At 39.4% G+C, this 121,896-nt stretch overlaps 1 protein-coding gene, 1 non-coding gene and 2 pseudogenes across 2 annotated transcripts; 1 reads left to right on the top strand and 3 right to left on the bottom strand.

The window, feature by feature from the left end:
• Positions 1 to 6,497: 6,497 nt before the first annotated feature.
• On the bottom strand, positions 6,498 to 48,881 carry LOC126456160 (aldehyde dehydrogenase 1A1-like). The gene is made up of 11 exons (XM_050091917.1): positions 48,732 to 48,881; positions 45,722 to 45,823; positions 35,069 to 35,234; positions 32,602 to 32,792; positions 32,408 to 32,521; positions 27,024 to 27,126; positions 24,037 to 24,221; positions 14,754 to 14,918; positions 8,689 to 8,846; positions 6,673 to 6,747; positions 6,498 to 6,583 (listed from the first exon to the last, which is right to left on the bottom strand). Exons 1-11 carry the CDS (start codon positions 48,879 to 48,881, stop codon positions 6,514 to 6,516), a joined length of 1,479 nt encoding a protein of 492 aa, XP_049947874.1. The 3' UTR covers positions 6,498 to 6,513.
• Positions 14,069 to 14,186, bottom strand: LOC126424794 (5S ribosomal RNA; annotated as a pseudogene).
• Positions 29,554 to 29,628, top strand: Trnas-cga (transfer RNA serine (anticodon CGA)). The gene has a single exon. It is a non-coding gene; the product is annotated as a tRNA-Ser (tRNA).
• A 13,373-nt stretch (positions 48,882 to 62,254) lies between the features above and the next one.
• LOC126425750 (5S ribosomal RNA) lies at positions 62,255 to 62,372 on the bottom strand (annotated as a pseudogene).
• Positions 62,373 to 121,896: the final 59,524 nt, after the last annotated feature.

Genomic DNA, 121,896 nt, shown 5'->3' with positions numbered 1-121,896 from the left:
AACTCTCAGGGTCTGAGATGACGTGGGCCCTGTGGACAAAGATACAAAGTGCCCCTCCATGTTGAACCAGATGCTGACAACTATCAGCCTGCAGATGCAAGTCAATGTGGGTAGGCTTCCTGTAAATGGCATATCCCAATGTATCGTCCACCATCCTCCCAGCCAACTTGATCAAGGAAGGGAAGGCAGACATCCTTTTACACCTCCATCATGAAACAAATTTTCATGAGGATTGAATTCAGGTGTTCTAAAAAGTTCATTAAATACTCACTGCCATGACACCAAACAGCAAAAGTATCATCTACATAACTGGAAAAAAAAACCATGCAGGTTTCAAAGCAGCTGACTCCAAGGCATGTTCCTTGAAATCTTCTATAAACAAATTGGCAATAATAGGTGACAATGGGTTTCCCAACTCAACTCCATCTATCTGCCTATAGTTCTGATCATTGAATGAAAAGGAGGTGGAAGTCAACACATGTCGAAATAGGTTCATTAATTCAGCACCAAACATAACCTCAATCTAGCAGAACGAACTAGACAGAAGAAAATGAGTGAAGTGAGAGACTACATAAAATCACTAGAATATCAGTCATTTAAACATACTCCCTCTAATTGACATAAGAAATCCACCAGTTCTTAGGGCGCTGATGACCTCGATGTTGAGTGCCCATAAGCCCCAACACACCACCACATCCACCAGTTCTTATGTGCTGCTCACACTGACTTACTATATGGCTCAACAGAGTAGCACGCTGTTTTGCTACATGATATGTCAAAGCACCAGTGTTACTCACAATCAGACAAAGAGGAACCTCTTCCCTGTGGACCTCATGGAGGCCTAATAACCTAGTGTAAACAGCACAATAACAATTAAGTTGGCTGTTAGTCTGTCTCTCAACACTTTTTGGTGGTCAGCACTGATCCTGTGATACACTAAATCAGACAGTAAACATGGCATCTGTTGAACATAATCTTGCTTGTCCAAAACAATGGTAATTGCCCTGGTCTGCAGGTAAAATAACAGTATCTGATTGACTCTAAACAGAGGGACAGAGTTTATGCTACATCACCCATTGATCATTAATTTCACTGTCAGTAACTTCTGTTCTTGGTTAGCTTTGGTATGTGGTGGTGTTAGTGTTTATACTATGTGCGTCATTTATCTTCTTAGATTTTCTCAGAAAACCAAGGTTTTAAATTCCCTTGCACAGTGTTTACTTAACAGAACAGATTTTTTGGTATGGAGTTAATATTTGATGGGTGTGAAGGGAAATCCTGGAAAAGATTACACAGAAAATGGAGTTCTTGCTGGACCTCCACTGAGAAAAGCATGGAAGATTAGGGCTTAATGTACCATTGACATTGAGGTGATTAAAGGTGGAACACAAGCTTGGATTGTTTTCAAGGATGGAGAAGGAAACTGGCAGTTTCCTTTGTCATGAACCATCCTCATACTTGCTTTGAGCAATTTAGTGAAATTGCAGAAAACCTACATCTGAATGGCTGGACATGGATTTGAACCTTCGTCCACCCAAATGCCAGTTCAGTGTGCTAATTGCTGGGCCACCTTTCTTGGTCTGCCAGCGAGTGACCATAGCCTGTGCTGAACTGGCGCTATTGTCAGACAGGCAGGTTGGCATGGTGGCTAACAGTTCCTGTCATTGCCACAGTTTGTTATCCCAAATACCAATTAAAAGTGGATTGGTTGGTTGATTTTGGGGAGGGGACCAAGCAGCGAGCTCATCGGTCCCATCTGATGAGGGAAGAATGGGGAAGGGAATCAGCTGTGCACTTTCAAAGGAACCATCTCAGCAATTGCCTAAAGGGTTTTGGGAAAATCATGGAAAACCTAAATCAGTATGTCCTGACACAGGTTTAAACTGTTGTCCTCCCGAATGCAAGCCCGGTGTTCTAACCAACATGCCACCTCACTTGGTTTAAATGTGGAATGGATAATATTTGTGCCAGCTGACAACTTTCATGAAATGCGCTACTTAATTCAGTTAAATTACATGAAAGTGATGAGGTTCTGTTACCTAACGTTGTTCTCTGAATTGTAATCATAACTCCATACAGTGGCTTGTAAACACAGTTACCACTAAGCTAGACAAGTCATCCATCTGTAAATTGTTAGTTGTACTTATTCACACATGGGCAAGGTTGCTAGTTAAATGTAAGATTCTTTATTGTTGTCTGCCATAGCCACAGAAGAAATTTAATTCTAACTTGATTTCTTTTTCAACAATATTATGAAAAAGGTAGATTGCTACTCACCATAAACATGACATGTCGAGTTGCAGACAGACACAATGAAAACATTGTTACACACTTAGCTTTTGGCCACAGATTTCTTCAGAAAAGAAAAGACACACACATTCACACAGACAAGCAAGCCTCATACACATGTGACCACTATCTCCAGCCACTCAGGCAGTGGTTTCGCATTGAAACCATGCAGCAATATTGTTGATATTCCTACCTGTACTTTCCACTGTTTGATTTCTTTTTCGGTATTTCTAATAGTGCCTTCTGTGTTAATAATAAGCATAGATCTAACAACATGTTTCACATCTAAGCTTTTGGGTGTATAATGGCAGGCAATCATGCAAATAATTAGTTATACATACTGTAAAATAACGTGCACTGAACACACACACACACACACAGATGGAGGAGGTGGGGATGTGAAGGGGGGATTCAAAGATTTTCATCCCAGTGAGACTAGTGACATGGCAGAGCAGCTAAATATTGCAGATTAGTTTTTGTACAGCATGGCCCAAAAGTCTGATAACATTTGAAAACTCAATACTTCACAGAATAATATAGATAGGGAGGTAAAAATTGACACTCATGCCTAAAATGACATTGGGCTTCATTTAAACCAAAAGATGAGTGCAAAAACTGGCCAACAAATGCCCATGGACTGCAACATGTCAGTGATGCCACATGAGTGTGATGGGTGTGAGGTGCATGGGAGGTACGCTAATATCTAACAGAATCACATCATACCTAGCCTGTGGCTTATAAACACCACTGGAAGGAATTACTTTTATGCAGGACAGCTCTCCACCCCATATTGCTGCATGTGTGAAAGATCTCTTGTGCACATAGTTTGGTGAGAATTGCATGCTGAGCCATCACTTCCATCATGCTTGGCCTTCCAGGTCCCCAGACCTCAACCCTCGTGATTATTGGTTGCTGGGTTATCTGAAGTCACAAGTCTACTGCAATACCCTGACCTCATTAGGAAAGCTAAAAGAAAACATCTGATGACAGTGTCTCACCATACCTACCGACTTGCTGTACAGTTTCAATACTACAGTAGAATCATGTGATGTGGCAGTATTCCCATTCTCAGATCATGATTCTGTATCATTAAATTACATAAGTAGGTTCTGTGTTGATAAGAGTAACATTGATAAGTCTGTCCCAAAAATGGTAATCACTAGATTGATCACAAATGATAAAATTGACAGGTTTTGTAAGTCCCATACTAACAGAGACTGGTGTGGCCAATGGTCTGGTGAAACAAATTATACGCTATGTAAAGATCTGTCAGCAAAACAAATATTTGAAAGGTTTTTCGAAGCATTTTGACACAATTTAATGGCTGCATTCTGATAAAGAAATGCAAAATAATGGACAAAGTCTCCAAAGGCAGTGGTATAAACAAACGAAACCCTTGGCATACTGCACAACTAACAAATCTGATAAACAAAGTTATGTTGTTGCACAGCTTACATAAAAATCTGAAGACTGACCATGCCAGATCGGCCTATGTTCAAGGTAGGAATAAGTACAAAAAAACCATTATGGAAGCCAAAGGAGCACAAAACTTCAGCAGTATTGAGAATTACATGAATAAATGCACAGTTGCCTGGAAACTAATAAATAGTGTTACTAAAGATGAAATAAAGAAAAAAAATCAGTATATGCCCTCAGAAATTCAATGATTTCTTTTTTAAATCAGTACAAGAAGAAGGAAATGCTATCACCAAATCTGTCATTAGCTCATCTGAGATGCTTTCAAAAAATGCCTGTAAACCATTAGTAAAGACAAGTATGTTTACCTTCTCTGAGGTCCCACCTAGTCTCATCCTAAAAATAGTTAAACATCTGAAATCATCTGAGAGTGTAGACATATATGACATTTCTTGTAACATTCTAAAAAAAATAATGGATTGTATTGTGTACCCTTTAACATACTGCATGAATAAGTGTATATCTGAGGGATGTTCTCCTGATGAGCTAAAATTGCCTAGGGTAGTCCCAATACATAAAAAAGGAGATATTGACTCACCTTCAAGTTACAGACAAATTTCCATAATCCCAGCTCTCTCTAAAATGTTTGAATGTGTAATATACCAACAGTTATCTGTGTACTTTGAAAATCACAATACGGTTTTAGGAAAAATTTGTCAACTGTTGATGCTATAGACTTAGTAGTCAAACACATATGTCAAGTGTTTGAGGATAAAGGATTTGCTCAAATCGCCTTCTGTGATCTAAGTAAGGCTTTTGACTATGTAGAGCATAAAATATTGCTAGAAAAAAATGGAGTACTATGGCATTGGACGTAACAGCCTTAAACTTTTAAAATCATACCTACAGGATCGCAAGCAAGCTGTTTGTGTAGGTAAATAAAAGTCCAATATTGAATTAGTTAAAATAGGTGTACCACAGTGATCTGTACTGGCGCCTTTTATGTTCCTCATAATGATTAATGATCTGCCATAATTCATCCAGTCCATGACAGTACTATATACAGATGATACAACTTTCCGTCATTGTAGTAATGATTTCAGTAGCCTCAAAGCTTGTGTTGCACAGACAATGACTCAAGCATCCTATTGGTTTAAAGCGCCGGCCGGTGTGGTCGTGCGGTTCTAGGCGCTTCAGTCGGGAACCGCGTGACCGCTACCGTCGCAGGTTCGAATCCTGCCTCGGGCATGGATGTGTGTAATGTCCTTAGGTTGGTTAGGTTTAAGTAGTTCTAAGTTCTAGGGGACTGATGACCTCAGCTGTTAAGTCCCATAGTCCTCAGAGCCATTTGAACCATTTTTTTTTTTGTTTAAAGTAAATGGCTTCCTATTGAATGATAACAAAATGCAGCAGATGGTTTTTAGTCTAAAAGACAAGTCTCCATCAGATGATCCTAGTTGTGCAAACCATTGTTCTGTGAACAAAAACTCATGTCTGTAATAAACCTGTATATTTACTATGTTTTACCCCACACAAAAAAGAAGTTACCAGAAGCAAAACGTAGAGAAAATATACATTTCTACAACATGATAAGGAGCAAATGCATTTATACTCCTTAATACAGACTGTCAAAGTCACTTAACAGCTATGAACTGATGGGGCACAAACTACTTAATAAGCTTCCACAATATGTACAAGAACTACCTGAACAAGCATTCAAACAAAAGCTGTATGAATGGCTACTTGCTGATCCATTCTATGACATAAATGATTATTTCAAATGTAATATAATTTTGTAGTATTATTGACATGTCTCTTATTTTCTTTGAATTAACAGTTATATTGTATTATGTGCCTGATGTTGCCTATTGCTGTAATGGATGAATCACAATAAAATTGTTATTATTATTATTATAAATTTTGGAGGCTGGCAGTTTTTGATCATTCATCCATGACGCTCACCAAGAACTTTTGTGAGGTGCCTTTTGCCTGTGACAAGATGTCTGATTGTTATTTTGTGTAGTTCATCAGTAGAATGTGAAACTGTTGTGATAATAAACAGTCTATATGATGCTCAGAACCATTTGTTCTATACATATATAGAAAAGATAGTCAAGTCCTAATGGTTGTTAGTTTTGATTATCCTATTTTATCATAAAGAGTAGTAATGTTGGGCAGCACCTTTCAAGTTAATGAATGGTTCTTATATTACAGAAGAGAGGCACTAGGATTATAACAAGATGAAATCAGACATGCAATGTAAAAATCTATTTATTAACTTTAATAGTCTAATAATGTATGGAAAAAATTATCTTAATGAAAAGAAAAAACACTGAAATAGCTAGTAGGAGCATCTAGATTGATAACTGTAATATCAAGAAAAAACATATTTTCACATAATCACCAGAAGTCTAACCCTGACAGCAAATGACACTTTGGCAAATATTAAGCATCATAATTAACTACCAAATAAACTGGAAATGCCGACTGGAGAAACTTGTAAAAGATATTTCAAGCAGCTGCTTATTCAGAAATGCCTCTAAAACTTATAATTTTAACTGATATGGCCAAAGATTTAAGAAATAATTTTATTTTAGTTGTAAGTGTCAATAGCATACGAACAAACTGCCATTTGTTCTGTCATCTGATCAGCTGAACTGTAGGCTGAAATATTGTGTAACACTATATAGATGTTTTCTGCATGCAGTTAACACTATATATGTAGATAACATTTGACATTGTACATGGATGTAACATTGTATTTTAGAATAACAAAGAATAAAACAGAAGACAGCAGCTTTTAACACTTCATAATTTCACAGGCAACTTTACTGCAACTGTTTTAACTTCCAGGTATTCATCCAATGACTCTTCTCCACTGCAAATGATAAAGTAACAGAGTTTTATTATGAGACTTCGTGAAGATTTGTAATCATAGCTTAAATGCTTAATGACTTCCCCACTTACCATTCCCTTCCTAGTCCTGAGAGCTTGTATCCACCAAATGGGGACTGAGGTCCAAGTGCAAAGAAGCAGTTCACCCTTGAAAAAATTTTCTTTTTCAGTTCATGTTCATGATTAATACATTAAATTTATGTACTAGAAGAGAGTTTCATTGTGGATGACAACATATAAAATCAGAACAAAAATGGTGAAAACTTTTAAATAGGTAAAATTCGCTACAGGAGGTTAAATACAACTATTAACTGCTATGATTTCTCAATTTTTATAAAGTCTGTAATCTATTTTTTCTTTAATTTATCTGTTGCAAAATTAATGCAATGTTAAAGTTGATTTCATTTTTACAATCTGATTATATCTTGTCTGTGAGAGGACTGTAAAAACAGTGACAGATAAATTATGAAAAACACTGTTAATTACGACCTTCCAGGCTAAACGATAATGTTTTTGAAGAATAAAGGGAACGAGGAAACTGTTCGTCAGTAAGAGGTACAGTAAATGAGGATAACATTACAGAATGCTATCATGTATAATGGTGAAGCACAGGTGTTTGTACTCAGTTCCTTCTATCAACACCCAAAATGGATATATACATCAGTATTAGCTGGCCACAATAACAGCACAGTCTATTCACATTATTGTGACCACCATCTATGCTTGAGGTCAATGTGCAGTAACCACTCACAGATGGCAGCTCTAAGAGGGAAGGGTATATAAAGTGTGAAAGTGTGTGTTGCGTGTGTGTGTGGAGTAGGGGGGGGGGGGGGGGCAGATGCTGAAAACAGTGCAGTCATTGTTGTAATGTGGAAATAGACCGATTTATCTGGTGTCCAAAAGGGCTGAATCATTCGCTTTTGGCCCTGATGTGGAAGCATTTCCAAAATAACTATGTCTGTAAGCTTTTCACATACTGGCATAGTTAAAATACACCATGCATGGCAAACAGGAAAATAGACGTGCAACTGTTGAGCAACTGACTGCCAAGGCCAAGAATCAAGACCAGAACCAAGTGGCTACTAACAATATCTCCTCAATGGCCATTCAGTGAATGTTGCAGCGTATGGGCCTCTGCAGCAGGGGCATGGTTCATACACCTATGCTGACTGCTGTTCATCAGTGACAAAGGCTGGAATTTGCATGCCAATACCACACTTGCACATCCACTGAGTGAGGACAGATGGCAGATAAATCATGTGTTATCCTCCATTGGAATGACGGCTGTTGATGTGTACGGCCCTGCGGGAATTTTTGGAAGTGTCCAGGCCAGAGGAGGGAGCGTTATCATCTGAGGAATGTTTTTGTGGCATTCCCTGGATGATCTCGGCACAGTGGATCAGCAAAAGTATACATCTGTCCTTGGGGACCATGTCCACTCCTACAAGCAGTTTGTTTTTCCTCGGCATAATGGCATGTACCAGCAGGATAATGCAATGCATCATATAGATTACAATGGATGCGCACGATTCAAAGAGCACCAGCATGCATTTACTGTACTCCCTTCGACATGAAACTCCCCAGATTTAAACCCAGTCAAGAATATGTGGAACCACCTCAATCAGCTGTTTGCATGATGGATCCTAGTATAGCTGGCCACGGCACTGGAGTCAGCAAGGCTCCACATCACTATTGGTACCTTCCACAACTTCACGGACTCTCTTTCTGCATGGACATGCTGCAAAATGTGGTTATTCAGACTTTTGAGAAGTGGTCACATTAATGTGATTGCGCCATGTAAAGTGAAGTAATGAAGGTTCATACTGTATGTAGAATGAAAACTACATCATCTACCAAACAACATAAACTGTGATGCTAACTCAACTGACATAAAAATGGCAGATCACACTGTGCCTTTAAGAAGTGAGTAGCTATTCTTCCCTTCTTCTCTGAAAAATGGAACCAGTAATTTCAAAACTTGGAACTATTTTAATTAAAAAGAGTTTTGCTTATCAGTTGCAACTGCTTTGAATATATTCAGTGAAAAAATTCCTCTTATCATTTTTCTCAAACAACATTGATAATTACCACACAGAACCTGCTTCAAGTGCATTGGCAATTGTAAGAGCCTTGTTAATATCCTTTGTGATAACTCCAGCAGCAAGACCATAAAGTGTATCATTGGCTCTCTCGATGACCTCCTCTATAGTTTTGAACTTTATTATACTTTGTACAGGCCCAAATATCTGTAACATTATCAGTCATATTGATAGAAAAGAATATTTTTTTCTGCTTGCCACACACCAAACATAATGCACTTCAAAGACATTGATAATAATAATAATAATAATAATAACAATAATGATCATGATCATAAAATCTTCTTGGGTTGACAGCCAAGTCAATGTGTTGTTCTCTGGCAAAGCTTCAGCAAATTTCTTATTTGCCATCTTCAGGCGAAGTGTCTGGTTCACGTCTTATCCATATCTTTATAGCAGCTGGACCACAGGCTTCTCTGCTCCTCGGCACTGGCAATTAATTCGCTGCTGCAGGACCAGGCCTACAAACAAGTGGAGAAGGACCCTACAACAGCTGTGACTAGAAAGACCATCAGTCTTCTCAACAACTCAGGTCTGGACCAGGACCTGTTAAAAAGGCTGTACTCCAGAGCTCCGGTTCCACCACAGTTATACGGCCTCCCTAAGATACACAAGAGGGAGATACCACTACGCCCGATAGTAGACATGATCAATTCTCCTACCTGTGGTATAGCCAAACACCTGGGACAACTGCTTCAGCCTCTCGTGGGTAAATGTCCCCACCACATCAAGAATTCCACAGAGTTTGTTAAGACACTCAAGGAGGGGAGTCTTGCCAAAAATGACATTATTGTCAGCTTTGACGTTACATCCCTCTTCACGAGGGTACCGCTAGAGGACTCCTCGAAACTACTGGGAATCATTTCGACGAAGACACAGTGAAATTATTCCACCATGCACTCACGACCACGTATTTCCAGTGTGGGGGAAAGTTTTACCAGCAGGTGGATGGAGTCACTATCGGATCCCCACTGGCACCATGTATCACCAATCTGTACATGAAATACTTTGAGGATATCGCCTTGGAAACAGCACGCCTTAAGCTCACGGTCTTTTATCAATATGTGGATGATACTTTCGCAGTCTGGCCGTATGGCAATGACACTAATGGAATTTCTCAACCATCTGCAGAGCATACAGGAGAACATCAAGTTCACAATGGAATTGGAAGAAAATGGGTGCCTACCCTTCCTTGATATCCTAATAAAGAAGAAAACAGACGGCACACTGGGACACTCGGTCTACTGAAAGAAACACACACAGACCTGTGCCTCAATGCCACCAGCTGCCATCTTCCAGCACAATGGAAATCCGGGCTCATTACCCTTGTCCACAGAGCTCATGACATATGCGAAAAGGACAGTTTATCTACTGAAATTCAGCACCTGAAGAAAACCTTCCAGAAGAATGGCTACACTGGAACACAGATTGGATGCACTCTCAAGATGAGCGAGAAGAAGAAGGAGGACCTTAACAAAGCAGTGAACAACAAAGGTCTGGTGTTCCTCCTGCACACAGGTCCGCCTATGGCCAAGATTGCTAGGATACTGGAGAAGAACAAGATAAAAACCATCTTCTGTCCTCCATAAAAAATATAAGGAATATGCTGGGTTCAATGATGGACAACATGGGTTTAAGAACACCGGGTGTCTACAGCATTTCCTGTGAGTGTGGGAAACAATATATTGGACAGACACAGCGTTGCATCACACAATGCATCTCTGAATATGTGAGAAGTATTCGCCTCGGACAAAAGGAATAATCTGCGGTAGCAGAGCACAGCCTCAATGAAGAACACACATATAAATTTGAAGAAACCAAGAGATTGTATAGAACCATGCAAATTCCAATCATGCCTGATTGGATCGACCGGCGCCGAGGATGCAGAGAAGTCTGTGGTCTAGCAGCTATAAAGATTCGGACGAGGCATGAACCCGACACTTCGCCTGAAGATGGCAAGTAAGAAACTTGCTGAAACATTGCCAGAGAACAACGCATTGACTCGGCTGTCAACCCGAGAGGATTTTATCATCAAGATTCACAGAGAAAGCCTGCATTCTCATATAATAATAATCTTTATTTGCCCATTAAAACTTAACAGTCATGGACATTGTCATGTTTGTACATTTGCAGAAGTGATTTCATACCACACATATAATAAATATCTATAACAAATAGCACGTTAGATACTAGTACATGAATATTTTCCACCATTAATATACTACAATATACAAAAGTATTACTGCTGATAGTGGAGTTCAGAAATCATTAAGTGAGTATAAACATTTTTAGTTAACAATTAATTCAACTTTCTCTTAAACAGATTCCCACAGAGATGCTGTATATTATTTGGAAATGCATTATAGAATTGTCTTTCAGCTCAGGTAGACTCAGTGTCATATGATAACCACATCTGATTCGTGCTTTGCAGTTATGAATGTCACCTTTCATTACACTTATTTCACAATTCTTTTTTACAGACATATTTTTCTTATGACCATACAGTGAGTGCACAGTCAGTAAATTAAACTTGATGAAATAGTCCCTAAGGGACTGGTGTTTCAAGAGAAAAATCTAAGTAGTATGTTGAAAAAAGAAATGCTAATACACTAATAAAATTCAGTCATATGGATGTATCACCAACTTCTCCTTCTGAAATTGAAAAAATTATACAGCTTTGGGGTAACTCAAAAGGCAATAGCATTAAGGCTTTTTGTCTTTCAAAGAGTGGAAAGAGGTTTTGCTTTTTACTAAGACGTCTAAGATCTGATGATGTAACCGAACATACTGCAAGGAAGGAAACTGATAATCTTGCACCATTAAGGAAAAATTTTGAGTTATTTCTGACAAATTTTCAAAATAACTTTACTGTGAGTAAATATCTTACAATCGGTGAACAGCTTTTTAGCACTTAGAGGATCCTGTTCATTCAGACAATAAGCCAAACAAGTATGGACTAAAAATAATCACGTTGGTTGATGCAAAGACTGCATATACATACAATCTTGAACAATATGTAGGAAAACAACCCGAAGGCACCATACAATTTCAAGATATTGCTCTCTGACTAGTCAAGCCAGTTGAAGGCACTAACCAGAATATCACAACCAGTAACTGGTTTACAAGTTTTACACTGATTGGAACCTTGAAAAAGGAGAAAGGTGACACCTACAGTCGGGTCATTGTAAGTAGATCCCTGACAGATGTAGTAGGCTGAGCACAGTAGCTTCGTATGCCTACTGCAACCAATTGCATTGCACAGTTTGGTAAACATCTCTGTAGCAAGGCCTCAGTTTTGCTGGAGTGCTATAGACTGCTATTGCTTTCACAACCTACGCAGACATGACTATAGTAGGTTCCTTGAAGAAAAAAAGCAGAGGATATCTCCTGAATTTTTACCAAAGAAAATAAGGAAAGAGAAAAGCTTTATTTTTGGATTTCAACACAACTGCACTTTGGTGTCTTATTGTCCAAGGAAAAATAAAACTGTATTAATGGCATCAGTGAAAATGTTTGAGTGCTACTGGGTAGTTTTTATGCTGGAAACACACAATACCCTGTTGCAAAGTACATATTGTGTAGTACCGAGCTTTGTGCTTTCTTCATCAGTTGAGTGGACTTGACTCTTTCTCTCAATGACAGTTTCTTCTGCACCAGTTCAATTTTCTTCTTCTCTAATTTGCATTATATCTGCTCATCTGTGATCCCATCTATAATCCGCTGTTCTCCATCTTCTCTGCAAATTCTACAGACAGTAACTTCAAACACCAAATTTTGTCTGATGCTAGAATTTTCTTGTGGGATTCTCTTTTCCTGTTTTGCTATATCCTTCCTGATTTGAAGATCTGGGCAATCTCTATTTATCTTGCCTCTATTTATCTTATGGAGAGTCTCATTTACTCTGACCCATTCTGCTCATTTGTTAGATGGTTGATTCTTTTATTCCAAAAGCTAGGTCTCGTATTAACCTCTGCTTTTGATCATGCATGTGGCTCCTGACATTTAATTAGAGGAAACAGTTTTTATCTAAGTTTATAACAAAAGTTGTCTGTTTTGTAGCCATATCAATTACAAATTGCACTTAATGTTTCAAGAATTATCTTCAGTCTCTAGAGAAAGCTTGGTATCTGCTTCCTCTCAGCCATAGTAACTTTCAATTCTTCCATTGTGTGCTCCCTGTAGGTGGCACATATGTATTTTCAGATTTGATCTGGTGATTTGGCTCTCTTCCTGACATGCTGTATTATTCTTGATCTAGGGTCCCGGATAATCTCTTGATATCCTGATTTCTGATGACATTCTCTTCTTTCTTGCTGGAAAATGAAATTGTTTGTGCCAAAATATATAGTAAATATAGACCTAAGTAGTGGAACCTCTCTCCACCATGTACTGCCTCGCTGCAGCTGTGGGGTTTTTCCAGAGAGAAGCATACGATGGAAAGAGCTCCCTGACTGTTGCTGCCTGCACTGACACTGAACAACTGACCTGGTCGCCCAATGAGATAATGTTTTATTGTGAGTGTTGATTGTGCTGTGCCACTTGAAGAGAACTCTTACCATGAGGTGCAGTAACAGTATTCTGGACACGTACTTGTGCAGAGAAGATGACACCAGTGAGTCTGTTCCACATGATTCGATGAACAATGATTGCTGGCATCTGCAAAACCTTAGTGACTGCTAGTGGCAGGGCATTACATTTTTTTTCCGTACAAACTAATTTGATATTGATGTTTCCACACTGCCGCCAACAGTTTCATGGGATCACTAGGCTACTACTGCATCACGGAATTCTTAGTAACAATATTGCTGAGAGTGTGCCACATATTGCCTCACTGCCATAGACTACCACATTTGTGTCTGCAAATTTTGTTTCTATTTTTTGTTGCCTTCTGCATTGTTGTCATGATCATATGGGTATTAATGGTATGTGCACCTCATCCATATGGAGTTGCCATTGTGGCTTACACCCAGCACCTCACCTATAGTGACATGATGCACACTTAGATTAAACAAATCCATTCAAGGTATACTTGTGAACCCTTTACTTTTTATTCCTTGTATTTGCTTAGGTACAGAATTGCTGTATGTAATTTTGAGACTTATAATTCATTACTTTCCAATCATTGTGTCCTTCAGTTCAGGGGGGGCTACCATGTTCTATAAAAAAAAGCACTCTGTCTTCAGGCCACGAGTGGCCTACCAGGACCATCCGACCGCCATGTCATCCTCAGTGGAGGATGCGGATAGGAGGGGCGTGGGGTCAGAACACCGCTCTCCCGGTCATTATGATGGTATTCTGGACCAAAGCCGCTACTATTCGGTCGAGTAGCTCCTCAATTGGCATCACGAGGCTGAGTGCACCCCGAAAAATGGCAACAGCGCATGGCGGCCTGGATGGTCACCCATCCAAGTGCTGACCATGCCCGACAGCACTTAACTTCGGTGATCTCACGGGAACCAGTGTAGCCACTGCAGCAAGGCCGTTGCCGCTACCATGTTCTGTAGGAATTATTTCCCCTGTGTCCATTTTTATTGCTATATAATTTTAGTGTGTTGTTGTTCTCCTGTTAATTTTTATTTTAATTATGTTCTGTTCCGATAAAGGTACCCAAAATCCGAAAAAAGCACTTTCTGTGTCCTGTTTGTTTTTTGTCCCACTCATACCAATATGCCCCATAGGCAGGTTATGTCTGCAAGGTTAGTGTGGAATGCCTTCCCCACAATACATAGAGTCCTTTCTGTGTTGTCAACTGTGTATGTTGTAGCTATGAGGAGTAGAATGGTTGTTCATATAACAAACATAGCTTAGCATTGTCAGTACTATCATTTCCAAAGACATGACATGTTCTCTCTTAGTCAACCAGCATGCACATTTTCAGACATAAATAGCGAAAATGAATTCCAGATTATGAATATGGGAATAGTTTACATACTTAACGTAAGTGCGATAAGATGTGAATTGCTGTATGACTGTCGAATAAATTTCCAACAAACAAATAAATTAAAAAATTGGCAAAATCCCATTAAATTAAAGTAATGAATGCATATTAATCACCTCTTCACGCGCAATTTTCATATCATCAGTAACATTTGAAAAAACAGTAGGTTTTACAAAGTAGCCCTTGTCACCAAAACGATCACCACCACACTCAAGTTGAGCTCCTTGCTCCTTCCCAGATTTTATATAATCCATAACTTTTTTGAAACTGTCCTCGTCAATCTGAAAAGAAATAAAACGTGTTTTTTTTTTTAAATATATTTCAGTTTTAATATATATTCTACCGGTTGTCTCAAACCTGTAGGTCCAAAATTATGTAGGTGGTGGAGAGTCCTACAATAAGTATATTTTAGTTGAGGTACTAACAGTCGAAAATGAAATTTCAAATGGAATAAGATCTTGTTTGAGCAATATGTGTGAGGCATATATTTTTAAACTGTGCATATTTCATAACAAAAAACTTTCTGCCACATCATACTGGTGGTGCTACCTTGAAAACTAATACACTCATCTGTGATGTATTGGTGATATTGCTTAACATTTACAGACCATGATCAGTTGCCAAAGATGGAGCATTATTTACTGAAAGAACTTGCAGACATTGAGGTACTGTATGGTGCTGCAGGATAAATAAATAAATACAGTGCTCAGAAAGCTAAACTGATGTACTGGGAAATGTTTCATGACAGATATAATATTAATTGGAAGAATTTCATCACAGTAGGTAGAAACTTATGAGAAACTGGCTTGTTAAAAATAGAGGGCTGCCTAAAGTTATTGAAAAAAAAAATTGATTACACAGTAAAATGAGAGAAAATTGTATGGGAGAAGATTTATCAATACTAAGCACTTTTCAGCTAACCTGTAAAATGTACACAGTGTTGTAACATGTAAATGAAAAGATATGCAAATGGTACACAAAATGGAATAAATTCTAATTAATAAAGCAGCAAAAAATTAACATTTATTATTATTATGCACAAATCATCAGTACAACAGTCACGGGACTGATCTGACTGGGCATAGACATGACTTGGTAATTGTGCATATAGGTGGAAGATCAACCACTTAATCCTGCCACATGATAGAATTGTCGACAAGTTCAAGTGTGGGCAGCTGACATGATGATGTTGATCTCCCAGCAAGTCTCTTATGGTGTTGTATGACTATCCAAGCAAAACTGAGATAAGTAATGTAATAAAAATGCCCTTAGGAAATTTGCATGTTAACTTAAAATTGAGTGGACAAATAAATTACAGTGACACGCGTCTCTCCATATGCCAAAAGATTGTCCAGTCACTCACAAAAAACAGTTTGTAACTAAAAGAATAATGTAAATGACAACATAAATAGACTAAACTGCCTGCTAGCACATATAAAATGGTTTGAAAATAATAGATTTTCATATAATAGCTTTGCTGCTGGATTCAGTTACTGCTTTGATACCACGTGCCCAGTTGTAATCACAAAAAAGGAACAAACAAAAAATATAAACAAAAATATTTGGGTAAATAGTAATGTCACTGAAGCTAGGGAAAAATTAAAACTACTCCACAGTGCAATGCTGAATAATAGAGAGATTCCTGAGCTAAAGGAAGCCATCAAAATATATCAAGGACACTATAAGGACTAACACAGACCAGGAGCAACTATGTTGCAAATAAGGTTCAAAACTCACACAACGTAACTGCTGGAATCTGGGCAGTCATAAACAGTTTTAGAACCTGCAATGACAAATCCTGTATGGACTTTACTATTAACTACAATGGCATGCTCATAAAAGACCAACTGGAAATTGTAAATATTTTTAATGAATATTTTTCTTCCATAGGGGAAGCCATAAATGACAAACATAAAAACATGCACTACAGTTTTAAGGGTAATACATGTGACCATAGTATATATCTAGCCCCCACAAACTATGCAGAAATAATGGGCATCATTAGTTCTCTAAAACCCTCTAATTCCACTGGGCATGATGGCCTAAATATTAATGTTTTAAAAGCCTGTAGCCAAAATGTCTCTGTACCTCTGTCTGTAGCAGTCAACAATATAATAGAATCAGGCACCTTTCCAGACAGCACAGGTAACACCCATTTTTAAGAAAGGTGACAACAACAAAATAGAAAACTACAGACCAGTCTCAATCCTTCCTGTCTTTTCCAAAATAGTTGAGAAAGTTATACAACAGGATTATAAACTTTCTTAACAAACACAACCTGATGTCTGGAAATCAAAATGGATTCCTAAAAGGTAAATCAACTAGCACTGCAGCTGCTCAACTAATTGAAGAGGTGTTAGGGGGTATCGAAAGCAAGGAAAATGTGGCAGGTGTATACCTAGACCTGGAAAAAGCCTTTGATTGTGTGAATGTTGACATCCTATTAGACAAGCTATGGAACATGGGCATTAGAGGCACTGCTTATGACCTAATAAAGTGTTATATGAGCAATAGAAAACAGTTTGTTCTGCTTAAAATGGAAAGTGGTGTCTACAAATCATAGATCACTTGCATAAAATATGGCGTGCCCCAGGGCTCGGTGTTGGGCCCCCTTCTGTTCTTGATCTATGTAAATGATATTAAATACTGTACTATGAATTACAGAATTGTTCTGTATGCCGATGACACATCCATTGTGTATAAAAAGGAATAATGTAATGAACTAGAGGCTGAGTGTAATAATGTGACAAAAGAAATTGTTCAGTTTTTTAATGAAAGCCACTTAAATGTAAGCACCAGTAAAACATGTTTGATGGAGTTTAACAAAAGTGGTTTGAATAATGAAATTAAATTATACATTGGCAACAAATTGGTAAAGAAAGAGTCTAGTATAAAATTCCTTGGCGTAACAATCCAAAGCAACCTGAAATGGTACACACATATTAACTCCCTAGCAACTAAGTTGTCAAAAAAATATATTTGCAATCAGTACTATTAGCAAGTTCTGTAAAGACACTGTAGATCTAAAGACTGCATACCATGCTCTTCTTTCCTCTCACTTGAACTACAGTATTGAAATTTGGGGGGGGCAACAACCAAAGCTAATCTGGATAAGCTACTCATTCTTCAAAAAAGGGGTGTGAAAATAATCTGTGGAGCAAAATATTGGGAATCTTATCGAAACTTGTTTCCAAAAACAGAGGTGTTAGCTGTTATAAACACATACATTCTAAAAGCCATATTGCTTGTGAAAAGACTGCACCCAAACACTTATTCATATTTCCACCAGTACAATACTAGAAATAAAGAAAGATTTTACATAGGCAACCACAGAACAGCACTTTACAAAAAGGGGCCTCAGTACACAGGTATAAAATTAGCTAATGCACTGCCTAGTGCAGTTGTGGCTCTTCCTACAGTTAAACTGAAACATCAGCTTAAGAAATTTTTAGTAAAACAACCTTTCTACACATTACAAGAGTACCATACTTATATGAAGAACAACAAATGCTTTGTGAAATTATGTGACTAGAAATAAGTAAACATCTTATTGTAATTTTGTTGTAAATTAATGACGTATTCAGAAGAATGTGTCTTGTGTATTGTACAAATAACTTTAATCATTACTGTTTCTTTGTCCATGTGCAGTGTACCATTCAATGTTGAATAAAGCTATTATTATTATTATTATTATTTAGACACTGAAGTTTTGCTAAATACTGCACTTCATTTTGTCAGTGTTCAGTGTGTCTCAGAACACTGGTTAAGGCAGATTAGATTGCTTCATTTTTGATGCCAGGCTATACACTGGCAAATTACTTCTGTAGAAGAAATCACAAAAATGGAGGTGCTGCTATTTTAACTAAAACTGGATTGAAATACAAAACTGTTGACAGTTTTTCAGTACCTCAATGCAGAAAGAGCCTTTGAAGCTACAATCATTGAAATTAGCAGTGCAGATACAGTTGTCATGTGTATCTGTCGCTCTACAAATGGGAACTTCGAGTCATTTCTCAATAAACATGAAATATTACTAAATGGGATACATGTAGGCAAAAAATCAACAGCAGTGTGTGGGAATTTCAACACTGACATTATTGAAACAAGTGGGAGAAAACAACTATTGCTCAACCTAACAGATACTTTCAATATGAAATAAGTGCTAACAATTCAAACAAGAATTACAAAAACTAATGCTACTACTGTGGACGAAATATTTGTAAACAGAACCTATACTGCAGAATGCATAAATACAGATTTTAGTGATGATAAAGCCCAAGTGATAACACTTACAGGCTATTTACTGCCCAACCAAAACCATAAACAAACTGTGACTGCAAGAATATTCAACACACCGAGCATAGAAACATTGAATCACTTATTAACAACAGAAAGATGGGAACAAGTATCACAAAACGTTTAAAAAGTTCTCTGACATTTTCAGTTATTCTTTTAAAATGGTGTTTCCTCTCAAAACATGGGTGACAAGGAACACAGGTCTCAAAGAAATGGATAGAGAGGCATAAAAATCTCAAGCAACACAAAGAGAGAATTGCGCAACTACAGAAAAAGCCACAACATATTGCCTCCCTTGAACAGTTATATTACAAGATAATTCAGATATATAGAAAAGTCACAAATCAGACAAAAAAAATGGCTAATAGTAAGTTTATATCAGAGTCAGAAAATAAAAGCAAAGCAGTCTGGAAAGTAATAAAGCAAGAAAGAAATAGTAACAAGAAATATCATCCTGAACTGTGACAAAAAGGGTATTACTGACTCTCAATGGATTGCAAATCTCTTCAGGCCGTACTGTGCAGACAGCACAAAAAAAATCAATTATCTCTTCAAATAGCCACTGGAACAAAGTAAATTCTTGCCTCCACATAATCTATCTTTATGAAACAACTCCAAATGAATCATTCACCTCGGAAATTGGTGGTATTCCAGACTTCATCATAAATCAACTCATTCTTTTCAATGAGAACCTTTCCTAATTGTATTAAAGTTGCAAAAATGGTAACTACTCATAAAAAATGGCAAAGCAAATTTAGAAATATATAGACCTGTCTCTTTATTACTGGGTCTTCAGGTCACTGAAGGAATCGTGGAACATGGTTTCCACAAAAATAAATCTACTACAAATTCCATCTACAGTATTTTACAAAATGCTTTAGAATCAATGGACAAAATGTTGCTAGTATTTTCTTAGCTCCAAACAAAGCTTTTGACATCTTGAAGACAAAAGCCTGTTGGAACAGCCCCAAAAGTACGGCATTAGAGGCACTGCATTGAAATGGTTCTCCTCCTCATTCTTAACAAATGGGAAACAGAAATGATTAATAAAACATTAACTAAATGTTAGAATTATAACATATTTTTCAGATGCAAGAAAAATAAAAAGTGGAGTCCCTCAAGGATCCTCTTTTGAGCGTATACTTTTCCTTCTGTACATAATCGACCTAGGTCTAAGCATTGAATAACAAATAAATATCTTGTTTGTAGATAACACTGGCATCCTTCATACAGGGGAAACCACAATACAACAACAAACAAACATAAATAAAGCTACAGATCAGCTAAATGACTGGTTTGATGGAAATATGCTAATAGTAAATACATCAAAAACAACTTTTCTAAACTTCTGTTTAAAGTGTGAAGCCTTCAACACCTTTGTGACAATAAGAACAAGTAGAATTACACCCTCAATGGAAACAAACATTTTAGGTTGATGGCTTCAACATTATTTTAAATGCCAACACACGTTAACAAAAACAAATGTGACATTGAAGAAAATGTGCTAGAGCCTACATTTACTTGCACACAAAGCAAGCTTCTAAACTGTTCAGATTGTAACACTCAAGGGTAGTGCAACTGCTAGCTCAATCATCCTCTTGACCCAAAAAAGAGCTATCCTACAATCTGTAAAAATTTTCTGGATGAATAAATAATTTGAATTTTACAGCCAGTAGTTCTTTTCTTCATGTACCATGGCTTTAGGGTGTAGTAAGTAGACTATAGAACAGTGTCCACATTAGATAAGGTCATATGAAGGGAACACAGTTATATGCTTAAAGATTCAAGCATTGAACCACAAGAAGGACAATCTGACATAAACTGGTAAAACAAGGATATCACAAAGTGATAATAGCAATCAGAATGAATGCAGTGATCAGAGCCAGTGTCAGAAAACTGGGTAGAAAATAGCAAGTATGTATGATTCAATACTAAATTACTTCAATATCTAGTCCTTAGGACTGTATCTTATCTTGTAAATACCTAACCATGTCGAATATCCTTGTATATATTCTATTCATGTAGGATTTGAAGGACTAAATAAATAAATAAATGACATGCCTCCAGAGGGCAAAGTCAGAATGCTCTGTGCAAAAGATGCAAATCACTTAGCATGATGTGTGAAAATCTCATGAAAAGATTGACATTGTCTCCCCAGTCACCTCAAAATGAACTCCCAAAGACCTCAGAATGCTCTCTGAATGATATGCATATGTCTTCTGAATTGTTAAAACGGCTTTGAATGTGAAATCGCAATCACTTATAATGCTTCTGCTTGCCAGCTTTCCTCTTCTTATACCTGCTCGGCCATTCAGGGTTTTTACTTCACTGTTATATCATTGTGTCATGTATGGCTTAGTTTGCAGTGTCATGCAATGAACAACTGATACTGGGCCGTCACACCAACTAGTCTTTCTTACAGGATACCAAACTTCCTGAAAAGTCCCTGAACAGTAGCTGACATACAACAAGGGAATTCAAGTGATGTTCTCTTGCCATCTCCTGTTGCAGCTCCACCACTGTTTGCGGCCAGTTCCCTAATGGTTTAGAAGTTGGATTTTCTTGGAGAAAACCACTGAGATTGCCTCCTGTATTCCTGAGCCACTAAGGAGGTTGCAAATTAACAAAAGGTTTGTTTGTTTGTAATGGTATGGTTTACAGGCCTCCTGCTCAAGCGTATTAGGTTCTCAGAACTTAGTGGTGCCCCTCAGCCGTCAGTCAGTCAATCTTTAAACGGGACCCACCTTCCAGAGCGAGGCATGACACTTGAAATATGCACCTCTACAACAACTGTGGCCTTAGGGAAGCCTCATGATATCTAAGTGGGGCTTAACTGGAATCCTTTTGTCTAGAACATCAAACTGCAAGTATTATAACACCAAAGGACACAATGCAAATATTGGCAGAGATACTTTGCTATCATACTGTGGTCTGGAACTGTATAAGATCAGGTGATATCATCTTATTTGCTGCCACCCTCTTTGGATAGAGTATAGTTATTTATTTATTTATCGCCTGTATTATCACATTCATAATACTGCAGTTGTCAAAGTACAGAACTGGATAAAATATTACATATTTACATCATGTACAAAATCTTATCATTGGTATCAACACATCTTTATAACAAAAAATTATTCTGCTTAGGTACATACAGATAGAACAAAAACTTGTGAAACCCCTTGGTTGAATTTACTAAAACTATTAAATACCAGTATTTTAGTTAACTAGGCGTAGTAACATACAGCACAAAAGTTAGGTGCATAATTACATACATACATGGATGAAATAAGTTTGGTTTTATCTAGGTATGGTTAGTAATTATGAATTTTTGTTCAGAGAGTTGTGAAGTAGACTACAGATTTGAGCAAAATTCCAGGTATTCGTTAATGTTGTAGAAGCTGTTGTTTATTGGTGGATTTTTTAGTTCTTTTTTGAATGTGTTACTGTTTGGTATTTTTTTATGATATCTGGCAATGCACTGTACAGAATTTTTTGTTTGTAAACAGCACTGTCCTGATATATTGATTTTCTGTGCACATCCCCATGATAGCCATCCCTGTTCCTTATTTGATAATTGTGGATCTCACTATTCAAAGCTGAAACTTGATGGTTTTTAATGAAGCATATGCCTTCAAAAATAAATATAGATAGTAAAGTCATGATTTTTAATTCCTTAAAGACACCTGGTGCTCTGTAAGCAACATGACTTGTTAATCTTAAAGCTTTCTTTTGGAGCTTAAGAGAATGCTCTGCAAAGGAGGTATTTCCCCAGAACACTATTTCATACTTCAGTAGACTATGCACGTGTGCGTAATAAGCACTTAACACTGTTTTGGTTTTGCAGCAATCTTTAAACACTCTTAATATGTAACAGTACTTGCTTAATTTTTTGTTAAGAATTTCTACATGTTTTTCCCATCTTCGATACTCATCCACCCATAATCCTAAAAATTTTATATGATTCTTTTGCTGAATTTGGCTATTCAATAATTTGAATTTTACATTGGTCCTAGTTTTGTTCCTTATATGGTTGAAGTTCATCCATACAGTTTTCTTGTCATTGACAACTAGACAGTTACCTTTAAACCATTTTTCTGCCACTTCTGCTGTTTTGTTGATTTTTTGGAGTATCTCATAATCATTCTTCCCTTTTATAAAGAAGCTGGTATCATCAGCAAATAATATGGTATCAGCTGTTGATAACTGTTGAGGTAGGTTATTAATAAAAATCAAGAATAACAATGGTCCCAATAGCGAGCCCTGAGGCACGCCATAATTAACTTTTTTATATTCATAATGGTACATATTTCAATCCTGAGAAATTTGTACTCTTTGTTTCCTATCAGTTAAATATGACTTGAACCACTTGTAGGAAATACCACGGACACCATAATTATACAATTTTAACAGCAGTTGATTATGATTTATAAGATCAAACGCTTTGGAAAGATCCCGAAACAACCCACAGATCAGTGATTATCTGGTATATTCTTGCAAAGTTTTTGAAGACAGTATGTCTTGTTTTTTATGGAAGGACGTAGTATTAACATGTTGGAGCATATTATTATGATACTATCATTATTGACTTGAAAGGGGAAGTTGTGTTCCATAGCCAGCAAGATCACTGGATCACTCCTATAATTTTTTCCCCCTACCCTGATACATGAAATCGTTTGTAAATGAAACCCCTGTAGAAAATGTATTGACAGTGGTTGTTGTTGTCCTAGCTACCTGCTTTATTGGACAATGGACAGCAGAGTCATTTGAGAGAAAGGGACAAATTTTGCGTGTCATGCATTCAGACTGGCAGTCGTCAGCCTGGCTAGCTGCTATGAGTTTAAATTGTTGTCATAAGGTGTATGCTGTTTATGTCAATAAAAGCTAAATATTTGTTTCCAGTCGTTACTTCTCATGTAGTACTCAGTTTACAATCCTCAATCACTGCTATAGTTTTGCCCCTGAAGTTTTGAGACACCCTGTATATAGGAAAGGATGAGCTGTATGATTTAAATCACCGCACGGAAACAGCTGGATGTTTTACTGTATCTATGACAAATTACAAATGCTTAATTGATATTTTATTATAATATTATAGTTTACCTGTGGTCCATGCTGAACACTATTATCAAATGGATCACCAATTTTTCTAGCCTCTGCTTTAATTTTTGATTTTTGTACAAATTCATCATACAACTTTTCATGAACGTAAGTTCTTGAACCAGCACAGCAAATCTGCCCTTGATGCATGAATATTCCATCATGAGCTAGCTGCACAGCTTCATCAACTGTAACAAAATTTGATGTATATTAACTACATTTTCCAAAATATTTTTCTTGTGAAAGAAGTAATTTCAGAAACAGAAGTTCCTAGGGTGTCATTGAGGTCATTGGAAGCTACAGGACTTTGTTTTAAATTAATAAAGAATAATGTAGTAGATTTTTCATGTCTCTTGTTACTTATTATTTTAACACAACAGTCAGTCAAAATTTTCTGACCCGCTCCTTGATAGTGTGTCGGTCCAGCTTCAGAATGCAATACAGCAGCAATTCTGCATGGCATGGATTTGACAAATAGATGGTAGTTTTCCAGAGGTATGTGGCACAAGTTCCTGTATATTAAGGGCTGAACTGAAACTGGCAGAATAAAACTGTGTGTCAGACAGAGGCTTCAGCTCAGGACCTTTGCCTTACATAGGTAAGTGCTCTGCTGACTGAGCTACCCAAGCATGTCTTGTGACCCATACTCACAACTTCACTTCCACCAGTACCTGCTGTGAGGACAGGTCTTGAGTCATGGTTGGCTAGCTCAGCCAGTAGGACACTTACTCATGTAAAGCAAAGGTCCCAAGTTCGAGTCTCAGTCCGGAACACAGATTTAATCTGCCAGAAAATTTCATATCAGTGCACACTCCGCTACCAAATGAAAATATCATTCTAAGGGCTGAAGGTTTGGGGGCACAGTGCTGTCACCTGATGTGTCCCAGATGTGTTCTATTGGGTTCAGATCAGTTAACACTGGTGACCAAGATATCAACTTGAGTTCATTATCGAGCTCCTCAAAACAATGTAGCATGATTCCGGTCTTGTGACACAGACGATTATCCTGTGGGAAGATCCCATTGCCAATGTAGAAGACATCAAGCATGATGGGATGCAGGTGGTCTGCAATAATATTCATGCAATCCACAGCTTCCATGGTGCCTTTAATTACTTACACAGGTCCTATGGAAGCCCAGGTGAATGTTCCCAAGGCATAATACTGCCCTCCATAGCATGACACATGTTTTGAACATCTGTTCAACTGGATGACGATGTTCCCAGAAAAGACAATCGACCTGATGTGACAAGAAATGTGATTCACCTGACCAACTGAAACTTTTCCATTGATCCACTGTTCAATCTCAGTGATCCTGTGGCCAGTGCAATCATAACTGACGATGTCGTTGACTCAGTGTGATGTTCAATAGTGTGCAATGATCAGTGTGCTCTGAAACACATGTGCCTGTTCGGGCACTGTATTCTGTTATCGCCGGCCGGAGTGGCCATGCGGTTCTGGGCGCTACAGTCTGGAGCCGAGCAACCGCTACGGTCGCGGGTTCGAATCCTGCCTCGGGCATGGATGTGTGTGATGTCCTTAGGTTAGTTAGGTTTAATTAGTTCTAAGTTCTAGGCGACTGATGACCTCTGAAGTTAAGTCGCATAGTGATCAGAGCCATTTTTTTATTCTGTTATCAGATTTGCCTCAGATCACCACTTATCCTGTTTTACAGAGCAGGCAACTTCCAGTCTCCACTTTCTGTGGTAAGACACATTCAGTTTTGTGGTGTGCAGCAGTCATGTTTTGGCTCATTAATGTGCATGGAACATTAAGCCATGAGCAATTTAATTTGAGATAAATGGGTGAGGAATAGTCAATATTCTGGGATATGACAGAAATGATCATTCAAAGCAAAGAAGTCTAGTAAATAAGGCCTCTAAAATGCATGCCTGAAGAATTATATGAGCATTTCATCTCTGATACTATGAAACAAATGTCTTCTACTGTAAGATCTATGCTTTCTGTATTTTGAGAGGTGGTAATATGGACCAAAACAAGAAAAAGAGTCTATCAAACATGGTCTATGAAGTGTATACCTGAAGAGCTATGAGCACTTGGTCATCTTTGCCACTGTAAAAAAACATCTCTTCTACTGAACAAGTGCTCATAGTCCTTAAGGTATATATTTTAGAGCCCATGTTTACTGGAAGTTTTTGCTTCAAATGATCATTCCTGTCATGTCCCTGAATACTGATCATTCCTCCGTGGGTACCCTGTATATTGGTTGAAGAGAGAGTGCTGTCATCACAGCAAATGTACCAGTTCAGCAAGTCACATGGGATAACACTAGAACTGTTGGCTGTCAGCATGACAGTGCAATATGAAAGAGACCAATGATACCAGAGCATCTGACAATCATTAGAAGTTGAATGTCCAAAACATGAGACAATCCGTTTCCAAGGTCATGTAGGCACTGGACTTTCAGTGTGACATGAGTGCATGACGGGTTACTTGATACAGAGAAAATCACTGTAGCTGAGTCAAATGTCCTGCACAGCAGTGTGTGGTGTATTGCTGTAAAGATTCTGCATCCAAACAAATACGTTTGCCTTGAATCCCAAGGCTGTGTGGCTGAACTGTCTATTTTTCACCGTCCCCCTCACAACTCTGTTACTTGTGCATGATGCTTCAGCAGTAATCCTTGTTTTGCATATTATCCCATCTTCCAGATTTAAGCTCTCCGGTTTTTAAATCTTGCCCAGTGCAGAGCCCACCAATCAGTGTTTCCTTCTCATTCAGCCTGGTAAGTCTCCCCTGACCCGGGTTTCTGGGTGACTTTTCTGAAATCTGCCCCTTTTCCTAAACCTCTCCAGTCCTTTTTCTTCAGTCCTCTTTCTTCCCCTTCAACCCTTCTGCCAGAAGAAGAAGCCACTGTCTCCAAATGCTTGCAACCTTCTTTTTATATGTGTGTCCTCATGCTTGGTGAGTATATTCTTTAACTATCCAATTACATTATAATGTCAAATAAGTATCAAGATTTTTTACTTACCATCAGCGTCATCAAGAACAATAAGTGGGCTCTTCCCTCCAAGCTCAAGCGAGACTTTTTTCAAATTAGATTTTGCGGCAGTTTCCATAATTATTTTCCCAACCTACAATGCAAAAATATTACATTTTTCTTTAATGAGAGATTTAATAAAATGTTATGTCATGCAGAATAATTTTCTATGGCAATTTCACACTTAGACGCAAAGTATTGTTTCCAGAGAAATATGCACTGAGAATAATATTTGTTTTCTATCCTCAAACTTCGTGTAGCCATCTGTTTAAGAAGTTTGGCAACTGTTTAAGAAGTTCGGCATACTAACAACAACATCACAATACATTTCTTCTTTTATAACTTTTGTTGTGGAGAATCAGGCACAATTTGAAACTAATAGTGGCATTAATAATTATAACACTAGGAACAAAAATAGCCCCTATGATCCACAACTTAACCTTACTCTAGCACAGAAAGGAGCAAGCTATGCAGCTATAAAAATATTTGATCATCTGCCTGTGAATTAACAGGTGATGGCAGATAATAAAAGTTTTATAACCAAATGATTAAGATTATAAATATGTCTAAAAACCAAGATGATGTGACTTACCAAACGAAAGCGCTGGCACGTCGATAGACACACAAATAAACACAAACATACACACAAAATTTTGTGTGTATGTTTGTGTGTGTGTTTGTTTGTGTGTTTGTTTGTGTGTCTATCGACATGCCAGCGCTTTCGTTTGGTAAGTCACATCATCTTGGTTTTTAGATATATTTTTCCCATGTGGAATGTTTCCCTCTATTAATTCAGATTATAAATATGGTTATGAAATGACCAGTATGTTGTAATGTTTTCACAACAAAAGATTTATGTTCTTTATAGATCTACTGACCCCCCCCCCCCCCCCCTCCTCCTCATTGATTCTGATACCTTGAATTTTTTAGAGGAAGTCTCTTCATAATAAACAGTACCTTTCTGATGGCTTCTCCCATTGCAGTTGTTGAAGATTTCTGCAATTTTTTGTACTGACAAAACAAACCCACAATTAAGTGTGCTGTTTTTCATTAAAATTTCTCTATCTCTTCTTCAGCTCAACTTGTTTAAGGTCCTAGACTGCTGAATATCACTCAATAATTAATACAAACAGAGTATTGTAAGGAATCTACATCATGAGTGAGTTACACTTTTATGAATATGTTGTGCATGAAACATCTTCATCTGGAAGACACAGAAAGTGAGTAGATACACACAAAGGATACAAGGAAGCACTATAGTAGTGTAGGCATAATAGAAGGGGCTTTCAATAGGTGATGCAACACATTTTTTTCCTCAGCCAATTTCAGTTAAAAATGTGGAATTTGTTGTGAGACATTGTGGAATATTTCTGTTTCAGCCCCTATAGTTTCATGAAGTTTCTGTTTATGACAGTGCTGTATGTAGCCTTCAAACTGGTATCTGCAATGTTAGTGCATTCCAAGCAGAGAGCTGCCATTGAGTTTCCTTTGGTGGAAAACCAGAGTACTGCAGATATTCATAGGTGCCTGCAGAATTTCTTTGGAGATGTGGCAGTGAACAAAAGCATGGTGAATCATTGGGAGAAGCATGTGTCATCATCACAACAAGATCGCACATATATGTTTGGTCTGCAAATATGATCTCCTGCATGCCAGCCGGCTGCTCACAGCTGTGACTCCTGCTATGTAGGACTGTGCAGACACTCTCATTTGAGACGGTCAGTGGATTACAGTCAAACACCTTGCTGCATGACTGGGCATCTCTGTTGGTAGTGCTAACACACTCATCCACCAGTTGGAGTGCTCCAGCCCACAGCCTCGGTCTCACACCTTCTGACTTCCATCTGTTTGGCCCAATGAAGAATGCAGTCAATGGGAGGTAGTACATGAATCAGCTTTGATTCCATCAGGAACCATTGCGCACAGCGACTTCAGACTATAAGGAAGGAGAGGCACAGGTTACTGTGGAGGGTGTGGGCTTTGTGTCTATCTTGGGTACAATAATGCTTTCACTATTCTGTTAATAGTAGGTTATTTTCCTACTTTCTTATTCATTATTAAACCTGCTCCTGCATTACCCCTATTTGATTTTGTATTTCTAACCCTTGATAGTGTATCCATTCCCTTCCTCCCTTGAATTAGTTTTGTAATTCAGAATGAGATTTTCACTCTGCAGCGGAGTGTGCGCTGATATGAAACTTCCTGGCAGATTAAAACTGTGTGCCCGACCGAGACTCGAACTCGGGACCTTTGCCTTTCGCGGGCAAGTGCTCTACCAACTGAGCTACCGAAGCACGACTCACGCCCGGTACTCACAGCTTTACTTCTGCCAGTACCTCGTCTCCTACCTTCCAAACTTTGCAGAAGCTCTCCTGCGAACCTTGCAGAACTAGCACTCCTGAAAGAAAGGATATTGCGGAGACATGGCTTAGCCAGGTTCGCAGGAGAGCTTCTGCAAAGTTTGGAAGGTAGGAGACGAGGTACTGGCAGAAGTAAAGCTGTGAGTACCGGGCGTGAGTCGTGCTTCGGTAGCTCAGTTGGTAGAGCACTTGCCCGCGAAAGGCAAAGGTCCCGAGTTCGAGTCTCGGCCGGGCACACAGTTTTAATCTGCCAGGAAGTTTCAGTTTTGTAATTGTTCAGTGTGTTTAGATGAATTTCCTAAGAGACGGAAGTATGCAGAAGCAACTCTAATTTATTGAAGTTGAGCTAAGCAAATGACCTGTAATTATAGACCCATCTCCCTCCTCTCAAATTAAGCTTAAACCAGAGTACTGAACCACTTATCTGACAATAACCTTTCAACAGCTGTTCAATTTGAATTCCACAAATTATTCTCTAAAGGAAAAGCAGTTACAATATGATGCCAAAATTTCGAATTTTGTACAACAAACAATGAAAGTAACTCTTTTAGCATTTTCTATGTAGATCATAAAATTCTACTACAAATAAATAAATAATTATGGTTTTAAAGGCATCTCCTTTCCCTATGTGGAGTCTTCTTTCAATAATACAAAAGTGAGGATCAAGTTAACAAATAATGCCCCTTGGCCAAAACAAAATTTGGGATGAGGAAACACTAAATGTTGGGTACCATAAGATTCACTAGTTGACCCACTCATGGACTTAACGTACATAAATGATTTATACAAAGATCAATGTAGGACTCTTCAAAACTATGATGTTTGTTGATGATAAAGTCTATTAATAAAGTGGTCAAATACAAGACGAAGTTAGGAAAATCGTGAAACATGCTTACAAAATTATTTGCAGCAAATAGCTTAAGTCAAGTCTTAATCCTTTCAGAAACTCCTTATGAAATTATCCACCAATGAAAATCAGGTACAGTTACCGTAGGTCCAGTTCAGTTTGCACACACTGCAATAAACTCCGTCTGTGGAATTTCTAGGCACCCAGTTCTAGAGTTTGTGTGATTTAGTAATCTTTTTGAGTGTGCCAATTCCTCACTCCTCCTTTAGTTGAGTAGTTGACTGTCCTCTCTCATTTTTTGACTGTTACAATTCCTGAAATCCTTTGTTCTCAAGAACACATGATTGAAAGGGTTAGCAAATATGTTCAGCTCCAAATGTGCCTAACTACTACTCATCGTTTTCCCTGTATACCTGATTGGCGGCCTTTCTTATATCAGTTTTTGTGTTATTCACATTAGTGTCCACTGTCAAACTAAATTTACACTGAGGTGACAAAAGTAATAGGATACCTTCTAATATCTTAAGATATTCTTCTGGAAAACATGGAAAACCTAGAATTCTCAGGGAATTAAAGTTTACCTGGAAAAATTAGGGAAATCTCAGGGAATTTTAGGAATGTCATAAAATCTCTGGGAATTGTTTTTAACAAAGTATTGTAATTTAATTTTATTGAGTTTTATAAATAAAAAAGTTTAAAGTACTTGATGTTTTGGAGTGTTATTTATATGAAAATTATTCCATATAAATTATCAGTGGGTAATAACTGTGGTCAAACTACTGCTTATAGCTAGCATATCTCAGCTGAGAGAAAAGAACAGTTAAAAAGTTATTGCAAGATGCTCCCCCCCCCCCCCCCCGTCTTCTTTGTTCACTGTTAATTTCTCAGGAAATCCTTGTGATAACACTGTGTTCCCCACCTGGAATTCTCAGGGAATTTCTTTTTCAAGTTTGAGTAGCCTCCCTGATCTTTTCTGAGGACCTTTTGCCCGACGCAGTGCAGCAGCTCAATGTGGCATGGACTCAACAAGTCATTGGAAGTCCCCTGCAGTAATTTTGAGCCATGCTGCTTCTATAGCCGTGCATAATTAAGGAAGTTTTGCTGGTGCAGGATTTTGCACACCAACTGCCTCATGTCAGGCAATCTGGGTTGTCAAATGATTTGCTTGAATTGTCCAGAAAGTTCTTTAAACCTTTCGTGAACAGTTGTGGCCTGGTGATATGACACACTGACTTTCATAAAAATTTCGTCATTGTTTGAGAACATGAAGTCCATGAATGGCTGCCAATTATTCTCTAAGTAGGCAAACATAACTATTTCCAGTCAATGATCAATTCAGTTGGACCAGAGGACCCAGTCCCTTCCATTTAAACATAGCCCACTTCATTATAGAGCTACCAACAGCTTGCCCAGTACCTTGTTGACAACATGAGTTCATGGCTTCATCGGGTCTGTGCCACACTCAAACCCTGCCATCAGCTCTTACCAACTGAAATGAGGACTCATCTGACCAGGCCACGGTTTTCCAGTCATCTAGAGTCCAATCGATTCAGTTAAGAGCTCGAGGCGCTTCAGGGGATGTCATGCTGTTAGGAAAGGCACTCACATCAGTCACCTGCTGCCATAGCCCATTAATGCCAAATTTCACTGCACTGTCCCAGTGGACACGTTCATCATACATTTCACATTGACTTCTGCAGTTATTTTACACGATGTTACTTATCTTTTAGCACTAACAACTCTATGCAAATGCCGCTGCTCTCTGTTGTTAAGTGAAGGCCATCGGCCACAGCATTGTCTGTGGTGAGAGGTAAATGCCAGAACGTTGATATTCTTGGCATGCTTTTGACACTGCTAATCTCAGAAAATTGAATTTCCTAATGATTTTCGAAATGGGCTGACCCATTTGTCTAGGTGCAACTACTATTCTGCAAGCAAATCTGTTAATTCCAGTTGTGTGGCCATAATCACAAAGGACACCTTTTCACATGAAGCAGCTGAGTACAAATGACAGCTCTACCAATGCATTGCCCTTTTATACCTTGCATATGTGATACTATGGCCATCTGTATATGTGCATGTTGCCATCCCATGATTTGCCACCTCAGTGTATTAATGCATTTAAACACTCAAAGTCATTGTGGATCTGAATTTATTGATGTTCTTACCTGTGTAGAACCTGTGAAAGCAACTTTAGCTATGTCTGGATGAGAAGAAACAGCTGCTCCAGCAGTGGGTCCATAACCAGGTACGACATTAATAACACCATTAGGAAATCCAGCCTAGAAACACATTATTTATTGAAAGCATAATTTTACAGTAAACTTTAGTTGTAGTGTGACCCATATAATAAATGAATTACCTCTTTTGTAAGAGCAGCCAAATACAGTATGCAGAGAGGAGTCTGCTCTGCAGGCTTTAATACAATTGTACATCCAGTGGCAAGTGCAGGGCCCCATTTCAGTGCTGTCAGTGTCAGTGGAAAGTTCCATGGGACAATTTGCCCCACTACACCAATTGGTTCCTTTCGTGTATATGTAAAGAATGGACCATCTGCAATCAACCATAAACTTACAGATATAAGTCATAACTTAAGACCTTCAAGACAGCACCATCTTGAAACATGTAAACAAAATATAGAAATAACATTCACATACACAAATAAATATGCTTACTTTTTAACTTACATAAAGCACTTACATTACGTGTGCTACTGTTCTAATTTTTTCCAGTCACTATCTCCTTAATCATTTGTGCTCCTGAATCATACCATGTGTATGCTGCTTTTATTTATTTAATTTTTCTTTGGCAGCTAACAACCACTTAGCCAATGTATGGCTTGAAAGTAAAATACAAACAACTCAAACTCATTCATAATACACAAGATTTTTGGGTCATGTCATACTTGCCCCAGTTACAAAAGCACACTTATCTTGGTATTCCACAAGATACCTCCACAGACACTGTGACAACTGGGTGAGTATTTGCTGTTTAATCTGATTCCAGGGCAGTATCATAGTACACTCCTCAGTATTTAAGGGAGGTATCTCTTTTTTTATATACTTGGATTTTCAACACACCCTTCCTAATATATTTTAAGTAATAAATCCGTAGAGCACTTGCCCACGAAAGGCAAAGGTCCCGAGTTCGAGTCTCGGTCCGGCACACAGTTTTAATCTGCCAGGAAGTTTCATATCAGTGCACACTCCACTGCAGAGTGAAAATCTCATTCTGGAAACATCCCCTAGGCTGTGGCTAATCCATGTCTTCACAATATCCTTTCTTTCAGGAGTACTAGTTCTGCAAGATTCGCAGGAGAGTTTCTGTAAAGTTTGGAAGGTAGCAGACGAGGTTCTGGCAGAGGTAAAGCTGTGAGGATGGGGCGTAAGTCATGCTTGGGTAGCTCAGTTGGTAGAGCACTAGCCCGCGAAAGGCAAAGGTCCCGAGTTTGAGTCTCGGTCCGACACACAGTTTTAATCTGCCAGGAAGTTTCATATCAGCGCACACTCCACTGCAGAGTGAAAATCTTATTCTGGAATAAATCCATAATCCATCACAGCACTGTTAAAACAGATGTACAGCTGCAGTAACTCACAATTATCTTCTTTTGTTCCACTAACTATGATGTAACATTAGATTAAGAGTGATCACTCAGAACTTTCATTTCTTTTGTTATGTTACAGTAAGAACTATTTTTGATAGTTAATTTATGTTCCAAATTATTGGATATATTGTGTCAATATGTTTCCCAGAGTGAAAATCTTATTCTGGAATAAATCCATAATCCATCACAGCACTGTTAAAACAGATGTACAGCTGCAGTAACTCACAATTATCTTCTTTTGTTCCACTGACTATGATGTAACATTAGATTAAGAGTGATCACTCAGAACTTTCATTTCTTTTGTTGTGTTACAGTAAGAACTATTTTTGATAGTTAATTTATATTCCAAATTATTGGATATACTGTGTCAATATGTTTCCCAGATAGGCTCTGTCTTTCTCTTCTGTTTTCATGAAAATGACTACCTATAATTGTGAGGAGCATCATGAAGCTACTATTTCCACTTTGGGGTAAATCACAATTTCACTCTTTATTCTTAAAGCATTATTTACCATTTAGCAGGGATGCTGAACTGCCGATAGGCACAATAAAAAGACTCTCGGAAAGTGAGCTTTTGGTCAAAAAGGCTTTTGTCAGAAGTAGACAGCACACACACACACACACACACACACACACACACACACACACACACACACACACACACACACACACACACACATTCATGCAAACACAGCTCACACATGCATGACCATGGTCTCTGGCTGTTGAGGCCAGACTGCAAGTAGTGGTGCATGGTGGGAGAAGCAACTGGATAGGGCTAAGGAGCAGGCTTGGATGGGGAGGGATAGCAGTGTAGTGGGTGGGGGATGGTATAAAGAGCTGCTTGTGGAAGAATAGAGGGGGAGAGGTGGAGACACGTTATGCAGCTAGGTGCAATCAATCAGGAGTGTCGGAGGAATGGGGAGGGGGTAGCAGAATAGGAGAGAAGTAAAACGTCTGTGGGATGCATTGGTGGAATAGAGAGCTGTGTAACGCTGGAATGGGGAGAGGGAAGGGGCTAGATGGGTAAGGACAATGACTTAACAAAGGTTGACGCAGTAGGATTACGGGAATGTAGGATATATTGCAGGGAGAGTTCCCACCTGCACAATTCAGAAAAGCTGGTGTTGGTGTGAAGATTCCAAATTGCACTGGCTTGCTACATTTCATCCTGGATTCTCCATTATTTGATAAAGCATTATTTAAATTAATATGACAAACTTACCAGCAGGAATTGTTTTCCCAGTGATTTTGTCACACCATCCAGAGAAGTAGCGCAGTGTGTTTGCAGTATTAACAGCCTCATAGCAGGCGCCATAATAAAGCTTACCTCCCTCTGCTGTTAGTAAATTCCCAAGCTGCTGTGCATCTCTTTCTATTAGGTCAGCTAACTGCAACAGAATACAAACAGTGATGAAGTTCTTACAGTTGTGAACATCACTACTCCATATTGCACAATTGATTAATTTTTATTTCATCCCATTTGATTACATTATATACACAGAGTGTTTATTGTAATGTAGGATGAGTCAGCTTCAGGTAATATCTTAAAATAATTATGCTGCCATATTGGAAAACAAGAGAAGATTAATTACAGGGCACACAAATGTGGTTCTTTTTTTTTTCTTTTTCTTTTTCAAATTGGTTAGTTAAAGCTTCACTGTTTCCATCAATATTGCTTTTGATTCATTTAGAACATTTTAATATTTGAAATATCATAACATACAAATGACAACAGGACAACAGTCAACATTTAAATGCCAATTTAAAAATGTTTTAATCGAACTAGTCCTCCATAAAGAAAATAAACAAGAGTAAAAACGCACATGGTTCAAAATTCAAAGTTTTCTGACATTTTCAAATTTAGCGTCATGTTTTCCAGTCTTGATTGGGTATTTTAAACAGCAACTCACAGATCCTCTTCCTACTGCAGTTGAGACCAATGTTTCATCTTGACTAATGGCTTTGTGGGAAATACTGACCACACAAATAAGTTGATTGAAGCCTAATAACATGTCCGCCACCCTCCTTACTAAATTGGGATATTCATTCTGAGTCTGTACCCAAAAATTTTCAAGAGGCATGTAATTAAGTACAGTTTAGGGCAATAATGAAATAATGTGTAAGCTTTCACAACTCTCCATTTTGCATTTTTGTACAAGTGGGTGTTTTTGTGCTTTTCCATTTTTGTTTTGGACAAATGTACAAGATCCCTAACAAATTTACTCCAGGCAGAAAATCAGATATTCTTATGCTGCATCCACTCAACTTGTGCCGTCTGTACACTTCCCTTTTTAAATGTTTGCTTGTTGTCACACTTATTTTAATTTGTCACTCTCTCAGTCAAAGGATCTGTTCTTGGAGGCTCTACTTTCTTTGTGGCTAACTTTTCCTGGTAATTTATTTTTCCTATCCCAGAATGAGATTTTTACTCTGCAGCGGAGTGTGTGCTGATATGAAACTTCTTGGGAGATTAAAGCTGTGTGCCGGACCGAGACTCAAACGCAGCGGAGTGTGTGCTGATATGAAACTTCTTGGGATATTAAAGCTGTGTGCCGGACTGAGACTCGAACTGGGGACCTTTGCCTTTCATGGGTAAGTGCTCTACTGACTGAGCTACCCAAGCATACCTCACAACCCATCCTCACAGCTTTATTTTTCTGTTAGCATATAAAATAGATTCAACAAGTTCATGTTACACTGCACATGAAAGTTGATTCTTGCATAATAAACAACCAACTCCAAATACTATGTGCCATTTGTGGAAATGATTAAACTCAAGTAGTAATGTCAATGAACATGGTCATTTGACTAGAATACAAATGAGGTGCTGGGAACATTAAGGGTTTAAAGCACACTACAGTCAATCCCAAATTTAAGTGAACATCAGAGAAACCAGTGATACAGCTTTTCATGAATTTTCTTATATACAATGTGGGCCTGCAGTACAGATAAACTTGACTCACCTTAAGATCAACAGATTTCAGAAGCATGAATACATTCTACAATCTCACAATCGATGGTGATGTGCTTTAAGCCGTTACGATTCTCAGTGCCTCAATTGGATTACCGTATGATAAAATTCGTAACTTAACATATTACGACTCATTCAGAAACCCACAATAGTTTTACCGTCAGTACAACTCTGAGATATACTGATGTTTTATCTAATTTTAATACAGTATATAGTGAGTGAATTAGAATATCTGAGGAGTGTACTATCATCCAGCAGGATTTATGCCAAGCGAACGGGAATAAAAGTCTGCCACAGTGTGCTACCACCTGGTGGCACTGACGTAAATTTCTAGTTGAGTGGTAAGTGCTAGCTGTGCACATCATGACCTGTGCATGTTATTTATCAAATTTGTCTGTATTTGGCCTGTAAGGCAACTACATCACATGCGCAAAAGCTACTTAAAAAGTGCACAACAAAGGTGTGCTTGTGACCCTGACGACAAATTTCAAAGTCTAGAGGAGCAGTAGTGCATTAGATTTGAGTGCCATATGTTTCAGATTACAGCACCTATGTTACTATGTTACCTTTAACAGCATTCAAAGAAAAATAACCAATAAATCCGCAAGGTGTTGGAGGTTAGGATGTTCAAGTGCTATTGTGCTCTTAGGCAGCAGCTGCCACTGAACGTTCCAGACAACAGTGACCACCACCAGTATATTCCTAGCGCAATATTCTGCCAACAGCCACTAGCAGCTGACGTGATCAGAGAAGTTCCATACACTCATGAGAGTGATGCCACTAATTCACACCATGAGGCTGCTGACCTTTGGCAAGCCATGACCATTGCACCCACAGCAAACAATAATATCCTGGACACAAGTGGACCAAATTGATTGTGACTGTAACAATTCCATGCTCGCTCTGGCGACCGGACACAAATCTGCTCCACACCATGCAACCACCCGAATGCAACATGCAATCCATATTGCAACACACAAAAATGCAGCCGCAGTTCAGGCGCATTGGTCACTGATACTTGGTTCTCATTTTTCTGTCACTCTCATCTCTCTCCAGATTTGGCATCAGCAATCCATATGCAAAGTAGTTGCAGAGTTTACCACATTATATACAGCTGCATTGGCTGGACAGTAGTCCATGCACATCTTGCTGCTTGACCTACATGAACGAGACAGCAGTGTTGGCAACGGGCATACACATATTGCCAAAACAGTATGGACTGCCTGTTCCACCACAGACACGAATCAGTATGATGAACTTTTCTGGCAGTGCACATGCTTCCTCCATGTGTGTGACTGCCCCTGCCCCTCAGGATTTGTGTGAGCCAGTTAAAGACAGAGGTATTTGACATGAAACTGTGCATAAAAGCTATCCCACTGACACTGAACTAGCCATGATTACATTAGGATCATTGACCGATGGGTTCCTCATCATGACAGCTCCTAAGACACAACAACTGCCTCTAAGCGTGTAAGGAGAGCCTGATGTCTTTGCATCCACTACCCTGTCACCTCCACAGTCCAGCATTCCACTGCCAAAGCTTTGCAATCCTGACACAGGCCAACAATCCCAATACAGCCACCCCTACCTCTGCCAATATCACTTGCATAGAGATGGAGTGAAGATCAGAGCATCATAGTCTTTCTCGTCTCTCTTGCCAAGAAACAACACAATCGTGCTCTGCATAACAGTCAGCCTCAGCGCTGTTGGTCATTAGCACCTTCACAAAGGTGATGCCAGCAGCTACGACTTCCAACAACATCCTCCCGAGTGTTCCGCTCTCCTGGAGGTGTGGAGATGGGGCTCCAGTGGGGACCTCACCATTGACGATGCAAGTGCAAGATAATAAGATTCTTTGCCGGAGGTTGACCCTCCTGCGGTGAGAGTACCTTTGACATTAGCAGTTTGATGTATGCTGTTGCATCATGTACACATATCTCCTACATCTACATCCATACTCCACAAGCCACCTGACGGTGTGTGGTGGTGGGTACCCTGAGTACCTCTATCGGTTCTCCCTTCTATTCCAGTCTCGTATTGTTCGTGGAAAGAAGGATTGTTGGTATGCTTCTGTGTGGGCTCTAATCTCTCTGATTTTATCCTCATGGTCTCTTCACGAGATATACGTAGGAGGGAGCAATATACTGCTTGACTTTTCGGTGAAGGTATGTTCTCGAAACATTAACAAAAGCCCGTACTGAGCTACTGAGCATCTCTCCTGCAGAGTCTTCCACTGGAGTTTATCTATCATCTCCGTAACACTTTCGCGATTGCTAAATGATCCTGTAACAAAGCACATGCTGCTCTCCGTTGGATCTTCTCTATCTCTTCTATCAACCCTATCTGGTACAGATCCCACACTGCTGAGCAGTATTCAAGCAGTGGGCGAACAAGCATACTGTAACCTACTTCCTTTGTTTTCGGATTGCATTTCCTTAGGATTCTTCCAATCAATCTCAGTCTGGCATCTGCTTTACTGACGATCAACTATATATGATCATTCCATTTTAAGTCACTCCTAATGCGTACTCCCAGATAATTTATGGAATTAACTGCTTCCAGTTGCTGAACCTGCTATTTTGTAGCTAAATGATGAGGGATCTATCTTTCTGTGTATTCGCAGCACTTTACACTTGTCTACATTGAGATTGAATTGCCATTCCCTGCACCATGCGTCAATTCGCTGCAGATCCTCCTGCATTTCAGTACAATTTTCCATTGTTACAACCTCTCGATACACCACAGCATCTGCAAAAAGCCTCAGTGAACTTCTGATGTCATCCACAAGGTCATTTATGTATATTGTGAATAGCAACGGTCCTATGACACTCCCCTGTGGTACACCTGAAATCACTCTTACTTCAGAAGACTTCTCTCCATTGAGAATGACATGTTGCGTTCTGTTATCTAGGAACTCTTCAATCCAATCACACAATTGGTCTGATAGTCCATATGCCCTTACTTTGTTCATTAAACAACTGTGGGGAACTGTATCAAACGCCTTGCGGAAGTCCAGACACACGGCATCTACCTGTGAACCCGTGTCTATGGCCCTCTGAGTCTCGTGGACGAATAGTGCGATCTGGGTTTCACACGACCGTCTTTTTTGAGACCCAAGCTGATTCCTACAGAGTAGATTTCTAATCTCCAGAAAAGTCATTATACTCAAACATAATACGTGTTCCAAAATTCTACAACTGATCGACATTAGAGATATAGGTCTATAGTTCCGCACATCTGTTCGACGTCTCTTCCTGAAAACAGGGATGACCTGTGCCCTTTTCCAATCCTTTGGAACGCTACGCTCTTCTAGAGACCTATGGTACACCGCTGCAAGAAGGGGGGCAAGTTCCTTCGCGTACTCTGTGTAAAATTGAACTGGTATTCCATCAGGTCCACCAGCCTTTCCTCTTTTGAGTGATTTTAATTGTTTCTCTATCCCTCTGTCGTCTGTTTCGATATCTACCATTTTGTCATCTGTGCAACAATCTAGAGAAGGAACTACAGTGCAGTCTTCCTCTGTGAAACAGCTTTGGAAAAAGACATTTAGTATTTCGGTCTTTAGTCTGTCATCCTCTGTTTCAGTACCATTTTGGTCACAGAGTGTCTGGACATTTTGTTTTGATCCACCTACCGCTTTGATAAGACCAAAATTTCTTAGGATTTTCTGCCAAGTCAGTACATAGAACTTTACTTTCGAATTCATTGAATGCCTCTCGCATAGCCCTCCTCACACTACATTTCGCTTTGTGTAATTTTTGTTTGTCTGCAAGGCTTTGGCTTTATGATCACTGATTCCCTGTTCTGCGTTAACTGTTTCAAATAGTTCAGGTCTGTTTGTCACCAGAAGGTCTAATATGTTATTGCCACGAGTCGGTTCTCTGTTTAACTGCTCAAGGTAGTTTTCAGACAAAGCACTTAAAAAAATTTCACTCGATTCTTTATCCCTGCCACCCGTTATGAACGTTTGAGTCTTCCAGTCTATATCCGGCAAATTAAAATCTCCACCCAGAACTATAACATGGTGGGGAAATCTACTCGAAATATTTTCCAGATTATCTTGTTGTACACATATCTCCACATGAAACAATGAAGTTTGTGTGAGTTCCGTTAATCTGCTCTTCTACTTGCTCTGAACCCTAACTATCTTCATCATTGTTTTTCCCCTTGCCCTTGCAGCAAATGGGCGAGGGGACTCTGAATGACCTACCATTCCTTCCTAAGCTTAGGCAACCAATCCCGCTTTCCTCCATAAGGAAGAACCTAACAATTCAAAAACCTAGAATTATTCCTTTCACTTTTAAATGTTAGCACAGTACCAATAAGGTTGGAATTTCATATTCGAGGTAACATCTTGCCAGCCATTCCGTGTCTTTGTAATTTTATAATTTTTAAGTATATTTTCTTTTGACTAAATTAGTAAGTCAGTAATTTTACGTTATATGTTTCTCATTTCCTTGTTATTTACAAGTTTACATGCTTTGTATGATTAATCTGTAATACAATTTTTTTAAATTGTTTTAAACCTATTTGTGCAGTTCCATACTTTTGTGTGTGTGCATAATCGCTACTGACAACAACTATAAGAAGACAGGTTTGTTCCCTTTTAATACCACCCACAATGATCTCTTTAGAATAAATTTCTTTTGTTTCCATTTCTGATCACAAAATTGTTCAGTCCATAAACTACTGGTTTTAGTCAGCAATGACCATCTCGTGATCTGCAATAAAACATGGGAAATAGTTACTTTATTTTATTGAATACTTTATATTTTATATGAATAGAACTAGTGTGCTGTCCACATCTTAAAACACTAAAATTGGCCATAATGAAAAGTGTTACTGACATACATGTAGAAAACGTTCTCAAAATATGATGAGGGATACCTGTTTTAAAATGTGTTGTATCATAATGAAACCATAGCGGCAGCATCAAAAGATACACACAAAAGTATATTAATCTGTTAACTCGATAAGCTTGTTCTTATATATGTCATTATTTTTATGTAAAATCACCACAATAATATCTCAGAACTACATATTGTCACTTAAGCATTTCCTTTTTAACAATCTAAATTTTACTTTAGTGATGTTTTTAATGTATTGCATTTTATCACTGCAATAATTTATACATTTGGTTAGCCCACTGTAGACTTTACCTTCCGTATTCTTCTTTTTATTGCATTTTGCACAATTACATAATTGACAAATATGAGTAAGATTACAGTATTGTTTACAATGCTGTTGTGTAGTCAAATCAAATTAAATCATTTTATTCCATCTTTAAACAATTTTTACATAGAAAATACATAGGCACTTTATACAATGAATATCAACTACAATATGTTGGTTAAAAAATTTGAAAATCAGAACTATAGGACTTTAATATTCTCACAGAGAAGAGAGTCAGTTTTAAGATCATCTTTACAGTTTGTATGAAATTTCTCTGGTGTATAAAAAGCTTCATCATTTAGCCACTACTCTGCAACATTTTTAATGGCAGATACTGGACTGCCATATGCCTGTGAAAACTATGAACTGAAAAATTTAACTCCTAAATATTGGTAGCTGTTAATTTCTTCTAAAGCCTAGTTGCAGCCACTCATGTGTCATGTAGGTGAATTGATTTTCTTGGGGGACATTTATGTTGATTTTCTTTTATGTGTAATAAACAACTTAAATACATTAATTGAAAGAAGTGACATTGAAAAATTTCACAATTTAATCCAAAAATCTAGTTTCAACTTATACTTTATTATGTGCACTAGAGAAAACTTCCACTCAGCAACCTGCATAGATAATATTATTACAAATTATCAGTTTGATGATACAAGGAATTTTTGCCTAGATCTAGGGATATCTAATAACTCAGTTTTGTTTATAGAGCCCACACAAAACAGAGAAACTAAAATCTGAATCTTATATAAGAAGGAATTTTAGCAAAGAAAATTTGGAGTTGTTTTGTGATACGTTAAGTGCTATAAGCTGGCCTTTAGACCACTGTGATTCAAGCAACAAAAATGTTGATAAATCTCTAAATTGTTTTGTGGATATATTCAATGAAACATTTTCCCCTCAAAATCTTATCAAAAGAGAGTCAGGAATAAATGAAATTGGATTACACCAGGCATAAAAATTTCAAGTGCCAGAAAAAGACAGCTGCACAATGAGCTCAAATTAAATAGAATCCCTAATTTTGTAAATTACATTAAGTGCTATAAGACTATATTCAAAAAAGTGATACTGGCAGCAAAAAATTGGCAAACAGTATATTCATAAACAAACAAAGAAATAAAACAAAGGCAGTATAGCCTGTTGAGAAATCAGAGATGAGAGCCAATAAATTTCTCAAATTAGGTTTCAGGCTGATATCATTGTAAATCATATTCAAATGTCAAGTAGACATGACAGCCCATCAGGACAATATGATTTCCAGGCACAGAAATGACATACAGAACATTTGTTTTAAAATATTCAGAAAAATCACTCAGAGAGATGTGGAAGACACAATATTATCAGTACAAAAAGAAAAATCAGCTGGATGGGATGGAATACTTTCCATGGTAATCAAGGCAGCATGCCGTATTATTTCATACCCACTGACTATTATTGTAAACCAGTCCTTTGAACATGTGTCTTTCCCAGATGCCCTAAATTATGCAGAGATTAAGCCATTTTTAAAAAGGGATCACCAGATGATATGGGAAACTAGTGGCCTATCTCTCTCCTTCCTGTTTTTTCCAAAATATTTTAAAAAACCTGTGACAAAATAACTAGAAAATTTCCTTACAATAAATGATATTATTATGTAAAAATCAGTTTGATTTTCAAAGAGGAAAAGGCACCATAAATGCCATCAGAGAATTTACAGAAAAAATAAGCACATCACTAGACCAGGGTACAAAAGTCTCAGGAATATCCTAACAAAAGCCTTTGACTCAGTGAAACACTCATTATTACTTCACAAACTGAAGATCTATGGCATCGAAGATACTGCATTACAGTGGTTCAACTCTTATCTGACAGAAAGGAAACAAAGAGTTATTTTAACATCAAATTCAGTTAACTACCACTCCGAATGGAAAACAATTTCCCAAGGAGTTCCACAGGGTTCAATACTGGGTCCGTACCTGTTCTTGTTGTATACAAATGATTTATCATTAAGTATTGATGCTTATTCAGTCTTGTACGCAGATGATAAATCAGTCCTGATAGAAAATGATACAATAGGAAAGATTCCAGATAGTATAGAAAATGTTCTGTGGAAACTGGAATCCTGGATCCATAAAAATGGACTAAAGCTCAAGACTAAAGCTAAGACCCAGATAATGCAATTTGCCTCTAAATTGTCAGTAATATGTCCTGTACAAATAGCCCATAATAATCAAATGATGACAGAAGTGAGCCGTGTGAAATTCTTGGGCCTAAACCTTGATAAAAGTTTAATCTGGAAGACATATAGACTTCCTGGCAAATAAACTAAATTCCCTAGCTTTTGCAATGTTTATTTTATGTGGTGCTACTCACATGGACACAAGAAAGACAGTCTACCACAGTTATTTTGAATCTGTTATTCGGTATGGGATAATTTTCTGGGGAAACTCTAGAAGTAGTACAAGGCTACTAATTCTTCAGAGGAAAATCAGTAGAAACATGTGCTGCCCACGAAAATGAGTCATGTTGCGCATCGTTCAAGAAATTAAAAATACTAACAATTACTTCATTGTACATTTTTGAAATTTTGATTTTTGTATATAATAATCAACATAATCTCGAAAAGTTTCGTTTTAAACATAGCTATGGTACTCGTCACAAGGAAAACTTCAAATTTCCTTCGCATTACTTAAAGCTTTATGCTCAGACACCACTATACATGGGGCTAAAAATATATAACAAATTAAAAGGAAGAAACATATTAACAATGGAACCTGGTTCACTGAAAAGTTTACTCCAAAATATTTTAATAGAGAAATGTTACTACACCATTGAAGCATTTGTGGAAGACAGTCTGACACTTGAACAATAAAAGTCTATAGCTAATATTGCAAAAATATAATGTATAGTGGTTTACACTTTTTAAGAATAATGTCAACAAATACAACACTACAATATTTACTATAAATTAACAGTTTACCAATTTCCTTTGTTATACATTTTAAAACAGGCATTCCCTGTTACATTTGAAGTGTGTGTTTTCCACATGTACTTCAACAATACTTTTCACTATGGCCAATTTTATTGTTTTACTATGTACACAGTCCACTAGTTGTATCTGTTTTTTCCCATGTTTTGCTGTAGATTTGAAGTTGATCATCACTGACTGAAACCTGTAGTCTAAGGACCTATCAATTTTGTCATCATAGACAGAAATATAAGACATTTATTCTACATTTTCTGGCTCACTATTCTATGTGTGAGCATGTTGCAGCTCTTGAATGAAAGATGTTTATTCTATATTTTTTGGCTCACTATTCTATGTGTGAGCATGTTGCAGCTTGTGCATGAAAATCCAGAATGGAATTTCAGCATTATATGAAAAGGATAGATTGCTACTGACCGTATAGAGATGTTGAGTCACAGACAGGCACTTTGGCCACTGTGGCCAGACTCAGTGACCAGGGACCAGTAGTCCTATGTGAGTTGAGTTGTGCATATGTGTGTGTGTGTGTGTGTGTGTGTGTGTGTGTGTGTGTGTGTGTGTGTTATTTCAGAAGAAGGCCCTTTGGCTGAAAGCCACAATGTATAGCAGTCTGTTCATTGTACCTCTCTTTGACTGAGCGTCTCCTGGGTAAGGTGAGTAGCATTTTATCCTTTGAATCAAAGTGGACAGATATATTTTGTAGTTGTATTATACTACAGGCAATAGAAGTCCATGAACACCAAAAGTGTCTTGTGTATAGTTACCTTATTCATGAGCTTTGCTCGTGCTGAGGCATCCATTTGTCTCCATTCAGATTTTCTGTTAAAAGCAGCTTTTGCTGCAGCAACTGCTCTGTCTATATCAATCTGCAAAAAAATTTCTTCTTACAAGCTGATTTAAACAATCCTGATATATATATATGAACAATTAGTAGCAGTTATTTTCTGTGTTATTTTATCCACTTAAGCAACAATAGAGTGACAAGTAAATATGAGTCAACATATGCATCATACTGTGGTTGACCAGGCAGTTTGAATAAGCGCTGTCTGAGTTGTGATGGACTGTGACATGGAACTAGAATGAAAAGATTAGTGTGAGAAACACATACCTTAAACCCTCTTTATTATATCAGTTTTAAGGGATTCTGATAATCTCTTAACAGCTTTCATAAATATTTGCGATAAACCATAAATTTAATTTGGAGTTTTAAATTAGTCGCCTTCTTGAGAAATAGAAAACTGCGTCATGGTTACTTAAGACAACTCTTTACGAATAACACTGTGAGATTATCAGCCACTGGCTCTTTGGCACTGAATATGGTAAAATTGGTGTCCATTTACACAACGGTATTCATCCAAATGTTGATTATTGTGTGTAATATATGAGTTTCAGCATGACTCTGGAAATAGTTTGGCATGTTGAAGGCTTCAGCTTAAAATGGTGGTATTTCTCTCCCTACCTCAAGAAACATTCATTGGACCACAGCAAGAAGGTGTGGTTCTTTAATTGTATGACAACGTTTTCCTACTTTGTGTGAGTAACACACATTGTTGTATATCTAGTTTCTAAGGGATGGCCTTAATACTACTCCTCACTGTCATCTTAATGTAGGACTTAATTTTATCACTGAATTGATTTTTTGCTGATTCTTTGAATACTTGCAACTTGAAACTTGTTGCAAACTTGTGCTTTATGAAGAAGAAAGAATGACCTTGTGTCTCAATCTGGAATTTTTATTTAATATACCAGTTTATTTGAGCCTTTCTGTGACTCTTGTTTATGAATTGTGCCTGTAGATATAAGAGAAAGCTGATGCCTGAATATCTATCAGGATAAAAAGCTGTAAGACTAGAAGGAAGTCTATTACAAATCAAGTGGAAAGTATTAGTGTTAATCAGAGCATTTAGTCTTCCAGAATTCGTTGCCATTTTTGAAACTCATTAGATTTCTTGCTACTACATTCTCACAAAATTAGACAAAAAATTTCTAAATTGATACAGTTAAAAATATGAGTGCTTGTAGTGAAATGTCTTGATGCCTTCTCCTTTCATCACCCTCTTGATCTGCACCTGACTTAAGAGATCCATAGTCCCCCCCATAACTGCCTGGGTAAGTCAGTTCAAAGATCAGACGAAGACATAGGCATACCAAATTCACTGAGACCATGTCTGTTAACTCGCCATGGTGTTCAAATCAACCATCAAGTCACAAGATCAGCTTTAGGTTTAAGTGCCAATATGAATGGTGTTTTGAAAATATTACTTTATAGTTAAAATCACCAGTTACCTTACACAGAGAGTGCCATGAACACCATTTTTAGTCACAGGCACTCATGTTTTACTTTAGTACATTGCATTTTGGACTGTACAGGTCATCTTTAGTTATATTTTTCCTTTAAAATACTCCCCTCGTCTTGAGTGAATTGAGTTAAAAGAAAAGAGCTATCCTACCAGTGTGGGAGGAACATTAACATTATGGATATGGTATCAGTAGATTCATTAAAGCCGTCTAGTTCATCTTTTGAAGTTCAGGAGATGCAGGCCTTACCACTTAATGTGTTCAATCTGTTCATACAATACTTCAACAGATAATACCTGTAGGCACCCTATAATATCTGTATAGAAGAAATGTGATATGGATTTTGCAGCTTATCGAAAATTATCTTCAGGGCAGTCTTAAAACGAAATTCGCAACTACTCAGTTATAGAGAGAACTTAGATTTTGAAACAGACAAAATGCATATTGCTTGTAAACAAACTCCTGGCCTTTAACATAATAGAAATAGCTATTTTAATTTCAATAACAAACCAAAAGACAATATTTACAAATTGTGCAAATATGTTAAATAATTAATTAAATTACTTTTTGGAACTTTGTGTCTCATCCAAGAACTTTGGAGACAGAGACACTGAAACACTTCCTAGTTTTTGTCAGTTCTACCCAAGATAGAAAATAGCCAAATTTGAAATATGAAAATTACATCATAATTTTGAATTCAAAAGCATAGTCAATTCACAAAACTGTTCACACCAAAATTACTTTCATTATTTGTAGGTCCTGATACAGAACTTAAGGCAGATGTAACCCATTTGCAGAAAAAATAAAAACTGTGAAACACCTGTTTGACAATCACAATGAAAAATATGCCCAGATCAAATTAAATATACTATTGTCAATACGATACAGAACAGCATATTTTCATAAATAATTACCAAAATGACTGTAAGTGGTATTCTCAACCTGTGTTTTAATATTTTTCTGGCTTTATAATGGTATTAAACTGTCTTAAAAATGGATGCAGATAACTCACTTGGTTGTCAGGAATTCTAGGAAGCTGATGTCTGTTATGGATCACTCTGTAAACAATTGTTATCACTAATATATGTGAATATGCTAACCAACTGTGAAAGTGTATCAGAATCTGGAATTAAACCGTATGGTAAAAAAATGACATCATGGCCAAGACTATTTATTTAAAGGAAAAAGGCCAAACATAAACCTGCTGCCAGAACCTATTTTTACAAGCCTGCACAGGAAGAAGGAGAAGCCTGGGAGGTTATCATCAAAACTTCAACATCATAAAGCTAAGTACAGTTAATTCCCCTAATTGTTCTGACTTTGTCCAGGACTAGTACTAAAATTTGGTCACACCAAAAAGATATTAGCAACTTACAAACGTCTCTAATCTTTATAGCCTCACAGTGTGCAGTGTTGCACTGCATATTACTCACATTAACATGTGAACCTTAAGAAATACTTTTTTTAAATGCTTACCTTGTCACCTTCTGCAACATCAGCAATCTTTTCACCTGTAGAAGGGTTTATGACGGGGAACTTCTTTCCAGATGCTGAGTCAACAAATTCATTATTGATGAATAGCTGAAATGAAATGAGATAAAGCATCAGTTTCCTGATTTTTATCATACTCGCAATAACAGCATAGTTCATAATTTACATGAGGCACCTTTGAATGTTTCTTTTGTAAATAGCATTCATGGTCTCAGCGATGGCTACAACACATATTAGAATGGTTTCAATAATTTTGGGATAATGAGTACAAAGTATCCCTCATTAAACTATAACACTTGCCTTTGACTTTTCGTTAATAAAATTTTGTGAAGACTGCTTCATAAATTTATTGTTGTCAACAGCCGCTATTTTCTCAACTCAAATAATCTTAACAATTAGCACAACATCATAATATATGATGGTAGGAGAAAACCACTCTGTTACACAACATATTGACAAGAAGGAACAGTGGATTGTAAGTGGTCTATGTTTTTCCTATTGAGTATTCCAATTTTCCAAAATATATTTGCCCCAGCAGTGTTCTTTCAGTTCATTCATTCATGTAATATATTTTATATATCCATAATGAAGAATTACTTTTATATTTATCATAGAACAACAGTTAACTATGTACCATAAGAACAAAGGCCTGGTGGAATGAATACAGCTTCTTGTCATGCACATAACAGAAAGCTTCAGCCATCAAAACTAAGTAATAAGATAGTTTATAAAAGAGGTAACTAATTAGGTCTATTTCTTTTGAATCTACAGGAATTCTCAACTCCTTCCTTTATGCCAGATAGAAGTTTGTGTAATACCGTCACAATACAATGTAAAACCCACTCTGAATCCTACATGAGGAGCTTGAGTCTGTATGGGCATAATTTTTCTACCTTTTATTGTGATTACGTAAATCACAATTCAATTAAAGCTGATTTTAATTATTGAAAAGAAATATCATTAGTGCATCAATGTAGAGGGAAATGAATATATTATGACAGAATTTTAAATTTTTAAATCTGGTCAATAATTATATGAAATATTTGAAATCAAATTGTTGCTGGCCCTGGAAGCCATCAGACACACAACCTGTACCTGGGACCGAGCACCAGGAACTGTTTTAGCCATTTAGTAATGTGGAAGTGGGGACTTTACACCCAAAGAGCAATAGACTGCGTGCAACTATCTCTGAGTGACCAGTTCTTTGAAGTGTGTTTTGTCTTCATAGAGTAGCATGAGTACAGTTAGTTCTTTGCAACCTACTTGTGTTAACACTTTGTTCATGTGTTCAGTGATCTACTCAGTCAAATACTGTAACATCCCTCTACACCCACATGAGTGTTATTCTGAGTATCAATCTACTTACAGTTTCTACAGGGGTGACATGTGACAAGTAAGCAAATCATTTTTGATGACATCTGAGATATGCTACAGTGTATTTTACAGAGATAATGGCTTGTTCCAATGAACAACTGTTATCCAAACTACTTGGACCATTTTACCAGTGTGGTGGCTTTCTTAGTGGCCTTCAACATGTTTTGAGCAATGCTGAACGGACAGTGTATACAGTGAAATCAGAAAGTGACAAACTTTCACCATCAGCACATAATCATGGTCACATGGAATAACTATAAAAATTGCAACATAGTCAGTTCCCCTAACTGACTTTACAAATGATTCTGATCAAGTTCTCCAAGTACAGAACATTGTGCATGTGTTTGGGTCTATATTCCTAGCTTATTCAAAACTGCACAGCAGCCCCCCACATCATTAATTTTTGCCCTTCCATGCTGGAAGCAATCCGGTCAAATCCATGTAGAACACAGTTGGGTTACATGAGAAAATTTCGGCGTTCCTTCTATGCCATGTAAAATCATCCACCAAAGCCCTCAGATTGACGGAACTAAAGCCTGATGGATATATTTTCCATTAAATTCCTGTGAGAAGGTGTTCTCCATCTGAACAACTTCCTTTCCAGCTGTGACTTAATGGATGACACTTCGATGTTTTCCACACTACGAGCCTCTAATCTCATAAGCAATGAGATACAATCACCTCCTACCACCAACAAATTTGATACAACAAAGCCACCTTGCTCAAACACCTAAACGAAAACAAGAAAACAGTAAATACAGTAAGTGGTGTACGTAGAAAATCTGGGCAGTAGAACACCATCACAGTTTTGGAGACATTTACATGAACTAATAAATCCAACATACACATGATATGATACACTTTGGACTTTGTGATTAAATAAGCTGCCCCCACCTAAACAGGATGCAATGATTTTGCATGAATATGTTATGTGGGAAGGCAGATTACAAATTGCAGATAGATTTTTTTCATTTGGACACCATTGGCAACATTGTTATTGTGGCAGCCAAAGCTTACACTGGTAGCAGTTCTTAACTTATTTGTCACAGCAACAAGTTGTTGAATGACACTGAGCACTCACAGAGATACAAGACAGTGACACCATGGGTAAACAACATGATGCAGCAGTTACCGGGAATTCCAGACACCATCTGTTCACAACACACACACACACACACACACACACACACACACACACACACACACACACACACACACTCAGTCAATGGGGATGGACATTCTACCCATGACTCAGAACAGATGTTTTTGTGTTGGCTTTGCTCACTTTTTGGGATCCAAGTTTGCAAATGTTCCGCATCATGCAACTGATCAAATTCTAAGTGCCTTCACTATAGACAGGTTGGCCAGATAGGTTTAACTCAACCTACTCTGGACATTTGCAGGCTGTATGCCCTTGAACCTTGAAACAAAGACCAGCAGAGTATCAACACTTGCTGCAGGGAGCAGTAACTGACCCTCAACATAAATGTAATGCACCACATATACAGTACATAGACTTACTTCCTTAAAATATGGGATACGCATATGGAACAATTTAAAGTGGAAAAACCACACAAAATTAATCACAGGTAAGGCAAGTGCCAGACAGATTCATCAGGGAATCCTCAGGAAATGTACTCCATTAAAAAAGGAGATAACTTACAAAACGCTAATGTGACCCCTGTTTTGATATTGCTCATCAGTCTGGGATCCTTACCAGATATGTATTGTATTGTATATTTATTGGTCCTGTGAACCATACACTGTACAGGGGTACATAATGATGTAGGATAAGTCAAATAATTTGCAATAAAGTTTAACAGAAAAACTGTTGTATGGTTTTCAGTCTATAGCAATATAACTCTAACATATGGGAATAACATTTCACAAATACACAAATAAATTTTACACACACACATTTCATACTTTCGGCCTTGATTATACAGACACACACATGTATGTAATAGACCACATATAATACACAGATAAATCTACATGTACAGATTTCTTATTTTGGTGTTAATTGCATAACATATTTAAATTTTTCACATATTTACATTGTAGATAAAAATTCATCAACACTATAGTAGCAATTCTGTAGCAAGTAGTCACTCACTGCAGTTTTGAATTTATGCATGCCAGTTATTGCCTTAATTTTTTTAGGTAGTTTGTTATACAGTTTTTTTCCTGCTTGCAAGGGCCCTTTTTGTTTTAGTGTTGTATGTGAAAACTGCATATGTGAGTCTTGATTATTCCTTGTGTTGTATGAATGGATATTTTGGTTTTTTGGAGCAATCTTGCTATTTTCATCTACGATTTTCCTTATAAACATTATTGTTTCTAGAATATATAGGCATGGTAATGGAAGAATATGAAACTTTTTAAATGAGGGTTTGCATGAAGATTGAGGTGCTGAGCCTTCCATGGCTCTTATAATTCTTTTTTGTGCAATAAAACAGCTTTTGCTGAGTGGTGAATTTCCCCAGCAAATTAAACCATATCTTAGTAGTGATTCTGCTTGGGCATAGTACACATTTTTTATGGCTTGCATTGATGTGCATCCAGCAAGAATTTTTATACTATAACAAATGGTATTTAATTTACTACATAGGCTTTGTGTGTGTTTCTGCCATCTTAGGTCATCTTGGATCCAAACTCCCAAAAATTTGGTGCTATTTACAATTTCAAGTCTTTTGCCTAACAGTTCTATGGTTGCAGTTAAAGGCTGTTTATTCTGCACTGTGTGTAGGTGCATAGTGTTTGTTTTATGTGTATTTATTATTAAGTTGTTCATTGCGAACCATTCTGATACATGTGAAGTGCTCTTTTTTATTTCATTTTGAAGCTCTTCTGGGATCTTTCCTTTGATAAGTATATTTGTATCACTGGCATTTTTAATGTACTTATAGTTAGGGCAGATCCTTTACAAACAGCAAGTACAAGATTGGTCCCAATACGGAACCCTGCAGCACACCGTATTTAACACACTGTTTTTCAGATTGATAGGAAGTTAAATTTCTTCCTTCTTTGTACAAGACTTCAACTATTTGGTGTCTGTTTTGTAGATATGACTTTACTCACTCATAGGCTGGGCCTCTGACACCAACATTTTCTAATTTCTAAGCAGTAGACCACGGTTAATGATGTCAAATGCTTTTGAAAGATCTAGGAATATTGCTGCCATGTGTTCTTTTTTATCTAATGCATTTAAAGCTTCATTTAAGAAATTGATAATAGCTGTCTCAGTGGATTTACATTTTCGGAAACCATGCTGTGTAGCTGAGAAAAGTTTATTTTTTTCAATGAAATCTATGAGTCTTTTATAAAAGATTTTTCAATTGTGTTAGAAAAAAACAGATAGTAGAGAGACTGGCCTATAATTTGTTATATATGTTTTTTCACCCTTTGTGTACAATGGTTTCACTTTAGCGATTTTTAACCTTTCTGGGAAGATTCCCTGAGAAAATGAATTATTGCATATGTCTACCATGGGCCTAACTACTAAGGGTGCACATTTTTTAATGATTTGGTGTGGTATGTTGTCAGTACCAGAAGAAAATTTCGATTTTAGCTCCCCTATTGTTTTTAGCACATCCTGTTCATCTGTTGGGTATAGGAAGAGAGACTTGTTACTTGGGATAGTTTTAATCTGATTTGCAGTGACAGCGTATTGAAAGTTTTGCTTCACCAGAATCTCAGCTGCCTCAGAGAAATATGAGTTAAAATTATTTGCTATCTGCTAGGGATCAGATATTACAGAAGTGTTATCATTCAGTTTGATATTATGGTATACTCTTCATTTTACTCCTGTTTCATGCCTTACAATGTCCCATATGGCTTTCATTTGCTATGAAGGAACTATTTGCCATTCTTTTTGCTTCTTTTATGACTTTAATTAAAATCTTTTTGTAATTCTTAAAATAGAAATAGCTAAAACTATTTAGGAATTTGTTGAACTTTTATCATTTGTACTTTTACATTCATAGATGTCTTCCCAAGTTTCTTTACACAGATATTTAAGGAAATGTCGTATATTCTGGTCATTATACTTCCTAGATGTAGTAATTAGACATTCTGTTGAACTAAACGGCTTTCCTAATCTTATACTAATTTCTTGGGCTGTGTGGTCCCAAAAGCCACAAGGCTTACATTCTAATTCATATCTCTCCATAACTCTGATGACTCTCTTCTGTGCAATAAAGACTTTATTTGCTCATGACTGGATTCCCCAAAACATGATGACAAATGTCGTAAGTGAATGGAAATATCCAAAGTATGCAGTTTTGATTGTTTCCAAGTCACAAACAGATGAAATTGAGTGAGTGGCAAATGCTCCTGAATATAGTCTTTTCCATAGGCTAGTGATGTGAATTGACTAAGTTAGGGTGTTGTCAATGTGTAATCCCAAGACCTGGAAGACTCAGCTCTCAATATTCCATCATCACGACATTTTCTTTCAGTGTTTTTCAGATTTTTGTTTGCTGTTTGAAACTGCATGAATTCAGTCTTGTTGAGATTGAGGGACAGACCATTAGAAGTGAACCAATCTAGAATTTCTTTGAGTATAGTGGTCACACAGTTCTCCAGATTAAGCACCGAGCCCTGTGATGCTCCACATTTCACTTTGACCCATCAGAGGAGGCATGTGCCATTTCAGAATTGTTCAGTACTACCTTCTGCCTTCTCTAATCTAGATTTGATTTGAGCCACTTCCTACTTTACAGTATAAGCCATAGCTCTCAGCCTTCATAAACAGAATTTTGTGATTTACACAGTCGAACATTAGACAGCTCACAAAAGATTCCAACTGGTGACATTTTATTGTTTACAGATTCGAGGAGTCGGTTTACAAATGAGAAAATTCGTGTTCAGTTGAAATATTCTTCTGGAATCCAAACTGATTTTTATTAAGGATGTTATGTTTATTAAGATAATACATGATTGTCTTGAACATTAGTTTCTCTAGGATTTTAGAAAGACTTGTTAGCAATGGAATTGGCCGGGAGTTGAAAACCTCACAGTACCCCATTCTTGAACAAACGCTTAACAATTGCATATTTGAGTCTGTTAGGCTTTGTCGATTAGTTTTCGTATTTCAGTCAGTCAGCTTACTTTGCACTGCATTTCTCTGTAGTAATTTGATCCTTTTATGTGTATTGAGTGTGAACAAAGCACTTTGGGGAGGGGAGGGTTGTATCAAAGTATGCATGTCTGTATGCTTCTAAAAAGTTCATTTGTAAATGTTGTATGTAGAATGGATCATTTCTTGTCGACTACATCCATACAACGTATATTGTTAACGGATGAATAAAGAGATTGAATTGAATTGAACACCTGCTGAAGGAGGTCACATAATGGTTTAAACTCTGTTGCCAAGTTATTTACTCTCAAAAGAATTCTGTCTAATGCCCCAGACGTAGGATATGTGCACAGGTTTCGCTGTAGGATGCCCAACTCTGATACCAAGTCTAAGGGGAACTGCAGTACACTGGGATACTCCAAACGACTTAACTATCTCCATTTAACTGAATTTCGTTGTTAATATGGCTGGAAATGCTAAAATTATTTTTTGTATTAAATAGGAAGTTCTAATTTTCACTGCACTTCATTGTTTTGCAATTCCTATAACCACTAGTACTACAACTGTCAACACACTGCACTCCACAGGGAAACAGGGAAGGATTAACAGAGGAAACAGAAAAGATCCAAAGAAGAGCAGCACATTTCGTTACAGTTTCATTTAGTAAGCGCGACAGGTTCACGGAGGTTCTCAGCGAACACCAGTAGCAGACGCTGCATGAGAGGCTTTCTGCATCAGGTCTACAGTTAAAATTCCTCGTACATACATCTCGCGAAATGAACATGAAGATAAAATTAGAGAGAGTCGATCCCACACACAGATTTAGCAGCAATCAATCTTCCCGCGAACCATTCACGACTGGAACAAGAATAGGGGGACGCGGCATTGGTACACAAAGTACCCTCCGCCACGCACCGCAAGGTGGCTTGCGAAGTATACAGTAAGTGAAGTGAACCGTTGCAGTCAACCGCAGGTATCGTGAGTGAGTGGAACAAGATCTACAGTGCATACCTTCGACATTTGCACTGCACTGCAGATGTTTTCAGTGTAGCGTCAAGCGTGGATACAAAGATAAATGGGGGGTAAGCAATCAAACGATACTCAATTTTTCTGTAACGAGCCGTTGAGGACCACACTTGTCTTGTACCATAATGCTCAGAAAATATTTTTGACGAACCTTCTAAATTTTGTTGGCGCAGATCGCGGTTCCCCTGCATGCTGCGGTGTATACAAACGGCCTGGCAAATTACGTGTGTTTATTACTAATCACCTGGTTCGTAGTTGCAGGTTGTCTGTCTAACAGCTTCCAGAAGCAACTAGAATTTATTTTTCAGTGTTTAATATAATTACTGGAAGAATTTAAAATGCTAGCATAATCTACTCATTAAGAGGTATAATCTTACGTTAAAGGTTTAACGCACAACAAGTCGGAGTTATCCACATCATACTGGGATTTGTACAAATCGTCACTAAATAATTATTTTCCTAGCGTGAACACAGCACTTGATACCGCCACTGGCAGTGATGTACGATTAGGCGCCTACCACTGTTTGCATGCGCATATCCTGACAAAGGTGCCATTGGTTAGAATCATTACCCTTGGAAGTGCAAATTGTACCACTAGAGAAGTTTATGAAAAAATATCTACATGCGACCTAAAACTGCATCTGCTATGCTCAGTGCTATGTTACTCTGATAGCAGTGAATGGATCTACTGAACTTTCTCCAAACTTCGTAGATTTATTGATGAACAATATGTTGATCAAAAATTTATTCTACAGTAAAATGTTTGATTTGTTTAAATCAGTTATTATATACTGGGTGGTCCATTGATAGTGACCGGGTCAAATATCTCACGAAATAAGCATCAAACGAAAAAACTACAAAGAACGAAACTCGTATAGCTTGAAGGGGGAAACCAGATGGCGCTTTGGTTGGCCCGCTAGATGTTGCTGCCATGTCAAACGGATATCAACTGCGTTTTTTTTTTAAATAGGAACCCCCATTTTTTTTTTACATATTCGTGTAGTACGTAAAGAAATATGAATGTTTTAGCTGGACCACTTTTTTCGCTTTGTGATAGATGGCGCTGTAATAGTCAAAAACATATAAGTACGTGGTATCACGTAACATTCCGCCAGTGCGGATGGTATTTGCTTCGTGATACAATACCCGTGTTAAAATGGACCGTTTACCAATTACGGAAAAGGTCGATATCGTGTTGATGTAGGGCTATTGTGATCAAAATGCCCAACGGGTGTGTGCTATGTATGCTGCTCGGTATCCTGGACGACATCATCCAATTGTCCGGACCGTTCGCTGGATAGTTACGTTATTTAAGGGAACAGGAAGTGTTCAGCCACATGTGGAACGTCAGCCACGACCTGCAACAAATGATGATGTCCAAGTAGGTGTTTTAGCTGTTGTCGCGGTTAATCTGCACATCAGTAGCAGACAAATTGCGTGAGAATCGGGAATCTCAAAAACGTCGATGATGAGAATGCTACATCAACATCGATTGCACCCGTACCATATTTCTATGCACCAGGAATTGCATGGCGACGACTTTGAACGTCGTGTACAGTTCTGCCACTGGGCACAAGAGAAATTACGGGACGATGACAGATTTTTTGCACGCGTTCTATTTAGCGAAGAAGCGTCATTCACCAACAGCGGTAACGTAAACCGGCATAATATGCACTATTGGGGAACGGAAAATCCATAATGACTGCGACAAAGTGGAACACCAGCGACCTTGGCGGGTTAATGTATGGTGCGGCATTATGGGAGGAAGGATAATTGGCCCCATTTTATCGATGGCAATCTAAATGGTGCAATGTATGCTGATTTCCTACGTAATGTTCTACCGATGTTCCTACAAGATGTTTCACTGCAAGACAGAATGGCGATGTACTTCCAACATGATGGATGTCCGACACATAGCTCGCGTGCGGTTGAAGCGGTATTGAATAGTATATTTCATGACAGGTGGATTGGTCGTCGAAGCATCATTCCGTGGCCCGCACGTTCACCGGATTTGACGTCCCCGAATTTCTTTCTGTGGGGAAAGTTGAAGGATATTTGCTATTGTGATCTACCGACAACGTGCGTCAGCGCATTGTCAATGCATGTGCAAACATTACGGAAGGCGAACTACTCGCTGTTGAAAGGAATGTCGTTACACTTATTGCCAGATGCATTGAGGTTGACGGACATCATTTTGAGCATTTATTGCATTAATGTGGTATTTACAGGTAATCACGCTCTAACAGCATGCGTTCTCAGAAATGATAAGTTCACAAAGGTACATGTATCACATTGGAACAACCGAAATAAGATGTTCAAACGTACCTACGTTTTGTATTTTAATTTAAAAAACCTACCTGTTACCAACTGTTCGTTTAAAATTGTGAGACATATGTTTGTGACTATTACAGCGCCATCTATCACAAAGCGAAACAAGTGGTCCAACTAAAACATTCGTATTTCTTTACGTACTACAAAATATGTAATGAAAATGGGGGTTCCTATTTAAAGGAACGCAGTTGATTACCGTTTAACCTATGGCAGCGCCATCTAGCGGGCCAACCATAGCGCCATCTGGTTTCCCCCTTCTAGCTAGACAAGTTTCGTTCTTTGTAGTTTTTTCGTTTGACGCTTATTTCGTGAGATATTTCGCCCGGTCACGATAAATGGACCACCCTGTATATGAGCTGTATTGTAATGTAGTATGTTCAAATGTGTGAACTCCTAAGGAACCAAACTGCTTAGGTCATCGGTCCCTAGACTTACACACTACTTACACTAACTTATGCTAAGAACAACACACACACACACCCATGACCGAGGGAGGACTCGAACCCCCGGCGGGAGGGGCCGCGCAGTCCGTGACACAACGCCTCGAACCGCGAGGCTGTAATTTAATAATATTGTAAATCTGATGCAGTGTATCCAGCTAAGGTTGGTGAATGATGCAGAACTGGTAATAAATGATACTGCAATACACAATTCGTGAGTAATGTTCATCGGTAGAGGACCCTTCCCAAGTTGGATTAACGACAAGATAGAAACGATTCAAGGAAGAAGTGCGCGATTCGTCAGGGGGTTCATTTGGTCAGCGTGATATGCGCAGGAATGCCCAACGAACTGTAATTGGATGCACTGCAAAATAAACGATTATTTTCCCTTCGTGGCCGGCCGCCGTGGCCGAGCGGTTCTAAGAGCTTCAGTGCGGAACCGCGCTGCTGCTACGGTCGCAGGTTCGAATCCTGCCTGGGGCATGGATGTGTGTGATGTCCTTAGGTTAGTTAGGTTTAAGTAGTTCTAAGTCTAGGGGACTGATGACCACCGATGTTAAAGTCCCATAGTGCTCAGAACCATTTGGACCTTCTTTTTTCCTTCATGGAAAAATGTTTGCGGTTGCCTATGGAACCATGATTGAACCCAGGCGTGCACTTCTTCTTCTGAACAAATTAACGGCCACGAATGTCTTTCTTTAGGGCTCCAAAAATATGGAAATCGCTGGGGAGAGATCGGGTCTGTATGGAGGATGTGTAAGGGCTTCTCAGCGAAACTTCTGCTGGACCGTTTACCAATTACGGAAAAGGTCGATATCGTGTTGATGTAGGGCTATTGTGATCAAAATGCCCAACGGGGGTGTGCTTTTATGCTGCTCGGTATCCTGGACGACATCATCCAAGTGTCCGGACCGTTCGCTGGATAGTTACGTTATTTAAGGTAACAGGAAGTGTTCAGCCAAATGTGAAACGTCAACCACGACCTGCAACAAATGACGATGCCCAAGTAGGTGTTTTAGCTGCTGTCGCGGCTAATCCGCACATCAGTAGCAGACAAATTGCCCGAGAATCGGGAATCTCAAAAACGTCGGTGTTGAGACTGCTACATCAACATCGATTGCACCCGTACCATATTTCTATGCACCAGGAATTGCATGGCGACGACTCTGCACGTCGTGTACAGTTCTGCCACTGGGCACAAGAGAAATTACGGGACGATGACAGATTTTTTTCACGCGTTCTATTTTCACCACTTGACTGTAAATTACTCTTCATTTGTTTCAGACAGCCGTGATTTCTGTTTTATAGCCATTCTCAAGCGCATATTAAAATGTTACAATTCCGTATATCTATCTTGACAAATGTTATCGTCAGTTGATGGATGGATCTGTTAAACGCAGGCCACTGCGGTGCATTGGTTCCTATACTCTGTTCATCATAAGAATAAACCTGATGTAAACATTACACCACCTATTCTTCCTCCTTTGCTAGAATGTCGTTGGATTTCGTTTCACGTGGAGCGAAAGCCAAGCCGTGTCCAGTACAGTCAAGTACGGTTATAAGGATACGTTTTATCCTGTATTACACGGACATAGACTGAGCGATAATGCGGGACAACAGCTTTAGCGACGCATTTAACTTGGGCAGCACTGACAATCCAGTTGGTCCAACTAACTTGCAATGACGTGAGCTTTGCAGTTCAGAGCAGTAAAAAGAGACAGGCAGAGAAACAATGCAGCTACGAATGTCATTTAATTTTTAGAGAGAATGAAATAACTTTCGGCAAAACTGCCGCGCGCTTCTTAGGTGACCAGACGGAAAGCATAAGGATAAAATACTCTCGGTCTCACCTAACATAGTATTCTAATTACAAATAAGAGTGATGAAAATTCCTAACAAGACGGGACAATTCTTCTGATTGAGCGACGTGTGATGCAAATGCTTACTGCAGGGATTTCACCGTATTGTTGAATCCTGAATGTATTAATTGCGTCAGAGTCTGGTAATCTCTTAGCTCTTTCCTTATCCGAATCCGAGAAATACATTTCCGTTCTGGAACTGTCATCTGCTACGTTGATAACGAGTTTGTGAACAACAGAATCCACGAAGTCACCCAGGCGCCGCATTTCCTCCTCTTCTTGTATGACGTGCCGTTCTATATCACGCCAGCGTTCGGTGGTGACGTGTGAAAAAGCAACGTGCCGTAAGCCTAGTTTACAGGATGACATTGGGTTGCGCCACTCGTTGCTTGGAATGAGTTGCACTCAAATGGTTTCATATTTTACTGTAGACACGGCGAAACCAGCATATACATCAGTTTCGTCGTTTTGTGAGTTCCTGAGTCTTGTCTGAAATGAAAGTTTTGGCAGCTGCACGTCGCACGAGTTGTGATTTAACGCTTGTTGCGTGGAATCGCTGCATAAGAAACGTGTTTCGATTCGTGACTGGATGAAGAAAAGACGTCAGTTCGGTTGGTCAGCATCCTTGCTGAAATAATTTGTAATGGAACATCGAAGAAGTTCTTTTAATTATCGTAGAATGTCACCAGAAGTGTTAACGTTTCTTCTAAACAGAGTTAATTATGCGATAAGGAATAAAGATATTGTATTGCATGAAGCACTGACGCCAGAACTGAAATTACATATCACATTGTATGCAATACAATCAAGTGCACTCGGCATGCTATAAGATGCGGTTTGAGTTGGTGATGACGCTTTTTCATTAACACCAATAATTATCAACATTAACAATAATAATTATCAACATTAGCAACAATAATTACTCGAAGGAGGCCGCATTAAGAAGAGAATGGTTTGCAAACTACTCTCTTGAAGAGAGATCTTTACAGTGGCAATATTTCAAAATTCTAACATATGTGAATGGGGAACACTGCAGCGACGTTTTAAAAAGATGAAGATTGAATAAAGAAGGCTGCTTCTTGAATCTGTATAACCTTCCCCCTGTCAACAATATTCCTTAACAAAGAGTTGGCCAACTCCAACGATGGGATTTTAGTCTCGTAGACGATAGCATTGCCACAGCTAGAATTACATTTGCACTCCGTCTTCAGGCCACAAGTGGTCCATCGGGACCATCCGACCGCCGTGTCATCCTCAGTTGAGGATGCGGATAGGAGGGGCAAGTGGTCAGCATACCGCTCTCCTGGTCGTTATGATGGTTTTCTTTGACTGGAGCCGCTACTATTCGGTCCAGTAGCTCCTCAATTGGCATCACGAGGTTAAGTGCACCCAGAAAAATGGCAACAGTGCATGGAGGCTTGGATGGTCGCCCATCCAAGTGCCAGCCACACCCGACAGCGCTTAACTTCGGTGATCTCATGGGAACCGGTGTATCCACTGCAGCAAGGCCGTTGCCTAGAATTACACTTGCTTGTATTTTTATTAATTCAGTTGTATATGTGCACCTAACTCAATAAATTTTGCTTTGCAGCTCAGATATTATCGAAACATTTGTATTACAATCGCAGATGATGGTCTCAGCGGCAGCAATATGTTGCTTATTTTTGTAATCAGCATCACTGAAATCCCACAAACACCTATGCAAAGCATAGATATCCAAAAAGCGAACATTATTCTCTGTTCCCCACTTCATATTTCAGTTTGTCTACACTCTACTAACACACATAACCTCAAAACTAATGCAACTAGTGTCGCCAAAGTTGGAACACGCCGAAAGTGTTTAGTTTCAACAACGAGTTGCGCAAACGCGCGGCGCGCATGCGCAGTGGCCGGTAGCACAGTTGCCTGGAACCTAGTGTCGTCGTGTAAACTAGGCTTTAGTTTTAGCAGTTTAACACTCTTGTTATTTCTCGCAACAAATCCCTTTCCTTGGCCCAGATACTTTTGTTGGGTTCATATTATGATGGTACAGTGGAAAATGTAAAAATGCAGCATTTGTGTGGCGCTCAAAAATGGCTTGAGCATTATGGGACTTAACATCTGAGGTCGTCAGTCCCCTAGAACTTAGAACCTAACTAACCTAAGGACATCACACACATCCATACCCAAGGCAGGATGCGAACATGCATCCGTACTGGTCGCGCAGTTCCATATTGAAGCGCCTAGAACCGCTCGGCCACACTGGCCAGCTTGTATGATGTGCAAGATGCTGTGAAAAAGATAGTTTTTCGTGTTTCTACGACACTTACCACATTGGTTCGTGTGGCCTACATTTGTAGAATAAACAATGGACATAGTCCAAATATAGAATATTTGGTTTTTCATTTTTGTCCTAAAAATTAACTGTTATGTTTTTTTTTATTTTTTGGGGACTTCGAACGGAAATTTTTTTCACATTTCGGATTTTTATCTCATAATAAAATTTGCAATTTACCGAATCAACTCACTTGGGAAGTATTTTAATTTATTTCTTAAATATAATCTACACCGGTTGAAACTGTTAAAATTTTTACGTGCATTACGTCAAGATCTAATAAAATCGGTAATTTTTTATATAGAAGGCTATAGATTGCGGTGTTATAAAGCTTAAATTATGTGTTTGTATTGGTAGCACTGTCAACAACAGTATTGTATAGTTTCATAGTATAAATATGCGTTGTTTGTCGAAGTGACGATAAAACCATAAGATGGACAAAATGATTGATGAACTACAGCAGTATTCTGGGATGGCCGCTAGAATTAATACTGAGAATTTGTTGAAAATGAAGCAGGCAGCATGGGTTACCTTCTTCCACAGAACGTCAACTAATGAAAACCCAGTACTCCACCTTTGCCCTCCTGGACTTGATTCATGGTGCAATTATTGCAAGCCCAGTACTCAAACAGTTCATTCAACCACAAAGATTCCATCCTAGCAGCAGTCATGGATATCATAAAACCTATTTACAGAGACCTGGCAAATCCTGAATTACCAAAGAAGTGTCTGCATAAAGAAGAACACAATGTTATATATAATTAAAATTAATTAGGATAATGTACTAAAAGGTACACAAAATTTTAACTGTGTAATGAAAAATTTGTATTTGCGAAAGCAATGGCTGAAGTGCAATTATTGTATTTCAGTAGACTCAGAACACACAGTTTAATGTCCTGTAAAAGTTTCATATTAATGGCTACAGTGGTTCCTGAAGTACAGGGGAGCCAAGTCACTAAATTTAACAATGTGTGGATAGTGCGTTCCAACTCCCCTTAAGCAACCTTTATTAACAATGTTTCATAAAAGCTCAATAACTAAGAATTTATATTTGAAATGAAACAGAAATTTCACATCCAATATGTAATTAGAAATAAGAAGACGTGCATTATTCATAAAAAATATGATGAATTTTACAACTACGAGATGTTGGTATTACAAATAGCACGAAAAAACATTGACCTAGCCGAGGCTTGAAACAGCAATCCATGAACTTCACCTGATTATTAATATACTACCGATTCCGCTAAATACCCACTACGCTTGTGTGTCTCAACTGTATCAAATACAATCCCAAGGAGAACTTCAAAGTCGATTTTTTTTGTAAATTTCTGAAAAACGTTAAAAACGACAATTTCTCGGCATTTTTAGCCGTGTTCCACACACGTGTTTCACTATGGAGCAGGAAGCAGCCTCAGCCACTTTCATACTGCGTATTAACAGTGCGACGATCAGTGCACAACAGTATAGAGACGGTGACTGCACACGATTTTTGCAATAAAAACTACATGGCTAAAGCGTAATTAAGTCAAACGTTGGTGGCTGTTAATACTCTAGAATAACCTTAAAGTTTCATTTAACGTAATTAAGTAACAAGATATCTAATACATAAGTAGGACCTACTTCCAAGAGCGTAACACCACCAGTGTACGTGTGCTACGTCGTCTCACCAACCATCGCGTTTGTGTTTGTTTATATAAGATTTATTCGTATGATGAACAGAGTATACATACGCAACACTGTATATTAACGGTTATCAACTGTGAACAATGTCAGTCATATTATGTATTTTCGATACATATTCATATCAAAATTTTCTAGGTTAATCATTATTTAGTGCAAACAGTGAACTGTTCGAAATCGTGCAACAAAAGCAGAATACCTGTGAACCTTGATATGGAAAGACTCACGTGATAAATTCAAAAGCATCACAGTTTTCACTTGACCAGACAGGGGAAGCAGCAAGGATGCAATAGGCTTTCTTCAGTAATTAAAAGTAGCAGTTGTGTAACACGGGTGCATTCGTCTTTGAAACAACAAGTCTGCTTGAAGACATCAGAGTTTCAACAAAATAAATACAGTTTGAAAGCCAGTGAGATACAAGTGACAAAAATGAAACAAATGCTTCTCGACAACATCACAAGAAAGGCAGGACCCAGGTTCCATGGATCCAGCTGCCATCTCGCAAAATGAGGAGGATTTTTTACAGCTAACAATGCTAGATCAAAAAAGAGAAGTAATGGTCAAGCTAGGTGCAGTAAAATCCCTAGTTCAAACTCTAAATTGTTTCACCAGACTGTATTTCTGTTTTATGTTTTGTTGAGCACTGGTTGAATACAGAAATATTAGAACTGACACATCTATCTCAGTTCAAATTAGCAGGCATATTTTGTAGAAAAATACTCAGGCATGGTCGTAGCTGCATATAGATCTGAGAAAATAAAGAATTCAGTAATATGACAAAATTTGATAGCTTATCCAGAGAAAGAGACATAGAACTGTCAATAGTAGAACTGTTAAATCAAAACAGTAATCATCTGCGTATACAGGTCACCTGATAGTGACACAAATTTTTTTTATAGTAATGTGGAAGCGTAATTAGAGAATTTCAACACCCTGAAGAAAAATAGTTTCATACGTGGAAACTTCTGTGTTGAATTCTACAAACCCAATAAATTAAAGATGAAATCAAGGATCTACTTAAGTACTTTAACTTAAAACCAACTGTAACTAACCCAAATCATATAACTAGTACTTCTGCAACAACTACTGATCAGGTTTTTGTAAGTATTTAGAAATATACCTGCAACACACAAACAGCAAACACTGGTTTTAGTCGTCAACATGTCTAAATATTAACAATAGCTATTCCAGGAGACATAAACTCCCCCAAAAATTAGAGCTTATGTCAGGAAGTTCAATGATGAAATTCAAGATTAGTTTCGTTCTCTCTTGAGAAGAGTAAACTGGAATGATGCTTACAGCTCAAACACAGTTAACAAATTTGATACATTTATGGCCACATACAAACACTTTTTTAAAGTAGTATTTCCTAAACAGACATCCGTAATAAATTGCATGAACAGTCCAAATAAATGGATCATAGCAGGAAAAAAATATCATGACAGAATAAAAGAAAATTGTATGAATACTCAAAGCAAACCACAAATCCTGTTTCTATTGACCATTTTAAACAATATAAGCGAATTCTTAGACAAGTTGCATGAAAAGCAAAAAAGATGGAAAATGACAAACATATAGAAAATTTCAGAAAGAAGACTAAAGTAACTAGGAATATCACTAAAAAAATCAAAAAAGTAACAGGTACTACATCATTAGCCCACAACAACATGACTTCATGAAAATAACAACAGAATAACTGAAATTATTCAGGTAGTGAAGGGAGACGAAAATTTAATAGTCCAAGGTGACTGGAATTCGCGAGTAGGAAAAGGGAGAGAAGGAAACATAGTAGGTGAATATGGACTGGGGCTAAGAAATGAAAGAGGAAGCTGCCTGGTAGAATTTTGCACAGAGCACAACTTAATCATACTAACACTTGGTTCAAGAATCATAAAAGAAGGCTGTATTCATGGAAGAAGCCTAGGGATACTGACGGGTTTCCGATAGATTATATAATGGTAAGACAGAGATTTAGGAACAAGGTTTTCAATTTTAAGACGTTTCCAGGGGCAGATGTGGACTCTGACCACAATCTGTTGGTTATGAACTGTAGACTAAAACTGAAGAAACTGCAAAAAGGTAGGAATTTAAGGAGATGGGACCTGGATAAACTGACTAAACCAGAGGTTGTACAGAGTTTCAGGGAGAGCATAAGGAACAATTGACAGGAATGGGGGAAAGAAATACAGTAGAAGAAGAATGGGTAGCTTTGAGGGATGTAGTAGTGAAGGCAGCAGAGGATCAAGTAGGTCAAAACACGAGGGCTAGTAGAAAGCCTTGGGTAACAGAAGAAATATTAAATTTAATTGATGAAAGGAGAAAATATAAAAATGCAGTAAATGAAGCAGGCAAAAAGGAATACGAACGTCTCAAAAATGAGATGGACAGGAAGTGCAAAATGGCTAAGCAGGGATGGCTAGAGGACAAATGTAAGGATGTAGAGGTTTATCTCACTGGGGGTAAGATAGATACAGCCTACAGGAAAATTAAAGATACCTTTGGAGAAAAGAGAACCACTTGTATGAATATCAAGGGCTCAGATGGAAACCCAGTTCTAAGCAAAGAAGGGAGGGCAGAAAGGTGGAAGGAGTATATAGAGGGTCTATACAAGGGCGATGTACTTGAGGACAATATCATGGAAATAGGAGAGGATGTACATGAGGATGAAATGGGAGATACGATACTGCGTGAAGAGTTTGACAGAGCACTGAAAGACCTGAGTCGAAACAAGGCCCCAGGAGTAGACAACATTCCATTAGAACTGCTGACTGCTGACTTGGAGACCCAGTCCTGACAAAACTCTACCATCTGGTGAGCAAGATGTATGAGATAGGCGAATTTCTCTCAGACTTAAAGAAGAATATAATAATTCAAATCCCAAAGAAAGCAGGTGTTGACAGATGTGAAAAGTACCGAACTATCAGTTTAATAAGTCACAGCTGCAAAATACTAACGTGAATTCTTTACAGACGAATGGAAAAACTGGTAGAAGCCGACCCCGGGGAAGGTCAGTTTGGATTCCGTAGAAATGTTGGAACACATGAGGCAATACTGACCTTACGACTTATCTTAGAAGAAAGATTAAGGAAAGGCAAAACTATATTTCTAGCATTTGTAGACTTAGAGAAAGCTTTTGACAATGTTGATTGGAATACTCTCTTTCAAAATCTAAAGGTGGCAGGGGTAAAATACGGGGAGCAAAAGGCTATTTACAGTTTGTACAGAAACCAGATGGCAGTTATAAGAGTCGAGGGGCACGAAAGGGGAGCAGTGGTTGGGAAGGTAGTGAGACTGGGTTGTTGCCTCTCCCCGATGTTATTCAGTCTGTATATTGAGGCAAGCAGTAAAGAAAACAAAAGAAATATTCGGAGTAGGCATTAAAGTCCATGGAGGAGAAATAGAAACTTTGAGGTTCGCCAATGAAATTGTAATTCTGTCGGAGACAGCAAAGGACTTGGAAGAGCAGTTGAATGAAATGGACAGTGTCTTGAATGGAGGATATAAGATGAACATCAACAAAAGCGAAACGAGGATACTGGAATGTAGTCGAATTAAATCGGGTGATGCTGAGGGAATTAGATTAGGAAATGAGACACTTAAAGTAGTAAAGGAGTTTTGCTATTTGGGGAGCAAAATAACTGATGATGGTAGAAATAGAGAGGATATAAAATGTAGACTGGCAATGGCAACCAAGCGAGGTGGCGCAGTGGTTAGCACACTGGACTCGCATTCGGGAGGACGACGGTTCAATCCCGTCTCCGGCCATCCTGATTTAGGTTTTCCGTGATTTCCCTAAATCGCTTCAGGCAAATGCCGGGATGGTTCCTTTGAAAGGGCACGGCCGATTTCCTTCCCCATCCTTCCCTCACCCGAGCTTGCGCTCCGTCTCTAATGACCTCGTTGTCGACGGGACGTTAAACACTAATATCCTCCTCCTGGCAATGGCAAGGAAAGCGTTTCTGAAGAAGAAAAATTTGTTATCATCGTGTATGGATTTAAGTGTCAGGAAGTCGTTTCTGAAAGAATTTGTATGGAGTGTAGCCATGTATGGAAGTGAAACATGGAAGATAAATAGTTTGGACAAGAAGAGAATAGAAGCTTTCGAAATGTGGTGCTACAGAAGAATGCTGAAGATTAGATGGGTAGATCACATAACTAATGAGGAGGTACTGAATAGAATTGGAGAGGAGTTTGTGGCACAATTTGACAAGGAGGAGGGACCTGTTGGTGGGACATGTTCTGAGGCATCAGGGGATCACAAATTTAGCATTGGAGGGCAGTGTGGAGGGTAAAAATCATAGAGGGAGACCAAAAGATGAACACACTAAGCAGATTCAGAAGGATATAGGTTGCTGTAAGTACTGGGAGATGAAGAAGGTTGCACAGGATAGAGTATCATGGAGAGCTGCGTCAAACCAGTCTCAGGACTGAAGACCACGACAACAACAGCAACTGACCCCACAGAAGTCGCTAATAAATTTACCAACTACTTTTCAAATATAACACAACACTTGATTACTAAACATTACAGCTCACAAACAGGCAGCAATCCACTACATTCAGATTCAGATATTTATACAAGAAGTCTATTAATGTCTCCTATAATATCAGAGGAATTATTTGTGATTATAAAAAGATTACTCAATATACATCAGCAGGTGTTGATGAAATACCAGATATTATCACCAAAGCAAGTGCCATATTTATCATAGAACCATTAAAAGATATTTTCAACTCATCCTTCATGAGTGGTATATTACTGCAAAATCTGAAACTGACAAAAGTACGAGAAAAGAGACAAATGTGAGGTAGCAGACTATAGGCCTGTATCAGTATTATCAGGCTTTGGTAAAATTTTTAAATAATTGTTTCATGGGAGACTGGTACCCTTCCTAAGTATAGAAATGATAACCAATGATTCACAACATGGATTCAGAAGTGACAGTTCAACATAGCTATTTTTGCCTTCCTAGATGAAATTCTAACTGCAGTATATAAGCAACACGTTTCTGGCATATTCTTTGACCTTAGTAAAGCTTTCAGTGTAATTGATCATGACATCCTGTTGCATAAACTAAGGAATTTTGGAATACAAGGCATACCGAACAGGTGGATCCACTCTTACTTGTGTGATTGCCAATAGATCACTCAAACAAAATATTAAGATATAAAAATACACAAAATTTCTAATGTTTATAGTAATCCACAATAAATCAGTTATGGAGAGCCTCATGGATTAGTCTTGGCCCCCAATCTTTTTATTTTTTATGTTAATGATCTATCTGAACTATTAACTAAAGAGACAACAGTACTTTTTCCTGATGACACAAATACCCTACTTAAGTCATGTGATGAAGACAGCCTCCAAAAAACAACTGCAGACATAATACAAGACATAACACAATGGTTCAGAACAAATAAGCTAATAATAAATTCTGAAAAACTGTGTCAGTCAATTTCCACATTTCACAGAAACTCCACCCAGCAACATCAATTTTTAACATTGATGGATAAACTGTCTGATCTGTGAATGTTACAAAAATTTTAGGTATATATATCCAAGATAACCTGACATGTGAGATACACCTGAAATGTAAATAAAAAGTTAAATACAATTACAGTTCTAAGAATCCTCTCACAAAATACAAGTTGTGCATCAGTGTTCACAATGTACTACAGCAATACCCATTCAGCACTGATGTATGGAATTATCATTTGGGGGAACTCCATATTTAGCAGAGATACACTTAGGCTACAAAAAATATTATGAGACTAATAAATCACACTAAATACACAGACTCATGTAGACCAATATTTAAAAGTCATATTATACTGCCCCTCCATTGTTTATATATCTACAAAGTACTAATCATCATCAAAGTAAGCATATTAAAAGAAGAAAATAATCTTCAGACATAATTGTGATTTCCACTCTCATGATACTAGGCAGAAGATTTGTAGGAGATGAGTGTATCATTGTGGCATTATGTTATATAACAGCCTGCCATCCTTTCTGAAGACAGATACAAAATTTACCTAAATTTAAAGTGAAACTAAAAGAGTACTTGCTTGACCACTGCTTCTATTCTGCTTCTGAGATTTGGGGCGCCAAGAAAATATAGTGCAATTGATTACATCGTTATTCTTCTCTATACTATCCTTTCAATCACCTTATTATTCTTATAATTAAGTTACCAGTGTTCAGTATGTATCGACTGTTGTTTTCTAAATCATAGTATGTATAAACTTGTATGTACTATATCAAACCTGAGTTATTCTTTATTGTTTGTACAAACTATGTACTTAATCACGATTTACTGGATGAGTAAAGAGATACAAACACAATACAATATCCTGTAATAGGACCACTGGTTTACAAGTCCAGAAATACGTTTTTTCTATGACGACGTGTCATGTAGACAGGTCAGATATATTGCAACATTTCAGCTGCACTTTAGAATGGGTATAAACCCGAAATCATGATTGTGTGAAATAAATGAACATTAATGTACAGTCAGATGGCGGAAATTTCTTTTAAAAAATAGTCGATTTGCATCTCAGAGAGCCATACACATAAAATTGCGAGAACCAACTTTTCAGGACAAGCGAGTGAACATCATAATGACCATGTCACTAAAATTACAGAAATTCGCACTCATTCAAAGGGATATGGTCCATTTTCATTTATGCGTAATACCGATGGATGAAATGGGAAGGGATGAAACTGTACCGTAATTTGGCTTCAGAATAGAAATACATACGAAAATGTCTCAGTCTACCTGGGTGTACTTCGGCGTAACGCGGTTTTCAGCCATGTTTAGTGATCTAGAGGTCTGCAACACTGTAGCTGATTACAAACGGTGGTACTTGTCAACTTGCTATCGTCTCTTATAACTGAGATATACATCTGTAAAGCCCACACGAAACACTTAAGATAAGAAATGAAGTAGAATAACAAATCTCGGACTGATAGAGCAATGAAACAGCAACAAAAATCAGTTCTTATTCAACGAATATCTTCCTGTCTGACCATCCAACACTTGGAATGTTCATTACAGGTTTATTGTGTCTATGATACGTATACTGTAGCAATGGGTTGGTGGCTCAGATGACTGGAAATTTTATATTCACAGGTCAGCTAATGGAGGAATTCCTCATGCCAAAAAATTTAGATCTGATGAAATGCAGAGCTCCCTTTGCAGAGGTAGGCCCCTACTGCACCACAAATCTCGAGAATAGCTCAAGGCAGTCACTACCTCCGAGGATTATATATTTATTATTGATATTTGTTCTAAAATCTTTGAGGTACATATATTATACCCAAAACGTTGGATAAAATTCCCTTAATTCAAACATTGTTACACCGAATATTATTTACTAGGGTAATTTTTATAATGTTTGTACTATTTTACAACAGAGAAAAATTCTTTACAGTTTTATTATACAGAAACTTCTAGCGACGAACATAGAGTTGATGTAATTCTGGGATGCAATTTCCTAGAGCAACTTTGGCCTTTCCTTAATTAATAAGCCTTTCTTGGACAGTTTCTCAAACTCTATATTTGCTTTGTTGCTTACATAGGAACATAGTAGTGTGCAGAAATTATTCAGGTCGGCAATAAAATTGTAAATGAGTTCAAAACAACTACTGTAACTTTTAAAATGCTTGGTTAACTCTAATTTCCGAAATAAAGTACATAACTGTTTTTATGCTTGTGCAAGCGAGGGACAGTTCATTGCGTCAAAATAATAAGTAGGTCCTACATCTTATTTAGTTCATTAAAACTATGTGTATTTTATGTCATTTGTAGATTGCTTGTAGTGAAACTAAAAAGTCCATTCGTTGTTTCAGGTTCAATTCGTGACCAAATTCAGCTAAAACGGCCATAATGGCAAATGCGTAAACTATCTGCTGTAATGTCAAATGTGTAAACCATCTGCTGTATGTGTGTAAATGATCTAACGGACAGGGCGAGCAGCAATCTGAGGCTATTTGCTGACGATGTTGTGGCGTACTGGAAAGTGTCGTCGTTGAGTGACTGTAGGAGGATACAGGATGAGTTACAATTAGACAAATATTCTAGTAGGTGCGATAAATGTAGAAAAATGTAATTTAATACTGATGAATAGGAAAAACAAACGCATCGTGCTTGAATACAGCGATAGTAGTGTCCTGCTTGACACACTCACGTTGTTTAAATATTTGGGCGTAACGTTGCAAAGCGATATGAAATGGGACGAGCACGTCAGGTTGGTAATAGGGAAGGCTCGACTTCAGCTTTTGGGAGAATTTTGGGAAGGTGTGGTTCACCTGTAAAGGAGACCTATCGGGAAAACCAGCGAACGCTGGACAGAGTAACGTTTCTTTTATTTGCCTATTTAATATTTGGAGTCTATGTATCTTGAAACTGGGAGAGTCAAAATTTTTCTATCTTTGTTCAGTTCTACGTTTATCATAGGAAATAGTAGAAATAAAACACTGAAATCGGTTATTTCAGAAACCAATCATTTTCAGCGGTATTAACAGTCAGGTTAAACTGTCATTGGAAAAAATGATACAATTGAAAACCGACCACTCGTGCTGCCCTTTTCTGTATACGTTCCGTATCCCCTTCCAACAGATTTCATACATTTAAGCAAAATTCTAGGTTGGCCCGAGTTTTTCGTAAGCCATTTCCCTAGTATTCCACCAATAAACCTATGTCTGCTACCTGCTTTACCTATAGCTAAGCCTATTTCATCGTTCCATTACATACAGATTCCATTGGTTCGTTATACACAACCGCATTATCTGCGAAAGTCTGAGGTTAATATTAATATTGTCTGCAGAACGGGCGTAAGACAAGGAGATGGACTATCCCCACTCTTTTCAACTGCGTCTTGGAAAAGGTCATTCGAGAGTGTAGAAAGTTGTTAGCCCAAGAAGAAACAAATGAAGAGCGGTTCAGACTTGGTCCTAAGAACAAAGGGGTGTACATTGACTGCTTCGCCTAGCCATTTTTGCTAACAACATAGAGTCACCAGTCAACAAGATCAATAGGCTGTCAGAAATTTCTGAAAAAGTTGGGCTCCAGATCTCTATTCAAAAGACAAAATAGATGACGAATATCTGTACCGGACCTGAATGGATGATCACCAATCTGGGAAAAATCGGACGAGTTAAGAATTTCAAGTGTATCGGTGAAGTCATCCAGGAGAATGGATTAGAAGAAGAAGCAATTAATGTCAGGATGAGGAAGTTAGACCAGGCATACCAACTGACAAAGAATACCTACAACAAAAAGTCTATGAGTATAGGGGCCAAGTTCTGACGTTAAAATACAGTTGCAAAACCCGAGGGCTTATATGCGTCCGAAACTTTGACCATGAATAGACAAGGTCAAGCCGAGTGGCTGGAAAAGCGAGAGCGTAGGATATTAAGGAAAATCCTAGGTAATAGATGGGTTGATGGACAGTGGCGAATGAGAACAAATGAGGACTTGTACAGCCAGACAGAACCTATCACAGTATCCATTAAGAAGAGACGGTTGTTATTTTACGGTCATCTCATGCGGATGGGCGGTGACCGACTAACAAAAAGAGATGGACTTTCATCCAATCTAAGAAAACAAGGCCGAGATTGTTCGAAGAATGTGAAAAAGATCTTAGGCAGATTGGCATCTTAGAGAGAGAAATTCCTGACAGGAACAAATTTAGAAGATTGGTGAACAACTACCAAGGTTTTAAAATGGCATCAACGTCCAAAAGACGGAGAGACCTTTGTCCGAAGAGCATAAGACCATAAACACGTACTTCTTGGTGGGCTCAGAAGATACTGGCAGGAAGTCAAAGCTGGAATAGGAACAAGGCGTAGACACTATAATGAAATTGGTTGTTACCACGGAGTCCATACAGGCTCAACTCAATAATAAAAAGAAAAAATTGTCTGCAAAGTTATTAATACACTCCATGAACAGCAAGGGCCCCTAAATGCTGCCCTGGGGCAGAACTTAAGTTATTCCTACATCTGTCGAAGATTCTCCACCCAAGATAATATGCTGCGTCCTCCCTACCAAAAGAATCCTCAATCCAATGAGAAATTTCACTTGATACGGCATACGATGGAACTCTTGATAATAAGCGCTGGGCAAGTGTTTTTCGGAAATCAAGAAATACTGTATCTACTTGACGCCTTGATCTTCGGCTTGCGGAATGTAATTTGAGCTCAGAATATGTTCTAAGAATCTACAACAAATGGATGGTGAGGATATTGGACGTTAGTCTTCTGATTTCCCTAAATTATTTCAGGTAAATGCTAGAATGGTTCCGAGTGCCCCTCTCACTCTTATCAGACTAGACCTGTAAGTACGAAAATGTCTGTATATATGAATTATGCTTTTTACGTTTTTAAACTGTAGTAACAGGACAAGTTCACCTCCATTAGAGGTGATCCATGAGTCAATATATTTCCACTGCTGCCGCCATAGAAGTTCGCTGTTGACATATTTTTAATCTACATATTATAAGATATCACAAGTGGAAAAAGGAAAAACTACTGGAACTATATCAATTTTTGTTAAGGCTTACATAGTGACCACCTTTTCCTACCTAAGGGGGTAAAAAGTGGCCGTGCCATCGCAATAAGGTTCCATGTTGGTTGTTCTGATATCTGGACGTATTTTCTAGACATTGACGCCCTAGTATCTAAAACAACAACAAGCTGTTGCAGCAGACAGTTTTCATCACACTTTTGTATTAGATCAAATGTCCGCCTCCGGTAGCTGAGTGATCAGCGTGTTCGGTCAGAAGGTTTAGCTACCCTCTGTAACAAAAAAACTGAGTGAACCAATCAACGATCAACCTGAACAGGCGTCATCGGACGTCCGCCACGAACAAATTCAACGAACAATCTAGAACAAAATGAGATCAACAAAAAGAAAAAAAAAAGGTGGTCAGCGCGACAGAAGTCAATCCCAAGGGCCCGGGTTCGATTCCCGGCTGGGTCGGAGATTTTCTCCGCTCAGAGACTTGGTGTTGTGTTGTCCTAATCATCATCATTTCATCCCCATCGACGCGCAAGTCGCCGAAGTGGCGTCAAATTAAAAGACTTGCACCCGGCGAACGGTCGACCCGACGGGAGGCCCTAGTCATACGACATTATTATTATTTGACCAAATATAACAAGACATATGGTTCTACATAATATAAATTAATTAATTTAAAATCGCCACAAAGTGGTGGGATGACGGATGACAGCTTCGTATACAAATGGCTTCAGAAGTCAATCGCTAATATTATGCGTGATATATGAAAGCAAAAACTATAGTTGGGGGTAAACATCATGGCAATTTTTACTGACTGTAGTGTGGTCACCTTTCCAGATTGGACTCCGTGTCAGCATTAGTGGTTTGCAGATGAAACCAGCAAACCGAAAGAAACAAAAAAGAATTACATTTCTAGGCCAAAAGACTTTGTTTAAACGTTCATATTGCAACAAAATGCAACTGTTCGCCTAAGTGAGGTAACAAGAATACTACAAATTATTTATCTTACGCTGAACAACTGAAAATAAGGAAACTTTTTGCTAAAAATTAACGCAACAAGCTTCCTCTGTCAAACTCACTGACACCAATGATGGTGTATGTTGAATATAGTTTTACAACTTCTCGGCAGGCAGCAGCACTGTTCAGGAAAAAAAAGACGTGCAACGGCCACTACCGCCCTCCCCCCAGCATCCCACTAATCCTGGGCACTTTACGTCATCTTCTCCTACAACTTTTTTTAATGCTATTAACTAAGCTTGTGAGAAAATTTTTATGAGTATCAAAATTATGGAAAAGACGCCGAGTTTAATTTTCATCGAGCTGACAGTCTGCACTGTTTGTGGGACAACTGGTGAATCATGCTTATTGAAATGTCTATTCTGCTGAAGATGACATCACGCTATCTTTAATCGGACAGCGACTGCTCAACTGCTAATCTTTCCGACAGTAACGCAACGCTTTGAGACGCACCGACACTCTGGTGCCACCCCCCCCCCCCCCCTTCCCCCGCCCTTTGTCCGTAATTAACTGATGAGTGACTCGCCTAATCCTCTCGAAGCCACAGATAGTACTCTCTACTTCCCACCTCCTGTCAGATGACAATGTAGTCTTGCTCACTGATAAAATCCTCTCATTTTTCGAGCCGAGTAAAAATCGTAGCATTGAAGCAACGTTTTGGCAAGCTTCCTACTCGTCTTCATAGGAAGACAATAAATGTGAAACTTTCCAGAAGAAGCTGTCAGTCTGTTGCGGTGTACACACTGCTCTGAAACTTACTAGTATATTAAAACTCTGTGCTGTACTGGGACTTGAAACTGGAATACCGCAGGTGTACTGACTGATGTGACGCAATTTTTCAAAAAAGGACTCGAGTTCGCGTATTATTCCAGATTTACATTTTCTGTAGTTTCCCTAATTTTCTTAAGGGAAATGCAGTGGTTCCTTTCAAAAAGAACAAGGCCTGCTGCCTTCCCCGACGATCTCCAATCCGAAGTTGTACGTCGTCGAAATGACGTTGTTGTCGACTGGTCATTCAGTCTTACTCCTGTAAGTTAGGTGATAATGTGCGAATATTTCATGCACTAAATTTTCCGTGCATTGATTTTTCTCTGGTCAATAATACTGACCAGTAATGCTGTTTTAGCATTGACATTGCCCCACGTTATTGTCACCAAGCAGTTCTTGTCTGTTTTTTCCACAAACTGCTTTACCAGCAATAGAGCTTAGTTCTTTAGGGTTAGAGAATGCCAAAATCGATACTCCTGGCCTTCCAGATTGGGAGTTGTGCAGAAGGCTACCAATCCAGTCACGTAAATGCTGACTGATTGGGATACTCAACACTTGCTTCAGAAACAAGACAGAATTTACTGGAACAAAAGTTGGAAAAGTTACAAGGATTTCTCCTTTAGTGCTTGGAATATCAGAAGCCTATTCCATCCTGGAAATACGCAAATACTAGAAAAGGAATTAAGAAAATACAGGGTACAACTGGTAAGTATCCAAAAAATACACTACTGGCCATTAAAATTGCTACACCAAGAAGAAATGCAGATGATAAACGGGTATTCATTGGACAAATATATTATACTAGAACTGACATGTGATTTCGTTTTCACGCAATTTGGGTTCATACATCCTGAGAAATCAGTACCCAGAACAACCAGGGCTGGCCGTAATAACGGCCTTGATACGCCTGGGCATTGAATCAAACAGAGCTTGGATGGCGTGTACAGGTACAGCTGCCCATGCAGCTTCAACACGATACCACAGTTCATCAAGAGTAGTGACTGGCGTATTGTGACGAGCCAGTTGCTCGGCCACCATTGAGCACACGTTTTCAATTGGTGAGAGATCTGGAGAATGTGCTGGTCAGGGCAGCAGTCGAACATTTTCTGTATCCGTACAGGATCTGCAACATGCGGTCGTGCATTATCCTGCTGAAATGTAGGGCTTTGCAGGGATCGAATGAAGGGTAGAGCCACGGGTCGTAACACATCTGAAATGTTACGTCCACTGTTCAGAGTGCCATCAATGCGAACAAGAGGTGACCGAGACGTGTAACCAGTGGCACCCCATACCATCACGCCGGGTGATACGCCAGTATGGCGATGGCAAATACACGCTTCCAATGTGCGTTCTCCGCGATGTCGCCAAACACGGATGCGACCATCATGATGCTGTAAACAGAACCTGGATTCATCCGAAAAAATGACGTTTTCCCATTCGTGCACCCAGGTTCGTCGTCGAGTGCACCATCACAGGCGCTCCTGTCTGTGATGCAGCGTCAAGGGTAACCGCAGCCATGGTCTCCGAGCTGATAGTCCATGCTGCTGCAAACGTCGTCGAACTGTTCGTGCAGATGGTTGTTTTCTTGCAAACGTCTCCATCTGTTGACTCAGGGATTGAGACGTGGCTGCACGATCCGTTACAGCCATGCGGATAAGATGCCTGTTATCTCGGCTGCTAGTGATGCGAGGCCGTTGGGATCCAGCACGGCGTTCCGTATTAATCTCCTGAACCCACCGATTCCATATTCTGCTAACAGTCATTGGATCTCGACCAACGCGAGCAGCAATGTCGCGATACGATAAATTGCAATCGCGATAGGCTACAATACGACCTTTATCAAAGTCGGGAACGTGATGATACGCATTTCTCCTCTTTACATGAGGCATCACAACAACGTTTCACCAGGCAACGCCGGTCAACTGCTGTTTGTATATGAGAAATCGGTTGGACACTTTCCTTATGTCAGGACGTTGAAGGTGTTGCCACCGGCGCCAACCTTGTGTGAATGCTCTGTAAAGCTAATCATTTGCATATCACAGCATCTTCTTCCTGTCGGTTAAATTTCGCGTCTGTAGAACGTTATCTTCGTGGTGTAGCAATTTTAACCCTTTCACTGCGCATTTACTCTCAGCGGCTCCCGCCCTGTGCGCGGTATTTTCGCCCGGTGCGTATACTGTATTTACGACTGTAGCAGTCTACCGTTATTTCTGAGATAAAAATGAGACACGAAAGCCAGTATTGTCGGTGTAAATCGTTTCCTTTTTTTAAAATCTTTGTTTAGAAAGTCTTATTTTGTTATTAGGAGAAAAATATGCAAATCATATTACATTTGTAATACTTCAAAGTGTGCTATCTCTCGAAACAAAAATTCAAACATAAAGGCACATTACATTTTACACAAATGTATCTTGTGTCAATTCGTTTATCATGTTTTGCATACACAATACACCTTCTCTGGGCGGCCTTCTTCTTTGAAGCTCCTGGGATTAGCGAGATAAATTGGCGCTCGGTTAGGCGTAAGGGATTGTCACCATCAGCCGATCTCCTTCCTCGACGTCCCTTTTGTTTGCGGTTGGTGGTGAATCTCTAGGATCTCCTTGATATGTTTCTGTTGAAAATCAGATACTGAGTTTTATATAATGCACTTCGCATTGAGCAGAGAGATATCCACCAAACGAAAAAAAACTTTTTTATTTCTTGTTACAGTTTTTCGTTCACGTTCATGTCGCTCCTGTCGACGGCCCCCATATTTTCAGTGTACGATGCAAGCTGGTTTTGTTTTTGGTTCATTCGTGGTTCTGTCAATTTTGTCAGTCGCTGTAATTTCGTTTGTATGAATAGTTGAAAGCATCCTCACTTCCCGCTTGTCCTGCCACTTCAGAGCAAGAAGTTTATCTGTTGACATAAATTCGATCTCGCCTTTTCTAAGTTTTTTTGATAAAGCAAGCATGCCTTTGCTGTTTGTTCTCACAGTTCCACAGGCATTAGTCACTCTGTCATGCAAATAAGAAAACAAGTTGGGCTAGTGTGCCAATTGTCAACATACACTCCTGGAAATGGAAAAGAGAACACATTGACACCGGTGTGTCAGACCCACCATACTTGCTCCGGACACTGCGAGAGGGCTGTACAAGCAATGATCACACGCACGGCACAGCGGACACACCAGGAACCGCGGTGTTGGCCGTCGAATGGCGCTAGCTGCGCAGCATTTGTGCACCGCCGCCGTCAGTGTCAGCCAGTTTGCCGGGGCATACGGAGCTCCATCGCAGTCTTTAACACTGGTAGCATGCCGCGACAGCGTGGACGTGAACCGTATGTGCAGTTGACGGACTTTGAGCGAGGGCGTATAGTGGGCATGCGGGAGGCCGGGTGGACGTACCGCCGAATCGCTCAACACGTGGGGCGTGAGGTCTCCACAGTACATCGATGTTGTCGCCAGTGGTAGGCGGAAGGTGCACGTGCCCGTCGACCTGGAACCGGACCGCAGCGACGCACGGATGCACGCCAAGACCGTAGGATCCTACGCAGTGCCGTAGGGGACCGCACCGCCACTTCCCAGCAAATTAGGGACACTGTTGGTCCTCGGGTATCGGCGAGGACCATTCGCAACCGTCTCCATGAAGCTGGGCTACGGTCCCGCACACCGTTAGGCCGTCTTCCGCTCACGCCCCAACATCGTGCAGCCCGCCTCCAGTGGTGTCGCGACAGGCGTGAATGGAGGGACGAATGGAGACGTGTCGTCTTCAGCGATGAGAGTCGCTTCTGCCTTGGTGCCAATGATGGTCGTATGCGTGTTTGGCGCCGTGCAGGTGAGCGCCACAATCAGGACTGCATACGACCGAGGCACACAGGGCCAACACCCGGCATCATGGTGTGGGGAGCGATCTCCTACACTGGCCGTACACCACTGGTGATCGTCGAGGGGACACTGAATAGTGCACGGTACATCCAAACCGTCATCGAACCCATCGTTCTACCATTCCTAGACCGGCAAGGGAACTTGCTGTTCCAACAGGACAATGCACGTCCGCATGTATCCCGTGCCACTCAACGTGCTCTAGAAGGTGTAAGTCAACTACCCTGGCCAGCAAGATCTCCGGATCTGTCCCCCATTGAGCATGTTTGGGACTGGATGAAGCGTCGTCTCACGCGGTCTGCACGTCCAGCACGAACGCTGGTCCAACTGAGGCGCCAGGTGGAAATGGCATGGCAAGCCGTTCCACAGGACTACATCCAGCATCTCTACGATCGTCTCCATGGGAGAATAGCAGCCTGCATTGCTGCGAAAGGTGGATATACACTGTACTAGTGCCGACATTGTGCATGCTCTGTTGCCTGTGTCTATGTGCCTGTGGTTCTGTCAGTGTGATCATGTGATGTATCTGACCCCAGGAATGTGTCAATAAAGTTTCCCCTTCCTGGGACAATGAATTCACGGTGTTCTTATTTCAATTTCCAGGAGTGTGTAATGTGTGACCTTTACCAAGGTAACGTTCAAGTAAAGTGAGAACAATGCTTCCAGGTATTCCAACATTTACACTAAAGGCAGATGCTTTTTTTACGTATGTTGCTGCGCCCACATAAATAATAAAGTCAAGAATATAACCAGTTTCACATTCACATAACACAAAAAATTTTACACCAAATCTTCGGCTTTTGGAAGGAATGTACTGCTTGAAGAAGACACGACCTTTGAAGAGAACTAAACTTTCGTCAATGCAAAAGTTTTTACAAAGATAGAAAGCACCTGGAAATACTTTTGTTAAGTGATCCACAATTCGACGTAATTTCCAGATTTTGTTATCTCCAGGGTCCTTACAGTTATCAGCAAAATGTAACATTCTAAGTAACAGATCCCATCGGCATGATTTGCGCAAACACTGGAGTAGACATTAACTGATTATTGGTCATTTTTTCTCACTCGAACCATCAGAAAATTTACAGCAAGGAAACAGTAAACTTCGTCACTGTGTTTTTCGAACGTCGCAGTCTTGATTTTTCACTGGCATCATTGCAAAGGTGTTCATAATATAAATTACATTGCTCAGCTATGTAGCTCACAATTTCTTGGCTAAAAAAACTTGGAAGCAGTCGTATACAGTACATAAATCATCTAAATTGACGATTTTGCAACCGGAACCACTGTTATTGAAATTATACACTTTAGGGTCCAAATCAGACCCTTTCCATCTAAAATCAACTGTTTTGTGTCTCTTAGGAGAATTTTCAGGCATACGCTCAGACTCTTCTTCGGAATCGGAGAAAGAATCGACGATAACATCAAAATCTGGATCTGCATTTACTGTTTCAACGTTTGTTGGTTCACAAATATTTTTTTTATATTTGTGGTGACAGATTTATCAAAAAGCTCGTCGTCGTCATTACCTGTCCACCCATAATCAGCTGGTTTGCGCATGATGATGTCCTCGTCGTCACTTTGGTTTAGAATACTCAGTAGCTCATCGTCTGTAAACGGACGGAACGCCACGTCATTTTATTCGTTAACGTGGAAACGGCCACACACAAACTAGGTAATATAGCGATTAATATAGCGATACGAATGAACTCAGCAGGAAGAGAATTCAGCATTCAATAGTCATTCAGGAATTTCCTAGTATTGCAACAATTAAACAGCATACTTGCGCAACAATTACCTCCGACTCGCTGGCCAGATTGTCGGCGTTATACGTAACTATACGACTGTAGCAGGGAACCGCTGTAAGCATTTTTTATAGCAAATAGTATATATACGTCTGGAGCAGTGAAACGATTAGCATATATTTACATCTGGAGCAGTGAAAGGGTTAATGGCCAGTAGTGTAAGATGGCAAGGAATGGCATCAGAGAAAATAGGAGACAGGACAATAATGAATGGAGGCTGCAGTCTACGTCTTGACTTGGAACCGGATTCGACATTCATACATCAATAAGTGGCTCAGTTAAGGAATTCGAACATGTTAATAATCGAATATCATACATCACAAATCAGACACAGTGGTTAGACATGTAGGTAGTTTATTTCGTGTAGTGGAAGCGAGTGTACTGTATTTTTATGTAACTAGTAATACGCAAAGATAGACATTTTGGCTACAAACACGTATGAAAGACTGCGCAATACAAAAGCGTCCATTGCATCTCATAACTCAGCATAAACTGCCAGTCTGAAGCACAAGCATTATACTCCTCCGTGTGGCTGCTTCAAGTCCACCCCTTTCCCAGCGTGCGGAGCTCTGGAGGGCGTGGTGTGAGGTCGACATCGTAGAGGAGCGAGTGTGTCGGTCCTCATCCTTGGCCGTTGCCTGGATATCATATATGGGGGTGCAGTGTGAGTCGTGATGGGAGGGAGTGTGGTGTGCTGTAGTGTGAGGTGGCTGGTGCTGGAGTTGATTCTGCATCTGTTCAAACGTTCAAACTGCACGGTTGACCGCGGGACATGATGGTAATTAGTATTATGATGATTTGTTTTAGCGACGAAGCCCACTTTCATTTGAATGGGCTCGTTAATAAACAAGACTGGCGCATTTGCGGGACTGAGAATCCGTATTTCGCCATCTAGAAGTCTCTTCACCCTCGACAGGTGACTGTGTGATGTGCAATGTACAGTCACGGAATAATCGGTGCGATATTTCGAACGGTACGTGAAGGTTTTGGGAGGCGATTTCATCCCTATTATCCAAAGTGATCCTGATTTCGACAATAAGTGGTTCATTCAAGACGAAGCTCAACCCCATCGAAGCAGGAGAGTGTTTGATGTCCTGGAGGAACACTTTGGAGACCGCATTCTGGCTCTGGGGTACCCAGAGGCCACTGCATGGGCCTCGTTGGCCACCATATTCTCCGGATCTGAGCACATGCGACTCCTTTTTGCGGGCTATATTAAAGACGAGGTGTATAGCAATAACCCCAAAACCATTGTTGAACTGAAAACAGCCATTCAAGAGGTCGTCGACAGCATTGGTATTCTGACACTTCAGTGGCTCATAGAGAATTTCGCTATTCGTCTGTGACACATCATCGCCATTTGATGGCAGGCATATCGAACATGTCATAACCTAAATCCGCATATCTGTAGTGACATTTACATGTTGAATAATGTGTGTGCACACTGCAGTTTGTAACTGATTTACATTTTTAGTTCAATAATTGTCACCCTGTATGTTTCATACCCATAGCATTAAACAGAAGATTCACGTCACTGCTGCAACGGAGTGAGTCTTCCATGTCAAAAACTGGTACGAGGGCAGCCTGACGATATACGGAGGATGAAACTATAGAATTATTGTCTAGTAAATTACACTTTTTGAGACGCGAACCCAAAAGTTCAGCTTGTGCCGTAGAAAGATTCAGGACCCTAACAAGGTCATTCGAATCACTTTGTGTCAGGAGACTTAGTGACATTTCTTCGTTTCATTTAAGTTCGCAACCGAAATCAGAGCTTGCATTCTCCGCGACTGTTCTAGATTCGACTTAGGTTTCAACCTCCAATGACCAAATGTCTGGAGGAATGGGGACTGATACGGAATAACTGTGCAGCACGGGTCGAATAGCTGATTTGATGGAGGGATACTTGATCGTCTTTCTATCGTTGCCCTTCATCCCTGCTATTTTAACCATGCAGAAATAGCAATCATCTACGTGATTGGTCGGTTCCCTCCATAGGACTGGAATAGCAAAAGGCATTTCAACTTTACCGTTTCTCTTCACCCGACCATTAAGACGAGACGAACAGTTCACACAAACAACATATGGTGCCCATTTTCGATCCTGATCACCTAACTTGCACCCGAAATAAAGAACATACAATTTCTTCACTACGGGTGTCGCATATCGTCTGCCTGATTTATTAGTGTACTCCCCACAGGTTAGCAAAAGTTATTTGGGAGGTTCAAACGTACACTCCATGACATAGTACAAACACTAACACAAATGGTCCACTAAAACAAAACGAAGCACTCAGCACAAGCTACATTTAGATCGCACTACTCACACTCATGAATGCATTGGCAAACAAAGGTAGCCATTTCATCACGACTGGTGTTCAGGAGCTACAGACAACGAGTCGCGCTCATTGTTGCCATATTGTACAAGATTAATCGGAGTTTCGTCATGAGAGCGGTCTTGCATGTTTAAAGAAATCTACCTATTTGCTTTTTGTAACTATTCTTATGTAATGAAGTATTTTAAGACTGAGGGTGCTACGAAATAACAAATAACATATTCGTGCTTGGGGGGTCAAAATACAAATGAAGCCTCCTTTTCCAATTTTGAAAATTTTTCATTGTTGACCAGTGTAATTTAAGAACATTTTCGACAGTTCCAGAATTCCTTCAGAATATTATACTGTTGGAGAGAAGAGAACGGAGATGTGCTATGAGTGACAGCAATACCATGACGCAACAACCTACTGGGAAACAGTTCATAGTGCAAAGCAGGCTACGCTACGTTTCTTGATTGGATGATCAATATGCCCATTCCATCTTAAATGATATTCCATTCAGATGAATAGGAATGTTTCACTGATTTTCTGCCCATTAACGTCCACTTAAGGGACTTTCAGTTTCTTGTGTGTTGCCTGAAAATGTATCAGATTTGTTTTTGAATGATATACGGTTAAAATATTTCCCGTGAAGCATTCGAGTATTTGGTGTGTCACTGTTGCGATAGCGGCAGTCTTCGTCAATGCTTTGTTTAGTGAGAGCTATCGCGTTGCAGCGATACTCATTAATCTCCTTTGTCAGATGCAGCAAGACAGGGGCCTCGAGAGTCATGGAGGGCATTACCGCTTGTAATTCCAATGCCGTAAGTTCCAAGAAGAAACAAGTAACGTACGAGGTGTGTGAGAAAAGTAATGAGATCGATTTTTTATCTACCAAAGTTTTCATTTTTTTTTTCAAACAACAATATCATCCCCTTCAGGGTAGTTCCCTTCAGCAGCTATACACTGCTATAGTCGTTCCCAGTCTTAGTAGTAGTGCTGAAAGGCTTCTATGGTAGGACCTTTAAAACGTCGGTCACATTCTTTTGAATGTTCTCCAGAATCCCAAAATGGTGTCCTTTTAAGACATTTTTTCAATTCGGGAAAAGAACAAGGTCAGAAGGACTAAGATCACGTCAACAGTGAGGCTGTGGAACAACAGAAATGCTATTTGAGGTCAAAAATTCCGTGATGGAAGTGGCCACGTGACATGGCGTGTTGTCATGATGGAGCATCCACTTGTCTGCAATGTCCCATCTCATTCAATTCACCCTTTGCCTTAGCTTTTCAAGGACATCTTCGTAAAAACACTTGGTTGAAATTTTGTCCTGGAGGAACAAATTCTTTATGCACGACACCGCTGCTGCAAAAAAAAAATGAATCTACATTGTTTTCATCTTTGATTTGCTCATTAGAGATTTTTTCTGCCGAGGAGATGGCTTAGTGTGCCACTTCGCCATTTCGTCTCAGCATTGTACTCAAAAACTCAGGATTCATCACTTGTGATCAAACAAATGGATCCATTCATCATCATTGACAATCCTCGATAGATGTTTCATTGATTGTTCTGCGGCTAAGTTACGAGGTTTTTCAGCACCATGTCGGCACAAACCTTTCACATGTGCAGAACATCAGTCAAACTTTGATGTCAGGTGAAAGTGTTTCAGAAGTGATCCATAATCTTTATTGTTAAACGTCGCTTTGATCTCACAAGAACATGCACACGTTCGACGTTTTCGTCGGTTTTTAAAGTTAAAGATCTCCCTGAGTGAGGTTCATCTTCAATGTGTTCTCGAGCTTCCAAAATTGACCTGTGCCAGCAAAAACTTTTACTCTGGGTATGGAATGTTCCCATAGGCCAGTTTCAGCTTTTAAGTGGTCACAGTCATGCATTGCCCAGGTCTAACACAAAACTTGATGGCATAAAATAGCTCTAAATTCCACAATAAAAACACAACTTCACTGATGGCGCTCTCAAAAATCAAGTGATGGCTGTTCAGAGCTGAAACTCGGACTAAACAACTGGAAGGGATTAACACACCGGTCTAAATAAGTAGAACAACACAGTGTTACCATATCACTCGTAGTGTGATCAGTCTCCTTACTTTTCTGACACATTACTTCTTCCTCCTGCTTGTAACTAGCGACAAGAGCATAACGAGAAAGATAGAGAAATTAGAGCTCATATAATCAGTGATATTAGTTAATGCCCAAGCACCCTCCACCAAACATTAGAAGGTAGCCTATGGAGTGTGGATGCAGATGTAGTTTGTAACCTGCCTCATGGAACTGATCCTTTCATCATTTGTGAATATTATTATTTTTTGTTTGTTATTTGCTGACATTCATCGTCATCAGCAGCAGCAAATTAGTGGTCCATAGTCTTTTACATGTATGGGAGTAGCAGGGTAAAGTCGTTCTGACACATTTTGTTAGTGCGGGTTGCATACATTATAGGCAAGCATAAATTCATGGGCAACCTATTGTTATGCTAATTGACTTATTAGCCCATGGGGTTGATTTGTGATCCCCTGGAGACAATCGGTCCTTTTGAGAAAACCCTCCATCTCTCCCCTCTACTTCCTCCTCCCACCCCTCTGGCAAATCCCCAACCCCTTTATCCTTTGCTGATATAAACATACTCTTCATATCCAATTAATTGACTTATTAAATCTATCAATTAATAACCCCCTCTGAGAAATCCCTCAGCCCTCACCTCCCTTCCCCCACTCCTCCCTCCCCATCTGGAAACTGGCGATAAAAATCCCTCGATTTGTGCTGAGCTGTTGGTGCAGAGGGACATAACATTTACTTTTGGAAATTATGGGTACTATCCTGTTGGAACACTTTGTGGAAATTGACGGGGAAAGCTCTTTGTGTGTTCGCCTTGATAGGCAGGGACTGACTGAGCTAGTGCACAATGTCACCACCAGAGAATGTCCCTCCCCCCATCTTGTGCCTTCCCCCTCCCTCCCAATCCTTTCCAGAAAAAAGGGGGAAAAATCGCTGAGCTGGTGGAATGGAAGGATCCCACAACAGGAAATTAAAATGTATTGAAGAGGAATACTAACAAATAATAAAATACATTGTTTATTCATAAAATTCAGTTTGCTGGGTTTGGGTCTCTCTTTTATTTGGCGGGAAAACATCGTCATTCTCTGCCATTTATTTAATTTTAGAAGATGTAGGTCTCGTAAAATATATCGAGAAAAAGGAATTAAATAGGTAAATAGATCGCTTTTTTCCAATTGCACAACGAATACTGTCAACACACAATACTCACCACATGTAATTACACTATTACAGATCTCACTAAACATATCTGTCGAAAAAACAACATTCAAATTGCATACACTTGCTTCTTCATGCTTGCTGTCCGCAGACTGCCGGGCAATGATGGGGTCGTGACTGCATACATGTTAACAGCAGGCAGTGACTGCAGGAGTGCCAGACCACCATCGGTAGCAGTCCCTGGTTGCTTTCTACTTAAACACTGAGCAAAGTATCAGGTGCCAGTGCCCCTTTGATACCAGACTCATGTCTTGTTTTGTTCCCAAACACACACCTACCATATCAGGTCAGTGGAAGCAGCAGCTCTATATGCTCGCCCCACTGTGCGGATACTGACTGCACTAGTCCACAATACCACCAGCAGAGGACACTGAGAGAAGCAACCTCACCTCCTCCCTCGAATCCTTCCCCCCCCTCCCCCCAACGCCCTCGTCCTCTGGTTACTTCTTGTCAAACAAAGCTTCAGCTGGCAGCAACTCTTTGATACTGATACCTGAGAAATTCCTGTTGAAACATATATACTCTCTCCTTCACCCTCCATCTCTCTCTCTCTCTCTCTCTCTCTCTCTCTCTCTTTCATGTGGCTGCTTCGTCTCCTGCAAGTATCTGTTGTGTATCACATTAACCCCTCTTTTGTCCTGAACAAAGTAGTGGGTACCTGGCAAATCTTCCTGCTTCCCAGTAGCAGAAACCTCCCACCACATCGTCGTCATCACATATTTGTTGAGGAATAAAGGGCATAATTACAATTAAAAGTCCTTCCCGTCTTCTATTTATGTTATGTACTTTCTTGCACAATAGTCAGCATTGTAGGAAGAACTGATACCCCCAGCCAAGTCACAGACCCCTGCTGAGCGGCCCACATAGTATACTTTGAACCTACCACTGGTGAATTCATCTTCAGAGACTGTCCCAGACATATAGGGAGTCGATTCACTTTCGAACACTGTCCCTGCCATAATACGTGGTGGATCCACCTCTAAACCCTGTCCCTGGTCATAATGCATGGTAGATCCACCTTCGAACCCCATCCCAAACGTAACGCTTGGTGGATCCACTCTCTACCCTTATCCCTGATGTGATGTCATGATCACATGAGAAGAAGTGACATAAAATCGGTAAAATCACGAAAATTGACAGAAAATATGTATAAATTGAGGGAGAAACTGAGCGAGAACGAGCGAGTACTTACATGTGTGCTTGGTGCAGGAAAATACTTGCACATGCGGACGAGTATGTGACAGCAGAGGAATATGAGAAAAAGCTGATATGGAAACAGCAGCAACTGTGGGCAGTAATAACATGGCTGGAATAGATAGTTTAACGTTGAGGACCATGAAATGTTGATTAATAAATTTATAAATGTTGGATCACAAACCCAGGTGTTACCCCAAGGTTACTGGTAAACACCTTATAGTTTCTTACAAAGGATCCTTAGCTAAAGAGCTTGGCAGCTGCAATATTCAACTACAGAATGGATTGCATGTTTAACCTTGTGCAAAACTGTTTATGTGTTTTGTGGTATCACCGCCAGACACCACACTTGCCAGGTGGTAGCCTTTAAATCGGCCGCGATCCATTAGTATACGTCGGACCCGCGTGTCGCCACTGTCAGTGATCGCAGACCGAGCACCACCACACGGCAGGTCTAGAGAGACGTACTGGCACTCTTCCCAGTTGTACAGCCGACGTTCATAGCAAAGGTTCACTGACGAATACGCTCTCATTTGCCGAGACGATAGTTAGCATAGCCTTCAGCTAAGTCATTGGCTACGACCTAGCAAGGCGCCATAGCTTTGATAATTAATATTGTGAAGCATGTATCATCAAGAGCGATGTTCTACAAATGTGGATTTAAGTTAAGTATTACAGCAACTGCGTCCATTTTCTAAGTTCTCATTTCCTTTTAACTGTTCCAGACCTCACGCCAATCTGCGTGAGCTTAACGCGTGCCTTTCGGCTTCCTCTCGTTGTGACTTGGCTGTCTTGCTAAGTCACAACATGTTTTAAACTCTAAGAAACAGTATTTACAATGTGCTTCCCTGCACTGTCTACCAATCAAAACCGTGAAGTGTCAGCTAACAAATACTTTACAAAACAGTTGCTGCTTGGTTTTTAACAACATTTTGCTGTATGTCTGTTGAGGTAACAGGGATACATACAAGCTGACTGCTGTCATTGATGCTTTCCTGGAAAAGAGGACCATCTGCCTCTAAATTGACATGAATCTGCATTAAAGGCTGGCAGAAAGTAGACAGAGTAATTGGTTGAGAGAGATTCCAACGAGGTATTGTTTAATAGTAGACTGATGATGCATTCTAGACAGAGGGAGATGTTGTGGCAGGCCATTTATCTCGCATTTTTTTCCGTTGTTCTCTCAAAGCGTATCATTTGTATGGAATAACCTGTGTTCGACTCGTACACAACTGCATTTTTCTGTGTGTGACAGAGCGCTATCTATCTGCGATCATTAACAGCAATCCTCTCCGTAACGCAGTCAGCAGAGGACTTCCAACACATGTGTGATGCATCATGTCTCCCAAGCTGATGGGAAACCTATTTCGGCACCCTCCTCTAGAAGAACGAAGATGTATGCAAAGTAACCCATTCCCCTGCCACATCTTGGACACAAATTGAGTCTTCACTTTCATAACTACATTGATTCTAAGTTAGCAACAGGGGTTTGAAAGATACTGCAGTCCCTATGTACACATTACCGAGCGTGGGAACACAGTGCTTAGCACACTGGACTCACATTCGGGAGGACGACGGTTCAGACCTGCATCTGGCCTTTCTGATTTAGGATTTCTGTCATTTCCCTAAATCATTTGAGGCTAATGCCGGGATGGTTCCTTTGAAAGGGCACGGTCGGCTTCCTTCCCTCATCCTTCCTTAATCCGATGGGACTGATAATGTCGCTGTTTGGTCTCCTGGTCTAAATCAACCATCCAATCAAACTATGTATACATTTGCTCGACAGATGTCGTGTGTAGTAGAGACTGTGTTCTACTCATGGAGTTAGAGCAACACAGTGTGTAATTTCACATGTCAAACACTGCTGCTATGCCACTGTCTATTTCCTCATAAATTGTCGTCGTTTCTTGCATTTTCCGTTGCTAATGATCATTTTATAGGAGTGATGTGAACATAACATAATTTCTGAACAATAATCAGATGTGAACAGTGGGCGCTTTATGCCTCTGGAAAGTTTTATAGTGCATGAATCACAAAATATATACGTTTTCCCTTTCTTTTGGTGATGGAAGTAGTAGTTTTATTATCTGGAAGTTTCGCAACATAGTGAATGGGATAGAAAACTTTCAGGGTGAATGCATGTCATGTGTTGGAAATATATTTCCTGTGGTGGACTATTAACAGCGTTTCATTCCACAAGACCAGTATGGAAACCACACTGCTTTAACATTACAGGCTGCTTAAGTGCAAAACCGTGTAGCCTTAGGAGAGCGTGTTTATGTTCTACGATCATTTGTCTCTTCCCAGTACCTTCTTGGTATGGAATCCAAACACTACAACAATTCTACAGAATTGATAGCACAAGTGATTTACATAAAATGTTTCAAACTTCTTCCGCCTGGAGCTCCATTATGCGTAAATAATACATTTCGTCTTCATCTTAATCGTCTGTTATATCATCACAATACTCTGAAATGTATGAGGCTTGTATCTATTATACACCAAAAAGGAGTGCTGAACTCCTCAGCATGCAAGCATATAAAGAGAGCACGTGTAACTAGACACGTGACGTGAGTAAAACTGGTGCAGAATAGTCTTCACAGAATTCAGTTACAATACTGGGACGATAATACCAGTCTACATCACTAGCGTCGCTCAGTACAAGTTTGGAAAACATGTTATACTCTTTGCTAAAGCAAAATATCGAAGTGTATTGATTATGTGGAACTCAGAGCGTTCTGCTCTTTCACAAGACGTTGAATGTAGCGGGGATAGTACCCTCCTACTTCTGGTCAGCACCAAATTAAATCGGAGACGATGCTGCAGGGAGGGTTAAGACAGAGGAAGAGTTACGAGATGCATAGAGAGAGGTGATCTAGAGGTTTGCTCTGGGTCCTTACCCGATAGGTTCAATGAAAGGGTAGCTCGTTTCGAAATAGATGCCAGAGCGCTAGATCTGTGAATCTCCGATTTTATGCTATGAATGTGAGAATGCTTTGCTGCTCCTATTCACCACATAGGGGAAGGTTGTAAGTTGTAGTAAAATGTTACCCAATTTATGAAAAGTTCTGGCTATGGAACATAATTTTTGCATCTCCTCTCTGCTGATGGCTATTTCCTACACTAAGAAACAGTATTTGTGTCATGTGATGTAGCGCAGTGTAACAAAGTTTTCAATATGTCCCCATGTATATGACCCCCACAAAGAAATGTGGGCAGTGCTTTAGCAATGATACAGAAATTTAGAACCATGCTGCAATGTCATTGGCTGATAGCATCATGAGATAGATGCATGAGAGGTTTTGTTGACGTGACAACTCGTTGAGAGTTGTGGCTTGGACCTCGAGTAATTGAGCAAAATGAGTTGAAATTACGGAAAATATGGTCAAATTACGAAAACTGATGGAAAATACGTAAAATTTATGAAAAATTACAAAAAATGTAGAGGGGTAAGAGTACTTACATTCTCATCTAGGTTCATGAAAATCATTCCTTTGCTCTACCAGTGGTATTGACAACTGATGGTGCATACTGCCCATTCTCTGTGGGTTTAAGTTCTGCAGAATGCCCCCATGTTCCACATGTGGTTATGCATTGTAAGGCATAAAAATGAAAGATGCATGGTTCAAATATTTGGGTTCAGGATGACTACCACGTAGGACAGTGAAACAGCAATCATTTATCTGGGTGCAATATGCACCACCAATATGAGAAATCAGTGCTCTGGATCTCTTTGGAAACAGAACACCCAGGCATTTGCTACTCCATGACTGGGGAAGACAAGATAAATTTAGAGGTCATCACCTTCGCATAGCCTTTTGGAAATGCTCCATAATGCCACACACTCTTCGAGTTTCCATATATAGAGATGTCTTTCACATTTTTGTCAATAAGAAATTCCGGCTCTCCTTTTTATTTGAACCATCCTGTGTGTTGTAGGAGCTGCATAACTTCCACTATGCAATGTGCAGATTTTCTGAGCGTCAATGGACAGAAACGTGTTAATGTTGTTTTAATAGCTGACACAGATCCCAAAGTCATTGTAGAAAAACAAATTGAATAGATGTGTACACAGCTGTAGTCATAAACTACTTCGGTGTTCTACAGCAAAACACAATGTATCAAACTGCTTATGCAAGAAAAACACAGGAACCCTCTGTGTGATTGATAGTTTGTGGGGTATGGTCCCCCTAAAGTACAGGCGACAAAACTTTACATAGGTTTTTGGAAGTAACTTCGATCACCTACTTCAATGGACCACACGTGTATATTTAGTAGAATCACCGCATATGCTCGATGTCAATTTGCGAACGGTATTTGTTTTCGATATATCAGAAGAGAGAGACGCTGCAATATCTTCTTGAGTTCTCTTCCAGGTAACGTTAGCGTAGTTTTACTCTCTTATATGTTATAAAAATAAGGAGGAGAGAGAGAGAGCAAGGGAGGGAGAGAGAGACTGTGCTGTCAACGAAGACTCGCCATTACACTGTTGTATTTCTAACATAGTAATCATAGGAATATGATAAAAGAAATGAGGACATGTAGAGGGTGATATTTATAGACCGTAATTTGATATCAATGAATTGCAGGTGTTACCTGCTGAATTTCTTTGCGCAGTCCACTTATACTCTGCATGGTTGTGAATTTCCTCCTGTACGTTAGTGTGTTATTTTTGTCATTGTGACAGCTCTCTACCCAGGCAGTGACAGAGGGAGGACTAGACAGCCTTGTAACTATAGAACAGTGTTGTTAGGACGTGATGGGGTTTTGAGAGAATTAGCAAGGAGCTGTGACCTGGCTGGGGGTATCATTTCTTCCTGCTATAGCAAATTCCGGCGATCACGCAGGAACATACATAACACAAATAATATACACGACAGCTTTTTAATTGTAATTACACCCTTTATTCTTCGACAAATATATGATAAGGACGATGTGCCGCGAATGTTTTGCTACTGGGAAGCTATGGTAGGCCGGTGAAACTGCACCCATCTGGTGTGAGTGTGGACATACCACAATTTTGTGGACGCTGTTCACCTATAAATGATAATCACGCTATTTGTCAGGAATGTTATCCTGTTGGAACGTAACGTTACTGTGATCAGTGTCCTGGCATGTGCAAAGAAAAAGGGAGGTATAGATTTGGCAAGGAAAAGTGCGATTTCGAAGCATCGATAGCCGTAAGAGGGTGCGGGGAGTGGGGGGGGGGTGAAAGATTTTACGTGGAAAATAAGAAGGTTGTAGATTTACGTTGAAATTGATATTTTCAGAGCCACATTCTTCTGGAGGAGGTATTTCCGACGCTTCACTCATTATCGAATGCCGGCAAATTGGTCCCATGATCGTAATATTTAATTATAACTTTACTGATAAATATGTGGCTGACTTGTCAGGATGGCTCTACACGATGTGCGTGTGCATGGTGGAGATAGCTGGTAGCCTTAACGAATGGACATTTCTGGTTCGAGGTGCGAGCCAATGCTGAGTAGCCTACACTGGTTAGGCAGATTGTAGGAATGTAGTTAACCTCACCGTGTCGCCCTCTGGGCACGCGAATAGCAAACTAAGACTCAATATGTGCTGGGCAGAGTCCATGATTGTGTGTATTGTGAGTATTCTCCGATTTTTACATCGATATTTGGATATTTGAGAAGATTCAATATAGATCACTGACAAGTGTTGGCACTGCACATATTGATAACACCTGAATTCCTACCACTTTGGCCATGCTGGACACCCTCCACAACTGAGGGGGGGGGGGGGGGGGGGTGAGGTCCTCTCCGGTGCGCTGAGTGTGGCTGCCAACCTGGCGCGATTAGTGAGACTCGCGATCACGATGGCAACTAACACGGCACGCGTGGACGATGAGACACGAGTGCACGGGATGTACAAGTGTTTCACCAATCTCTGACATCTAACTGTGACTACTACTATAATGGAATGGAACATGGTTCAAGTGTGCGATTTTTACTGCTTCTCAATACAGCCCAGTAAACATTGTCTTGCAGCAGAAAGTTGGGAGTGGTTGTTGTTACTATGCTATCACGTGGCTGACCCTGCCTCCTCCTTCTCCTCGTTCTTAGTCCTGGTGTGGCTGACAGAACCAACTTAGGGATTATATAGGGCTTTAAAAACCCAATCGTAACTTCAACTTCCCGACTTATAAATGTAAGGTTTCTGATAGTGGTATTGTGACCACACACACTAGTCCATCCCCATGTCCTGTCTTCTGCAAATTGTTTAAGGACAAGGCATCCAATTGAGCTTAAATTTGAAATTTTCAGCTGCCTCCAGTGTAATAGATTTCCTGCTAAAAGACCTACCTGTACCACTCTACGTCAACAGTACGCAAGGAAAATCCATTAGGGTTTTGGAAACTGAGCTCTTGTGGGATCGAATACCGGAATTTGCCGCGACATATACCAGCTCTAGTATTAACCATAGGAAGCAAGGAGAAACTATCCCACCCGCGATGGGCTATTTCCAAGACATCCACAGCTGGGGATTTACCAGGTATCCACTACTTTGTTCAGGACAAAAGAGGCGTTTATTCGGTACGCAGCAGACACTCTCTGGGCAGCAAGTTGCCACTTGAGAGAGAGAGAGAGAGAGAGAGAGAGAGAGAGAGAGAGAGAGAGAGAGAGTTAGAGAGAGCATGTGTTTTGACAAGAATTTCTTAGGTATCAATGTCAAAGAGTTGCTGACACCTGATGCTTTATCGATCAGGAAGTAAATGGAGGGCTTATGGGAAGGAAGCGAGAATATTGAAGGGAGGAAGGGTGTGGAGTTTGCTTCTACCCACGTCTCCTGCCGGTCGTATGTGAACCACCTCAGTCAGTATCTGCACAGTAGGGCGAGCACATAAGAGTTGCAGTTTCCACTGGTATGGAAGGTGAGTGTTTGCGAGTAATACAAGATGTGAGTCTGTGGATGACATGCATGAAGAAGCAAGTGTATGCAATTTAGACGTTGTTTTTTCGGCAGATATGTTTAACACGATCTGTATCAGTGTAAATACGGGCGGCGAGTGCTTTATGTTGATGATATTCATTGTGCAATTGGAAAAGAGACCTATTTGCGTATTTAATAACTTTTTCGATGTATTTTACAAGACCAGCATCTCCCAAAATTAAATAAGCAGAAGATAATGATGAACTTTTCCTACCAAATAAAAGAGAGATCCAACCCTGGAAATTGCATATTATAAATACACAATATATCGTTATCATTTATTATTATCCCCTCTTCAATGTAACTGAATTTCCAGTTGTGGGATCCTTCCACTCCATCAGCTCAGCGTCTTTTCCTGCCAATTTTTTTCTGGGAAGGGTTGGGAGGGAGAAGGTGAGGGGACGAAGGGTGGGGGGAGAGACGACCTCTGGTGGTGCATTGTGCACTAGTTCAGTTGGTCTCTGCATATCAGGGCAAGTACACACAGAGTTTCTTCCCGCCAATTTCGGGAAAATTTTCCAACAGGATAACACCAATAATTGCTAAAAAGAAAGATTATGTCCATTCACACCAATAGCTCAGCACAGACTTAGCGATTTCCCGCCAGTTTACAGTTGGGGAGGGGGGATGTGGCGGAGGGGAGGTGAGGCCTGGGGGATTTCTCGGTGAGGCATAATTACTTGATCCATTGAATTGGTCAATTAGTTTGATATGAAGAGCATGATTGTATTGGGGAAGGGGAGAGGGGTTGGAAATTTCCCAGAAGGGTGGGGAGAAGGAGGGAGGAGGGAGGGTTGGGGCATTTTCTCAGAAGGATGGATTATCCTCAGGTGGTCCTAAATCAACTACAGGGGGTCAAAAATCAACTCCAGGGGGTCATAAATCAATGAGCATAACACCAGGTTTGCCCCTGAATGTACGCTTGCCTCTGATGTACACAACTCACACTAACCAAAATTATGAATTTCTGGAGGGAAGTTATTGTCCAGTGCAGGCTGTCTTACTTTGAAATAACGTTTAATTTCATGTTCACTTCTGTAGCTCAGTGGTCAGCATGTTTCACAGCTATGTGGATGTCTAGTGTTCATTTCCAGTTACTGCTATAGGTCTTCTCTGAACAGGGTGCACTCAGCCCCACGAGGCCAGCTGAGGAGTTACTTGGATGATTATGAATGGTGCCAAGGCCAAGAAAACGGACACTGACCGGGAGGGTAGTGTGGTGACCCCACACACCTCCATACAGCATCCGATGACGGTGTTGGTAGAGGACGACATGTCGGTCGGTCGGTACCGATGGGCCCGCCAGGGCCTGTGAACGGAGTTTACGTATCTCTACAGCACGCTTCAGTCTATTAGACATCACAGAATTGTGGTATGCTTTGCTAAAATCATTATAATTCATCGTAAGTAGTTATCAACGTGCCTATTCTAGACAGAATGGACGTTATCTCAAGGTAACAGATAAAGACTTCCAGTGTCAAATGACGCATTTGTACTAGTTATATTCGAAGTCATCCCCACTGCCCTCTCCCCAAGGCAACTGTTCAGGGTCACGCAGAGGTTCACGTGTCCTGCCCACGAACCTTAAGCAGTGGGAAGAGGTATATCCTTGATCTTGGACAACTAAATACCGATCACATGGTCTCAAAATTGGCAGCGGAAACCCTCGACTAATGGGAGCATATTAAAATGGGGAAACCTCTTCCCTTCAGTGTGGGTCAATGACTCGAGCTTCCCTTGTCCATTATGACGATTTATAACTAGTTCAGCTACATAGGTATCATCATTCGAGGTTTCTTATAAACAAATCACACTGACGGAGAAAATGGCACCATCAAGAAGGAGTTGTCCGACATAAACGATAGTTGGCAGGCGCGTTTCTACATCTGAAAGATGATGTCTATTCAAATTTCGCGCCAGTCGGATAAAAATGGCGCCAGTAGTGCCACTATGGGGATGCAAATTAGCTCTGCTTTAAATATATGCCGGCCGCTGTGGCCGAGTGGTTCTAGGCGCTTCAGTCCGGAACCGCGCTGCTGCTACGGTCGCAGGTTCGAACCCTGCCTCGGGCATGGATGTATGTGATGTCCTTAGGTTAGTTAGGTTTAAGTAGTTCTAAGTCTAGGGGATTGATGACCTCGTATGTTAAGTCCCATAGTGCTTAGAGCCATTTGAACCATTTAAATACATGCTGTATTTACCTTTTAGGATGGACGTGATGAGTTGATGTTAGTCGAGAATCCCCTTAAGGCGACAAAGATGTCATTATCAATATTTCACTGAGTTTGAACAAGGCGTGTAACAGGGCTACGAGAAGCCGGATGATCCTTCTGCGATACTGCAGAAAGAATTGGCAGGAATGTAGCCACTGTACACGACTGCTGCCAGCGGTAGTCAAGAGAAAGACTGGACTCCAGACGGCCACTTGTCACTACAGGGAGGGAACACGGTCGTGTTCGACAGATGGAGTTAAAGTCCGGGGTGCGATTTCATGTCACAGCAGGGGCATTCTCGTGGTTACCCCACGAACCCTGACTGGAAATTTGTACGTCAGTCTGGTGAGTCGACTTACTGTGCTGCCATTCACGAACATCATTCAAGTAGGTGTTCTCCAACAGGATAATTCTCGCTTACATACAGCTGCTGTAAGCCAACATACTTTACAGAGCAATGTTGCCATGGCCTGCTCGATCAACAGATCTGTCTTTAATCGAGCGCATATCGGACATCACCGGATGACAGCTCCAGCGTCATCCATAGCCAGCAATAACTGTCCCTGTATTAAGTGATGGAAGTGCAACTGGCATTGAACTCCATCCCACAATTCAGGCGCGTTTGCACGCTTGCATTCAAGATTCTGGCGGTTTCGCCGGTTATTGATGTACTAGCATTTCACATTTGCAAAGGCTTGTGTCGCACTTACATTAACCTGTGATCTTGCAATGTTAATCACTTTAATATGTTACCTAGACAAATGTATTCCCGACATTTCATTACTCTGCATTAATTACCTTTTGTTGCGACTTTTTCCGTCAGTATATTATTAAAAACAAATGTAGTAACTTAGGTTATCAGTTGGCCTGTATTCCTCCTCTCTCGTTCGTGGTTTATTCGCTTTGGCATATCTGTCACTCACTGACAAAGTACACTGCGAATCCTGCATTCGAAGAAGACCGGCATGTCAACATCGGTCAACAGTTCGATGCTGGCACGTGCTCCTTTTAAACACTGCATTCCACGAAAGTCCTGGAATGGTGTAATAGAACGCAGGATTTGGAGAGTATGTGCACAATCAAACACTCCGGGATTTCCCAAAAAAGCATGTATACATCAGCGTTAATGTATAATTTAGTGCCAGAATGAGAATTTCACTCTGCAGCGGAGTGTGCGCTGATATGAAACTTCCTGGCAGATTAAAACTGTGTGCCCGACCGAGACTCGAACTCGGGACCTTTGCCTTTCGCGGGCAAGTGCTCTGCCAACTGAGCTACCGAAGCACGACTCACGTCCGGTACTCACAGCTTTACTTCTGCCAGTACCCCGTCTCCTACCTTCCAAACTTTACAGAAGCTCTCCTGCGAACCTTGCAGAACTAGCACTCCTGAAAGAAAGGATATTGCGGAGACATGGCTTAGCCACAGCCTGGGGGATGTTTCCAGAATGAGATTTTCACTCTGCAGCGGAGTGTGCGCTGATATGAAACTTCCTGGCAGATTAAAACTGTGTGCCCGACCGAGACTCGAACTCGGGACCTTTGCCTTTCGCGGGCAAGTGCTCTGCCAACTGAGCTACCGAAGCACGACTCACGTCCGGTACTCACAGCTTTACTTCTGCCAGTACCTCGTCTCCTACCTTCCAAACTTTACAGAAGCTCTCCTGCGAACCTTGCAGAACTAGCACTCCTGAAACATCCCCCAGGCTGTGGCTAAGCCATGTCTCCGCAATATCCTTTCTTTCAGGAGTGCTAGTTCTGCAAGGTTCGCAGGAGAGCTTCTGTAAAGTTTGGAAGGTAGGAGACGAGGTACTGGCAGAAGTAAAGCTGTGAGTACCGGCCCTGAGTCGTGCTTCGGTAGCTCAGTTGGCAGAGCACTTGCCCGCGAAAGGCAAAGGTCCCGAGTTCGAGTCTCGGTCGGGCAGAAAGTTTTAATCTGCCAGGAAGTTTTATAATTTAGTGTATTCGTCTAAATCAGAGACGCCAAAGTCCTGTCAAACATTGACCGCGTGTTCATACTCCACACCCGTTTCAGCAGTGCATGTTAGTTTATTGGAGGATGTGCTTATGTCTAACTGGCTTCGTGGAGTCCCTCCATCGAATCCAGGTATTCATATGGAAAGTCCCCCCCCCCCTTCTTCACCACAAGCTGAAACTTCGCATCATCGGGGTTTGCAACTCTGTTGGCATTGCAAATTCTACTGATGCTCCATCTCAACAAGTTTCTAAAGAGCCGTATGCATGAAGAGTAGCAAATCCAGGAAACGGAACGTTATTTTTGGCGTGATTAACTTAGAAAATGAAATGTACTTTTCACTAGTATCAGGAATGACACTAACATTACCATCTTTCAACTCGAAAACGCCTACATGCTCACCAAGAAAATGAGCATAACCGCTCAAACGGTGAAAGAAGATAGGTATTTGTCGTGGCAGTTTGTTTCAAGTTGCATGCTCTGTCTGTGTCGCGGAACTTCCGCCGTTAGATGAAAGTCATTTCTGCGAGGAGTTTCCACTTTTCTGTCCAACGGCAGCCCACAGATATGACAACCGATCGCCTTCATTGCTTAAAAGGTCATCATACTCTTCTATGATCCCTCGTCGTCACAGATAATTGCCGAAAAATTCAGCCCAATAATTCCTTTCAAAATGATTACATCTACGTCTTTCACAGTTCGCCCCACGTCACAGTATTAAAGCAGAAACAATTTTTTCTGTTAAATATTTGTGATGTGGGGCCCAAACCAAGAAGAGGGTGGCGCGGTGGTTAGCACACTGGACTCGCATTCGGGAGGACGACGGTTCAATCCCGCGTCCGGCCATCCTGAATCAGGTTTTCCGTGATTTCCCTAAATCGCTTCAGGTTCCTCTGAAAGGGCACGGCCGACTTCCCTTCCCATCCTTCCCTAATCCGTTGAAATGAAATGTCGTGTGGCTGGGGCCTCCCGTCGGGTAGACAGCTCGCCTGGTGCAAGTCTTTCGATTTGGCGCCACTTCGGCGACTTGCGCGTCGATGGGGATGAAATGATGACGATTAGGACAACACTACACCCAGTCCCTGAGCGGAGAAAATCACCGACCCAGCCGGGAATCGAACCCGGGCCCTTTGGATTGACAGCCTGTCGCGCTGACCACTCAGCTACCGGGGGCGTTGAGACCGATGACCTCACTGTTTGGTCTCCTTCCCCAAACAACCTAACCCAACCCAAAAAGAGATAGACAACCCGTGCATAAATGTATCTGTGGAAACAAATGAGTGGCCAGCTGATGTGGAAACAATGGTTGTCGTGCGCCGTAACTGCACACAGCAATTGAATGGGCGATTCGAGGAAACCTGACCAGAGAGGGTCTCAGTAATGACGAGTCGTGACAAGCCTTAAGCCGCCTTTTGAAAACCTTTCAAGTTTTCTGTAGCTCGCGCAATCCTCCTCACAGTTTCTTATCAATATTTCTTGCTAGTGGATGGCCCGCTTGAGACAGATCAGAATTCGTATAACAGTCACGTTTTCTTTGTGCCATACACTTCTACAATGTAATAGGCAGTGGTTAATATTTGTAGAATGTAATGTAACCCCCCCTCCCCCCCCCCCCCCCGTCCCCCGCCAGGTGCTGTACGGCGGCGTGCTGAGCACATTACGCAGACTTAGAAGCGGACTGTGGGAATGTCGACACCCCTCTTTCAGAACAATGCTAGCGCCTCCGTCAGAAAATGCTTGCACCTGCACCTCTCGTCGTCTCGTCTGTTTCCTGTTGTGCAATATCTGAAATAACTGATCAGTATAAATAATAGTTAGCAGCAGTGACGTATGATGACGTGACTGACACATGTTTCTCATTTCCCTTCTTTTTAATCCGTTGTGTTCTCAGAGGTTGCACAGTATATGATTGCTCAGATAAAACTATAATTTTGCACGCTTATGCTAGACAGCAGGCAATTAGTTTCACCGTTACGACGAATATTTAGCGCCTATTTGCATTATACACTGAAGTGTCAAAGAAACTGGTACAGGCATGCGTATTCAAATACAGAGACAAGGAAACAGGCAGAATACGGCGCTGCGGTCGGCAACTCCTATATAAAACAACGAGTGTCTGGTGCAGTTGTTAAATCGGTTACTGCTGCTATAATGGCAGGTTATCAAGATTTAAGTGAGTTTTAACGTGGTGTTACAGTCGGCGCACGAGCGATGGGACACAGCATCTCCGAGGTAACGGTGAAGTGGAGATTTTCCCGTGCGACTATTTCACGAGTGTACCGTGAATATCAGGTATCCGGTAAAACATCAAATCTCCGACACCGCAGCGGCTGAAAAAAGATCCTGCAAGAAAGGGACCAGCGCGGACTGAAGAGACTCGTTCAACGTGACAGAAGTGCAACCCTTCCACAAATTGCTGTAGATTTCAGTGCTGGGCCATAATAGGTGTCAGCGTGCGATCCATACAACGAAACATCACCGATGTGGGCTTTCGGAGCTGAAGGCCCACTCGTGTACCCTTGATGACTGCGTGACACATAGCTTCACGCCTCGCCTGGGCCCGTCAACATCGACATTGGACTGTTGATGACTGGAAATATGTTGCCTGGTCGGATGATTCTCGTTTCAAATTGTATCGAGCGGATGGATGTGTACGGGTATGCAGACAGCCTCATGAATCCATGGGCCCTGCATGTCAGCAGGGGACTGTTGAAGCTGGTGGAGGCTATGTAATGGTGTGGGGCGTGTACAGCTGGAGTGATATGGGACCCTTGATGCGTCTAGATACTATTCTGACAGATGACACGTATGTAAGCATCCTGTATGATCACCTGGAGACATTCTTGTCCATTGTGCATTCCGACGGACTTGGGCAATTCCAGCAGGACATTACGACACCCCATACGTCCAGAATTGCTACAGAGTGGCTCCAGGAACAGTCTTCCGAGTTTAAACACTTCGCTGGCCATCAAACTCCCCAGACTTGAAGATTATTGAACATATATGGGATGCCATGAAACGCGCTGTTCAGAAGAGATCTCCACCCGATCGTATTCTTACAGATTCATGGATAGCTCTGTAGGATTCATGGTGTCAGTTCCTTCCAGCACTATTTCGGACACTAGTCGAGTCCATGGCACACTGCGTTGAGGTGTTGAGTGGTACTTAAGTAAATAAATTAGTGAAATCAAAGTGAAGTAGAAATTAGAATATAAATGAAAAACTTGGTTTAGTTTAGAGAGTTACATACTGGCATTCAGCGGGCAGAACAGCAGAACAGAAGAGACAATGACCGTGAAGTCAGCAAGTTCCACATAAGCGGGCACTGTCGATTCAGCCGTCAGGGCATCGCCCAACCGGCTCACGTGTTTCTCAGTTGTCGCATGTGAGCAAAGGCCCTCGCCTACATTCCAAGAGCCAATGACCGACGTTAAGAAGATTCTTCGAGAAGCTTTTCAACGTGACGGAAGAGGCAATGACCGGCTCACGTGTTTCTCAGTCGTCACATGCGATTAGAGGCCCTCGCCTACATTCCAAGAGCCAATGACCGAAGTTAAGAAGATTCTTCGAGAAGCTTCTCAACGTGACAGAAGAGGCAACGACCGTGAAGTCGTTCACCTCCAGTAAACTGAAGTGAATAAATACGTGAGACGCAGTGGGCCCGACAGACGAAGACGAAGACGAGGACGGAGACGGAGACGGAGACGAGAGACGAAGAAGGTGAAGAAGTGAAGAAGCGTAGCAGTTGTTTTAAGTCAGTTTCGGTGCTGAAGACCGTCATGCAAGAAGAGACTACATAATGCACAGACGCACCAAGTCCGCCGCTGTAATGGAATAGCAAGCAGCAGCCTCGGCGCCAGAAGACAGAAGTTAAAAGGTATTTGAAGTCTGATTTTTATGTACCCGGGTGACTCGTGAGGACGGGAAGGAGACGGCCTCACATCAGCAGTCACCTGTGAGCTGGGATGAAGACCTGACACCCGAAGACTGGCAAGCGGGAGTCCGTGGTTCGAGTCCGGGCGCACTGGCCTTCCCCCGCCGCACCGCTCCGCTGGCCGACGCATAACACACGCGGCCGCTTAGAGAAGAGAAACACTGGGACGCCACACCCAAGGTATCATCCGATGCACGACTTCGCTCGCAATAATTAAACGGGCCACCTCGCGCTGCGCGTCTCCAGTCAGCTGGGCGAGACGGCGACACGAGATACACACCGCTACGCGTAATCAGACGCCGCCGCCGCCGCTGCCGCAGCAGAAGGCTACGCAAACGACACAGCTGCCGCTCTCCGAACCAGAACATTCCGTAAGATATAGTTGTACAAATCTTCAATAAAAGTTATCTTATGTAAAAATGATGTTTCATTCGACCTCATACCCGAGCCAAGGAAGAACCCACCCTGCCCACATGTTGTTAACAGAGAAAAGTTAATTTATGTAATATTTTCACCCTGACAGAATGCTTTAGAGTGCTCATCCTGACAATTGACAGTATCAAAAGAGAAAACCCATTTACATTTAGTGACAGAAGTGTTACATTTAGTGTCACAACTGTTACAGAGGCACTTCTGCGTGCTCGCGGGGGCCTTACACGATATTAGAAAGGTGTACCCGTTTATTTTGCTCTTCAGTGTACATGCAACTACTTTGAATTGTGTTGTCATAGAGGAGGCGTATCAGGGACACATCAGTGGTCTGCTAGAATATTCCATCAGCAACAGGCCACATAATGTGTTACAGTTACTGCCTGTTAGGCCTAGTGCACACCTAGATCATAGATAATTTATATTCAACTACATACATAAAAAAAAGTTTTGCATCACCCTGGTTCCCAGAACTCCTGAAGATAGACGTTGACTGTGGATACACGGCTCGGGTACACGGCTCGTGTTGTCTGTAGTTCAACCGTGCCCAGACGGTGAATACCACGGTTCGATCGCGTCCGCATTGTTACTTTGTGCCAGGAAGGGCTCTCAACAAGTGAAGTGTCCAGGCGTCTCGGAGTGAACCAAAGCGATGTTGTTCGGATATGGAGGAGATACAGAGAGAAAGGAATTGTCAATGGCATGCCTCGCTCAGGCCGCCCAAAGGCTGCTACTACAGTGGATGACCGCTACCTACGGATTACGGCTCGGAGGAACCCTGAAAGCAACGCCAACACGTTGAATAATGCTTTTCGTGCAGCCACAGGACGTCGTGTTACGACTCAAACTGTGCACAATAGGCTGCATGATGCGCAACTTTGCTCCCGACGTCCATGGCGAGGTCCATCATTGCAACGACGACAGCATGCAGCGCGGTAAGATGAGCCCGGGAGTGCCAGAGTTGATGTGTCTCAGATCGGCTCCTCAAAGCAATACGGGTAGTCCTTAACTATCATCATAGTCTAACGCAACAATTGCGACACTCCGTCTGGATTTTGTTAGCCCCAGTGATAGCAGCGCCCCAAGCGGCCAGCAAGCGACACTTCTGGATACGATATTGGATGAATGCGAATAGTAACGTTTGTATTAATTTGTAACATAATTATTGTATTAGGTAGTGTGTGTAGTGCATAAAGATCTACAATTAATAAAAAATTACACAACATTATTGATTATGTAGTGTCCTCAGAACACAGAGATGAGAAACGGTGCGTTACAGGACAATTTATTTACCACTCTCTTGTAACGTACAGACATTTACAGAGTAATATCGTTTTCCTTTAATAAGAAAAAATTTCTAGTAAGCAACAGAAGATCTGACCTTTTACGGAAAGATGTCTTGCAACTATCCAGTAAAGCAGAGTTTTATTCGTTATACTTTCAGCCAAATCAGTGAATGCGGAACGTAGGAAACCTATATGGAACGTAATACCTACACAATTTAACATATTAAATAAGCCACCGCGACTGTAGCTTAAGGGAAAACCACAGACATGATCGTAATTCGTCAAAAGCAATAAAACTATTTTTTAACACTTGAAAAACCACTCCCACAACTGTTGCTAAATCTGTGCCACAAACTGCAAGAATCTTCAACATATTCGCTTTTGAAGCGAAAGTAATTACATTTACAAACATAATCGTGTGTTAAAAAGTCGAGTGAAATTTAAGAAAAGGCGAATCATTGGATCCGTAAAAATTTTTTAACCATCAAGGAAAGGGCGTATGACAACAGACAACAGAAAAATATGCTTCACATGCGTGAAATGTGTTTATATTCTCTTGCTTTCAACAGAATAAACTGTAAATATAGATATATTCGAAAGCATTTCTTCATGAATGAATTGTAGCTTATGTCATTGAATCAGCGTGATTCGGCTGTTTTTTCGTCCATTTCACGATAATTCACGTCTCTCGGTAGCTTACTAACGCATGGAATGCAAAAATATAACAACTATCCCGTTAGTGAAGTAGAAAATAATTAAAAACAAACATTATTCTCACGAAGCATTTGACTATCCGCTTTCTCATCGCTTGGAGCTCTACTGTCGTTCCAACTGACTAACTATAACAGCTTTCGCATCAAACAGTGTCGTGAATGTATTTATTTTTAGACAATGCTATCATCGGATAATATTGAAACTATTCAGCTAATGGTTCCACCGCATCGTATAAGTGATTTAGCTCCGATATATTCCTTTGTAACGCATGAGTGAAGCTTCAGTTTAAGTCCAAGACGAGTAGTTTTACTTATTACCAACGTCAAAGAGTAAGCAATCGTAAAATCTACAGACGAAATCTCTCCTCAATGCGGTATCATCTCTGTTACCACCTGCTCAGAATAGAATCTTTCCTTAAAATAATCGAGTGTCAATTTTTGAATCAGTGTTACGATTGCATGGTTCATTATTACATATGATCAATTCGATTGTGAGGGTCAATGAACTTCAGCACGTAATTTCACGACAACGCATAATGAACACCTGATAAAAGTCAGTGAAATGAGTTCGTATTTCATACGTAAGTCCAACTCTTTACTGCTTTATTTCCCGAGCAGAAATATTTGTATTATGTTTTTCACTTGTCTAACTCTGTTGTTCCTCCTCGTCAAACCGTCACTGTAAGTACAAAAGCGCATAATTTCCAAACGCATGCTGTTAGTCTTATCTTTTCATAACTGGGGTTTAGTTTTATGTTGTCACACTGTAGAGTCTGTTTAACATTTGAGATTTTTGTTAATAGCTTTTAATAATATACTACTAGGACTCGCCGAGAGTATTCATTGGAAAATAAATCATTCATTGGAATATAAATAAAAAAGGAGGTGTGGGCAATGATACAAACACGTCTATATTTTCGCTGCATACATTTTTGTACTATTTTAACTCTCTTGGTGGATTAAAATTCGATGTTTCACCTCTTGGTTCTAAAATGTTAGCCAAAATCACGTCTTCCGCAGAAAAGGTACATATTTTCGTTACAAGACGTGACACATACACCTTCAAGACTTGTACAATACTCGGACTATATATATATATATATATATATATATATATATATATATATATATATATATATATATATATATATTGCTGTCATAAAGAACGTAATATTGTTTTAGCGCATGGAGAAACAAAAATAACATTCATATCCCAACTGCATAATACGTTTCTTCAGGCTCGTGGCACGTGAAGTGAGGAAAGTACTACTACTGTGATTACTGGTACTTGCAAGATCTGACAGTGATCAAACTATAATATAAATTCACCTAAATGCCCGTAACTACTAGTTGCTCGCCAATCGAGAGCAGCAAAGTCACATCTTTTCGTTTCGAGATAGTTGTAAACACACGAATATTTTTAAAAATGTTCCCAACACGCAGAATCAGTTTCATCCTATATCATTTCAGGTTCAATAATTAGCACAGATCTACGTGATAACTCTGCAATTCACACTTAAATGCTTGGTGGAGAGTTCATTGAACCTCCTTCAGACATTTCTCTAGCATTCCATTCTCGAATACCACGTCGGGAAAACGAACAATAAATGTTTCAGTGCGTTGTCTGATATCTTTTATCTTTTTACGATGGTAATTTCTTCATATGCGCTGGGAGTCAGCAAAATATATTCGCATTCGGCGGAGAAAGTTGATGACTAAATTTCATGAAAAGATCTCACTGTAACTAGAAATGTCCTTGTTTCAATTATTGCCACTGCAATTCTTGTATCATGTTTGTGACACTCTCTTCCCTTTCTTGCGATAATACAGGGTGAACCGGTCTCCTTTGAAACTTTTCGATCTCATCCGTCAATCCTATTTGGTAACGATCCCATAGCGCGGAGTAATAATCCAGATGAGAATGGACAAGTGTAATGTAGGCAGCCTCTTTAGTAGATTTGTTGCATTTGCTAACTGTTTTATCAATAAAGAGCCGTCTTTCATTCACTTTCCACACAACATTTTCTAAGTGATCGTCCCAGTTGTAAGTTTTTTGTAACATAGTCCCTAGTTATTTAGTTGAATTGATAGGATTTATATCTTTATGATTTATCTTGTAACCAAAATATAACAGATTTTTTGTAGTACTCATTTGCTGACCTCATACTTATTGTTTGGAGATAATTGCCACTTTTCACACCAAACATGTATCTTGTCCAAGTTATTTTGGAATTGGTTTTGATCTTCTGATGACAGCAAACAGTATAAGAGACGTGCTCATACTGTCTCTTAAATCGTTTTTGTAGCTTAGAAACAGCAAGGAACCCATCACGTTTCCTTGGGGAATGCCAGATATCACTTTTGGTTTACTCATTGACTTTCCTTCAGCTACTATAAACTGTGATCTTTCTGAAAGGAAATCACAAATCCAATAGTACAAGTGAGACGATACTCCATAGGCAAGCAATTTGATTAAAAGATTCTTGTGTGAAACATTGTCTAAAGGCTTCTGGGAATCTAGAAATTTCAAATCACTTGCAAACCCTTTGCCGATAGCAATCATTACTTCGTCTGAATAAACAGCTAGTTGTATTTCATAATAAAGACATTTTCTGAATCCGTGCAATGCGCCAATAAATCGTAAATGCGTCAGTATGTTCTACCGCAAATCTGCGTCACTGATATGTATCTGTAATTCAGAGGATTACTCCTATTTCCTTTCTTGTGTATTGGTGTGACCTCTGCAACTTTCCATTCCTTAGGTAGGGATCTTTCTTCGAGCGAGTGGTTGTATATGGAGATATTATATCAAGAAAAAGAGGGGTCAGAAAGAGATATGAATAGTGGCGGTGCTACTTAGGGCAGGAGTAAAATTATATAAAGGAAGCCATGGCACATGTGGGTAAAATTCGCCTGCAGCTGATGGGTGAGTGGCCATTGTTCTGTTATGAAGGATCCCACATAATCTGTGAAGTTATAACGTAACAACCACAGACATAAATTAACGTTTTTATTAATCTTGTAATTGGTGACGTGTAAGAAGCCACAAACTATTTTCCTTTCATTTATTTGTAGGGAGAGTCAGCGAGAAAAAAAATTTCGTAAAGGTCTCAAATTGTGTGATGTGTCTGTTGGATGTCACATAAGGTGTTTTCATTCTCAATACTGGATGAATATAGTCTGGGTAATTTGCGCGCTATGTGCTGCACTGCCTCAAGACATGTACATACATTCTGATTGCAATATCTATCTTAAAATGCTAAAACTTTAATATAAGATTATATCTCTTAAAGAGTAACTAATGACAGCATTTTAAATTAGGGCAATAATTGTATCAAAGACACAAAATAAAATTTTTGTCGTCCCTGGAAGCCAATGTACAGGAAGCCTGCTGTTGGGGCCGACAGCCATGAATTGGGGTATCCGTTTAGTGGTGTTGATTGTAACTGTAACACTGCACTGTCACTGCTCGTTACCAAAGAACTTCATATTATGTGTTATCATTTCTGATTATCACATGTATGTGATGATGAGTGTCTCGTAACTGTGTTAATACACATGCATAAGGAAATGAGTATTGTTTCACGTTTGTGACCAGTTCTAAACTGTAGACAACTTGATGTCTCAGAACGTGTTCTATCAACCGATCCTTTCTTTTGGACAAATTGTGCCACATAGTTCTTGTTAACCCAGTTCTGGTTAGCACCTCTTCATTAGTTACACGATTTACTCACCTAACCTTTGGCATTCTTCTGCAGCATCACATTTCAATAGCATCTATTCTCTTCTTGTCAAAAGTGTGTATCATCCATATTTCACTTCCAAACATGGCACAACTACAAACAAATACCATCAGACAAGACTTCCTAACACTTACGTTTATATTCGATGTTAACAAATTTCTCTTCTCCAGAAACACTTTTCTTGCAATTGTCAGTCTACATTTTGTATCTGCTCTACTTTGGCCACCATCAGCTGTCTTGCTCCCCAAATAGCTGAACTATTCTACTACTTTTAGTCTCTTGTTTCCTAATCTAATTCCCTCTGTGTCATCAGATTTAAATCGACCACATTCCATTATCTTCGTTCTGCTATTGTTGATATTCATTTATATCCTCCTCTCAAGGTGCTGTCACATTCTGTTCAACTTCTCTTTCAAGTCCATTGCTGTCTCTGACAGAATTACAATATCATCACAAAATTTCAACGTTTTTACATCTTCTCCCAGAACTTTAATTCCTACAGTAGACAGAAATTGCCAACACAACCCCAGATTTTGGGGCAATCAGCAGTTTCCATCTATTACTATGAATACCTTTTGGATAAAAAAATTGGGCTATTCAGCTCAAATAATTAATTAAAATCCAACTAAATGCCATGAAATAAAAAATCAGGAAACTTATAAATTTTAACCAAGTGTGAAAATGAGTGACAAATTTAAAAATCTCTTACACAAAATAATTATTTTTTTATTTTTTCATTTTCTAAAATCTAAAATTTTTTTATTTTTCATTTCTTAAAAAATTGTAAATTTTTTCAGTTTTAAAAATCTAATAAATTTTATCATTTTTAAAAATATAATATATTTTCTTTATGTTTTGCATTTTAAAAAGTACACATTTAATATATTTATGTTTTCCATTTAAAGAAAATCAGTTATATGTTCTTTGATTAGCAAACTATATTGCCAGCCATCATAATCTTGTTTTAAACTCATAAATTCAATACAATTTGAAAAACATTTTTATCATAATTCTCAATATATAATGTGTAAATGATAATTAGCATTTTTGTGCATTTATCAGATAACACTTTTGAAATTCCTTTTAAAATATATTTTATGTTACAATTTTCTAATTCTTCAAAAACTTTAAAAACACAAATTTATATAATATTAAGTTGTTTTTAGTTTTTGGATTTTTATAAAAATAATTTAAATCTTCAGTTTCTTGACAGTTTATACATTTTTTCGAGTTTATGTATCCTTCATCATTTTTTTTATATTTTCATCTATTTTAAGTGATGGCAAGACATACGTATGTTATTATTCGTTATAAATGTTTTCGTAATAATACTTATAAACATACTTTCCATTCACACAAAGAATTTTATTCTTATTACAAATTTTTGTGAAATTCATTTACACGCAGTCTACGCATTGTTCTATAATTATCTTTTGTATATTTTTGGGAGTAAAATTATCGATTGATTTTTGACCTTACAGTTTTAACTTTTACTGGACAGAGTCCGTTAACTGCTTCATGTGTTGCTTAATGACTTCCATTTACACAGAAAGAAAATTAACAGAAAAAATAAAAATTTCTAGTAAGTATTTATGAAAAAATATATTTTTTAAATTTTACATTATAACATCGTTTTTGGTACCCAGCTTTAATGTGAATTAACATCACAATCATTTAATATGTACTTGATTTCCTGTCTTTCTCAAAACTTTTTCAATAATATATACATCAAGATATTTTGTCTTCTGTAGTTCATATTCATAAATATTTCCTTCTATTTTTTCTCCAGCCAATGCCTTTACTTTATATGTGATTCAATTGGGAATGAATAACCTCTTCAGTTTGAAAAATTTCTGTTGACCAATTAGCTGCTAAACTTTTTCAAAAGTTCCTTTTAATTTCCTTATGATGTCTGTTCAAAAAATTTCGAAACATTCCTAATTTTGCACCAATGCTGTGTTGGAGTGAAATGCAGTTGGCGTTACTGCAAAAACCTGTGTTTAATGTGTAACTGCCAGAAGTTTCATTGTTGTCTGTCTTTTAGTATTGTTCAGCACTGTACTGATTAGAATGCTGCGTCACACAGTTTATGGATTGCAAGATGGCAGAGTTAGAGGAGCAATGTGTCTGCATTAAGTTTTGCGTGAAAGTAAAGAAAACCTTTACAAAGACACACTAAATAATGAAAGAAGCCTATAACAATGAATGCTTAAGTCATTCTAGGTGTTGCAAATGGTTCACACAGTTTAAAAATGGCCAGGCGGAAGTCACAGATGTCCCTTTTTAAAGAAGCTCTTCGACATCTTCCCATGACACTCATATCAGGAATGTCAACGAAATTGTGTGTGCCAATCAAAGACTGACTGGGAGATTGCAAAAGAATGTAACATTTCAGTTGGCTCATATCATGAAATCCTGACACAGCATCTTGGAATGCATCGTGTTGGGCCCAACTTCATCCCACAGCTCATTATTTAAGACCATAATGCTTCACAATAAGTAAAGAGTTTTGGATGGCGAAAATGAGAAGGAGATGTTCCTTCTGAGAATGATAACTGGTGATCAGACATATGTCTACAGTTATCATTTTGAGGCCAACGTTCAGTCTTCACAGTTGGACAGGAAAGGTTCTCCAAGACCGAATAAAGCTCATCAGCTCAGATCAAATGTCAATGCTATGCTGATAGCTTTCTTTGATGTTGAAGTGTTAGTTCATTATGTATTCATGGCACAGGGCAAACTGTTAATCAATTGTACTAACTGGACATGTTGCAACATCTGCGAGAAAATGTGAGAGCGAAGTTGCCTGAGATGCGACGAGACAATTCATGGCTCTTGCGTCATGATAACGCATCCACACATTCATCCCCACTGGTACATGACTATTGCACAAAACACGAAATGCTTGTGCTGCCTCATCCTCCATACTCTCCAGATCTGCCCCTTGGATACTTTTTTGTTTCCATGGTTGAAAATCCTATCGAAAGGACGAAGATTTGCAATGTTAGACGAGATAAAAAAATTCGCAGACAGCACTTTGGCTCATCCAGTGAGAGGCGTATCAAGACTGCTTCTGGAAGTAGAAATGACGTTGGAAGAGTTGTATCAATTTTGGAGTAGAGTATTTCAAAGGAGGCCATGCACAATAACTAAAAGATAAGTGAAGAAAAATTTTGTGGACAAAGTTCCAGAATTTTTTGTCAGACCTCATATGCATACATTATGACCTATTTTATACTTGGGTTTAGTATCTTCACAATTTGTTGCATAAAAGGTTTGCAATAAAATGTTGTCATTTTCTTTATTTACATCTTTTGGTTTCATTTTTGTTGTTGAATTTTTTATGTTTTTATATTCATCAATAAATTTGGAAAGAAAATCGGTCCTTTTATAATTATATCATAGATCAAATTTTTAAACACTTTGTCTTTTAATGTACTGTTACATTGTTCAGCAAGAAATGTTTTTATTTCTGTATAAGTTCAAAAAGGAAAAATTTTATAATTTTTAATAAGTTCTTGAAAATATTTATTATAAAATTACTTTCATTATCTATGTATAAGTTTCGTTGATATTTTCACTATAAAATTTTTGTAGCAGTTTCTAAAATATTTTTACTAGTTTTATCTTTAACTGTAATATCCAAAGAAAACTTTGAAATAAACCTCAATTATATGTAGTAAATATTTATGTCCTTTATATAATTTTGAAAGTCCTTCTAAGGGAACTGGCCCATGAAAACCAGAGGAAAACTAGAAAAAATTCTCAGTTTTCTAAATAGTGTAACTCAAAGAATAATATTTATAAGCCCATGTAATATTTAGCATCTTTTGGGAACATTTTTGTGCATCAACCAGAGTTTCAGGTCTCACACTTCTTTTAATTGTATTTTTTGTTGTAAGTGAAATAAACCATGCTAATTATTAATGTACACCATACTACACATTACTCAAAATACAAACAACGTAGAAGGTTTATTTTAGTCATGTAAGTTCCTTATACTATTATCTGTAATGCAGAATTTTGAAAAGATGGTGCTGTCATACATTGTGGTACAAAAATGTTTGAAATGAATTCAGGGGTTTTCTTCGAAAAAGCATTTTATTTTCAAAATCACAACAGTGGTCTACTCTTCAGTTAATCGTGTTTGGACAATATAAAAAAATTCAGCTTTCTATCTTTACTAGTTTATAGCCAAAGTGTAACAGAACATTAAATAATTTAAATTTTGGAAAATTCAAATGATAGTTAAAACCTGCTTTTTGTATTTAATTTGCGTGGCACTAATGCATACCAGGTCCATATTCATCTTGTTTCCTGTGTTGTTCTTCCTCCTTTCTCTTTTTCATATTTCTTCTTCTTATTCATCCCTCTTTGGTGGTTTCCAACACTGATTTTTCTGCTTTGAAGAATCCCCTTCGGTCAATGGCAATTAGAGCTTTATGCATATTTAATCCACCAGGCACTCCCATCAATTTTATAGCATTAAGCCTCGACACTGCACAATCACTGGCACATGGAACAGCATCTAGCACACCTACTTTCAAAGTATTTAGTCCTACTAGACCAGTTTTTGGTAACCATTCCCATATACAATTGCTGAAACTTTCATTTGGATTTTGAGTCCTACCATATAACCATTTCTCTAATAATATTGTGTCACTGAGATCCCTACACAGAGGTTTCACAACTTCCATTATAGCAAGTGGTAAAGGGTGTTTATGGTTGTAGGTCTCACCCTGAGTAACAGCCCCCTGATAGCCACACCATGAATCACTGCTGGGTGTGCAGAGTGCATGAGATGGGTTCTCATTTGTAGAGGATTTATGATAGAAGGTAGCCCATACTACCTTTTTCACTCCCTCAAGTTAATTTTTATTTTGTTTATGGCTTGTCCATAATAATACTGCAACCTGTCTATTTCTTCATTGTATGGTGACCACATCCACTAATGCACTTACCATCAACTAATTTCCTTCCCTTCAAATTCCTCATCACATTCCTCAATCATGTGCCTAACCTTTTTTGGACATGTCCAACAGGTTCCATTTTCTCAATTTTTGTGTCAGCATAAGGTATGGATTCACAAACTTCTTGGTACCCTTTTGAGTCTTCATCTTCAAGATAAGAATTATACATCACACCATATTTCACCACTGACCTGTCAAATATCTTCACAACACTTTCAGATTTTATCCCTCCACTATAACCACTAAAATTAATCAAACATTTATGATTTTCAGTTCCACTAGTACAGCCATGATAGGTCCCATATCAATGATTTTACCATTTTCCAAGGAGGTAGCTGTTACTACACCATTTAGGGAACTATGGCATCTTCATTGCCAGGGTGCATCCAGGGCTACAGACGTATGTCTAGACTTTTCTGAACAGCATTTTTCATACTATCATTTGTTACTTCTTCTGAAGTCTGTAGAGTAATTTTATTGTACCTGTCAAACCTTGTAGGGAGAGGTAAGTCCATAAGAGCACAGAAAATCTGTGCACTTCTGCACACTTTGCCTATACACCTCATACTGCAAGCAAGGTTAGTATTTGTGTTATGCACTCTTTGTTTAACTATGCCGCAAGTATAACCACATTTGTTGAAGTCGCAAAAATTACACACAATCCTTAATTTTGAAGCAATACCTCTTCTAGCACTTATCTCCTCAATTACCTTCACACCACTATTGAAACATTCCTTACATTTATTAGTTCAGACAGAGCAGAGGGTTCAATGATAACACAACCTGAATCGATAGTTGGCATCTCAATGTTATCAGCATTAATACTGTCAAGTCCATAGTCCAAATATTTCAGTTTTAACTTCGAGCACTTGGAGTAGTTGAAGCTGATTCAAGTGTTGTATCACATTGCGTTTAATATTAGCAGAGTTAATCCGTTTGGTGAACCGATTTCCATAAAATCCACTTTGTTAACACTGAACTTCTTATTTCTTCTCATTGCTTTCAAGTAGAATAAGAAACTAACACACAGTAAATAACTCACACACGCAAATACTTCATTGTAAACAAAATATTCGCACAAAAACATCAGATAACAATGACTAAACTCTCTGTATAAACAAAAGATAAACATCTGTTAAGCTTTCGCATATTAGCCAACTTATGGACTAAAAAGTCATAAAAACGAAACAAATGAGACCAAAACCTTATTTCAACAGAGTTGATTGTATGCCACAGTGACATTACGATATGTGCAGCCACTTTTAAATTCCTCTAATATTGATACTTCCTGTGGTCTACTAAACTTTTTCTTCCTCAGAAAACTACAGAGAATTTTTTAAGACAAAAATTAAAAACTCGATTTTTTGGCAGTTATTCACATACAAGTGCCCTTAAATTCCTAGATCCATTTCTGCAAGATTGGTTTGCACAAAACATCTATACCAAAAAGCATAACATTTCCTAATGTCAAATTTTTTCTTATCGGTTTATGTAATTCATTACTTATTTTCTGTCGATTATTATTATTAGACCGTGTTCCAGCACCTACAATTTTTTTTAACAAATGTCCTTTTTTTAAGTTCACATACTGAATAAAAACGTTAAATTCTTGGTTTACCATTTTTGGTTGTTATTCTGTTTGGATAATGTGTATGAGCAAAATTTTTTACATTTTAGAAGCCGTATATGATTGTCTGAATGATGATTAATATTATTCATTTGTATATAAAAATTATTTAAACTTTCTAAATAAACTAATGTTTACATTTTTTATATAAAATGATTTTATAAATAATGGTCATACTGTTATGTACCTATTCCATTTTCTAAAATATGCCTCTCATTATTATATGCATTCAATACCTTTTTTGACTTCATTTTGTTTTCTCACTTGGTATATAATTCATAATTCTGTACTGTTCTTTATTGTAAATAAGCAATCTTTATTACTTTGTAAAATTGTACTATTTTTAGTACCACATTCCTGTACTTTTGATTTTTCTCCTTCGTTATTACCAATTGTATAAACATATATTTTCAGTGTTAACCAATTTATTTTCCCAATACATTCATCTTTCATTTTTGTAATATATTTTTATACAGTTGATGTACATTATAAATATTATATTCTGGATAATCACTAGCATTACTTTTATGTATCATATTCCTCATATCTTCATAAAAATCGTCGTTTTTGTATTATAGATATAACTATCGATTTCTTTATAATGAAGATAATATTTCTTCCACATTTTTGTTTCATAACATTATAGTGGAAAATCATACATTAATGACTTCGAAAATGATGTATAGTTATCTCAAAATAATTAGCTTTATTAAAGGAAATTTACCATTTATTGATATGGAAAGCAACTAAACTTTTATTTAATGGTGATCTGTTTTTATACCTTGGCTTAGCCACAAATTTATCACATTTACCTGGATCTGACACTAATTTGATATTGACTCTTCCTTTGTTTTCCAAATACTGAATTTGGAGAAATTTTTTCATAATCATTTCTTGCATTAGACCTCATTTTTGTACTTCACTTTATATAAATTTTTAATTGATCAGATTGTTTAAATTTTAACACTTCACATGCTCTTGTTGTCTTCATTCATATGATAAATATAATCTGATATTTCTATAATGAACAACATATATATTTTTATTAACTAAAGTAGTTAATAATTTTTCAGAAGTTTGTTTAAGATCCTCAACAACGATACTTTCATGTAGAGAACAGCATCGACAGCAGATAATGTAACGGTGCTGCTGACGCTGTCTCATAGTCTGACAACATTAAGGACAATTACTAGGGGAGACAAGATTACAAACAAATTGGTCAGTGAGTGGACTGAAGTGGAAGATGTAACTACGAATATAATGAAAATAAAATGGAGATGGAGAGAAAAACTACAAGAAGTTTATGTAGTGGGAGATAGGTAACTGTATTAGAAGATGTAAGGGTTTGTAAAGCTGAAGACAGTAATGCATGAAAAGATTTATCGGTCAGTGGATATCAAATAGCTGATGACGACCATTTTCATCGTGAAGGCAACTTTAAGGTTATTAAAAAATTAGGACACACTTTAATTAGTCTTCATTTGATGTAATATAAAATCAATATCCGTAATCCATATGTAGACGAAAATAGAAAGTTTTACAAACAAAGGTAATAAATGTTTATTATCTTATGCCTCATCCTGGTGTATGACAAACATCTAATCAGTGGCTGACCCAGTCCCACACACAAAGAATCATCGCTTGTATTACTGAGTTCACTGCAGGTGTGAAACAGTTTGGAAGATCGACCGTAATTGTTGGTAAAGCAGAATATAAACTGCCTCTCTTACCGAGTGCCACAGGAGTCACTTGCTGGATGTCATCTGTTGACATGCTCTAGTGATCATTCGAGTAACTATCAGCCCTCAGGTGGTAATGAAAATTTTAAATACTCTACTTTCCAACGGTTTTTACATTATTACATTCCAATTTATGTTTCACGAAATATTAATTCATTAAATCAAGTTCATCTTTTTGAATACCTTTAAATAATTCATATAATCCCCTTGACTTTAGAGGACTCAAGAGGACGTCGTTATCAGGAGAAAGAAAACTGGCGTTCTACGGATTAGAGTGTGTAATGTCAGATCCCTTAATCGGGCAGGTAGGTTAGAAAATTTAAAAAGGGAATTGGGTAGGTTAATGTTAGATATAGTGGGAATTAGTGAAGTTCGGTGGCAGGAGGAACAAGACATTTGGTCAGGTGATTACAGGGTTATAAATACAAAATCAAATAGAGGTAATGCAGGGGTAGGTTTAATAATGAATAAAAAATAGGAATGTGGGTAAGCTACTACAAACAGCATAGTGAACGCATTATTGTGGCCAAGATAGGCACGAAGCCCACGCCTACTACAGTAGTACAAGTTATATGCCAACAAGCTCCGCAGTTGACGAAGAAATTGATAAAAATGTATTATGAGATAAAAGAAGTTATTCAGATAGTGAAGGGAGGGAAAATTAAACAGTCATGGGTGACTGGAACTCGATAGTAGCAAAAGGAAGAGAAGGGAATGTAGTAGGTGAATATGGACGAGGGGGGAGGGGGGGTAAGAAATGAAAGAGGAAGCCGCCTGGTAGAATTTTGCACAGAGTATAACTAAATCATAGCTAACACTTGGTTCAAGAATCATGAAGGAAGGTTGTATGCATGGAAGAAGCCTGGAGATACTACAAGGTATCAGATATATTATACACTCCTGGAAATGGAAAAAAGAACACATTGACACCGGTGTGTCAGACCCACCATACTTGCTCCGGACACTGCGAGAGGGCTGTACAAGCAATGATCACACGCACGGCACAGCGGACACACCAGGAACCGCGGTGTTAGCCGTCGAATGGCGCTAGCTGCGCAGCATTTGTGCACCGCCGCCGTCAGTGTCAGCCAGTTTGCCGTGGCATACGGAGCTCCATCGCAGTCTTTAACACTGGTAGCATGCCGCGACAGTGTGGACGTGAACCGTATGTGCAGTTGACGGACTTTGAGCGAGTGCTTATAGTGGGCATGCGGGAGGCCGGGTGGATGTACCGCCGAATTGCTCAACACGTGGGGCGTGAGGTCTCCACAGTACATCGATGTTGTCGCCAGTGGTCGGCGGAAGGTGCACGTGCCCGTCGACCTGGGACCGGACCGCAGCGACGCACGGATGCACGCCAAGACCGTAGGATCCTACGCAGTGCCGTAGGGGACCGCACCGCCACTTCCCAGCAAATTAGGGACACTGTTGCTCCTGGGGTATCGGTGAGGACCATTCGCAACTGTCTCCATGAAGCTGGGCTACGGTCCCGCACACCGTTAGGCCGTCTTCCGCTCACGCCCCAACGGTGTTCTTATTTCAATTTCCATGAGTGTATAATGGTAAGACAGAGATTTAGGACCCAGGTTTTAAATAGTAAGACATTTCCAGGGACAGATGTGTACTCTGACCACAATCTGTTAGTTATGAACTATAAAATTGAAGAAACTGCAAAAAGGTGGGAATTTAAGGAGATGGGACCTGGATAAACTGAAAGAGTTTCAGGGAGAGCATAAGGGAACAGTTGACAGGAATGGGGGAAAGAAATACAGTAGAAGAATGGGTAGCTTTGAGGGATGAAATAGTGAAGGCAGCAGAGGAACAAATAGGTAAAAAGATGAGGGCTAGTAGAAACCCTTGGGTAACAGAAGAAATATTGAATTTAATTGATGAATGGAGAAAATATAAAAATGCAGTAAATGAAGCAGGCAAAAAGGAATATAAACGTCTCAACTATGAGATCGACAGGAAGTGCAAAATGGCTAAGCAGGATGGCCATATGACAAATGTAAGGATGTAGAGGCGCATATCCGTAGGGGTAAGATCGATACTGCCTAGAGGAAAATTAAAGAGATCATTGGAGAAAAGAGAGCCACTTGTATGAATATCAAGAGCTCAGATGGAAGCCCAGTTCTAAGCAAAGAAGGGAAAGTAGAAAGATGGAAGGAGTATATAGAGGGTCTATACAAGGGCGATGTACTTGAGGACAATACTATGGAAATGGATGAGGATGTAGATGAAGATGAAATGGGAAATATGATACTGCGTGAAGAGTTTGAGAGAGCACTGAAAGACTTAAGTCGAAACAAGGCCCCGGGGGTAGACAACATTCCATTGGAACTACTTACAGCCTTGGGAGAACCAGTCCTGATAAAACTCGACCATCTGGTGAGCAAGATGTATAAGACATGCGAAATACCCTCAGAGTTCAAGAAGAATATAATAATTCCAATCCCAAAGAAAGCAGGTGTTGACAGATGTGAAAATTACCGAACTATCAGTTTAATAAGTCACAGCTGCAAAATACTAACTCGAATTGTTTACAGACGAATGGAAAAACTGGTAGAAGCCGACCTCGGGGAAGATCAAGTTGGATTCCGTAGAAATATTGGAACACCTGAGGCAATACTGACCCTACAACTTATCTTAAAAGACAAATTAAGGAAAGGCAAACCTACGTTTGTAGCATT

The sequence above is a fragment of the Schistocerca serialis genome, chromosome 1 (genome assembly GCF_023864345.2).
Source record: "Schistocerca serialis cubense isolate TAMUIC-IGC-003099 chromosome 1, iqSchSeri2.2, whole genome shotgun sequence".
NCBI classification, from domain to species: Eukaryota; Metazoa; Arthropoda; class Insecta; order Orthoptera; family Acrididae; genus Schistocerca; species Schistocerca serialis.
The sequence above is the reverse complement of the archived record's forward strand: the minus strand, read 5'-3'. Positions and strand labels throughout refer to the sequence as shown.

Excerpts from the sequence above, each read along its gene's own strand:
- LOC126456160 (XM_050091917.1), bottom strand. The coding sequence starts at position 48,881 with ATGATAAAAATCAGGAAACTGATGCTTTATCTCATTTCATTTCAGCTA. Across the intron at positions 45,824-48,731 it reads ATGTTGCAGAAGGTGACAAG|ATTGATATAGACAGAGCAGT; the intron begins GTAAGCATTTAA and ends ATTTTTTTGCAG. Across the intron at positions 32,793-35,068 it reads TGGGAAAACAATTCCTGCTG|ATGGTCCATTCTTTACATAT; the intron begins GTAAGTTTGTCA and ends GGTTGATTGCAG.